General features: G+C 42.5%; 3 long non-coding RNA genes across 3 annotated transcripts; 1 reads left to right on the top strand and 2 right to left on the bottom strand.

Moving 5' to 3' along the window:
* Window positions 1-35126: 35126 nt before the first annotated feature.
* On the bottom strand, window positions 35127-42686 carry LOC117098099. The gene is made up of 3 exons (XR_004443176.1): window positions 42580-42686; window positions 35456-35728; window positions 35127-35306 (listed from the first exon to the last, which is right to left on the bottom strand). It is a non-coding gene; the product is annotated as an uncharacterized LOC117098099 (long non-coding RNA).
* A 2942-nt stretch (window positions 42687-45628) lies between these two features.
* On the bottom strand, window positions 45629-130053 carry LOC117098098. The gene is made up of 3 exons (XR_004443175.1): window positions 129961-130053; window positions 123774-123856; window positions 45629-45957 (listed from the first exon to the last, which is right to left on the bottom strand). It is a non-coding gene; the product is annotated as an uncharacterized LOC117098098 (long non-coding RNA).
* Window positions 130054-130233: 180 nt separating this feature from the next.
* On the top strand, window positions 130234-134143 carry LOC117098097. Its single transcript, XR_004443174.1, has 3 exons — window positions 130234-130517; window positions 131777-131899; window positions 133922-134143. It is a non-coding gene; the product is annotated as an uncharacterized LOC117098097 (long non-coding RNA).
* Window positions 134144-144179: the final 10036 nt, after the last annotated feature.

Here is a 144179-nt window from a genome sequence, read left to right as displayed (position 1 = left end):
AAATGACAATCCAGCTTCTCCGGGCCCCCTAGTTGCTCGGTGAGAAATGTTACCGAACAGCTTGTCTCTGATGGTGTTTTATAATTGCAGCAGAAATCCAATGTTAATAGAGCTGTCTGATTGAAGAGGTGCATGGGCTCCTGTGTATCCACATCTCTACCCCAATGGCTCAAAACTATGCCTGATGTTTATTCATTCTGATATTTTGTATATATACATAAAAATAAGGATTGATTTTGATGATGCACAAATATGAGACTATCACAGTCTCTCTGGAAAAGGATCATCCTGTTTATTCTCCACTAGACATTCTATAGCTCTATGCTGTCATAATTTTTAAGTGCTCTTTCCTTTTTTTCTTAAATATCCTTCCCCTTGTCTCCACTTATCCAAATACACCCTTCAGTTGTCTTCTGAGACCACTCCAGCTTACAGTGATTTCACCCTCCAATGGCATTTGACTGTACCTTCCGTTTGGCAATCACTCATGAACTTTCTTGTGACACTGCCTGTGTCCTTCAACAGAGCTGTTTTAATTGTTCACATTTTTTGTCAAGGTCCTGACCCTAGCTTTAACTTTATCCTGATTTAGAAGAAAATGGACTCTTAGAGGGAAAAAACCAAATGATTAAGAGGGCTGAGAATTCTCCCTTCTTCCTCTACACTCCCTTTATCCACCACTCATCTCCAACCACACTGTTGGATGTTATATATCTCTATGGAAGCCCCAAACAATGGCTTACGTTAATGACAGAGTTCTTAAAGGTATTGAAAAATATTCCATGAATTATCAGGGGCTAAGCAAAGCAGGAAAGGGATGGAGGTCAATGACAAAGACAGTGAGTAGAAGACATTCACCTGTTTCAGGATCATAGCTTTACCTGGCTTAGGTAAACCATAAAAACAACTCCCTGTGTGGCTGTCCATGGTTCCTGAAAGCTCTGCTGCCACAGACAACTTATCACCTATGATTGCCTTGGCCTTTAACTCTCTAACTGCAGGTACCATTGATTCTATTCATGTGGTTTGACCCCTAATTTAGCCTGACTTCAACTAAAATGTCTTCTGAACAATCTGTTTCCCAGATCAGCGGTCTTGGGAAGCAACAGTGAATAAAAGTATGGACTCTGGACCAGACTGCCTGGGTTGGAAGCCCAGCTCTACCATATGAAGAAAGCTACTTAATGCCATCTGTCATCTGGGCATAGTAGTACTATGTACTTCATGGGGTTGTTTAAGGAATTAAATGAGAAAGTCTATATAAAGAGTTTAGCACAGTCCCTGACACATAGTTAAGTTCCCAATAAATTTAGCTTTTTATCATAATGATGGTATCTTGGATCCTTAACTACATGTAAGGTATTTAAAGAAAGACACTGAATCTTATTCTTCATTACCCTCTATATGCATATAGAATATAAGGATGGGTGAAAGCTTTGAAGTAATTCAGAATGGATCCAAATTTTGGCTTCACGGCATAGTAGCTGTGTGATATTAAGCAATTTACTTAACTCTCCTGAGCCTCCCTTTCCTAATTTATAAAGTGGACTAAATTATATCCATTTGTCAGAGCTTTAAATATTCTAGAAGATACATGTAGACACCTGGATTAAAATAGGTGTGCAATAAATAGTGATCATTGTGTTTCTGGCTATGAATTTGAAATGAATGCAAAAAAGTTATTATTTCTGATCATCTATCACAATCTGTGAGAGTCAGGAGGGCATATTAAGGATGAGCAGTGCAGATCTGATGCTTCCTTTTGGGAGATCCATTTCTCTGGAAGAGCTTGATGACATTCCTTTGTATGGTGGATCAATTATTTAAGGCTGCTAGGGCCTTATTTATCAAGTCAATTTCTTTACAGAGAAGATAATTTCATATGGAGGAATTCTGATCATACCTCTGCACACATTAATATGGCTGTGTAGCCCAGGTAACAGGTCAAAATGGGACTCAGTAATGACTATACATTATTCTGCATGGGAAAAAATATTTCTAATTGTGAACCTGGTGCTATCATTCAATGTATTCAATGCCAGGAGTGTTGAATGTAAGTGCTTGAGTCAGATTCCTGTTAACTGACATAGTTTTAGAGAAATGTGGAGACTGTCAAAACTGCATTTGTAGGTTGTAACTCTGGAAATCATTCCCATACTAATAACCCCCTTCTGAGGCACCTCCACTAGCAGACAGTTCTTTGGAGGTTAAAGGAAGAATTGTCCATTGCACTTCATAGTTTCAACTGTGTGTTAATTAGGACCAGATGGTAAATGGCAAAATAAATGAGGACAGCAAGACATGTCTTCTAGGTAGACTATATGCCAAGTAAAAATCCTCTTTAAAATGCCTCCTTTAGCATGAAGTGTTATTTTCCCATCTAGGGCATACCCCTCCATTTATCAAGCATGATCTAAAGAATAAACTTCAGATGTGTTTTCAAAGGAGGAAAGCCTCAGAGTTCCTCCTAGTCACTCTGCTCCCATGAAAATAATTCATCTATGGGAAATATGGCACCACTCTATGCTCTGCTCCTAGGTTCCTTACCCAAGCATGAGTAGGACTTGCAAACCTAAGGTTCCAAATGCCTAAGATACAGAAAGTTAAAAGTGACCGTATAGAAAGGTTGTTCTCCCCAACCCAATACCTTCTGCTGCTTCCACCACCCTGAGAGTATCTGTAAAGGTTTCAAACATGTTCTCAGAAGAAAATGCTGGCCAGGCACAATGGCTCATGCCTGTAATCCCAGCACTTTGGGAGGCCAAGGCAGGCAGATCACTTGAGCCAGTAGTCCAAGACCAGCCTGAGTGACATGATGAAATTTCATCTCTATAAAAAATGTAAAAATTAGCCAGGTCTAGTAGTGTACACCAGTTGCAGCTACTTGGGAGGCTGAAGTGAGGGAAGTGTTTGAACTTGGGAGGCGGAGGTTGCAGTAAGCTATGATCACACCGCTTCACTCTATCCTGGCTACACCGTGAGACTCTGTCAGAAGAAAGAAGAAGGAGGAGAAGGAGAAGGAGAGAGAAGGGGGAGAAGGAGGAGAAGAAGGAGGAGGAGGAGGAAAGAAGGGAAGAAGGAGAAGAAGAAGGAGAAGAAGGAGAGGAAGGAGAAGGAGAAGAAGAAAGAGAAGGAGGAAAGGAAGAGGAAGAAGAAGGAGGAGGAGGAAGAGAGGAAGAGGAAGGAGGAGGAGGAGGAGGAAATATTGGGCATGCAATCTACCAATATGTCACCAAATACCAAAATGTATTTCTAAGTTCCACAGTGGTTTGAGGAGATGCAGGAACTAAAGAAAATGGAAAGGAGCACAGGAATATGGTTAAGAGCATTAACCTGGAGTTAGACAAATCTAGGTTTACATCCTATCACCACCACAACTTGTCCATGTTGAGTTACTTATTTCTCTATAGCTCAGGCTCTCGCTCTGTAAAGTGGGGATGATACTAATAGCACCTACATTATAGAGTTGTAATGGACATTCAACTACATAATCCATATCAGGCGCCTGGCTCAAAGCCAGCAGATAGTAAGTAGTCAATCAGTTGTTTATACAAGCATTTTTTCAGTACATAATATTCATGATCTCATTTAATATCACAACACTATGAAGTAGGTATTATCTCTGTCATCTATTTTGATGGCAAGAAAACTGAGGTAAAAAGGAAAAGGATTTTTTCGGTGTAACAGCTGGGATGTGGCCACGATTCAAGCCTAGGTTAGTCTGACTCAGATGTCCCAAAAGCTTTTCTCAATATACCACACTGGACTTTCCCGGAGCCCGCATGCCTTAAGAAAAATTAAATTAACGAATCAATGGCCATCATGGAGACTTGGGTGGGCATTAAGTCCCAGAAATAGAAATTCTTTTTTGGAAACACTGTTTTTCCTCCATGTCTCCTGCTCTCATTAACAATTCTGGGTAAAGGAGAAGCTTCTTTCCTCTTTTATTAAGCGATCTACTCTTCTCTGTAACTCCTATGTCCTCACCCTTCCTGAGCCTTGATAGAGTGCAAAATTCTCTTCCCCTGTGATCTTTATGTCCTAAGGTTGAATTATTGAAAAGAGGTGTGCTGTGTGAAAAGCTATACCCGAGGCTTTGCCAATGCAAATGGCCAACAGGGCCCACCTGGTAGGACGATACCTTTTGCTAGAGCTATGGAATTGTGGCAAAATTGCCATCCAACAAATTACACCATACCATAGAAAGATGTATCAGCACTTTTTGAATAAAACTGCTTTCTTATAGCTTAGTAACTTAGCTCTAAAATTTTGTTCTGGAATACAACCTGACTTGCAGAGTATTATTTTTAAATTATACATACTTTAAGAGCACTAATCTGTCTTTCCTACCATTTGCCAAACTAAAACACTTTCCATTTTTAATTAAAGCAACTTTACTTTTTATATAATGCTGAGCTGACCTCTCCTATATTGGAAATTTGCAAGAACACTTTTAGGAAAAAAAAAATATTAAACTGTCAGTCATACAGAGTTCCATTTCCACCTAGGAAGCAGAAAGCTGGAAAAAGCTTTTCTTTACTCCCGACCTAACAACAACAACAAAAGGCAGATAAACTTCAAAATCATAAGTTTCAAAAGTCAAGGTCACAGAGAAATCTCAACTCCTGAACTCCAAAGAAACTTCAAAGAAAGTCAGGCTCCTCCAAGGAACAATAGATTTAAGCACTGGATCACATGTGCAAAGCATAGGAGGAAGAGACATTGGGCACCATATAAGCGGACAAGAAGAATGCAGTTAAAACTTTTAACAAATTGCTAACAGCCAAGTATGGGCCAGCATGAGCAAGGTCAAGTATGGGCCAGCATGAGCAAGTATGCGCTAGCATGAAATTATAGACATGTTATGATTAACAGATACAAGGAGAGCTTGCAGATATACACAGTCTCTTCTCCACAGACCTCCCACGGTTGGTGTTTGGGAGAAAGATCGGAAGCAGGGAAGGTACTGGAGAGAGGATCCCTGGGTGGTGCAGTCCTAGAGCATTACTAGAGTCAATGCAAGAACTCCCATCCAGAACCTTCTCCCCAACAAAACAAAAACCTTAAGACGATTAGAGTAGGGCAGCAAATTCAGGCCATGGGTGAAGATCCATTGCAGCTGGGAAAAGGAAAAAAAAAAAAAATACCCTCTACTCCTGGGGGAGGGGCATGAAACAGTTACGTAACAATAAAGGGGGCCGGGCGTGGTGGCTCACACCTGTAATCGCAGCACTTTGAGAGGTGGGCAGATCATGAGATCAAGAGTTCGAGACCAGCCTGACCAACATGGTGAAACCTCGTCTCTACTAAAACTACAAAAATCAGCCGGGCGTGGTGGCACGTGCCTGTATTTCCAGCTACTCAGGAGGCTGAGGCAGGAGAATCACTTGAACCCAGGAGGCAGAGGTTGCAGTGAACCGAGATCGCCCACTGCACTCCAGCCTGGGTGACACAGCAAGACTCTGTCTCAAATAAATAAATAAATAAATAAAGGGATCAATTTACCAAAAAGACACAACAATCCTAAATGTGTATGTACATAATAAAAGAATTTTAAGATACATAAAGAAAAAACTGAGAGAACTGAAAGGAGAAATAAGCAAATCCACAAATACAAGTGGAGACAAAATCACTCCTCTAATTGATAGGACAAGTAGGAGGAAAATAAGTATGGATATAGAAGACTTAAATACCACCAACCAACTTGACCTAGTTGACATTTACAAGACACTCCACTCAACAACAGAATGCATACACGTCTTATTTTCAAGTGTACACAGAACATTTCCCAAGACAGACCATATTCTGCATACGAATATACAAAGACTTTTCCAGAAAATAGGAAAGCAATAAAGACTTTTCAGCTCACTCTTTTTTTTTTTTTTCTGAGACACAGTCTCACTCTGTCACCCAGACTGGAGTGCAGTCGCATGATCTCGGCTCACTGCAACCTCCACCTCTCAGGTTCAAGCAATTCTCATGCTTCAACCTCCCAGTAGCTGGGATTACAGGTGCACACCATTACACCCAACTACTTTTTGTATTTTTAGTAGAGATGGGGTTTCGCCATGTTGTCCAGGATGGTTTCAAACTCCTGGCCTCAAGAGATCTGCCTGCTTCAACCTCCCAAAGTGCTGCAATTACAGGCATGAGCCACTGCGCCCGGCCTTCAGCTCATTCTTTAGGACAGCATTATCTTAATACCAAACCAGACAAAGAAAGGAAAGAAACGGACAAGGAAGCAAGCAAGCCAGCCAGCCAGAAGGAAGGAAGGAAGGGAGGGAGGGAGGGAAGGAGGGAGGGAGGGAGGGAGGAGGGAGGGAGGGAGGGAGGGACGGAGGAAGGAAGGAAGGAAGGCAGAAGGAAGGAAGGAAGGAAGGAAGGAAGGAAGGAAGGGAGGGAGGAAAAAATACAGCTGTCCAATAGAGCTTTCTGCTATGATGAAAATTTCTACATTATCCAATATGATAGCCATTAGCTGCATTTTAAGTAGTCCTTAAAATGTGGCTGATGTGACTGATGAAACAAATTCTTAATTTTATGGCGTAATTTAGTCCATTTATATTAAAGTTAACATAGTACATGTGGATAGTGCAGGTACTAACCAATGGGCCTAATCAGCATAGATGCAAATACACGAAAAAATATGAGCAAATGCTATCCAGCAATATATAAGAAGAATAAAACATCATGACTAAATCAGGTTTATCCAAAGAATGCAAGGTTGGTTCAGCATTTAAAATTCAATCAATGTATTTTCCCATATCAGCAGACTAGAGGGAAAACCGTATGATCCTATCAATAGATTCAGAAAAAAAAAACTGTCCAAAAAATTAACCATCTATTCACAATAAGATCTCATAGCAAGCGAGGAATTAAATGTAATTTCTTCAACCTGTTAAAGGACATCTGCAAAACTACAGGTAATATGCTTAATGGTGAAAGTCTGAACACTCTCCCCCTAAGATCAGGAACAAGGCAAGGATATCCACTCTCATCAGTCTTAGTTAACATTGTGCTAGAGGTGCTAGCTAAAGCAAACAACAAGAAAAAGAAATAAAATGTATACAGATCCTCCCACAGGATAAATAACGTTCAAATGACTCTCTTTCTTCAGAACCTCTTCCTTAAAATGCCATAAACCTTTGAATCAAAACTTCAGACCATGGCCACTGAGTGAAATAATGTAAAAACAAAATTTAATTCAAACTTTTAGAAACTTCAAACTAAATCTTCTGGCTCAAGTTCTACAAGTCGAATAGAATCTTACTCTCTACTTTCCCCACAAATGATTGTTTTTAACATCTCCTTTGTCTTCTGCTTAGAGACCTGAGCAGAATATCACGTGAAATGAAGAAATATATCTTCATTTCTTATGCAAAAAAAAGTACTTCCGGGTGATTTTCTATTATTAATACTTTTTACTCATACATACTAGATGTAGGTATTTTGAGGGCACATGTGATAATTTAATACACTCATATTGTTTGTAAAAATTGAATCAGTATAATTAGGATACCCATCACCCTAAATATTTGTCTTTTATGCTAGAAATGATCAAATTATTGTCTTTCAGCAGTTTTTAAAGTACACAATAGATTATTATAAACTATAGTCACACTACTGATCTATCAAATACGAAGTCTTATTTCTTCTATCAAACTGTATATTTATACCCAACGTGGTTTTCTTGTTGATTTGTTTACTTTCAGAGGCCCCCGGTTCAGACTAGAATATAACATGGAAAGGGTTATCATTCTTAGGTTTTATGTGCAAACACAAATGATTCATTCAAGGAATGATTCCAAGAGAAACCATTAAAAAAAAGGGAAGCAAGACAAAGAAGGAGAGAAAGCCAAACAGGGATGCAGTTCCAGGCAGAATCCCATAAAGGAGAATTTGAGCCCCTGGAGCTTAAGGCAATTCTGAAGTTAAGTTGTACCTCTGAGTTGTCCCAAGCCAGGGCAAGGGAGGCGGGTCTTCAAACATGCAGCCTGTGGTTTATGGCTACTCTCACAAAGCCTGTACACTCCCAGGCACTTTCTTTGTCAGACTTCAATAACCCAAGACAGTCTTCCAAAAAAAGAGTTCCAGATGTGAGCTCTTGGTAGTAAAAACAAACCAAAAGCCAGTGGTCACACAAAAAATGGAATCCACATACATCTGGGCAGAGCATCAACTTCATTCATCTCATACCCATTCATTGAGCATCTCCTTGGAACCAAGTCTCCTGCTAGGCTCTTTACAAACATCATCTCATTTAATCTTCATAACAACACTAACAGATCTATATTGGTTTTTTGTATTCTTATTTAATCCTGACGGCAATACTCTATGAGGTAGTTCCTAGTAGTTTCATTTTAAAGATTGTAACATTGAGGTTCTGAGAGGTTAAGCAACTTTTTCAAGATCACATAGCTAAGAAGTGGCAGGGGTGGGCTTCAAACCAGGGTCCATCTGGCCTCTGCCAAGTTCGTTCCTGCTTTTTCCTTTTATGTGTCATGTCGCTCTTCCTCTTCTCTCACACATTACTCCCGTTAAGTACTGAAGTCCCTCCTGCTTCCCAAGCCTATGCCTGTAATTCAATAAGCAGTTTCTCCTATTTAGACTGTTTTCACTGTTCACACTGTGGGCCCCTATCTAAACTTACCGTCTCGTGTACCAGGAATCTGTCATTTCCCTACTCTCTGCTGGATGTCTGGTTGGAAAGGACTTCAGTGATAAAATTCCAGCCAGGAATTAATGATTGGAGATGGAAGGATAGAACTTTGTCTTAACTCAGATGACTGGATTTGTATTTATTCTCAAGAATCCAAATGGGAAACTCAGTGGGAACTGGAATCTGATTTGACCATATGCAATAAACAAGGGAATAGAAGACAGCGGTCTTTGAAAAGAGTTTTTATAGAACATCCAAGAATTTTCTCCATAACTGTGGCATTCCCTTACCCATTTCCTCAAAGAGTCTTCTCTCACTCTCTCACGTCTCCCTAGACACAGAGAGAAGAAAGGTCTCCAACTTCTTCAGTGGGGCGGCCCAGCACTTTCTGCTCACCTCCTCTCTGGATGACAAATCCTAAACAATGAACAAAGCATATTAAATTAGTAAGCAGTGGCCAGGCACAGTGGCTCATGCCTGTAATCCCAGCACTTTGGGAGGCTGAGGTGGGTGGATCACGAGGTCAGGAGATCGAGACCTTCCTGGCTAACACGGTGAAACCCCGTCTCTACTAAAATACAAAAAAAAAAAAAATTAGCTAGGCGTGGTGGCAAGCGCCTGTAGTCCCAGTTACTCGGGAGACTGAGGCAGGAGAATGGCGTGAACCCGGGAAGCAGAGCTTGCAGCAAGCAAGCCACTGCACAGCCTGGGCAACAGAGTGAGACTCCATCTCAAAAGAAAAGAAAAAAGGAAAGAAATTATAGTCATGAGTTGAAACTGACCCTGTCAGGCCCCAAAGCCACACTCTTTATTATAATGAATAATAGCACAATGGTAATGTACCCAGCCTCTGAGGTCAAACTGTCTTCACACCTCAGCTATGCCACTTATTGGCTGTGCAACTCTATTAGTTTACTAGGGTTTCTGCAACCAAGTACTACAAACTGGATGACTTAAACAACAGAAATTTCTTACCACACACTTCTGGAAGCCAGAAGTCCAAAATCAAGGTGTGATGGCAGCGTTGGTTCCTTCTGAGAGCTACGAGACAGAATCTGTTCCATGCATCTTGTCTGATTTCTGGTGGTTTGCGGGCCGCCTTTGGTACTCCTTGGCTTATTGAAGCATCTCTGCCTTTACCTTCACATAGAGTTCTCCCTGTATGCATCTGCGACCAAGTTTCCATTTCCATTTTATTTTATTTATTTTTATTTTTTGATACAGAGTCTCTGTCTGTTGCCCAGGCTGAAGGTTGCAGTGGCACCTTCTCGACTCACTGCAACCTCCACCTCCTGAGTTCAAGCGATTCTCCTGCCTCAGCTCCCCCAAGTAGCTGGGACTACAGGCGCGTGCCACTGTGCCCAGCTAATGTTTGTATTTTCAGTAGATACGGGTTTCACCAACTTGGCCAGGCTAGTCTCGAACTCCTGACCTCAGGAGATCCGCCTGCCTTAGCCTCCCACTGCGCCTGGCAAAATTTCCATTTTTAAAAATAAAGACACAAGTCATACTGAATTAGGGCCAACCCTAATGACCTCATTATAACTAGTTATAGCTGCAATTGATATAGGAGTTAAGAAGAAATTATGTAGGCAGATAGGGAGGGTACAGGAGTCCTCAGTAAGGTTTTCGTTTTAATGAAAAGCAGCTCCCGAATCATTTTCTTTTCTAACAAAGAGCAGCCTTTAAAATTGAGCCGCAGACACAGGCAAGCGAGCTAGAAGCTTGCACGGGTGGAAGTTGTGCCAGTGAGAAAAGGCTCTCTGGAACTGGGCATATTCAAAATGGCGGCACCATGCTACCTTCTGTTTGTCAGTCACGTGTATAGTAAGGAGCAGACAACACGGCGCTGCCCAAGTGGAAAGTTCATATGCATAGTAAGATTAGGTTAGGGTGGCCAGCCTTCCCCACGCACTATGTAAATGTCACACCTGATCCAACCAATCTGTGGGCCCTACCTAAATCAGGTACCACCTCCTCAAGCCTGTCTATAAAATCCAGGGAAGTCCACCAGAGCAGGCTTTTGCTTTCCAGCACCTCTCTCTCTCGCAAGAGAGAGAGCTCTTCTCCCTTCTCTTTCTTTTGCCTATCAAACCTCCACTCCTAAACTCACTCCTTGTGTGTGTGTCTGATTGTTTAATCTTGGCATGAGACGACGAACCTTGGGTATTACCCCGGACAACGATGCTGCCTCACAATGATCCTGTTTCCAAATCAAGTCTCATTTGAAGGTATTGGAGATTAGGACTTAAGAATTCATGGTAGGGCTTGGGAGGGAAGGGGCACGTAATTCAAGCTATAGTAGTTGGCAATTACTTTTTCTCCCTGTGTCTCGTCGTATTCATCTGTCAAGTGGGACTATAAGAGAATTGTGAGGAATAAAGGAATTAACATGCATAAAGCCCCTAGAACAGAGGCTCAACAAACTTATCACCCAAGGGCCAAATACAACATGCTTCCTCTTTTTGTACAGCAAGCAAGCTAAAAATGATTTCCATATTGTTAAAGGGTTAAGAAAAAAAAAGAATAATATTTCATGACACATGAAAAATGAGATTTAAATTTCAGTGTCCATAAAGTCTTATTAGCAGTTAGCCACGCCCACTCATTTACATACTGCCTGTGGCTACTTTTGCACTACAAAGGCAGAGATGAGGAGCTGCAGCCTCTACAGAGACTGAATGGGCCACAGATTCTTTTTTTTTTTTTTTTTGAGACGGAGTCTCGCTCTGTCGCCCGGACTGGAGTGCAGTGGCCGGATCTCAGCTCACTGCAAGCTCCGTCTCCCAGGTTTACGCCATTCTCCTGCCTCAGCCTCCCAGTAGCTGGGACTACAGGCGCCCGCCACCTCGCCCGGCTAGTTTTTGTATTTTTAGTAGAGACGGGGTTTCACCGTGTTAGCCAGGATGGTCTCGATCTCCTGACCTCGTGATCCGCCCGTCTCGGCCTCCCAAAGTGCTGGGATTACAGGCTTGAGCCACCGCGCCTGGCCGGGCCACAGATTCTAATTATCTACTGTATGACCCTTTATGGAAAATATTTGCTCACCATTGACCTAGGAGGTTACCCAGCCTGTAGTAAACACTGTCTTAACGTTGCTTATGACGCTATTTTTCCCTTTTCTTTCACCATAAGAGGAATTCCCTGCCTCTGCATTTCCTTTTGTAGCAAAGATAATTTTCAACTCCTATAATGGAGGACAGAGGATGTCCCTTGGAGCCGGTCCCCATGTGTCCTGAGGGTGGGCGCGGTCCAGCCCTCCCAAACTCCTCCCCTGAGTTGGCTGGTTTTCCCCACCATGCTCAACAGCTGCTCCCCTGGCTACATCAAGTCCAGGCCAGTGAGCTTGCTTCTCTCCCGCTTGTCTCAGCAATTTTGTTTTCCCCCACTGCACAAGTTCCCAACAACTCCAACGAGTCCAAAGGTGAGCACTTCCAAAGCTTTAATTATTTACATCTGAGAAATTCTAAGGGCTTTTTCTCCCTTTCAGTCACATCAGCAGTTGGCATCCCAAGCACAACACTCCTCCCTCCTGTCGGAAGCTTCTGCCTCCTTCCTACAAATTGTAGCAAATTTGCATTCTTTGTTCCATTTTTCACTGGCCAAAAAAAGACGTGAAGCGCCATGTTAGTTGAATGGTTCATCTGGGCTGCCCAGGAGGAAGGGGGCAGAGGAAGGTGGTGTGGACAAGACAGCAGTGTGTGGGGGTGTTTGCAGAAAAGGAAAAAGAATATTTCCATGCGGAGTCAGCAAAACTGGCAAACATGGAGAAAAAAATTAACAGTTCAGATGGGGAGAAGAAACACTTGTTCTTGCAATGAGTTGAAGCGTGGAGAGTTTAATTACCAGAGAGACCACAATTGTTTGGCTCCACATGTTCATGGCTGTGTATTGGATGGTATGTGGTGTCCTCTGAATGATTTTTTTTCTTTCAGAATTACAGGATCTAGGAATAAAACCAAGTTATAGGCAGATTAAAGTCCTTAACTCTTAATGAAAGGTTTTTATTCAGCCATATGCATTCATCCTCAGAATTTATTATCCATACCTCCCAGTTGCCACTGAGGAGGAATTAGAAATTCTAAAAATAAGTCAGCTACGTGCACAGTACCTCTGAGGTCAGACCATTGTCCCCAAGGAGGACACAGCTGTTGTTATTGCCGTTGTTATGCCAGTGTGGCTCGAGTCACACTAGGATGGGGATGCCTCTGTAATGGGAACATGGGGGAAGAAAACTCTCCCCAAAAAGAGCCCCAGCATGATTCCCAAAGATCCCATGTTCTAAAAAAGTCTCTTCCTACGCAAATCTTGCTTTCCCCTAGTCCTGATCACCCTTGAGTTTTTCTCGTTTCACTCAATGGCAACTCCAGATTCAATTACTGAGACCAAAAATCTTGGCATTGTCTGATACCTCCCTTTCTGCTACACCCCACATCCAATATGCTGACAGATCCTGCTAGTTCTCTCCAGGACTGGTTACATGACTGGTGTGGCCAAGGCTAAAATAAAAATACAGAGCCACTGTACACAGGTCACATGGCCATAATAAAGTCAGCCCTGGTTCTACCTACGAAAACATAGCTGAAATCTGACCACTCGTAACTTTCTCCACTGCCAACGACCTGGTCTGAGCTGCCACCTGGGAGCCTGCAGAGTCTCCTAACCGGCTTCCCTGCCTCTGTGTTGAGCCCTTCTGTCTATTTGCAGCACAGCAGCCAGAGTAATTCACATGACATCTCTCTTCTTCTCAAAACCCTCTGCTGGCTCTTCATGTCACCCAGAGTAAAAGCCAAAGTCCTCACAATGGCCAGGAAGCCTGTTTCCATCCCTAGGACCTCTCTACCCTCACTTCTGACTCTCCCCCTTACACACTCTGTTTCAATCACAACAGGATCCCTGACTGTCCTCAAACCAGCTGGGCATGCTCCTTCTGTCATTTCACCTTGTTCCTTCTGCCTGGAAGCTCACACGAGACCTGTGCACACTATATATGTGTGTTCTCCCTCACATACTTTAAGTCTTATTCATTCAACAAATATTTATTGAGCACCAGTGGTGTGCCAGACGCTATTATCCTTGGCACAGATGGTTGAATCTAGCATCTCTCTGATCACTGATGAGATACAGCATCGTTTCCTAGATTTGCTAGCCATTTTATAGTTGTTTTTTCTGTAAATTGTCGATTTGCCTTATTTAACACTTACATAGTACTTCCTCTGTGCCAAACACCACTCTGACAACTTTATAAAGAGGCACTGTTGTTATCCCAATTTTACAAATGGGGAACCTGGTTAAGCAACTTACCTGAGATTATACACCCATTTTTCTACTTGGTAGTTAATTTTTATCATATTGATTTGTAGGAACTCTTTGTATATAATGTCTATTATCCATTTGAGTGTTATGATAATTTCTACTGGCTGCATAATAGGGGAAAGACCATGTTGCCTCCAACTACCCTTGTACCATGTTTTTCATCCACCAAGCTGAACATACTAACCAGTGAGAACTTTTCATTTTACCTTGTGCATTAGTTATCTATTGCCATGTGACAAATTATCTCCCCCCCAAAAAATAGCAGTTCAAAATCACAAATATTTATTTTGTTACACATATTTCAAGGGACAGGGATGTAAGAATAGCTTAGCTGGATGGTTCTATCAAGTACTATCAAATGGTTCTGCTGGTTTGCAGTCAAGCTCTCAGCCAGAGTTGCAGCCATCTGAAGATTCAACTGGGGTAGAACTTCGTATGTTTTCTGGAAGGCCTCAGTTTTTCTTTGGCCTTTGACCAGAGGCCTCATTTCCTCCACCATGGGCCTCTCCACAGGGCTTCTCACAATATGGCAGACGGCTTCCCCTCAAGGGACAGGAGGAATGAGAGAGTGGGAGCCTCAGTCTTTTATAACCTATCATCAGAAATGGCATCCCATCATTTCTTCCATTTGCTATTGGTCACACAGACCAACCCTGGTACAATGTGGGAGGAGGTCATCTTTGGGTGTGAATACCAGGAGGCCAGAGTCACTGGTTCCATCTTGGAGAATGGCTGCCTCATGCTGGGTCCATTATTATTGTCTAGTGTTCACTTGTTTTGGAAATACACACATGCTGAGTGACACTTTTGAAAAGGAGAAACTCAGAGTTCTGCACCTCAGAGATGGATTCCCAAAACTAAGGGGTTGCTGTGACAAAATACCATAGACTGAGAGGCTTATAAACAACAGAAATTTATTTCTCACAGTTGTGGAGCCTGGAAGTCCAAGATCAGGATGCCACCATGATGCAGTTCCAGTGAAGACCCTCTTCTCCAGGTTCCAAATGGCAGACTTCTCATTATATTCCCACATGGCAGGGAGCAGAGGGAAAAGAAGCAAACTCTCGTGTGTGTTTTTTTTTTTTTAACTTGCTATGTTGCCCTGGCTGGTCTTGAAACCTTGGCCTCAAGCAATCCTCCCACACCTTGGCCTCCCAAAATGCTAGGATGACAGGCATGAGCCACTTTGCCCAGACTCTCTTATGTCTTTTTATAAGGGCACTAATCTCATTCACAAGGGCTCCATCCTCATGACCTAATTACCTTCCAAAGGCCTTGCCTCCTAATGCCATCCCACTGGGAGTTAAATGCATAATCAGTCCATAGCAAGATTTATACCTTCCACTATCCTCTAAGCCCAAGACTCCTATGGCAACCAACGAAAGCCCTCTGCTTATTTTAAGCAGGAAGAAGAGTTATTTAAAGGATGTTGGATACTTTACAGAATCTACAGAAGGGCTGGAAGATGACAGATTTGAAGGCTACACAGCCAGGCACAAGGTGGAAAATTCATCCTTGGAGTAAATCCAGTGAAGACATCGTAGCTTGCACGCCCGACACTACCAACAGTGGACACCCATGTTGCTACTAGAATTTAGAGCTGCAACTAGCATGAGGAAGTAAGTGCTTCTGTTTGTCAGAATTGATTTTGCGTGGTTTTCCTTCTTCACAAGCTTTTGATTCAAAGACTCGAGCAGGGCTGTTTGACTGGCAGCACCCTTTGATGAGTCATTATTGGGCCTGTGCCCTAGCTGCAAAGGATTCTGAGAAAGTAATTGTCCATCCTTTTCAGCTTATTTGCAAGGAGGCAGACCATCGTTATATTCTATGCTTCATCATTTGGAAGATTCCTGCAAACATAAAAACTTCAGATGCTGAGCAGACAACAACAACAAAAAAAATGGGAAATAAATATTTACTACACCTACAAAATTTGGTTAGAGAACAGAGAACACCTATCTAACCTGGAAAAGATCTTAGACACAAAACATCCCTCACTTTACTAATGAGGAAATTGGGGCCCTGAACAGTGAAAGGAATTGCCTAGTGTAACGTAGGAAGTAAATGACAAGAGGCAAGACTTTTCCTCTTCGATCCTGACTCCAAGACTAGGGGGTTCTTAATCTTCTTAATCTCTATCATGGCATAGATCTCTGTTTAACGATTTCATGAAGACTGTGGACTCTTTCTCAGTATAACAATTTTTTTAAAAAAGTTAAAAGAATACATTAGATTGCAAAGGAAATAAATTGCATTGAAATATAATTGTAGAAATATTAAAGCGAAGTTGTGATATAGCAATATTTGTGATACATATTTTTATTAACACATTAAGAACAAAATCTAGTGGTAGATCTAACAACCACTGTAATTTCAAAGAAATGATCATTAAGGATATTTGAAGATTCCATAACAATTGTAATGAGTTATTAAAATAACTATGACTTCCAATGATGACACAATCACAAGAATTGTAGATTCCACTATGGTTTTATTGCCTATATTCCGAATAGAAAAAAATGCTAAAAGTCAGAGGTCAGTGGATAAAGATTTTTCTATCTAAGTTGACGAATTCTTTATATCTTATCTGCAGAACTGCAGGGAATGGGGTGGGCATTCCAGGCTAAGAACTGCCTGGTGTGTTGATTATAGGATGGAAAAGCAGGGCACACAAATAGGCCAATAAAATCAGTTGAAATTGATCATGAATGGGGGTTTGCACAATATTCCCTTCTTATGGGTATTGTGGGAGGCCAGGGTGTGCATGTGGGGTGCATGCATGTCATGCATGCGTGTATGTGTATTTTCCTATTACAAGACAGTCCCATATTTACAGACATGGAAAGATAGCAGGGTACACTGTTAATATTAAATGAAAAACACATTACAGAACTTGTAACAATAATAGCTAATATTTACTGAGCACTGGCTAAAGCAGTTACAGATGTCACCTCATTGAATTATCTAACCAACACTTTGACATAGCTTTTTAAATTTTATTTTATTTATTTATTTATTGAGATGGAGTTTTGCTCTGTCACCCAGGCTGGAGTGCAGTGGCTCAGTCTCAGCTCACTGCAACCTCCTTCCAGGTTCAAGCGATTCTCCTGCGTCAGCCTCCCGAGTAGCTGGGATTACAGGCACTTGCCACCACACTCAGCTAATTTTTGCATTTTTAATAGAGATAGGGTCTCACCATGTTGCTCAGGCTCGTCTTGAGCTCCTGGCCTCAGGTGATCCTCCCACCTTGGCCTCCCAAAGTGCTGGAATTACAGGCATGAGCCACCATGCCCAGCCATCATAGCTATTTTTTATTATCTCATTTTATAGGCGAGTAAAACAAAATGTGGAGAAAGTAAGTTGCCCAAAATTGCAGAGCTGCCAAGTGAGGGAGCAGCCATTCAGGGCCATACTATCTGGCTCTAGGGCTTGAGCTCATGTCTATTCTGCTTATCCACTTGTTATAATTAAGTGCTTAAAATTCTGCATGTATGTGTGTACATGCGGATACGTACATGCACTTTTAAAAGCTGGCACATTACATATGCCAAACCACTAACTGTGTTTACCTCTGGTGAGAGTGATTGGGGACAGGGCAGAGATGGGATAAACCACCTCTTTTTAAAAACCTAAAGAGGCTCAAGTCTTTTTAAATAAGAGAGCAAGAGTTCCATGTATCAACCTGAGTAAATCTCACAAGTAAGGTTGAGCAAAAAATATATGCCCAGTATAACATGGTGTCTTAACATCTAAGACAAAATTATATATGAGGTAGGGTCACAAACATAGATAGTAAAAATATAATGCTATGGATGGACTCAATAAATATCAAACTTGGGGGAGGTAAAATGGGTGAGGAAAAGAAACAGATGAGGCATCAATCATACTGATTATATTTCACTTCTTAAGCAGCCTAGTGGGCAGTAGCCACCTCTTATATTATCATTTACACTATTATTTTGTATCTGTTTCATAATAAATTTAACAAAGAGAGAAATTACTGATGAGAAATACCCACACATGGCCAGTCCTTCATTTTAACTTTGATATTATTTGAATTCTCATTTGGGAAATGTGTAAAAGAAAAAGGGGAATGTAACAAGGCCGGTTAGTGGTTGCCTTTAGGGAAGGAGGGAGGGAGTAGTTACTGGGAGTCCACACGGGGGCTTCTGGAGACCAACAGTGTTTTATTTCATTAGCTGGAGTGATGGTTTCACATGTGTTTGCTTTGTGATATTTGATTGATCTGTATGGATAGGATGACGTTCACTTCAAAATGTTAAAATGTAGAGACTCTTACCTTATGAATACACAAAAGAGAGGAAGACATCTAAGGAACTTGGCCTCCTAGTTTTCAGCTGGTTCTGTGCCATCCAAGACCCAAGGCCACTCAGCAGGTTACACTCCCCTCCATAGGCTGCAGGCACGAGGCGAAGCTGTGGTGCTCATTCAAGACCTTTCTTTTTTTTATTTTTTATTATACTTTAAGTTGTAGGGTACATGTGCATAATGTGCAGGTTTGTTACATATGTATACTTGTGCCATGTTGGTGTGCTACACCCATCAACTCGTCAGCACCCATCAATTCGTCATTTATATCATGTATAACTCCCAATGCAATCCCTCCCCCCTCCCCCGTCCCCATGATAGGCCCCAGTGTGTGATATTCCCCTTCCCGAGTCCAAGTGATCTCATTGTTCAGTTCCCACCTATGAGTGAGAACATGCGGTGTTTGGTTTTCTGTTCTTGTGATAGTTTGCTAAGAATGATGGTTTCCAGCTGCATCCATGTCCCTACAAAGGACGCAAACTCATCCTTTTTGATGGCTGCATAGTATTCCATGGTGTATATGTGCCACATTTTCTTAATCCAGTCTGTCACAGATAGACATTTGGGTTGATTCCAAGTCTTTGCTATTGTGAATAGTGCCGCAATAAACATACGTGTGCATGTGTCTTTATAGCAGCATGATTTATAATCCTTGGGTATATACCCAGTAGTGGGATGGCTGGGTCATATGGTACATCTAGTTCTAGATCCTTGAGGAATCGCCATACTGTTTTCCATAATGGTTGAACTAGTTTCCAATCCCACCAACAGTGTAAAAGTGTTCCTATTTCTCCACATCCTCTCCAACACCTGTTGTTTCCTGACTTTTGAATGATTGCCATTCTAACTGGTGTGAGATGGTATCTCATTGTGGTTTTGATTTGCATTTCTGTGATGGCGAGTGATGATGAGCATTTTTTCATGTGTCTGTTGGCTGTATGAATGTCTTCTTTTGAGAAATATCTGTTCATATCCTTTGCCCACTTTTTGATGGGGTTGTTTTTTTCTTGTATATTTGTTTGAGTTCTTTGTAGATTCTGGATATTAGCCCTTTGTCAGATGAGTAGATTGCAAAAATTTTCTCCCATTCTGTAGGTTGCCTGTTCACTCTGATGGTAGTTTCTTTTGCTGTGCAGAAGCTCTTTAGTTTAATTAGATCCCATTTGTCAATTTTGGCTTTTGCTGCCATTGCTTTTGGTGTTTTAGACATGAAGCTATAGCTCAAGACCTTTCAAAACAGATCTCTGGGCACACACAAGCCTCCAGCATCTTCGGTGGGGTGGCTTTTGTCAAAAGGCTGTCTACATCCCAGAAGCCAAGAAAAATACTGTTACGTGGCCAGGCTTTTAAGTGGTGAAGCCTGGGACACTAAGAAAGAAAACATGAGATTCCAAATGCCACTTGAAATGACATCCCTTATTTCTTGTGTTGGTAAGTTTTTGTTTTGTTTTGTTTTGTTGTTTTGAGACAGAGTTGCCCTCTCTTGCCCAGGCTGGAATGCAGTGGCACGGTCTTGCCTCACTGCAGCCTCCACCTACTGGGACCAAGTGATTCTCCTACCTCAGCCTCCGGAGTAGCTGAGGTTACAGGTGCATGCCACCATGCCTAGCTAATTTTTGTATTTTTAGTAGAGACGGGGTTTCACCATGCTGGCCAGGCTGGTTCAAACTCCCGACCTTGTGATCTGCCCACTTTGGCCTCCCAAAGTGCTGGGATTAGAGGCGTGAGCCACTGTGCCCTGCCCTGTTACTAAGTTTTTTAAGGAGCCACAGCAAGATTGTTTTCTGTCTTCTTTAGTGATAAATCCACCAGCCCCTTCTCAGGAATAGAGAGGACTTCCAAAGATCAAAATACTGCTCTTACAAGTAGAAAAGAGAGAGGTAACTGAAATGCAGAGGGAAGAACCATGATCTGGAAATCAGATCTGTTGCATCAGCTAGCTCATGCTGCATAACAAACCACTCCACAATTCAATAGCTTGAAACAACAAGCATTTATTATTTATTAGTCAGCTAGGTGGTTCTGCTAATCTGGATGAAGCTCAGTTGGTCTTGGTTGGGCTTGCTCAAGTGTCACCTGTAAGTTTGGCTGGAGTTTGGCTTTGACCTAACTCGTGTGTTGTGACTGACTGGCTGTGACCTAATGGCTAGGGGTGACTGGGCAGTGTGTTGCTCATCATTCAGCATGGTAGCCCAGGCTTGTTAGTATAATGCTTAGGTGGGGTTCCAAGACAGAAAGGAAGTGTGCAAGGCATCTTGAGCTGTTGACTTAGAACTATCACATCATCATTTCTGCCAAACTCTATTGGCCAAAGCAAGTCACCAAGCAAGCTCAGATTCAAGAACTGGAAAAATAGACTCTATCTCTTGGTGGAAGCCACTGCAAAGCCACATAAATTGCAAGATAATTGGGTATAGGGAGGGGATAAAGAATTGGTGACAGTTTTACAGTTAGTCCACCCTACTTGGTTCTAGCCCAGACTTTGCTTATAACTCGCAATATGGTCGGGGGAAAGGTACCTCTTTTTTCTGAATCTCAGTTTCCGTATCTGTAAAATTAGAGGCTTGAACTAGATCAAGGGCTGACAAACTATGACCTGCCAGTCATTTTACTCAATAAAGTTTTATTGAAACATAGCCATGTCTGTTTCTTTCTGCCTTGTCTTTGGCTGCTTTTGTGCTAGAACAGCAGAATTGAATAGTTGCAGTAGAGACCCTGTGACCTGCAAAACTAAAAATATTTACTATATCGCCCTTTACAGACAAAGTTTCTGACCTGGGAAATAAATGAGCTTTCAGTTTCATTTAATTCTAATATTGTCTGTTTCCAAGCCTCCTCCACAGAGCTTAGTAATCATAATAGCACTACCAGTTGTTGCACACCTACTGAGTGCATTAGGCACTGTGACAAGAGAGGCACTATGGGTCAGATGTGGTGGTTCACGCCTGTAATCCCAGCACTTTGGGAGGCTGAGGCAGGTGGATCACCTGATGTCTGGAGTTTGAGACCAGCCTGGCCAACATGGCAAAACCCCACCTCCACTAAAAAAAAAAAAAAAAAAAAAAAAAAAAAAAAAGTAGCCAGGCATGGTAGTATGCTCCTGTAGTCCCAGCTACTTGGGAGGCTGAGGCGGGAGAGTTGCTTGAACCCAGAGTTGGAGGTTGCAATGAGCCAAGATTGTGTCACTGCACTCCAGCCTGGACAACAGAGAAGACTCCATCTCAAAAGAAAAAAGAAAGAGAGAGAGAAAGGCACTATTGTTGGGTGGTTCAGAGAGTGGATCCTGGAGCCAGGCTGCCTGGTTTGAATACCAGCTCCATCACTAGTGTGAGTTTTGGCAAGTTGTGTCTCATTCCCTCATTTGTGAAATGGGAATAATATCACAATCTCATAGGCTGTCACAAAAATTCTTGAGTTAAAAGATGTTAAACCTTTGGAGAGTTCTGTCTAAACATTTCATAAATGTTAAATATCATGCTTTACTTGTCTTGCTTCAGAAGAATTCTCAGATCATCCTTTAGGATAAGGAAATAGAGACTCGGAAAAGTGAAAGGGCCTGCTGAAAGTCCCACAGCTAGCAGGTAGCAGAGGTGAGATTTAAAGTCATGTCACAGAGACTTCCTCCCTATCCAGTCTGACCATACTCTGGCGTCCTCCCAACACCCAGCCAGCAGGATGCTGTGTCCAGGGCTGTTCTTACATCTTTACATTACAGTAGCCACCCTCATCCATGGAGGATTCATTGAAAGATCCCCCAGTGGGTGCCTGAAACCATGGATAGCGCTAACTCCTGTATACACTGTGTTTTTTCCTGTACATACAGATCTATGATAAAGTTTAACTTACAAATTGAGCACAGTGGAAGATTAGTAACAATAACTAATAACAAAATAGAGCAATTATAACAGAATACTATTCACAATTTCATAGACAGAAGATTTACTTTTACTGTAGATCTTAGCAACATCAGTGTATTAGTTTTTTCTTGCACTGCTGATAAAGACATACCCGACACTGGGTAATTTATAAAGAAAAAGAGTTTTAATTGACTCACAGTTCCATGTGGCTGGGAAGGCTTCAATCATGGTGGAAGGTAAAAGGCACATCTTACATGGTGGCAGGCAAGAGAGAGCTTGTGCAGGGAAACTACTCTTTATAAAACCATCAGCTCTCATGAGACTTACTATCACAAGAACAGCACAGGAAAGATCTACCCCCATTATTCAGTTACCTCCCACCGGGTCCCTCCCATGACACCTGGTAATTGTGAGAGCTATAATTCAGGATGAGATTTGGGTGCAAACACCACCAAACCGTATCACTCAGCATACATTTTTCTTATTAAGTCAAGAATTTTCACCTTTTCACTTAAAATAAGCACTTTTTAGTTTTTCTTTGGAGTATCCAAATTGCCAGCATCACTACTTTTGCACTTTGGGGCCATTATTAAGTAAAATAAAGATTATTTGAACATCACGTTAAGATTTCATCATGCTACTTAGAATGGTGGGCAATTTAAAACTTATGAATTGCTTATTTCTAGAATTTTCCATTTCATATTTTCAGACTGCTGTTGACCATGGGCAACTGAAACCACAGAAAGTGAAATTGTAGATAAGGGAGGAACTACTGTGTACCTAAAGGTCATATCACCACCTGGAGAAAAATGAGACGCTCTCTAGCCACTCGTCTCTGAAATGCTGTTCGACCAAATGCTACTCTCCCAATTGCTCTGCCCATGGCAGAGTTGTAATTATTCAACTTGATGCTTGACTGGTTTTATCCTGGGGAAAGAGAAACAATGACCTGAGGGATTTTATTTCAGTAAAGGCAAGCAACTTAGAAAACTCTCATGCTTGAAATAGACACACTTCTGAATAACTTAGCAAACAAGTCTTCTGAGGGGGCAGGACATACACACAGACACACAAACACACACACACATACATACACACACACACTAAGGTCATCAAATCTGTGCCCTTGGCTCTGGTAGGAACCCAATCAAGGCATCACAAATAGGCACTGCTCCTATAGGCAGAATCCCACTGTATGAGTTTCCTATTGCCGATATAACAAATTACCACAAACTTACTGGCTTAAATCAACACAAATGTGTTATCTTACAATTCTGGAGGTCAGAAATCTAACATGTGTCTCACTGGGCTAAAACCAAGGTGTCAGCAATGCTGTGTTCCTTTCCATGGGTACTTGAGAGAAGCCATCTTGTCTTTTCTAGTTTTTAGAGGTCACCTGTACCCCTGGCTCTCGGTTTCCTTCTATCTTCAAAGCCAGTAGTGACTGGTCGAATACATCTCACAAGACCATCTCTCTGACCATCATGCTTCTTCCCTTCTTTTCCACAGTTAAGTGCCCTGTGCTCCCTTTGGGTTCAACTGGATAATGCTCTCACTACCCTAAAGTCATCTGATTAGCCACCTTAATTCCATCTGCTACCTTAATTCCTCTTTGCTATGTAACATCATGTAATCACAGGTTCTGGTAATGAGGACATCCATGTTTCTCCCTTGGTCCCAGCAATGCTAATCGTTTTAGGTGGGGCACAAACAAAGCACTAAAACACAGATACACAAAATGGAAAAGTCCTCTCCCTTTCAATTATTTGCAATCTTTCTTAGTATGTAAAACGAAGTCACAAGTTGGTGTTACTCAGTCTTTGACAATCTCACTACCTCACATTATGTATTTGCACATTCTTAGAGTCATCTGATTAGCCACCTTAACTCCATCTACTACCTTAACTCTTCTTTACTATGTAACACCATGTAATCACAGGTTCTGGTGATGAGGACATGGACATTCTGGGGAGTCAGTCTTCTGCCTCTGCAGTACTGGTTTTTGCTGTCTGTCTTCCAACTGGCTTGCCTCACTGCTAGTTCCCTGGCATCTAGAGCAATAATGTTCTCAAAGTCAGTACCCAACAAATATTTGTTTGATACTTTGAACATCTGCATATCCATTCATCTTCCAGTCTAAAAGCAACTAATTGCCAGAATTATTTTCCTATAGCATACAATTGCTTGTATTTCTGTTGGTGTTGTTGAGACAGAGTCTCGCTGTTGTCATCTAAGCTGGAATGCAATGGCATGATCTCAGCTCACTGCAACCTCCGCCTCCCGGATTCCAGCAATTCTCCTGCCTCAGCCTCCTGAGTAGCTGAGATTACAGGCACCTGCCACCACGCCCAGCTCATTTTTGTATTTTTAGTAGAGACTGAGTTTCACCATGTTGGCCAGGCTGGTCTTGAACTCCTGACCTCAGGTGATCCACTCACCTCAGCCTCCCAAAGTGCTGGGGTTACAGGCATGAGCCACCACGCCCAGCCAACTGCTTGTGTTTTAATGCACAGGTACTTAGGATCAGATAGAAGTCAGAGGCACAAGGGTCAGCAGGAGGGTGACCCAGAAATCTCACGTGGAAACATTAGTGCCTTTTAGCAACCAGTTCTCAAGTTCGTTTGGCGTTTATGTCCATCCTTGACCTGGAATGGACACAATGACAAGCAAGATAAGGAGGATTTAAATGACTTGGAAGAAATACGGAGCAAAGACATTAAATAAATACAGACATTTAGAACTTAAAGAGGTGTCCGAGGGTCTCCATCCCCATGTTTCCCCTTTGGTCCCAACGATGCTAATTGTTTTAGGTGGGACACAAACAAAGCACTGAAACACAGATTCATGAAATGGGAAAGTCTTTTCCCTTTCAATTGCCTGCAATCTTTCTTATTGTGTACAACGAAATCTCAGGGTGGTGTCACTCAGTCTTTGACACCTGTCTAACACGGCTTATCTCCTTTTTAACAAAGAGAGAGCAAGTCTCCGGCTGCAGCCTGGGTCAGGCTTCATCTCCCTAGGGTTTGCGTTCCGGCAGTGCAGGTGGCAAAGAACAGATGGTTTGAGGGGCACTAGGGCCAACTCCCTGTCTTCACTATTGAGAAAACGGTGGCCCAGAGAGGAGAGGTAGCTTTCTCAATGTCACAGAGCTGGTCTCCTGCACCCCATCTCCTCCATTCTAATCCAATGTTTGCCTCCTGTGTGTGAAAGTACATAAGAAATAACAGGAAAGGAAACAAGTCGTCCATCCCTAAAGGAATGAAAGAAGAGAATGGGAAGGGTTGGAGGATGAATGCCTCTCTCTGGCCAGGCTGCTGAGTGCCAGGCCTTGGAGAGAAGACAGGAGAATGCCGGGGAGCAGAATGAAAAATGAAGCAGTCAAACTCCCTGCTGTCAGGGAAGCCTGCTCCATTCTGGCTGCAGCCACTGCCAGAAGGAATACTCAGGGTTTGCAGAGGGAGAAGGAAGGGTGATGCCAAGAAGCAGCTGGGAGTTGGGCCAGAAGCTGGGGTTCCGGACTCCCCACAACCTATGAGGGTGGACTTCAGGTGAAGGTTCTGGGGTGATCTTGTGAGCCAGGCAGACCACCCAAAAGCTCTACCCTGCACCACTTAACCCCCCAGACCTCAAGGAAGTCAGTCCCTGCCCCTCCTCCAGCCAAGCCAGACTCTTGGCAGACACACAGATGGCTCTGAATTAACAGCCAAAATTACCTTTCCAGGAAAATGCTTCCACCTTCTGAAAAGGACACTGAGAAAATACTGCATATAGCAAAGGGTTTCAAACTTTTTTAAAGCAGACGATTCTGTCAGTGAACAAACATTCTCATCATTTAATGATTTGGCAATCAGAGTTTCAAAAACAGTCTTTGCCTAGAGCATAGTGAGTGCACAAAGATGCACTTTTAGATTAATATATATGTAGAAAAATAAAAGTACCACTGCTCATGAAAATTGGAGGGAGAATAGGTTTTGGGGCTCCAGCTCCTTGCCCCAACTCCGTCACCTCTTGTGAGCAACTAATTATAGATTGAAAAGCACTGAGCATCCTCCCTGCGCTCTTCCTTGCCATGCTGAAAGAAACATGGGACTGAGTTTTCACTGGGTTTAAAGCCACCCATGTTTGAAAACCAGAGACAACATGAGTCTAAAATTAAAGTGACCCTTATTCAGCAAAAGCTTGACTAGATGTCAGAGCTGCAAAATCAAAACTTCTAAAATTAAGCCTTGGATTCTCCTGGCTGTTTTGGCTGATTGGGCTTTACCTCCTATCCTTGCATAGTTCAAGTATCTGTAATATGTTGCTGTGTAGCAAATCACTCCAAAACTTCAGGTTGGTTCAAAACTATCATCATTTATTTCCCTCACCATTCTGATCCACAGAGGTCAGCAATTTGGATCGGGTTCTCAAGGAGATTCTTCTGGCCTGGGCTGGATTTGCTGGTCTCAAATGAAGTTTATACATGTGCCTGAGATCAATGGTCAGCCATCAGAATGATGGTCACTGGTCAATTGGTGATCAATTCGGGCAGCCTGGGGATGGTTTTACTCCTAGGGTTGGCTGGTGGTTGACTGGCTGCAGTAGGGGCAATGGCGGGGGGTCTCTGACCATATGTCTCCCATCATCCATTATGCCAGCCTGGGCTTGTTCACATAGTGGTGGAGGATTCCAAAAATATCAAGGGAGAACCCTGCAAGGACTGCGCTCAGAACTGGTACTTCTGCTTCTACTACCAATAGCATCTCTTTCTGAATGAGAGGCACGTGATAACCAATTTTGCAATGTACTGCAAAGAGACACAGAGGTACTTGCCCAGAAGTGATGGGAAGGGAATAGTTTATTTTGGAAGCCCCAGTTTCCTGGTGGTTAAATGATTCACTTATAATCCATTGACTTGTACCCATAAGGTCCAAGTGATGGGAAATTGGATTCCCAAATATCTCTTACTTCCCAATACACCCCATAATGAAGCACAGCACAAACCCTAACCCATCTGCTGCCCTCAAGAATCAAAATCAACCCCATTCTTTCATCAAAGGCCAGACTCCTGAGTCTCCGTGTCTTCTCTCTGTCTCCTCCACTCACAACACGTGCTACCCATCCAACCCCACTTTCTGCTTCTCTGGCAGTGCCCTTCATCTCCATGTCAGCCAAACACACAAACTGCTGGATATGCAAGGAAAACTGACCACAATGGGAGATCATTCATAATGCCGATTGTCACAAAGAATAGCAGTAATGCTCCCCATACCTGCATTCAAATCCCCAGCTCCACCACTTCCCACCTGGATGACCTTGGGCAAGTTACTCCACCTCTCTGAACCTCAGTTTCTTTATCTGTCATATGGAGCTGCCTTACTTAATTGTATCCATAATATAAGCATGCTGAGACTATGCACTGTGTGCCAGGAACTCTCCTAAGACCTTTGTCTATATAAATCCATTTAATCATTATAACAACTTTATGGGGTAAGGTGCTATTTTTATTCTTATTTTGTATAGCAGAGAATTGAGGTTCCTAGAGGTCAGTGACTTGGCCATGGCCACATAGCTACTAAGTGTCAAAGATAGAATTCAAACCTAGACGGTCTGGCTCCCAAATGCTTGCTTTCACCACTGTACTTAAGTCTCATGTGGCAGATAGGTTTCATTGCAAATGCCAATTCCATTTTCCCTGTGGTAGAGATCAGAAGGGCTATATTGGGGGAAATCATGAGGCTGAATCCATGCTCAGTGGAGTGTCTATGCTGTAATTGATTGGCAATGTCTGCCATAGACACGGGACTGAGGAGCAGTGCTATGGTCCAGCACGTAGTTTGCAACTCTGACTTATTTTCACCATACTGCTTCCAGACATTGTCTGACTCTAAAGAGTCCCCTCTGGGTTAGATAAAACACAGGCCTTTACAGAATTTCTATCCAGTAACTCACATTATATATTTGTACATTGAAAGCACTCCTCCACTCCAACCAATCCTCTTGACTTCCCTACCTGATACCTCTGGACCCCTTAGTATGGTCTCAAGGTGGATTTACAATTCACAGTAGCGTTTGGGATGGGCACACACACACTCCACTGGTTTTTGGAAGGTGGTATCATGCAGTGCCCATGACATTTGCTGATCACAAAGAACAAATGCTCAGAGGCTATGGGGAAAGGATTGTGAAACAAACAAGGAATTTCTCTGACATCTCCAAGTTTTTCTTAGAAACTCATGTGACTTCTGTGTTTGATTTGATATCACACCTATAGAAGTTAATTTTGTCTTAGCTTTCATCATAAATAATTGATGCTCTAGAAAGATGTGTCTCATTTATCTCATGGCTTGCCATGATGCCCAGGAGTTGGCCCCACCCCTTCCACTGCAGACAAACCTCAACAGGCAAATCAAAATGTAGTGGAAAGATCACAAGATTGATGAGTCATACAGACCTGGGCTTGAATCCTAGCTTTCCTGATTACTAGCTGGATGACACTGGAGAAATCCCCTTACCCTTTTAAGCCTCTAAGTTTCCTCATATACAAAATGGGGGTCTTCAGTAATCCCATTACTGGGTATGTTTCCAAAAGAAAATAAATCATTCTACCAAAAAGACACGTGCACTTTCATGTTCACTGTGGCACTATTTACAAGAGCAAAGACATGGAATCAACCTAGGTGCCAGTCAATAGTGGATTGGATAAAGAAAATATGCTACCTATATACCATAGAATAATATGCATCCATAAAAAAAGAACAATATCATGTCCTTTACAGCAACATGGATGCACCTGGAGGCCATTATCTTAAGTGAATTAACGTGGGAACAGAAAACTAAATACCGCATGTTTTCACTTATTAGTGGGAGCTAAACATTGGGTAATCATGGATGTAAAGATGGCAACAAGAGACACTGGGGACTTCCTGGAGAGTATGGATGGAGGGGTGAAAGGACTGAAAAACTGTTGGGGCGGCTGGGTGTGGTGGCTCACACCTGTAATCCCAGCACTTTGGGAGGCCAAGGCGGGCAGATCATTGAGGTCAGGAGTTCAAGACCAGTCTGGCCAACATGGTGAAACCCCATCTCTACTAAATATTCAAAAACAAGCCAGGTGTGGTAGAGCACGTGCCTGTAATCCCAGCCTCTCAGGAGGCTAAGGCAGGAGAATAACTTGAACCAGGGAGGCAGAGGTTGCAGTGAGCAAAGAATGTGCCTGGGGGACTCCAGCCTGGGGGACAGAGCAAGACTCTGTCAAAAAAGAAAGAAAGAAAGAAAAAGATAGAGAGAAGAAAGGAAGGAAGGAAGGAGGAAGGAAGGAAGGAAGGAGAGAGAGAGAAAGAAAGAGAGAGAAAAAAGGAAGGAAGGAAGGAGAAAGAAAAGAGAAAGAAGGAAAGAATGAAAGAGAGAGGAGGGAGGGAAGGAAGGAAGGAAAGAGAAAAGAGGGAAGAAAGAAGAAAAAGGAAAGAGAGAAGGAAGGAAGGAAAAGAAACAAAGAAAGAAGAAAGAGAGGGAGGGAAGAAGGGAAGAAAGAAAAGGAAGGAGGGAGGGAGGGAAGGAAGGAAGGAAGAAAGAAGAAAGGAAGGAAGAAAGAAGGAAAGAAAGAAAGGGAAAGAAAGAGACCCAAAGACACTATTGGGTACTATGATGCTCACTACCTGGGTGATAGCATCAATTGTTCTCCACACCTCAGCATCACACAATATATCAATGTAACAAAGCTGTGCATGTACCCTCTGCATCTAAAGTAAAAGTTGAAATTATTAAAAAAAAAAAAAAAAGGAGGTCTTGTAAGAATGAAGAAAAGCACCTTTGTAAAAAGTTCCTGAAACAAAAAAGTACTCAAAAATGCTGGTTCCTTTTCCCTGCTTTTCCGCCCTCCAGTTTTCTTCAAGCTTTCTCAGCAAGCCTTGGTGTACATCATCAGAAGGTGCTTGGGTGCTGAATTAACGAGACAAAAGGGTCAGAAGCCTCTCCCCACCTCCTCATGGACTTCCCTCCCATTCATTTCAATTCAGCCCAAAATAACTGAACTTGGATTAAAGTTGGGGTCTCTCTTTATGTCTGGCAGCTTAAAAAGAAGATTAAAACCTTAAACCCTACAGCTGCAGTTTAGTAAAAACCAGATTCTGCCTGGTTAATTGACTTTAACCTTCAACCCCAGGTGCCATGTGTCTGCGTATGGCTGGCTTTTTTTGTATTATCTTGAAAATACATGTTTTAATCCAATGGCTTCTAATTTGAAAAGTTTTTAAGTAATTCATGCAAATAATTTTTTAAATCAAATATGAATGGATTTCAAATAAAGAGTAATTTTCCTTCTGTGTCTAATTCCCCAACCTCCACCCAGCTCTTCTCCATAAAGTCAGCAAAGAGTACTAGATTCTGATAAATCTTGACAGAAATATTCTATTTATCAAAAATAAACACGATAGCTATAAACATGGTTTTAGATGAGTATAGGTATAGGTGTAGGTATATGTATAGACACATATAGATATAGGTACACATGTAAATATATAGCTATAGACTCATTTTTATACTAAATGGAAGCATGCTATACACAGAATTATTCATAATATATCTTAAAGATTGTTTCATTTCAGTATGCATAGATCTGTTTCATCCTTTTAATAGCTGTTTTGTTATTACTCTGTGTTTTCTTATTCCATTATTTGGATGAACCATAATTTTTTCACCAGTTTTCTACTAACGGACAATTAGGTTGTATTTAACATGTTTCCATTACAATTTTATATCAATATGCTTGCACATGGTCTTTGCGTAAAGATGATTTTACAGTTTGTAGTTAGAGTGTAGGAAAATTTAATATTAAACACAAGTAGGTTGTATCTAATATTTTCCCACTACAACCAATGTTATATCAGTATGCTTGCACATGGGTCTTTGTGTAAAGATGTTTTTATGGTTTGTAGTCAGAGTGTAGGATAATTTAATATGAAATACAAGCAGGTGGTATCTAATATTTTCCCATTACAAACAATTTTGTATCAATATGCTTGCACACGGTCTTTGTGTAAAGATGTTTTTAGAGTTTGTAGTCAGAGGATAGGATAGTTCGTCAGTGTCCCATGCATTAATATATTCAGTAAGCATTTAGTAGAGCAAAACAACATACTAGACAGTTACGCATCCCACTTCAAATCTGTCATTCTTACCTAAACAGAAAAACATGATAGTTTATTCCAGAATTTTGGTGAATTCAGATGCAACCTATAGAAACATCTCTAGCAGGCCAGCCATGGAGGCTCGGGCCTGTAATCCCAGCACTTTGGGAAACCAAGGTGGGCAGATCACTTGAGGTCAGGAGTTCGAAACCAGCCTGGCCAACATGGTGAAACCCCGTCTCTACTAAAAATACAAAATTAGCCAAGCACGGTGGTGTGTGTCTGTAATCCCAGCTACTTGGGAGGCTGAGGCAGGAGACTTGCTTGAACCTGGGAGGTGGAGGCTGCAGTGAGCCGATATTGTGCTTCTGTACTCCAACCTGGGCAACAAAGCGAAACCCCGTCTAAAAAACAAACAAGAAAACAAAAACAACAACAAACACTCAAACAACAAACAAAAATTTGTTCCCCGTTCTTCCCATTACCCTGCAAAGGAGCCAGGCTTTATTTTCACAGCCTCAACAGACCTATTGCTATTTGTGACAAGCCAAAAACCTTGCTTGTGCTTTCTGGGAGCTTGAAGGCTCTTCAATTTTTGAGGTTCTATAGCTGTCAGATACCCTAAGAGCTAAAGAATCTCTTTGCTCCTCAATTCTCTCCCCGCCAAAAAAAAAAATGAGCATACAAATGATTTGGGATTTTAAGTTCACACACATTACCCCTCAGACATGAAAAATCATATAGTTTATTTGATTACAGATCTGGACTTTCTCCTGAGCCCCCACCTACTAGGTAGCAAGAAAAAAAGTTAAATTTAGTCCAATTCCATGCAACAATTCAAACTATTCCTTTGGGTAATATTCAGCATCTCTGATTACTCATCTTAACATCAGAGACCCCTGTGAGTCTCTATCTGGGTGGCCAACATCTTACTTCCATTTAGGGATCATCTCAACCCTAGACATGACCAGTAGGGTTAAGTGGACATAGCCCTGGCTATATAGCACTGGTCCTGAGTCATGGGAAACCCATCAGATGGTGTCACTGTGTATTTCAAACAAAAGCCTTCTATTGAAAGGGCTTTAGAGGCAATAAAGTCTAATCTCTTCTTGATGAGCATGGAGGCAACTGCAGAATCGTAGAATGAGCATATACCAGACCTAACTGATGTATCTCCCCAAATCTGCTGGGCCCCTCCTGGCTCTTGGTCCTGGGTTGCTTGCTATATGGTGGATTAATGCATATAGCAAAAAATAGCCCACATTATTGGCTCTTTCCTGTGTCCTAGGCCTGTGCTATATAACTTTGTAACATCCTACTCCTATAGGTGGAGCGTTTGCACCATCCCATGGCTCTGAGCTGAACCAAGTGACTTGCTTTGCTGAAGGGATGTTAGTCAATGTGATAGAAGCAGAAGCTTGATAAACACTAGCTCAACTGAGCTTCCTCTTTCTCATGCCCCTCACCAATTGACATGAGAACATGCCTAGGCTCATCTCATGAGTGATGAGAGACATCTGAAGAACATATGCCTGATGGGCTGCCCATGACTCAGAACCAGTGCTGTATAAGGCACTCCAGTTGCCCAAACCAAGACAAGCTTAGATCTTCCAACCAAGACCAGCCTAGATCTTCCAACCAAGACCAGTCTAGGTCTTCTAAAAGTCAGTTTCCTAACCACCCGCAGTGATGCCGGGGATAGAGGCAACGCATGGACCCAAGAACATGTGATCCTCTCCCCAAGGCTAATTAGATACTACTACTGCTCAGTGGCTTATCTTGTGTCAGTAGAGACTGATCGATTCTCTGAGGCCTCAGGATGGCCCAATTATTTGAGCAGGCCATACGGCCACCTGGTAGAAAGTTTGTTGTATCAAAACTCTTACATGGTGAAGAAGACAGGAATTCATTCTTAACAGAATTCATGCACACCCACGATATGAGTATGCTTTCCTACTCCAGACAAGAATGCAGGCTTTGTAGAGAACCTACACTAAAGACAGTCTCTGATGGCCTCTCTTAACTTCTCATGACCCTACCACTGTTTCGTTCCCTTGATCTGACCTGTAACTCTTCTTCTGTAGAAGGAGAACAATACCACCTCTCTGACAAGGCTATTGAGAGTTTTGAGAACATGTTTTTCAGCTTGCAAATGCCCAATAAGAACAAAAATAAGAGCATAACAGCAGCAAGATTTTATTGTGCTGTTTTACATACACTTTCACACCAGCCCTATGCAGTAGGTAGTAATGTTATCTCCGTTTTACACATGAGGAAACAATCTTATTGAGCAGAGTTTTCCATCAGGGCTGATTCTTCTTTCTGCAGGGGACATTTGACAATGTCTAGAGACATTTTTGTTGTTGCACTAGTGGTATGGGTGGGGGGGAGTGCTACTGGCATCGAGTGGATGGAAACCAAAGATACCACTCAGTATCCTACAACGTGCAGGACAACCCCTACAAAGAGAATGATCCAGCCCCAAATGTCAACAGTGTCAAGTTTGAGAAACTGCTATAGAGGGAGGGCAGTGATTTCTTAAGATGATGAAACCAATAAATGGCAAAGCCAAAATTTAAACCTGAGCAATCTGATACCAGACACCTAACATCATGCATAGGCTTTGTTTAATTATTATTACAAGACCCTGGAGTCAAAGGAACAAATACAGGAATAGAGAGAACTTGGCGGTTCCCAAGTAAGTCAAAGATCTTAGAAAATTTCCACCCTTTCTGAAACTTTGTCTGTCTGACAGCTCCAGTTTCACCACCACGGATCATTAACTAGTCAGTCACAATCAAGGCACAAAATTTATCAAACATAAGTCTCAGTAGTTGAGAATGCTAAGTATTGAAATATGATCTCCCTTAAAAAGAGATAAGCATGTCCCGATGTAATTAACATTCATTACCTAGTCTCTGTGGGAACCCATACTATTGGTAATTAAGCTCTGGTCCCTAGAGGTCTGGTTAATCTGCCAGCCAGGTGGAAGATCAAGGTGTATTTGCATGCATGCATGAAGATAGTTATTGCAACATTATTTGTAACAGCTACAAATGGTAAACAACCCAGATGTCCATCAGTAGGGGCTGGCTAGACTAATTATGATCTATTCAATTAATGGAATTCCCTACATCTCGTCAAAAGAATTGGGATCTCTATGGTGTTGCACGGAGATGAAGTAGTCTTGAAGATGTTTATTGAAGTGCACAAAGCAAGGTGTAGAACAACATGAATGATGACTTACTACTTGTAATTTTAAGGAGGGAGATCTAAATACATGGTTAAAGGAACACTAATTCATCACTTTCTCTGTTTACTTCCATGTTGAGGGAATCATTTCATTTAACACTTCCGCCTCTCTCTCCCTACCCTTGTACCAACTTTGCAGCAGCACCCACAGTAGTAAACCTGATGTTTTGATTCCCTGCAGCCAAATGTCCTATCTCAGATGGTTCAGAGCTTGGAAGAGGAAAAGCAGACTGTCGTATCTTCACTCTCATCAAACTCTATCATCTATACATGCTTGTGAAGACACTGTCATCTCTAGAGAGAGCCTCAAAAACCTGGTCTCTGTGATTGTCTCAGAATAACAAAGGAGTCTAGAAGTCAGAGGTAGAGGGATCCTTACTGCTTGAAATGTCTTAAATGTGCAGGCACTTGCTCGTAAAACAAATATTTTAATGGTCAGTTGAGGATTATTTTGAGTCAATATTATGATAAGTCCACTTTGCAACTTAGCTAGGAAATTCTCAGTTGCAGAAGTCCGCCCCCTTCTAATCTTAATGATAAGTAATAAATAGGTTAGCCTTAAGAAAAAAACATAACAAGTAAAATCTCTAGTCTGCTTACCATGAGAAAGATCAGAATCAGAGAATTTTAATTCTCAATGAAGAAATCCATTGAGGGGGTGCAGTTCTGCTCAAACATTTTTAGGGCTGAGAAACTCACTTCCTGCAGCTGGAGATTCTTCCTTGTGTTGAAACTAAATCTGGGTCTTGTAACTTGGATTGTATCTATTGATTCCATTTCTTCCCTCTAAAACCACACAACAAGAGGTCTCACCACCTCCCCTTTCCAACACCCGAAGAGGCGATTAAGTTCCTGAAAACCTTCCTCCTCCTGGTCAAACATCCCCAATTCCTTTAACCATCCCTTATGACTCATGGCTTTGAGGGTCTCCTCACCATGCTTACCACCTCTCTGAAACACATTCCTGTTTATAAATAGGCTTCCAGAAAACATGTGACTCTCAGAACTAAACACAGTTCTCCAGGTGTGTTATTTTCTGAGACACACTTGGTTGGCGTGAATCCTTTGAGCAGCACAGTTGAGGCGTGGTCATGTGTAAGTTGCCCTGAAACCAGAAGCCCCTATCTCTCCATCTCCGCCACCAAGATATCTCGAAAGACACCGTGCAAGGCTGCCCCTCATGTTTCCTGAATGGCCAGTCTGGTGACCTTATGAAAAAGAAAAATACATATTTTAAAATATTTTTCATTATTAAAAAAATACATATTTTAAAATATGTTTCATTATTTTAAAATATTTTTGTAATAATTTCAATATTATTATATTTTATATTGTTATATTTATATATTTTTAACATTGTTCATTATATTTTAATATTTTTCATTATTCTCATAATTTTTAAACAAGTAACATGCCCCCACTTTTCTTCTAACCTCATCTTCAAATGCCTCCATGTTCACTGTACTCCAATCATATCAGCCAACCCAGGCAGTCTTCTCAGAGACTTGGCACTTGCCGTGCCCTCTGCCTGGCTCTTCCTTCAGATCCTTATCAACTGTCTGTTTTTCAGAATCCTTTCCTGATAACTCTTTTTAAAAATGAGGTAAAATTCACATAGCATAAAGTTAGCCGTCTGAACATATACAGGGTACTGGCATTTAGTACCTGCAGAATGTGCTGCAGCCATCACCTCAGTCTCATTCTAAAACATTTTCCTTACCCCAAAAGGAAATCTCATAACTATTAAGTAGTCACTTCTAATTCCACCCTTCACAACAATTGAAAACATGTGCACCTGTACACAAATGTGTATAGCAGATTTATTTATAATTGCCCAAACTGGAAACAATCCAAATGTCCATCACCTAGTGAATAGATAAGCAAATTGTGGTACATGCATGCAGTGGAATATTATTCAGCAATGTAAAGAACAAACCAGATCCATGTGACATAAATGAATCTCAAACACAGTATGTCAAGTGAAAGAAACCAGAAGGCCGGGCGCAGTGGCTCACGCCTGTAATCGCAGCACTTTGGGAAGCCGAGGTGGGTGGATCACGAGGTCAGGAGATGGAGACCATCCTGGCTAACACGGTGAAACCCCCGTCTCTACTAAAAATACAAAAAATTAGCTGGATGTGGTGGTGGGCCCCTGTAGTCCCAGCTACTCAGGAGGCTGAGGCAGGAGAATGGCGTGAACCTGGGAGGCAGAGCTTGCAGTGAGCCAAGAAGGCGCCACTGCACTTCAGCCTGGGCGACAGAGCGAGACTCCGTCTCAAAAAAAGAAGAAAGAAACCAGAAACCAGACTTAAATGCTTACTTATACTGTATGATTCTATTCCAAATAAGGTAAATGATAAAGTTAAAAATCACATTAGTCATTGTCAGGCTGGGAGTGGAGGGAAAGAGTGACCGAAAGAAGGAAGGAAGAGTGTTGGGGGGATGCTGGAATATATATCTTGTTATTGTAGAGGTCTTTACATGACTATATGTGTTTGTCAAAATTCATCTGACTACCTATAAAAATGTAAATCGGGCCGGGCATGGTGGCTCACACCTATAATCCCAGCACTTTGGGAAGACAAGGCTGGTGGATCACGAGGTCATGCGTTCGAGACCAGCCTGACCAACGTGGTGAAACCCCGTCTCTACTAAAATACAAAAATTAGCTGGGTATGGTGGCACGCACCTGTAATCCCAGCTACGCAGGAGGCTGAGGCAGGGGAATTGCTGGAACCCAGGAGGTGGAGGTTGCAGTAAGCTGAGGTTGCGCCACTGCACTCCAGCCTGGGCAACAGAGGGAGACTCTGTCTCAAGAAAAAAAAAAGAAAAAAAGAAAGGTAAATTGTACTGTATGGAAATTAAACTTCAATAAATCTGACTTTTTAAAAAGTAAAAAAAATAAATAAAAATAAAAATAAAGAAATCACAGCAACCCTATTTCTTTCTCTGCTTTCTTTTTCTCCATTTGACTTATTATCATATCACACACTACATCGTTTTACTTATTTATCTTTTCTGCTCTCTGCTTCCCCTGACCCCCATCCCCTGTAGAAGGCAAACTACCATAAGAGAAGAAAATCAATTTTTAATTGTTTTAGTCATTGCTATATCCCCAGTGCCTAAAACAGTGCCTGGCACATACACATAAAATATGCTCAAAAAATATTTGTTAAATTAATTCATGAATGGCTTTTGCTTAGTGAATTCATGCTGATTCCTTATCACCCCCGTTTTTTTTCCCGTTTACTTGAAAGCCATCTGTTCCACATTCAATCTGAAATGTGACTGGAAACTTACCAGTGAGTTCTGCAGTCACTAGTTCTAAGAATATGCCTTTTTTAACTTAAAAAATCAAGACCAGAGAATTCATCCTAGGCAGCATTGCTGAAGGCCTTTTCTTTACTTAAAAAACTAAGCTTGTTTCAACCCACAGGCAAGTTCATAAGCAGCACAGAGGGCCGTTCTACTGCATCTCATTCCCGAAAGCCTCCTCTGTCTCCGTCAGCATTGCTTTCCTTGCTGCAGTCATATAGCCCTGTTTTGGTTTGCCTTGCTAACCTGTGGAACTACAGTACCGGGAAGACCCCACCACTCACCTGGTTGAGTCCTGTCAACTTGTATATGTGAAAACAAAGCCCCACAGATAAGACGTAGCATAGCCAAAACCATACAATCAGTAACTGCAAAGGCTAAGGCTCAATTCCTCATGAAACAATAAGCTTTCGAAGAACAGACAATCGTTCTTATTCATCTTTGCACTCCCATTTTCTAGGAGATTGCCTAGCACACAGGAGATGTTCAACACCGGTTTGCTAAGTGCATAAACGCCTCTGCAGTCTTATTTCTAGATAAGTAACCACACCACCTATACATCAGGCCCAGAGGCTTGCACTCTCTCTGGGATGAGTCTGCAGAATGACTTCATGGTTGTCTTCTATCAGCTGCTGGAAGCCAGTTGCACCCAAATCCGTCTATGCTCAGATAGGTCTGGGACTGTTTCTGGGGGAGTGACTAGGCTCTGGTTTTCAATAGCTATCCATCAAGGACTTAGGAGGGCTTAGGGCTTTTTCAAAATTGAGCAGCAGCCTGTACAGCATTCACTGATCATGAAGGTTGCCATTCAACTCATCCACAAGTCAGAGTTGCCTCCAAGTCCCTAATTAGGCTTTGGGTATCCTTAAGTCGACCCGACCTAGAGGGTCGTGCTCTTAGGCAACTCTGAATCAATAGCTTGCTATTCTAGAGAGAAGAAAAGTGGGCTTAGAAGCAAGTGGGACTTTGCCTAGAAAATCATTTAACATCTGCACCTGTTACCTCCTCTGCCCTCATCCCCAAAGCTTTCTCTGGCTGGCCACTTGTCAGCACAAATGATATTCTTCATGGATCTATTTCCTGGTTACCCAGTTAATGTTGCCCTCCGCTGTGGGCCTCCTGTCACTATCACATCACTCTGCTGCGTTTTCCTTATCTAAAATTATCTGTTGATTTGATTGCTTGCTGGTTCATTGTTCCTCTCTTACAAACTACGTTATAAGTTCTGCATTACTTCCCCAGTGCCTAGAACACCAGCAGGCATATCACAGATACTCCATGATCATGTAAGGAAATAATAGATAACCAGATGATTTCCACAGTTGACAGAGCTAGCTGGAAAACACCTCTGGCTAGTAAAAGGTATTTATCTCAGCCCGGGATCTTGCAGCATGACCTACCAGTTAGTCTATACTGCCTATGTGCTGAGCACATTTTCACAGCTTTGCGATCACCTCCCATTTCTCAGGTAAGGAAACAGAATCAGAAAATAGCATGCCCCAAAGCGCTCAGCCTGGAAGAGGCAGAGCTGAGATGCAAACAAAGGTCCATCCAAGGCCAAAGCTGATGCTCTTAAGTCCTCTGATGCTCCCACAGCCCAGCTGAGCCAAAGAACAACAACAGCAGCAAGAATAGTAATAGCTGACAATTACATGGTCCTTACCTTGTACCAGGCACTGCTTTAAGTGCTTTAAGAGGGGCAGACCCGGGGGTGGAAAATAAGGTCATTGCCAACAAAAAGAGTCTATCCCAGTCCAAAAATATGGTTACTCCTCCTACCAACAGTGTTGTTCAGTAAAGTAAATCAGAGCACAGGTGGACAGCACCAGCCACATCATGGGGACTTCACCCCTCTCCCCTATTCTTCCTCATCCTCTTCCCTCCTGGTATGAAAGGGAGGTTCTCAGATTGAACATTCAGTAGCTTAAAGGGGACATGGCACAGTATATTTGGTAAATAGCCACCATGGGCCTTTGAGGAGAACAGAGGAGGTGTTCAGGGTGGAGGGAGGAACTCCGTACAGTCATCGTCAAGAATAGCAAGAGCCCAGATGGACGCATATCAAATGTGCTTCATGCACATGATTCGGCCACCCTCTTTTCCACCAAGCCAAATATCCATAACTTAACAGTTGCAGAATGTAAATGTTTCCTGCTGGCTTTGCATTCCCCAACTGGGGAGGAATAGTCATCACTTGCCTGGCAGACTTAGAGGCCATCTGAACACTGGTGGGCTTCTCGGCATCCTCGAAATTGCTTTTTTTAAAAAACTTTTAGATTCGGAGATACATGTGCATGTTTGTTATAAGGGTATCTTGTGTATTGCCGAGGATTGGGCTTCCAGTGTATCCATGACCCAAATAGTGAACATTGTAACCAATAGGTACTTTTTCAACCCTCGCCCCATCCCACCTACTTCCCCCCTTTTGGAGTCCCCAGTGTCTATTATTTCTATCTTTATGTCATGGGTACCCATTGTTGAGCTCCCAGGTATAAGTGAGAACCTGTGACATTTCGTTTTCTCTTTGTGATGTATAACGATTCACTTAGGATAATGGTCTCCAGCTCCATCCATATTGCTGCCAAGGACATGATTTCATTGTTTTTCGATGGTTACATGGTATCAGAATTGCTTTAGATAGCCATGTGCCCTCTGGTTCTAACAATAAGCAATACATGCATGAGGTTCTGTGGGGTGGCGGGTAGCAATAGAAACAGACAGGATATGAAGGGTCAACGGCAGTGTCGGGTGTCAGGCTGTGCAAGCCTAAATATCAAACCAGGGCAGGTCAAACACCCTCAAGGATGCATGCAGGGACATCGTGTGTGTGTGTGTGTGTGTGTGTGTGTGTGTGTGTGTGTGTGGTGTTGGCGAAGGGAGTGCGGAATAGTATTGCTCTTCATGACCATGGAAATACAATATTCCTGATCACTCTCTCTCACCGCAAGTTATCAACTCTTTGTGGCTCAGTCATTCATCACAGCCCTTCTTGACCCATTTTAGGGTAACATCGTCTCAAAATGTGGCCTATGCAAACAGCATTCCAGGAATGCCCCAGCAACCAGAACTAGGGAGAAATGTCGTCCTTTAGTTAAAAAAGTTGTCCCACACACAAGCAACACAGCACTCAATGCTGAAATTCTACTGAGTTTTTAAATGAAATCTTCCTTTGGGATCCAAGGAGCAGTTTGGGATTTTTCAAAACCTGAACCATGAATGGAAATCTGATTTTTTAATGTCAAGGGACTAACTTGGGGCAGATCGTTTTACTCCCTTGGAGAGAAGAGTTGCTGCTTTTGAATGAGTCCCAAAGGAGGCTGGTTTCATCAGTCATTTTCCATGAAAATGGGATAAATTCATATCATAATATTTTTAAAATTCTAGTTATTTATTCTGTTAATTAAAAAGACATTTATACAACAATGACTAAAAGGAAATATGTCAAATTGTTAACTGGGGTTATCTTTTAGTCATAATTTTTACTGTCCTCTGTACATTTTTGCTCTTTAAGTATTTGTGCAATAATCAGTTATTTACTGTTACAAACTTTTTATAAACATCAGGGTTTTTCTGTTTTAAATTCCAGCTCTTTGAACTTACTATATCAGACTTATTTATTCAACATATATTTTTGAAGCACCTACTGTGTGCTGTATCCAAGTTAGCAAACAACAGTCTAAAATCCATGACTACTTTGTATAAATAAAGTTTTACTGGAACACAGCCATGTCACTTTATGTATTATCTATGGCCAGTTTTGCACTACCAAGGGCAGAGTTGAGTAGCTGCAACAGAGACCCAATGGCCCATAAAACCAGAAATATTTACTCTTTGGCCATTTCGGGAAAAACGTTTGGTGGCCCCTGTGCTATATGCAAGACTTTAAGTTAGGTAATAGGAATCAACTGTGAACAAAAACAAAAAAGATATCTCCCTAGGGTCATGGAGCTTATGGTTTTTGCCTAAACATTGGGGTTTCCAGTATCCTTTAAAACAGCTGTTCTGAGGGCCGGGAGCAGTGGCTCACGTCTGTAGTCCCAGCACTTTGAGAGTCCGAGGTGGTCGGATCACAAGGTCAGGAGTTTGAGACTAGCCTGGCCAACATGGAAAAACCACGTCTGTACTGAAAATGCACAATTAGCTGGGCATGGTGGCACGCGCCTGTAATCCCAGCTACTCGGGAGGCTGAGGCAGGAGAGTCTCTTGAACCCAGGAGGTGGAGGTTGCAGTGAGCTGAGATCACGCCATTGCACTCCAGCCTGGGCGACAAGAGCGAAACTCCGTCTCAAAAAGAAAAACAGCTGTTCTGTGGTTGCAGGAAATGTAAGCTGACGTGTGGTGCTCACAGCTTTTTTCTCTGTAGTTAGAGCAGATTCTTGATGCTCCGGAGATGGAGAAACCCCAAGTCTTGTTTTCTCCGTTAGCAATAGAAGCAATATTATCCTGCGCGCCTCCCCCTATCCCTGACACGGTGCCTGGTACATTGTTAAGTACTCAGTAAACCTCAGCTATTATTATCAGCATTGCTGAGGGGTCTCCGAAGGGAGTCGCTATTCCTTGCATGGGACTCGAACTTAACCTGGATTTAAGAGGCCTCTTACGTCAAGCCAGCAGAACTCATAGGTCTAGAGAAATTAACATACTTTGCTTTATTGATCTGAAATAGCTTATGTTAGGCCCATGAAGCTGAGAATTTCAGCTACATGCTCGTGAAAGGCAAATAATTTCTAAACTCACGCTTTACCTGGTTTGGGAACAGGAAATGAGTAATAAACGAGTTTCCAGGCCGGGTGTGGTGGCTTATGCCTCTAATCCCAGCACTTTGGGAGGCCGAGGTGGGTGGATCACTTGAGGCCAGGAGTTCGAGACCAGACTGACCAACATGATGAAACCCTGTCTCTATTAAAAATCCAAAAATATGTTAGCCAGTGTGGTGGTGGGTGCCTGTAGTCCCAGCTACTTGGGAGGCTGAGGAAGGAGAATCACTTGAACCTGGGAGGCAGAGGTTGCAGTGAGCCAAGATCATGCCATTGCACTCCAGCCTGGGTGATAGAGTGAGACTGCATCTAAAAAGAAAGAAAGAAGGAAAGAAAGAAAAGAAAGAAAGGAAGGAAGGAAGGAAAGAAAGAGAGGGAGAGAGAGAGAGAAGGGAGGGAGGGAGGAAGGAAGGAGAAGAAAAGAAAGAAAGAAGGAAAGAAAGAAAGGAAGGAAGGAAGGAAGGAAGGAAGGAAGGAAGGAAAGGGAAGGGAAGGGAAGGGAGGGAGGAAGGAAGGAAGGAAAGGAGAGAGAGAAAGAATTGAATTTCCAGACCCAGTTCCGTAAACAAGATTCCCTGTTCCCAGATGACACACAACAAACACCCTTTGACTTCCACTGAACTCCATCTCCTTGGAAGCATCATAATAGGATTAAGAAAAGCCTGGAAGATTCTTAGAAGAGCTGCTGTTCTCTCCACAACAGGATTGTGCTTAAGTATCCTATTAAAGAAGAGCACATTGGGTTGGCCGCAATGTTAACCTGCTAAACATGTAGAAACACATCAGAAACAGGTGGGAGAGAAGCCAGGCTCAGAGCCTCCCCGGCAAAGGGAACTCTGTGGGTAAATGCTCTAATTAGGAGCTTGGATTCTGTTCAGTATTCAACAGGATCCATCCAAGTCTGTCTCCTTTATTCAATTAAGAAATGATAGGAACCTTCAATTTTCCCTATAATTTAAAATAATGATAAATGATCAGGTAGAGTTTGGACATGTTTTTAAGCTCATTTTTAAGAGAAACTTCTGCTGAATTTAATTATGCCAGCTTCTGGGAAACAGTCATCAAACAGACTATTGGCAATTCAAATTGGCTCCCCCACGCAAACACACCCTTTGTCAGTAGCAATATCTGCGGCAGAATGAGTCACTCAAAACTGGGAGGGACACTCTGCATTTCAAAGATAAACAAAACAACAACAATAATAAACCTAACTTAGTCCAGGAAAAGAGAATAGAAAGGATTCAGGTAAGTGTTCAGATTGGAAGAGTAACAAAAGAAGAAAAAATGAAAAAGAAAAACATACGCCCAGCAACACTATGGGAGATGTATTTAGTAAGAGCTGCTCCACCTACCTGTACAGAATTCACTGTACTTGGAGACCTTGTTTTTTTCATCTTTTGAATCATTTTGTCTACTATGCCTGAATTTCTTTTTCCCATGGGATATACTCTGTATTGTTTAGGATTCAACTTCCCAAGATTTTTGCTTTTCCTTTTTAATTTTCGAGTTATTTATGAAATGTGGAATAAGGAAAAAGAGGTGAAATCCTACTAGCTTTGGGGACTAGCATGAAATAAGGTTCACCTAAGACTAAAGAGCATAGTTCTTGGGTTCATATAGTCTGAGTTTAAATCTGGCTCATCAGATAAAGGACCATAAGTGAGTTAACTACCTTCCGGAGGTTCAGCTTCCTCATTTGCTATACAGTTAATAGTAATAGTATACCCTCATTGGGTTATTGTAAGGATTACATGAGATAGTGCATGTAACCCTTATCATGGTGCCTGGAAAACAGTAAGTACACAAAACTGTTAGCTCTTGTTATTATTGTTGTTGCTATTAACAACCAGCCCAATCCAAAAATAAATGCTTAAATCCTCTTAATGACGTACTATCTAAGTGGTTGACTAGCCTTTATTTGAAAACCTCCAAAGGTTGGAAACTCCCTGCCTATATCTGTGTATATCTATGGTTCTTAGGAAGTTCATTTATTCGGCTGAACCTTCTCCCACTGTGGCTTCTGCCCCTTGGTCTTAGTTCTATCCCTTGAGAAGCTTAAAGAGCAGGGATAATCCCTCTTGTACATTGTACTAGTGAAGGCTTGGTTTTTATTGGAAGTAATGAAAACTAACTCTAGCAAGCTTTAGCATTAAAGGAAATTAACTAGAAAAATCCTGGGGCATTTGATTAATCAAGAAAAATAAGAAGGAGGAGGAGGAAGAGGAAGAAGAGGAGCAGGAGGAAGAAGAGGGGGGAGAGGAAGAAGAAGAGCAGGAGGAGAAGGAAGGGGCAAAGGACTCATCATCAGCCTCCAGGAATGCGGGAACTTCATCAGGCTTGGACCTACTTCATCAGAAGGAGTCATCAAACCTTCTGTTTCTAGCATTACCATTAACAAATCTTGTCTACAGCTCCAAGAATCTTATTGGCTTAGCCTAAGTCAGATGTCTATCCCTGGGCCAATCAACTCTGGCCAGGGACAGAGACACCTACTGAAGATCACGGTGATGGAGGCTTACCTGTGTATGAGGAGTAGGACACCATCCCAAAGAAGGGTAAACTGTTGTGAATGGAGCAGCCTCCCAGCCAGGCTATGGGAAATCCCAAGCCACGTGAGTAAACCATGGCACAATCCTCTAGATATTTGAAGAAGCTGTTCTCTAGAGTAAATATCCTCAGTCCTTTCCACCACTAAGATTGAATTAATGAAACATACTTATGTGATTATTTAGTGTTTTCACTAGAAAGTTGAACTTTATGAAGACAGAAGACCGTGTCTATCTCATTCACCAACATATCCCAGCACTTAGCCAGAGGTTTGACCGCTGCAGGTACTCAAATAACAGCTGAATTCATTAATTGACTGATTAACTCATTATGTATTATTTTTGAGAACTTTCTGGTTACTCACTTCCAAATATGGCTCTATCTGTCTCAGTCAGTTTCTATTCATGGTGAGAAGCTCCACTGTCAGTGTCCTATTTTATCTGCATAACATAGGAAGGAAGGTAAAATAACTCACAAGTCTTATTTTCAGTCACATAAAGATTTTATTTGCCCATCTGTTTTAGTTATCTATTCCTATATAACACACTCCAAAACATAGTGGCTTAAACCTACAATAGTCATTGACTTGACTCATGAATCTACAAGTTGGGCAGGGCATGATGGGATGGCTCATCTCTGTGCCACATGGCATCAGCTGGAGTAGTCTGGCTGGGAATGGGGTAATCCATTTCCAAGATGGCTGGTAAGTTGATGCTGGTTGTCAGCCGGAAGCTCAGCTGAGGATGTAGACCACGAACTCAGGTCGTCTCCACAGTTACCTCTTCATAGGCTGGTTGGACCTAGTCACAACATGGTGCCTGGGTTCCAAGAAAGAGTGTCCCAAGAAAGCAAGAGAGAGAAGTACATGACATTTTTATAATGCAACCTCAGAACTCACATAGCAACACTTCTACCATATGCTAGTGGTCAAGGAAGGGAAAGGGACATTAACCTCACCATGCTATTGAAGAAGTGGCAAGGTCACACTGAAGAAAGAGCATGTGGAATAGGAGATATAATTGAGTCAATCTTTGTAACACACAATCTGCCACACCACCTCTCCTCTTGTATACCGGGCCATTAAGTTGAGTTTCAGCATTGCCAATTAAACTCTGTTGACTGGTCCTCCACTCAATCATCACTTTTTGAATCATCTATACCAGGCTTAGGATTAAAACCTGGAAGTACACAGATAAATGAGAAAATTCTCTTCCACTGGGAGTTCACAGATGGGTAGAGAAGATGGATAATGAAACTCCAATGGGATGAATGATTCAGCCAAGGTCTGCACCAGGCAGTATTGGCAGAGAAAGAAATGATGAATTCTGTCTAGAATGGAGGCTAAATTCTAGTTTATCTAAACACTTTTCTTTAGTGGACCTGGGTTCTATCCTTCCACTAGGTTACCATTTTCAGAGTTAATATGTATTACTTTAGATGAGCATGTGGACAGCCAGATTGTCCCTGTTGTACTTTGTGGGAGCCAAAGCAACCACAACCAAAAAGGATGGGACTGCTTGGCTAACAAAGGGAGTAGCAACTGGGAACGATGTCTTGGATTTAATAGGTCCTCCTGGAGTCTTGAGTTTTCCATAGAAGAGAGAACCTTTCAAAGCAAGTGATAATAATAGTAAATTTTTCTAATACACTTTCATTTTCAGCACACTTTTAGCTTTACAGAAAATTTGAGAAGACAGAAGAAAGAATTCCCATATTCCTTCTTATTCCCACTTTCTCCTATTCGTAACATCTTACGTTGGTTTGGTATATTTATTATAATGAAGGATATTGATATATTATTATTCACTGAAGTCCATTGTTTATTCAGAATTCTTTCATTTTTACCTACTTCCTTTTTCTGTTGCAGGATTCCATCCAGAGCACCACATACCACTTAGTTGATGAGCCCCTTTTGGTTATAAGCAGTTTCTCAGGCTTTCCCTGTTTTTGATAACCTTGACAATTTTAAGGACTACTGGTCATGTATATTGCAGGATTCCTCTCTATTGGGATTGGCCTGATGTTTTTCTTATGATTAGACTGGGGCTATGGGTCTCTGGGAGGAAGAGCACAGGGAGAAACTGCCTTTCTCATCACATCATATCAAGGGCACTTAGGATCCGCATGATTTATCACTGTTGATTTTAACCTTGATCACCTGGCTGCGGTGGTGTTTGTCAGATTTTTTCCACTATACAGTTACTCTTATTTTCTCTCCCTCTTCACACTGTACTCTTTGGAAGAAAGTCAATATATGCAGCTCACACTGCAAGCGTAGGCAGCTTTGCTTCTCCTCCTCGAGGGCAGAGTGTCTATATAAATTATTTGGAATTCTTCTGCATAAGAGATTTGTCTCTTCTCCATTTATTTATGTGTTCAATTATTTATTTATACCAGTAGGACTCATGGCTATTTATTTTGTACTTTAGGCTGTAATCCAGTCCCACTCTATTTTGTTGCTCAAAGTATTCCAGATTCAGCCATGGAGAGCTCTTTCCATTGGCCTCCCTGTCGCTTTGACATACTTCCATCGTTGAGGGTAAAGATGACTTTTTGCATATGTTTGGCTAGCACTCGAATGGAAAGGCTGTATTCTTACATGTTGATATGGTTTGGATCTGTGTCCCCACCCAAATCTCATGTTGGATTATAATTGCCAATGTTGGAGGTGGAGTCTGATGGGAAGTGATTGGGTCATGGGGGCGGATTTCTCATGAATAGTTGAGTACTATCCTCTTTCTGCTGCCCTCACAATAGTGAGTGACTTCTTGCAAGAGCTGGTCATTTAAGTGTGGCACTGCTTCCACTCTCTGTCTCTTGCTCCTGCTCTCTACTCCCCTGTCACCTTCCACCATGATTGTAAGCTTCCTGAGGCCCCCCCAGAAGCTGAGCAGATGTTGTTGCCATGCTTCCTGTACAGCCTGCAGAACCATGAGCCAATGAAATCTCTTTTCTTATAAATTACCCACTCTCGGGTATTTCTTTATAGCAATGCGAGAACGACCAAATACACATGTATTTCTAATTTAATTATTCAAATAAGCCTGTGATATAAGTGCCCTCATTGGCAAATAAGGAAAGTAAGATACAGAGGAGTTCAGTAAGTTGTTGATAGGTAAAAGGGACGCCAGAGTCACCTGGAAGGGGGTTCCAATGGCCAAAGGCAGTGGCAGCTATATCATCTAGCTTCTGTTCTCCACCCCACCACCCAGTATGTACAGTCAAGAGGAAAAGCTGCCCAGAGAAAACCACCCACATGGAGGTGTTACAGACTCTTGTGTGCTGCCTCCTCACAGGAAGTTGTGGAAAGATGTGATGGACACGTAGGGATGGATGCTAAAGCTGACATTTCTGAAATCCAAAGGGGGAATATTTTGGAGCTTGAGTGGGTCTTCTTGGAGTCCCTCAAATTAGATTGTGTGAGCTCACTCCACCCACTGAGGAGCAAACCCTCCACACAACACACTCCCTTCCGAACCTTGGAACTCAACCCCCTCCATGTTCCCCTGCTACCCTGCAAGATGCCAAAACAGCTTCAAGGAAGTCTGCTGAGAATTGCTCATCATTTTTACACTTGGTTGAATAAAGCCCAGAGCAGAAAACAAAACAGAGACCCAGATCCCCTTTTGAAAGCCCCACAGTAACCAGAGATCAGGTCCAAAGACAGAATCCAGCGTTTCTGTGCTGCTGTGTGCCCAGAAAGCTTGGGTGAGCTGTTTTCGGCTATCCCATCAAGCACAGACTGGAATTATAATGTAGAGTGTTGGCTCCTTTTCCCTCAGGTTGAGCAGCAAAGGTCCTTCCTCCTGCAAATTATGCCCCATTCTTCCAATGCTACCTGCCTGCTTCCTATTGGTTAGGAGGCAACAGCATCTTGCACAATAAAATTCAATTTTAGTAATTTCTCCACTGCCTCCGAGAAAGGGAGGAAAATTCTCAGTATGAGGGCAGCTTTTCTTTGTCGGCTTCTGCTTTGGAAGATGACAACATCATCCTTTAGATTTCTTAAGGAAATAGAGCAGAGCCAAAGTAGACTGTGGCATCCAGCTGGGGTTTAAGACCTTGTTCATAATGCCTAAAGAACTTCAAAAAGTTACAGGGACAATACCTACTGTAATATGCTCATTGACATCCAAAGGAGTCCAAGAAAAGTAGGTCGTGGGTATAATGAGAGGCAAAAACACTGATAAACGGAGGGGGAGACACATCAGTGTGTCCCTGGGAGCTTTTCCTTTCTACTTTAAGGATAAAATTGGATGGGAGCAGTGGCTTTCAGAAGACGTCAAAGCTGCCTCAAAACTCTGGCAGGAGCTAACTTTGTTTTCTAAATTTAAAGATATTGCAGCTTCTATAATTTGTCTCCAATAAAGCTATGCCATTTTTTTTAAGTCCTGGCTTTCTTGCTAACTCACTGTGTGGACACAGTTATTCTCTTTGAGAATATTCAGTTTACTCATCTGTAAAACAGAGACACTGCACATCCTTACCTGAAAGTTTCCCTCATCAGGCACTTCAACAAGGTACATACATATGTAAGATGCCCAGGGCCCTCCAAGACAAAGAAAAGGTCCACGCCTGTAATCCCAGCACTTTGAAAGGCCAAGGTGGGTGGATGACCTGAGGTCAGGAGTTTGAGACCAGCCTGGCCAATATGGTGAAACACCATTTCTACTAAAAATACAAAAATTAGCCAGGCGTGGTGACAGGTGCCTGTAATCCCAGCTACTTGGGAGGCTGAGGCAGGAGAGTCGCTGGAACTTGGGAGGTGGAAGTTGCAGTGAGTCGAGATGGTGACATTGCACTCCAGCCTGGGCAACAAGAGTGAAACTCCAGCTCAAAAAAACAAAACAAACAAAAAAAGACAAAGCAGTTTCTCATCTTCCAGAAACTTAAGACGTAACAGAAAAAGAGAGAAAGTGACTTTCATATGAACACACAATAAAAAACAGTCTGGAATACACACATGAACATGAAAGCATAAGCACCAGAGCTGTTGGCAACTTACCAACTTTGCATTTCTTCCTGACCAACATACTCTCCAGAAAACAGCAGTTAAATCACTTTAAAGAAAAGGGGGTTATTTTCAGGCAAGGACACTTCCCTCTGGATTATGTCAAGGCCATCAGTCAAAGCTAAAAAGTATCTTGACCTTTTGCTGTGCTCTTCTCTGTAAACTTTTACCTTTAGACTATGGCCCATTTGCATGACTTTGACCCAAGGAAGGAAAGGGGAAATAAAGTGTTTTTTTTCTAGTGGAAGCAGCTATATTTAAAGGTCTCATTGAGTGCTCATTCATTCAACAAACATTTACTGAACTGTACTAGATGGTCAAGTACTATACTAGGTACTGAGAATACAACAGTGAGCCAAATACAGTCTGGAGGAAGAGATGAAATATTTTTAAATGAAATTATAACACAGTACTACAAGCTCTGGGATAGGGTAAACACAAGACAGTGTGGGAGCCCAGATAATGCACCTCCTCTCCCATGAAGCAGTCAGGAAAGACTTCCTGGAGGAGGTGACATGAAAGCTGAAACCATCAGGAGTGGTAGGAGTCGGTTGGGTGAGGGAATGCGATGAGTGGGTTCAGGAAAGGGGAATATCAAGTGCAAAGGCATAAAGGTGGGAGTGGACATATTATATTACATTCACCACGCCCAGCTAATTTTTGTTATTTTTAGTAGAGAGGGGGTTTCACCATATTGGCCAGGCTGGTCTCAAACTCCTGACCTCAGGTCCTCCACCTGCCTCAACCTTCCAAAGTGCTGGGATTACAGGCGTGGACCTCTACATTACGTTACATAACTGGGGAGGAGGTAGCGCTGAAACATGAAATTGCAAAGATCAGTTTGGGTATATTATGGAAGTCAATGAATGACCAGACGTAGATGTTAAGGAGAGAAGTGCCAGGATCAAATTTGCATTTTACAAAGAGTTCTGTGGCTGGCAACATCACAGAATATTAGGTAGGGAAATAAAATTTAAGGATGCCCTAGAGATCTCAATCAGCAGTGAAGATGACCGCCATTTGTAGCAAGTGTTCTACTACATATACTCCCACATACACCTTTCATACTTAGAACAACCGAGTGCAACTATCCCTATTTTACAGATAAAGGAATAGAACCTCCAAAACAGAGTTTCTCAACCTCAGCCTCATTGACATTTTGGTCCAGGTAACTCTTCGCTGTGTGACAGCTGTTCTGTGCATTGTAGGAAATTTAGCAGTGTACTTGAGCTCTACCCACGAAATGTCAGCAGAACCTTCCCACCAAATGTGACAACCAAAAACACCCCCAGATGTTGCCAAAAGTCCTCTGAGAGGACACAATGACTCGCTGGCTGATAACCACCATTCTAAAAGATCAAACCCCACAGTTCACCCAAGCGAGGATGCTAACTGGGTTCTCTGTCTCCATCAAACACACTCCCTGTCCATGCCAGCTTCATCCCTCATGGCCTGGAAAAGACGTCACATGCATCCATTTGCCTCTAAACGACTGAAGTGTTCACTGGGAAAAGTTTTAAGAACAGATGTCACTTTCCCTAGTCATTTTGATTTTTTCATACATTAAAGTGAGGATGACTTTTTTTTTTCCTATCAGCTAAAAATTGTTACCACACTGGATGCAAAAGAGTTTTCTCTCATTACATGTGCAACTCTATACATTTTTCTTCAAACCAGCTGAGCACTGGCACCAAATATGAGGATGATTCATGTGGCATCATAGTCCATTCCTGCCCAATTCCAAGGGTATTTGCCGGTCTTGGGCACTGCTATCCATTTGATGATTTGAAGTTTCCTCCCATAAATGTGCAATTTTTAAAAAGCCAAATCATTCCCCTTATGGATCTGCATCAGAAAGTTTGCTTTGTGATGAAATCTGCAGATGCAAAAAAAAGGTGGGGGGGGAGAATTTCACAGAGCAGGTACAGCAGCAAGAACATGGCTGAGCCAATTTCCTCTGTTCCCTCTTTATGTAAAAGTGCGGCGGATGTGGAGACTGTCTTCTCAAATTACCCCGCCAGACAAAGAGAGGTTTTTAGAAGAGTCCCGAGCATGTAATTTTATTACTTTAGCATCAATTGTAATGTAATTCATGTAATTTCTTTCGCGGAGAAAAGTCATTTTCCTAAATACTTGGCAAAATGAGAGCTGATGGATTTTTGACTTCCACCAACTCTCTCTGTAGAATTTTCCACTATAAAGGAAACATACAGAGCTGCTCAGTGCAAATGGCCTCACCTGGAAGCAGAGAGGGTTTGTAGGCCCTTTCAAACTTGGTGATTTTTTTCCTTTTTTGTTTTTTTTTTGTTTGTTTGTTTGTTTTTGTTTTTTTTGAGATGGAGTCTCCCTCTGTCGCCCAGGCTGGAGTGCAGTGGCACGATCTCGGCTCACTGCAACCTCCGCCTCCCAGGTTCAAGAGATTCTCCTGCCTCAGCCTCCTGAGTAGCTGGGATTACAGACACCCACCACCATGCTTGGCTAATTTTTGTATTTTTAGTAGAGAAGGGGTTTCATCATGTTGGCCAGGCTGGTCTCAAATTCCTGACCTCGAGTGATTCACCCACCTCAGCCTCCCAAAGCACTGGGATTATAGGCATGAGCCACCGTGCTTGACCACTTTTCCTTTTTTTTTTAGACAAAGTTTCACTCTGTCACCCAGGCTAGAGTGCAGTGGCGTAATCTTGGCGCACTGCAACCTCTGCCTCCCAGGCTCAAGCGATTCTCATGCCTCAGACTCCCAAGTAGCTGGGATTACAGACATGTGCCACCATGCCTGGCTAATTTTGGTATTTTTAGTAGAGATGGGGTCTTACCATGTTGCCCAGCCTGGTCTCAAACTCCTGTCCTCAAGTGATCCACCTTCCTTGGCCTCCCAAAGTGCTGGGATTATAGGCATGAGTGCCCTGCCAGCTTGGTGATTTCTAATGACTGTGTATCCCAGTAGAGACTATCTCAAAACTGCCTTCTTATAAAGATCAAACCAAGGTCAAATTTGGTGAGGTTTTTAACCTCCACATTACTGGCATTTGGGGTTGGATAATTCTTGTTGTGGGGGCTGCCCTGTATTTTGTCAGATGTTTAGCAGCATCCTTTTCTGCTCATTTGATGACAGTTACACATCACTCCAGTTGTGACAACTGAAAACGTCTCCATTTGTTGTCAAATACGATAAACAGTGAATTTTGCCTCTTTGTTCCAGGAGCTCCCAGTCCTATTCCTGGGACCTCTGTAAGTATTGGAGGGGAGGAAGCTGCATTCAACACTCAAAATGAATTCATGGACAACCAAGAGTTAGTTGCTAATGGAGAATTAAAAAGATAAACATACCAGGTGTCTCACACGACCACATCCTGCAGTTCCTCTCCAGAACCTAAAGGTCCATCTGCATAGCAAGAAGCCAGACTCCAACATTATTCTCTTTTCTATTACTTTTTCAACAAATGTGGGTTTTTTCATTTTTTAATTTTTGTGGGTACATAGTAGGTGTATATGTCTGTGGGGTACATGGCATGTTTTGGTACAGGCATTTTTTGATACAGGCATGTTTTGGTACAGGCATGTTTGGATACAGGCATGCAAAGCGTGACAATCACATCATGGAGAATGGGGTGTCCACCATCCCCTCAAGCATTGATCCTTTGTGTTACAAACAATCCAGTTATACTCTTTGAGTTATTTTTAAATGTATAATTAAGTTATTATTGGTTATAGTCAATGTGTTGTGTGATCAAATAGTAAGTCTTATGCATTCTTTCTAACTACTTTTTTTGTACCCATTAACCATCCTCATCTCCCACTCCCCAAGCCCCCACTACCCTTCCCATCCTTCTACTCTCTATGTCCATGAGTTCAATTGTTTTGATTGTTAGATACCACAAATAAGAGAGAATATGCAATGTTTGTCTTTCTGTGCCTGGCTTATTTCAATAAATGTTAATATCGTCTACTATATACCAGGTACTGTTCTAAGTGCTTTAAAGCAGCAACTCACTGGATCTTCATAATAATCCTATAGGATAGTTACTATTGTCACCCCATTTCACAGACTGGAAAACCGTACCTCAGAGATATTAAGTAAGAGCTAATGATGAGCAAACTGGAATTCAGACTAAGGCATTGGATTCCATAGTCTGCACCCTTTTTTTTTCTTTTTTTTTTTTTGAGACAGAGTCTGGTTCTGTCAGCCAGGCTGGACTGCAGTGGTGCAATCTCAACTCGCTGCAACCTCCTTCTCCTGGGTTCAAGCAATTCTCCTGCCTCAGCCTCCCAAGTAGCTGGGGATACAGGCATGTACCACCACGTCTGGCTAATTTTTTGTATTTTTAGTAGAGACGGGGTTTCACCGTGTTAGCCAGGATGGTCTTGTTCTCCTGACCTCATGATCTGCCCGTCTTGGCCTCCCAAAGTGCTGGGATTACAGGCATGAGCCACTGCACCCGACCCTATAGTCTGCACTCTTACTCAGTAGGCTGTGGTGAGTCAGTTAGGTACTGGGGAAAGGGAAATAAATTTGGAGTCAGATTCACCTGGTCTCACCTCCTGGCTCTGTCACTTAGCAGCTGGTGAACTTGGGCAAGTTGCCCGATGTCTCTGAGCTTCAGCCTATTATGCACAAAATGAGGATGACGACTCCTGCATCAAAGGATTGCAGCAAGGACTAAACTACCACTGAGTTTGGTGCCTCAGAAGTATTCGGTGGGTGTCAGTTCCCTCTCTCATCTACTGTTTCAGAAGTGAGTCCCCACGAAACGTAACAGCAGTGGTCAAGGGACAAGTATCAACCATGAGGACTTGATCCTGCATCCAAGCCACCACCACATCTCACCAGCGTAACCATAGTAGCATCCTGAATGGTCTCCCTGCTCGTGTTCCTCACCCTGCAGTAGATTCTCTGTGAGGCGGTCTGTAATTATTCCCATCCCTGCATGTGCACACCTCGCCATGTGACTTTGCAGTTTCTCCCATCAGGGGTTGGAGTCTGTTTACCCACCCCTTGAATCTGGTCCGGCCTTCAGAGTTGCATTGGCCAAAGGAGGATGGTGGAAGTGATACTGACCATGCTAGCTCTGAGCCCAGTCCTCAAGAGATTTTCTGCATCTCCACTCTCTCTTGGGATCCTGCCCAGACACTGTGTGACTTGCCCAGACCAGCCTGCTGGATGATGAGACCACATGGACCAGATCTCAGTTGTCCCAGCCAAGGTCCCAGATAAGTGAGAGAACCCAGCCAAGAGGAGCAAAAATGACAGTGAGCCCAACCAGGAGCAGAAGAAATAACTGCCCAGCTGGGCTCGACCTAAATCACTGAGCATGAAGCATGAGCAAAATGATTCTTTTACCCCAACTCCACCAAAACTGCCGAGTTCCAACATAGTTTGTTATTCAGCAGTGACTGACACAACCCTTTCAAACTCCTTATCCCAACGGTAATCAGCAGCATCACTTTTGATGCGGTTCGGCTGTGTCCCCACCCAAATCTCATCTTGCATTGTAGTACCCATAATCCCCTTGTGTCATGAGAGGGACCCGGTGGGAGGTAATTGAATCATGGGGCAGTTAATCACATGCCTCTGTTCTCATGGTAGTGAGCGAGTTCTCCCGAGATCTGGTGGTTTTAAAAGAGGCTTTCCCCCTTTTGATCAGCACTTCTCCTTGCTGCCACCACGTGAAGAAGGATATGTTTGCCTCCCCTTCCACCATGATTATAAGTTTCCTGAGGCCTCCCCAGCGATGCTGAACTGTGAATCAATTAAACCTCTTTCCTTTACAAATTACCCAGTCTCGGGCATGTGTTTATTAGCAGCATGAGAATGTACTAATAGAATTTTAAATCCTAAATTGGAATATTTCAGTTCACCAATTATAGCTCTGTAAAGGGGACCCATCACATTTAGAACAGAATTCAGATCCCAAGCCACAATCTACTGCTTTCCGCATGATCTAGCCCCTGCCTATCCTCCAACCCTATTATCCACCACTGTCCCCATAATTTGCCCAAAGTTACAAAGCAACTAGGTAGATACATCTGGAAACTGGAACCCAGGTTTGATTCCAAAGCCCATGTTTTTCCATGTGGATATTACTCTCTGAGTACCTATGATGGGCAAGTCTCTGTGCAAATTGTTTTACCACTTTTCACTTAGAGTATTCTGACTACATTGGTGTTTATTCTGGCTCCAGCACACACCAATGGTGTTCCTGCCTGAAGTACTTTGCACTTACGGTCCTCTCTGCCTGGAAGACTCTTTTGCCCTCGTGATTGAATAACTGACTCCCTCTTGCCATTGAGGTCTCAACTCTGATATCAACTCTTCAGACGGGATCTCCAGGTCACCAAAAAGTCACCCTCATTCACCATCACCTTCTGTGCTCCATCTGTTTTGTTTTCTTAAAAACACTTACCAGTATCTAAAATGATGCCTGCTCCTCCAAATAGTGCAACAGCTCTCTGAAGGCAGGAATCATGCCTATGGAATCCACCGGCACATTCCCATACCCTTGCACCTTCCGCCAAGCCCAGCACATTGTAGGAGTGTATTAAATAACAGTTGTGTGAGTAAGGATGCCAAGAAGACCCTTTGGTTCAAGCACTCTATTCCTTCTCTCCACCATCTCTCTTTAGCCCTCCCCCAAGGCTAAGTGGTACATGAAAAATATGGAGAGAATAATGTCCTGCATTCACCAGATGTGCAGCTTAAGAACGAAGTAGAATTAGATTTGCAACTTCCATCACAGGCAAACCCATGCTGTGAGGCCTTATTAAAAACCAAAGAAAGCTGGCTGCTGTTGTCTTCCCTTCCCATCACTAGGTCATGAAAGAAAAGAGAAAAATCAAACCCCTACCTTTCTTATGGATCATAACAGCAGTGGGGAAGGAGTGTTGACTCTCCTCATTACTCCATAAATTGCTTAAATCTTTGTGTCCTATATATCACTTTTCTAATTCAGAAGAAATGCACAAGAGGAAAAACTCAAATCATGTCTGTCCTGAGAGGTTCAGACACCTGCTTTGATGAACCTCTGTACGATCAGGTTTCCCCAGTAGCTTCTCTGCTGAACCTCACACTCAATAGAGAAAGAAATGAATTTTCCTCACCTTCACCCAACTACAGTGCTCACCCTAGCAGCCCTGCAAATGAGAACACAGGGTTCTCCTATGCACATTATGTTTGTCAGAGATCACCAGCCACTGGCTCCCAGGCCCACACAAAGCCCATGGCTGTGTCTTTTTGGACCTGCAGTATTATTTTCATTTCAATTAGTTGCCAACATTTAAAAGTAATATGCTTTTATATAATCTATAGTTCTAACTTTTCTTGGAAAATCAGATCATCTGATTTCGGACCCACAGTCATATTCCCAAAACTGGCTGCCCTCTCTTGATGGGGAAAGAACTTCCCACTTTATCACAGTAGCCACCCGACCCACTTCACTCACTGATATTTCCTGTCCAGATCTCGAAAGTATTAAGTTTGCAGCCCCTGTTACACACACACACGCGCACGTGTGCACACACATTTCGTAGTGAATTTAATTAATGGACTCAGAACTGTTTGACTGATCAATAACATTGCATGCCTTGAATAGAGATATTTTGCAAGACAATTCTCTTGAATCAAATGGAAAGGGCCAAAATTATAAACTTCCCCTGTATTACATCTCTGCAGTCTCTTCCCAGGGAGTCAAAAAGAAGAGGCATGAAACCAGCTGGGCATGGTGGTTCAAGCCTGTAATCCCAGCACTTTGGGAGGCTGAGGCCGGTATTGCTTGAGCCCAGGAGTTTGATACATCCTGGGCAATATGATGAAAGCCCATCTCTCCCAAAGCTACAAAAATTAGCCAGGTGTGGTGGCTCACGCTTGTGGTCCCAACTACTTGGGAGGCTGAGGTGGGAGGATCACTTGAGCCGGGAAGTTGAGGCTGCAGTGAGCAATGATTGTGCCACTGCACTCCAGCCTGAACAACAGAGCAAGACCCTGTCTCAAAAAAAAAAAGAAAAGAAAAAAAAAGAGGCATGAATCCTAATCTGTCTCCTCCCTGCAGAAATAACATTTCTTGTGATCAATAGGAAAAGATCATTCTTATAAGAATAGGGACACAGGGAAATGAAATGGCAAGGAAATGATTTTAAAAATATTTAATGTAGCAGAGATTGCTAACTGTTCACCAAAATCCATTTTGTCTTCCTGGGCACACAGCTGGCCGACTTCTCCTATCCCCTCTTGGCTCTCATTAACAGATACAACCAAATACTAATGATGACAGGCTCTAGAGGGTAACGCATGTTAAAAGATGAAAGGATCTTGGATCCCTGAATCACCACGTGGAAGTTTCATCGAATGACCAGAAATACCCATCTTAGGCTGGTACGACAAGAACTAAACTTGTGTTGGAACCACTAGGCATTTTGAAGTCTATTTGTTGCATCTGCTTCATCTACCCCAAGACATTCTATAAGCTTCCAAGAAAAATGTAACTAAAAATAAAAACACATACAGGACTGCTTTTACTAGTTGCCAGTATTAAGTTCCAATTGTGTGCTAAGTGTTTTATGTATTATGCTCATTGCAGCAATGAGGAAACAGATATACAAGAGCTAAGTAATTTGCCCGAAGTTACATAGCAACGAGGTGGATATATCTGGAATTGGAACCCTGGCCTGATTTCCAAAGCCCTTGTTTTTCCATATGGATATTACTCCATACAGAGTAATGACTCTCTGAGTAACATCCTGTGATGGGCCACTTTCTGTGTAAGTTGTTTTTACCACGTTTTATTTAATCCGCCCCATGCACCAATAAGGGAGGCAGTATTATTGTCTCCATTTTACAGATGAAGAAATTGAGACACAGAGAGGACAAGTGTCTTTCCTGAGGTCCCATTTGCAAGTGTGAAAATCGGACCTGTAATTTCCTGACTCTTTCCACTGTCTCCTTTGAGATGGCGGGAAGATTTGGCAAGACTGAGGAATGTGGACATATTTTGTTATTTTGAAAATGAATTACAGTGTTACCAGCTCATAAATTAGAAATTATAAGCTTTTGCTTTGTAAAAACTTTTTACTTTTTAACTTTTATTTTAAATTCAAGGGGTACCTGTGCAGGTTCGTTCTATGGGTAAATTGTATGTCCTGGGGATTTGGTGTACAGATTATTCTGTCACCCAGGTCATCGACATAGTAACCAATGGGTAGTTTTTCAATCCTCACTCTCCTCCCACCCTCCACCCTCAAGTAGACCCCGGTGTCTATTGTTCCCTCCTTTGTGTTCATGTGAACTCAGTGTGTAGCTTCCACTTACAAGTGAAAACATGCAGTATTTGGTTGTCTATTCCAGAGTAAATTCACTTAAGATAATGGCCTCCAGCTCCATCCATGTTGCTGCAAAAGACATGTTCACTTTTTATGGCTGCATACTATTCCATGGTATATATGTTCCATATTATCCAGTTCACCACTGACGGACATTTAGGTTGATTCCGTATCTTTGCTACTGTGAACAGTGCTGTGGTAAACATGCAAGTGCATGTGTCTTTACAATAGAATGACTTATATTCCTTTGTGTATATACTCAGTAGCAGAATTGCTGGGTCGAATGGTATAAAAAAAATGTGTGATTCTGGGGCTAGGTGCAGTGGCTCATGCCTGTAATCCCAGTACTCTGGGAGGCTGAAGCAGGTGGATCACGAGGTCAGGAGATCGAGACCATCCTGGCCAACATGGTGAAACCCCGTCTCTACTAAAAATACAAAAACTTAGCCGGGCGTGATGGTGCACAGCTGTAGTCCCAGCTACTTGGGAGGCTGAGGCAGGGGAATCGCTTGAACCGGAAGGTGGAGATTGCAGTGAGCCAAGATTGCATCACTGCACTCCAGACTGATGACAGAGTGAGGCTCCATCTCAAAAAAAAAAAAAATTGTATGATTCTATAAACATTTTGAATTGTCACACATTACTTGTAACGCAATACGATACTGTATTGTATATTGAGTAAACTTGCTCTTTCAAGTGTATAAATATGTAAATTACAATGATCATTCTGTAATCATTTTTTTTTTTTTTTTTTTTTTGAGACGGAGTCTTGCTCTGTCGCCCGGGCTGGAGTGCAGTGGCCGGATCTCAGCTCACTGCAAGCTCCACCTCCCGGGTTTACGCCGTTCTCCTGCCTCAGCCTCCCGAGTAGCTGGGACTACAGGTGCCCGCTACCTCGCCCGGCTAGTTTTTTCTATTTTTTTTTTTTTAGTAGAGACGGGGTTTCACCGTGTTAGCCAGGATGGTCTCGATCTCCTGACCTCGTGATCTGCCCGTCTTGGCCTCCCAAAGTGCTAGGATTACAGGCTTGAGCCACTGCGCCCGGCCTCTGTAATCATTTTGTATTGACAAAATGTATATTATGCAATACAAAATATTACAGAATGATTAGTGCAGTTTATATATTTATATACTTGAAAGACCAAGTTTACCCAATATAGAATACAGTACCATATTGCATTATATTCTAGTGTCATACTAGACACACTACATTTTCTACATTTTAACATCCTATGATAGAACCTCAATAAATGCTGAATGAGTTAATGCAAACGATGAAATCCTTAGACCTCCCTACACATGTGCTATTTCATATTTCCACGACTTTGCTCTTTGCATTTTTGTTGGCAGGGATACCCCTCACCCGCAACCATTGTTACCTGACTAGTTTCTGCCCATCTCTGAAGACTCAGCTAAAGCATCTCTTCCTCCAGGAAGGCTTCCATGAACACCCTGGCAAGGCTAAGTGCCCCTCCACTGCATCCCACAGAGCACTCTGCCTACTTTTGTCCTTGTGTCTGCCACGTTACATTGAAATCCTCTGTTTTGTGTCTCCCCTCACTAATCTGTAAACTCTTCAAGGGAAAAGAACTGAATATTTTTCACATTTTTAGATGGAAAATAGGAGCTCATGGTAGGGGTTTGATAATACAGTTTCCTAATCTAAACAGAGGTAACGCAAGCGGTAAGCATAAAGATTATCCAGTGAAGTTTAAGCAAAACTTAGGGCGACCCATCCCTGGAGAAACCAAGACCATATGATAGTAACTCCTTGCACTGAAAATGAACCATCCTTCCTTCCCTTCCACTGGTACCCTTGCAGCATGCAGAGTGGTAAACCGCATGGAGTAAAATGCACCAGACACACGGCAGGTGCACAGTAAATATGTGTTGAATGAATTAAGGAATGGGTTAGTGCCAGCCATTTAGAGGAGCATTACCATGCATAGGATGATGAAATACCCCCAGTAACAACCAAAGACAGAAAACAACCTCTTTTCTATCTATGAACCATGGTACTGAATGTCGGAGCCCTCTTGAATACACCTTCAGCTGCCAGTGGGGGCTGCTGCAGTGCCCTCGGCCACCCCTACTTATGGATGCTTGGTTGGAGAAGCTCACTTTCTGCATGAGGGCTTTTCAGGGCTCCTGATACCCTGGGAGCTGTTTAGTGTTTCTTCATTTAGGGCAGATTGCTCTTTCGAAAATTGCTTTGTGGTGGTGGCTGCCTCTCCTTCATCTGATTAGTCTTGCTTCTTGGAGACGTTCAAGCCATTTTTTTTCCCCTGTTGTACCATATGTTTTTCCTTTGAGTCTGTAGTATTTTGTGCTCAGATTCTGGAACTGTGATGCGGCATTTCTCTCCTGACGATTCCTAGCAGGTGGTTTATCTCAGCAGCTGGTAATGGCAGGGGATGGTGTGATGGGGAGAAATCGGGCAGTGCCACTGCCTGTGTGTCTACAGATCCCTCTTTGACTTCCCCTCCCAGACTATTTCCTTCTTGTGTCTATTGTCCTTGCAGTTAATCTCTTTGATGTGTCGGTGTTGGTTGTTTCTTTGGCGTCTATTCAAAAAATTCTATAAATTTCTGCCCATGACACACACAAAGGGGCTCTCTGTGGAGTAGAGTCTCCATTTAAAAATGATGATAGACCGGGCACGGTGGCTCATATCTGTGCCTGTAATCCTAGCACTTTGGGAGGCCAAGGCGGGTAGATCACCTGAGGTCAGGAGTTCGAGACCAGCCTGACCAATATGGTGAAACCCCGTCTCTACTAAAAATACAAAAATTAGCCAGATGTGGTGGCATGCACCTTTAGTCCCAGCTACTCAGGAGGCTGAAGCAGGAGAATTGTTTGAACCCAGGAGGCGGAGATTGCAGTGAGCTGAGATCATGCCACTGTGCACCAGCCTGGGTGACAGAGCAAGACACCATGTCAAAAAATAAAATAAAATAAAGATGATGATAGAAACATTTATTGGGTCTTACCGTGTGCCAGCAATTGTGCTAAGCATGTTCCATATATTAGCTTATTTATCCCCCTCCAAGAATCATTTCAGGTTTTCCCCCTCTTCCTATCCAAATGCCTTTGGGTGGGCATGATCCTCCCTAGAGGAAGCAGTGGCAGGAAAAGCAGTCAAGTCACCAAGTCACTGTAAGAGATAACCTATATTAACCATGTCTTACTTTATTTTTTTATTTTTTTCTGTATTTTGATGCTTGGACATCTGGGTCTTGCTGGCCTGGAGGGACTTCCCCTCCCAGAGCTAGTCAGTTCCTGGAGTTAGCCAACAGCTCTTCAGTGAGTGCACCTTTCATATGCAAACCACTCAATCCAGAGCCCACACCCCCAACCTCCTTCTTTATCTCGCAGTCCCAACTACTCCAGAGCCAGAAACCAGACAGTTAGAGACATCCCCTCCACCCCAGAGCCCACTGAAGTTTCCAACTAGCCAATTTTAAACCTGCTCACCCTGCCTTGCCCATTCTTTCCCGTGGAAACTACAATCAAAGCTTCCATACACATTTTCCCCGGTTCCCTCTGCCTCTTGACCAACCCTGGTGCTTCTCCATGTGCCTCCAGTGGCGTGGCATGAACCCTTCTACTGGCATCTGTGAGTGTTGTACTATCTTTTCAAGGGCAGTCATCTGATCTGTTGACCTTACCATACCTAAATAACAATAACATCTGTGTTTTATTTATTTATTTATTTTCAAGATGGAGTCTCTCTCTATTGTCCAGGCTGGAGTGCAGCGGCAGGATCTCGGCTCACTGCACCCTCTGCCTCCAGGGTTTAAGCGATTCTCCTGCGTCAGCCTCCCAAATAGCTGGGATTACAGGTGTGCACCACCACGCCTGGCTAATTTTTGTATTTTTAGTAGAGAGGGTGTTTTGCCATGTTGGCCAGGCTGGTCTCGAACTCCTGGCCTCAAGTGATCCTCCTGCCTTGGCCAAAGTGCTGGGAGTATAGGCATGAGCCACCATGCCCGGCCAAAATCTGTATTTTAAAATAGAGTTTAAGCCCTCTCCCAAAAGCCACCAATGAAAGAGATCTTTAGTCGCCCAGTCACAGAGTTTCCTTCTGTGCAAGAGTAGCTACCAAGTAAAACCAGCTGAGATGAGGTAGGTTCGAAAAACATTTAGCTCACTGACACTGACAATGACCTTGGGGAATTCCTTTCTCCTTACAACCCAGGTGTGTCTTCTGGAGATCTTCGTCTCCTCTGGGCAAGAGTCCTTTGAGGAGGTGATATCTGAGCAAAGATGTAAAAGGAAATGAGGGAGTCAGCTATGTGTACATCTGAGGAAAAAAGCATTCCAGGCTAAGAGGATAGCAGCTGCAAATGCCCTGCAATTAGAACATGCAGCCAGGCGCAGTGGCTCACGCCTGTAATCCCAGCCCTTTGGCAGGCCGAGGCAGGTGGATCACGAGGTCAGGAGATGGAGACCATCCTGCCTAACACAGTGAAACCCCGTCTCTACTAAAAAATACAAAAAATTAGGTGGGCGTGGTGGTGCGTGCCTGTAGTCCCAGCTGCTCGGAGGCTGAGGCAGGAGAACGGCATAAACCCGGGAGGCGGAGCTTGCAGTGAGCTGAGATAGAGCCACTGCACTCCAGCCTGGGCAACAGAGCGAGACTCCGTCTCAAAAAAAAAAAAGGAACATGCATAAATTGGTCTCCTTATAAAAGAAGCCACCTACTTTAATGCTTTCAAGTTTTGCTAGGCCAAGTGAAAGAAGTCAGATGCAAAAAGTCACATCATATGATTCTGTTTACATGAAGCATCCAGGACAGAAAAATCCATAGAGACAAAAAGTAGATTGGTGGCTCCCAGGGAATGGAGAGAGGGGAGTGGGTGTTCCCACTTAATGGGCTTGGGGCTTCGTTCTGGGGTGACGAAAACGTCTTGGAACTAGATAGAGGTGGTGACTGCACAATCTTGTGAGTATACTAAATGCCACGGATTTGTTTACTTTAAAGTGGTTAAGGGTTAATTTTATGTAATACAAATTTGACTCAACTTTTTTTAAAAAGGCACCACGTCTGTAGTTTCTCATATCGGGTTTTTTTGTTTGTTTGTTTGTTTGTTTTTTGAGACTGAGTCTCACTCTTTCACCCAGGCTGGAGTGCAGTGGCACAATCTCAGCTTACTGCAACCCCCACCACCCGGGTTCAAGCGATTCTCCTGCCGCAGCCTCCTGAGTAGCTGGGATTACAGGCATGCACCACCACACCCAGCTAATTTTTTATAGTTATGGTAGAAACAGGGTTTCACTATGTTGGCCAGGCTGGTCTTGATCGCCTGACCTCAAGTGATCCGTCCATCTCAGTCTCCCACAGTGTTGGAATTACAGGCGTGAGCCACTGCACCCAGCCTATCCTTCTCTTTTCATTAGATTCACCATCCCTTTGGGGATTCTGCCTTCTCCTCCCTTCCCTTGTTACTATTTTTTTTTTATTTGCTTTCTCATTCCATTACCTCTCTTGGATACACATTCAAGTGTGAATAACTTTCTTAAGTGTCAATTCACCCAAAAGAGAAAGCCAAAAGACTTAGTTGCCAGGCCTTCCTCAAAGAAGAACCAGTATTCAAAGAGAAGCACAGATTCCAACAGAGAGAAGGTGGGGGCCAGGGAACAGATATCTTGAAAAATCCAGCAGCCCTAACTAAAAATACAACACATGCATTATTTCATCCATCTCCTGCCTCCTTTTCTCCCTTCTGCCCCCTGAGGAAAAAGATCATTATTAAGAGACTTAGACCACCTCATGCCCAGTTTTCTGTTTCTTCCAAGACTTGTCTAATCCCAGCTTCTTATGTGGATCTGAAACTGCCTCTGCAAAATTATGACAGAGACAGTGAAAGAAATCTAACCTAACTGACTCCATCTTCCTTCTAACCGCCAAGCTGTCCTTGTTCATTCCTGGGTGTAGGCTGAACTAACTTTGGGAAGAACTTAGTTTATAGTTAATAAATAGTTTAAAACAAAGACAATAACAGCCTTTTCCCAAAACAAACCTCCTTCTTGACTGAGGACTGGACTGCGTTTGTAGGACTTAGAAATTAGCCACAAGATTAGAAATTATGGCTTAGGAATCATGCAGCTGGAGGCTACAAGATTCTGACCCTCCCTAAACTGCTCCTAAGATCAGTGCTTGAGATATTTTGCAGACCCTGCAGTTGAAGGATCAGCTGTCATCACTCAGATCGATAAACTGGCTCATCTGATCTTGTGCCCCCACCCAGGAACTGACTCAGTGCAAGAGGACAGCTTCAACATCCCATGATTTCATCTGCTACCTAACCAATCAGCACTCTTGGCTCACTGGCTTCCCCCAACCCACCAAGTTGTCTTTAAAAAACCTGATCCCGGAATGCTCAGGTAGACTGATTTGAGTAATCATAAAACTCCAGTCTCCTGCACAACCAGCTCTGTGTGAATTACTCTTTCTCTATTGTAATTCCCCTGTCTTGAGAAATTGGCTCTGTCTAGGCAGTGGAAAAGGTGAACCCACTGGGCAGTTACAGACCTTTGATTGGAACTCTCGCCTTCCAGCTTCCTACTCTTCTCCACTTAGCTCCTTCATGCTCAGGTCATGCTTGGATTAGAAGAAGTTCTAAGAGAACATTTACCATGTTAAATCCCTGCTTTCAAACATCAGATGACTTCCCACCACTAATAAAATTAAGTTCAAATTCAAACAGGAGATGCCATTGCAAGATGACACCAACCCATCCTTCTGGCTCTAGCCCCATTCCTAATGGACTAAGCACTGTCTTCCACATTCTTTCAAGTTTTTATTTTGTGGCTTGTCTCACCATTGCCAGTAATACCTGTCTCCTCTTCCCTTTCCTGACTTTCAAAATCCATCTCATCCTTCCTGGCCCACTCTTGTCACCAATTTGGGGACATCTTTGCTGAATCTCATGTCCAGAGTTAACCTCCCTCTTCTATTTTCAGTAGCATTAGTGGGACTGAGGAGTTCTCGGTAAGACTGGGAACTCAGGTAGACTGGAAATGAGTTGAAGTTGGTGACCTTACCCTGGTGAGCTCTGTGTTGCCAGCTAACACAATGATCGGTCCCTGTGCACCAAGACACTGATTTGTTCAAACAAATTGGATTGAAAGTTCTCAAGGACACCAAGAGGATTTTTAGCAATGTATCCTGGACTTCCTCAGCCTCATCACTTCCATAAAAATGAGATCTGCAGCAGAGACCTTGGGAACTAATTAAGTATTAGGACATTCCTATGCTCAAACACAGGCATCCGTGCCCTTCGTTAAGAATCCCACAGAATGGCAGCATCCGCCCATGTTCTCCTCTCTTAACTCATTAATATTTGACTTCTCTTGCTTTCAGATGTCTTGAATATTTTAATTACAGAATCTTATTACATGCTCAGGGATTTTAAAAGAAACAGACACAATTTTCATAAAAGTTGTATGAATCTGACTCAATGTGTGAATATATTTCAATCCAATAAGTATTAGTAGTAATTAAAATTTATGGCACACTTACTTGGTGCCAAGCATTATCTCATTTAATCCTGACTACTGTCTTAATGAGCTTCAGAGAAGGTAAGTATTTGCGCAAGGTCACATGAAGTCTGACTCAACCAACACGCTTTGCCAGTTTCCAAGTTGATAGTCATCTTAATTTTTTACTCATACTTAATACTTACGGAATGTTTACTACATACAAGGCAATATGCTTGTTTTCAGAAATGCCAGAAAATCAATGCTACACTCTTTCTCCACAGTAGCCTGCAATCAATGACTGATGGATATATTGGATATATACCCGGCTCCCACATCCCTGGGGTGGAATAACTCAAAGGCTGTGTTATACACTGATTTCCAGAGTTGCCAAATGGAATTCAGCTCCAGTGAGGCACCTGGACTACATACCCTTTGAGCTAACTTTCCTTCCCCAAATTATACCCTCACTCTCCACTGCTATTCAATGAGCTCACCTCCCAAATAAAGCGCTTGTTTTGAATACAATTCTTGTCTCAAAATTTGTCCCTGGGGAAACTGAAACCAAAACAATACTTTCCATCAGCGTCAGCAAACTTTTTCTATAGAGGACCAGATAGTAAATATTTTTGGCTCTGTGGTCCAGACCACCTCTCTTGCAACCATTCCACTCCTCCATTGCAGCACAAAAGCAACTATAGACAATATGTAAAGGAACAAGTGTGGCTGTATTCCTATGAAAGTTTATTTCTGGATGCTGAAATTTGAATTTCATTTAATTTTCACATATTGTGAAATATCATTTTTCTTTTGATTTTTCTCAACCATTTAAAAATATAAAAGCCATTTTTAGCATTGGGCAATAATTTGCTGACAGCTGCTTTACAATATTTTCTTGTAATCTTCCCATTAACCAGGAACCAACATGGTTTGCATTTTCCAGGTGAGAGAAACTGAAGTTGAGAAAGATAAAGTGGCTTTAAGATAGCACACACCGGAGTCTCAACCAATACCAGTGGTCAACAAGGGGCCCTGGGAGTGGTCTCCAGAATGCCCGTGCAAACATTCTCAATATCTCATCACTTTGGAGAAGCAAAGGATGACTTTAGTTCCCAAGTTGGTACCTTCCTCTCTGCACATCTCAGCTCAGCCTGCTGACAGAGCAGCATGGTGACTCAACGCTCATTAGTGGCAGCAGCTACACACAGATGCCAGCCAAAAACGGCTCGCTGGTGCACACCTTGGTAACAGCTGCTCCTCCATTCTTTGCTGAGAAACCACGCAGCATCACAGCAGGATAGAAGAGCTTGAGGAGAGCCCAAGGATGGCTGAGCAGCACCCTGTAGCCGGGATAGCTGGAGCAAGCCTGGATTTACCTGCCGTTCTGTTGGCAGGAGACCAGCCGCATTTTTCTATGGTGTTTTTGTATATATTTAGATACACCTGTAAGTGTGATTAAGAAGACAGTACATTGCACACCCAGGATTAAAAACAATGTGGTTTGGGCAAACTCAAAGCTCGAAACACATGAGCCAAGTCCCATACTTAGTCAATAAAGAACAACTGAAGTTCTGCCTCCTGCCATCAGGTCTGCATAACAACCCGGTGGAGTGATGCCAGCTAGAACTTACAGACTTTTGACCATGTGCCAGGTACTGGTCTAAGACTTACAACAGCTTATTTAATTCTCACAGCAATGCTACATGGTAGGTCCTGTTGGAAACTCTATTTGATAGATAGGGAATTAGAGTGGCCTGCTAATTTGCCCAAGGTCACACACCCAGTGAGTGGTAGAGCTGGAATCTGACCCAAGTAGACTGACTCTGGAGTCTATGGCTGTAAACATTCTCAGGCAGACTGGGAATGACTTGAAGTTGGTGACCTTGCCTTGGTTAGCTCTGTGTTCCCAGCTAACACAATGATCAACCCCTGTGCACCAAGACATTGGTAAACGTTTTCGGTAAAGGGCAGAGAGTAAATATTTTAGGCTTTGCAGGCTACAAATGGGTCTAAAACATTTAGTTTAAAACACAAAAACAGGTCAGGTGCGGTGGCTCACACTTGTAATCCCAGCACTTTGGGAGGCTGAGGTAGGTGGATCACGAGGTCAGGAGATCGAGACCATCCTGGCTCACATGGTGAAACCCCATCTCTACTAAAAATACAAAAAATCAGTTGGGTGTGGTGGCGCTCACCTGTAGTCTCAGTTACTTGGGAGGCTGAGGCAGGAGAATCACTTGACCCAGCAGGCAGAGGTTTCAGTGAGCCGAGATGGCGCCACTGCATGCCAGCCTGGGTGACAGAGTGAGACTCTGTCTCAAAAAACAAACAAACAAACAAACAAAAACAGTGCATAGTTGCACAAAAATATTCTCTTTATATCCTTATTCTGTAAGCTTTTTTTTTTTAAGTTCTTTTTTCTTTTACTTTTTAAATTTTTTGTTAAAAACTAAGACACAAACACAAACCTGGGCCTAGGCCTACACACGGTCAGGATCGTCAATATCACTGTTTTCCACATTCACATCTTGTCTCACTGGAAGGTCTTCAGTGGCAATAATACACACAAAGCTGTCATCTCCAATGATAACAGTGCCTTCTGGATACCTCCTGCAGGAGCTGCCTGAAGCCATTTTACAGTTAACTTTTTCATATATAAATAAAAGAAGTACCCCCTAAAATAATAATAAAAAGTACAGTATAGTAAATACCAGGTGGTAGGAATTTTCCAGCTCCAGAATCATAATCTTACGGGACCCCCATCACATATGCAGTCCATTGTTGACCGAAATATCGTTATACGATGCATGATCGTATTTGTGAAATGCTTTGAACAATACCTATCATACAGTAAGGAGCTTCCTCTCTGTAGGGGAACAAATATGCACTGGGAAATATGTATAAGAACTCACCAAAGGCTATAAGTAAATATAAAGCATGTGAATACAATTAAAGAAGAAAAAGACCAAAACAGTGACTAGCATCAGAAAATAATGGTGGAATCATGCACAGCCAGGCCGGAGGACAGGAAGTTAGAGCACTAATCAAGAGTAGAAATGATCAGCTGCCTTAAAAGTTAATATTCTGCCTGGTGCCATAATTCTTATGCATCATATATTTACTTTGAGAAAGAAACTGCAGTAACCAAGGCTAACAACAGAAAAAGGCTGCTGGCTTGTCGATGGCTGGATATTTTCTGGAGTTTCTGGAAGATTTCCAGAGGTATATAAATGTCCACCTAAGCGCAGAATTTCCCACGGATATGACAGACTGTTCTTTGGCTATCCACTACCCAACTCCTCTGTGAAAACAGAACCTGAATGCAGGTCAGTCTGTGTCCAGCATCAGGCAATGGGTCATGATTGGTATAAGCCAAACACAACAATCCCATTCCTAAATTTCCCAGCGTCCTCAGCGGCTAAGAAGCACAGGAGGCACAATTATTGTGACATAGCCAGTAAGGCATAAGGGAATACTGCTGCAAGGATTTCTGGGATCCGGGTAAACTTTAACTTTCTTGACAAAAGTTTGCAGATACAACTGGCAGGAGCCTTTCTTCCATCATGCAGCTCTGAATTGCAGAAAGGATGGCTGGAGAAGCAGCAGCTACTTCGTGACTGACCATGAGGAAAGATCATGAAAAGGATTACAGAGATATCAACCATAACAATGTTGAACCATTGAACCAATGCCAGCAATTGCCTCCATTTGGAATTCTCATTGCATGAGAAAAATGCGCTCTGGGCCGGGTGCGGTGACTCAAGCCTGTAATCCCAGCACTTTGGGAGGCTGAGATGGGCGGATCACGAGGTCTGGAGATCGAGACCATCCTGGCTAACACAGTGAAACCCTGTCTCTACTAAAAAATACAAAAAACTAGCCAGGCGTGGTGGCGGGCGCCTATAGTCCCAGCTACTCGGGAGGCTGAGGCAGGAGAATGGCGTAAACCCGGGAGGCAGAGCTTGCAGTGAGCTGAGATCCGGCCACTGCACTCCAGCCTGGGCAACAGAGCGAGACTCCATCTCAAAAAAAAAGAAAAAAAGAAAAGAAAAATGCGCTCTGAATGAGTATCCTGAACTTTCATGAGAATGCAAGTCCAAATGGATTAAAGACACTTCTCCATAAAAGGGTAGTACAAATAAGGTTGGGAAATGTTGCATCCGCAATCTCTGTCTTAGAACATATTAAGTATATACTAAGTGCTCGAGCTCTTGAATTTTGCATACTGTAGGGAGAGAATGGCCCTCCTTATCCAAGAGTCCAAGCACTGATTCTAGGAGAAGGAAATCATCAGTTCGTTAGAATGGTGGATTGTGATTGTTGCAGTTTGATTCAGGCAATCACTCTCTGAGCCCATGAGAAAAGGGCGACTTTGTTACACAGCTGCTCCTGCTACCAGCATTTGTCTAATAAAGAGGGGCAATTCCTAGCAAAGAATGCTGGGTATCCTCACTGTAGTGGACAACCCAAAGTGAGTCTCCTATAGTGAGGAAATCCCTGTGGTAATGTTTATAAGATATTAAAGGCTCTGAGAAGTTCTGCAATCAAGACACCCACACCACTTGGCTTAACTCATTGTTTCTCAAACTCATAGGACTGTCACCCTTTTTTCCTTTTCCTTTAATTTCCCCTTTTCTTAAAAAATAGCTTAACATCCTATCATATCAAATCATGGAATTCATGTTTATCAGAATCCACTTTGGGGAACTTCCCTTTGGGAAACTGTAACCTAGAACAAATCCAGCTTCTTTACTGTCCAAGTAGAGAGGCATTTTCCTGCTGGAATTGTTACTGATTCAAACACAGACTTCTCCAGAGCACAGGATAGAGATGAAAATAGTCAAAGATGGCCTGAGATGAAAGACGTCTCAGAAGTGAGCCAGTGCAAAGTATTCTTTGTGCTCATGAGGAAAGAGAAGGATCCAGAGAGTGGCTTAAGGGGCCAACAGCTCCAGTATGGGTGGGACACAGACAGGCTGTGTGGACACAAAGCAATCTCTCCACATGGCATGGGCTCCAGTCCTTGGAGGGCCTCCCTATCGAAGAAGACAATCCTCCAGTTTTCACACATGGAGACTGCCCTGCCCCAGCTGATCACCTGGCATCATAAGAATATGAAATGTGGCTCAGGATCATCCAGGCTTATATATTTCCTAAGTAGTAGTTGGTCTATGAATGTTTCTGTGGCAGACTGCCTGGCAACAAACTCAAGTTCCACTGCTTATGAGTTGTGTGAACTTGAAAAGCCATTCTGACTCTCTGTGCCTCAGTTTTCTCATCTCATATGTAAGTATGCTGGGTCTCCACTTGGTAGGCTATTTTAAGGATTAAAGGAGATAATACTCTTCAAATGGTTAGCACTGTGCATAGTAGAAAAAGTACATGCTCAAAAAAATTTGTTTTTATTGTATGATTCCATTTATATGAAATGTCCAGAATAGGCAAATCTTTACAGACAGAATGCAGATCAGTGGTTGACAGACGTTGGAGTAAGGGGAGAATGAGGAGTGACTGCTAATGGATATGGGGTTTGCTGTTGGAATGGTGAAAACATTCTAAAATTGATTGTGGTGATGGCTGCACAATTCTGCAAATAGGATTAAAACCATCAACTTGTGTGTATAGTTGGGTCCAGTGGCTCATGCTTGAGGTCACAGAACTGCAGGAAGCTGAGGCAGGAGGATCCCTTGAGGCCAGGAGTTTTGAGATCAGCCTGGGCAACATAGTGAGACCCCACCACTACCAAAAACATTTTTTTTAAATTAGCTGAGCATGGTAGAACCCACCTGAAGTCCCAACTACTCAGGCGGCTGAGACAGAAGGATCGCTTGAGCTCAGGAGTTTAAGTCCTCAGTGAGCTCTAATTGCATCACTGCACCCCAGCCTGGGTGACAAAGTGAGACCCTGTCCCCTCCACCCCCCCAAAAAAAAAAAAAAAACAGAATTGTGTAAATGGTGACTGTATGGTTTGTGAATTATTTACCAATAAAGATGTTATAAAAGATGAAAAATGAAGGTGTGCTTTGACTGAGTTTAGTGGAGGGACACATCAGAGTCTAGACCAGAGTTTTGCACTGAGCAGGTATTCAGTATTGCTGAACTGAATATATGGTGTTTTCTTTTTTGTAGGACGCATTTTTTTCTTCACATTTTACCTCTTCTGAAATTGGGATGTCCCATATCATTGACATGTATATTTAACGTCATTTTTTCCCAAAAAGAGCTGCTATCAAATCAATGCTTTTCTTGTAATCAGCAGTGTTCTGAAATCAAGAAACCTAATAACAGATGCAATTATCCAACCATTTATTGATCATTATCATATGCCAGATTTCAGATAATATTATTGATCATACTTTCCTCAACTGAGAAGTCTGGTTTACAGTGTTCATCTACAGGCTTTTTATAAAACATAATGGCAGCTGACTCAGCTTAATGGCCATTCTTCTTTGAGAACCATAAATAAGTCAAATTTCACTAGCTAGGATGCTATAGCCAGCACTGTCTAGATCCAGTCCCACATACCCTTGGCTTACCTATGAGTGTACTCATAGCTAAAGCAGACGTTCATGTCCCTGGATGGCTTCCCACCTTGGGCACCCACACGTCTCTGCTTTTCTGCCTAAAGGCTTTTTCCAAGTCTTGGGGCTTACTCAGCACTCTCAGATCAGCCAGAAGTGCTGGGAATTTCACACTCTGGGGAGAATCCTCAACAATGAAGCTCAATCTATACTCCAGCCTTGTTGCTTGGAAACTCAGGGGGTACATGGTTTCTCAGAGGATCCCCAGTGGGACTGAGCCTCAGTTTCCCACAGCAGAAACCTGCTGAATGCACCTCTTGGGGCTTGTCTCCCTTCCTTCCCCTCTCAGTGCCACTTCTTTCCTGTGGTTCGTGGAACCATCTCTTCCAGGTAAACAGTCCGCTTACATCCTCTTACGGAGTTGCTTTTGAGGAAACGCACGCTAAGACTGACGCTTTGAAGACAGTTGGAATTCTAACTGTACCTTTTCACATTAGTGTTTCATCTCACCTAATAGAGGAATTGTGGTGACTGAGAACTAAATTACATTGAATAAAGTAATGATAGAATAAATAATAAGGAATTGAGACCAGACAAGGAGTAAGTGGCAATTTAATACATTGTGTTATTTTTTGGTTTTTTGGTTTTCTTTTTTGGTTTTTGTTTTTGGGGGTTTTTTTTGTTTGTTTATTATTTTGTTTTTTGTTTTTTTGTTTTTTGTTTTTGTTGACGGAGTCTTGCTCTGTCACCCAGCCTGAAGTGCAGTGGTGTGATTTTGGCTCACCATAACCTCTGCCTCCCAAGTTGAAGTGACACTCCTGACTCAGCCTCCTAAGTAAGTGGGACTACAGGTGCCTGCCACCACACCTGGTCAATTTTTTTTTTTTTTTTTTTGCTTAATAATTATTATTTTTTTAATTTTAATTTTTATATTATACTTTAAGTTCTAGGGTACATGTGCATAACGTGCAGGTTTGTTACATATGTATACTTGTGCCATGTTGGTGTGCTGCACCCATCAACTCGTCAGCACCCATCAACTCGTCATTTACATCAAGTATAACTCCCAAAGCAATCCCCCCTCCCCCCTCCCCCCTCCCCATGATAGGCCTCGGTGTGTGATGTTCCCCTTCCCGAGTCCAAGTGATCTCACTGTTCAGTTCCCACCTATGAGTGAGAACATGCAGTGTTTGGTTTTCTGTTCTTGTGATAGTTTGCTGAGAATGATGGTTTCCAGCTGCATCCATGTCCCTACAAAGGATGCAAACTCATCCTTTTTTATGGCTGCATAGTATTCCATGGTGTATATGTGCCACATTTTCTTAATCCAGTCTGTCACAGATGGACATTTGGGTTGATTCCAAGTCTTTGCTATTGTGAATAGTGCCGCAATAAACATCCGTGTGCATGTGTCTTTATAGCAGCATGATTTATAATCCTTTGGGTATATACCCAGTAGTGGGATGGCTGGGTCATATGGTACTTCTAGTTCTAGATCCTTGAGGAATTGCCATACTGTTTTCCATAATGGTTGAACTAGTTTCCAATCCCACCAACAGTGTAAAAGTGTTCCTATTTCTCCACATCCTCTCCAACACCTGTTGTTTCCTGACTTTTGAATGATTGCCATTCTAACTGGTGTGAGATGGTATCTCATTGTGGTTTTGATTTGCATTTCTGTGATGGCGAGTGATGATGAGCATTTTTTCATGTGTCTGTTGGCTGTATGCATGTCTTCTTTTGAGAAATATCTGTTCATATCCTTTGCCCACATTTTGATGGGGTTGTTTGTTTTTTTCTTGTATATTTGTTTGAGTTCTTTGTAGATTCTGGATATTAGCCCTTTGTCAGATGAGTAGATTGCAAAAATTTTCTCCCATTCTGTAGGTTGCCTGTTCACTCTGATGGTAGTTTCTTTTGCTGTGCAGAAGCTCTTTAGTTTAATTAGATCCCATTTGTCAATTTTGACTTTTGCTGCCGTTGCTTTTGGTGTTTTAGACATGAAGTCCTTGCCCATGCCTATGTCCTGAATGGTACTACCTAGATTTTCTTCTAGAGTTTTTATGGTATTAGGTCTAACATTTAAGTCTCTAATCCATCTTGAATTAATCTTCGTATAAGGAGTAAGGAAAGGATCCAGTTTCAGCTTTCTACTTATGGCTAGCCAATTTTCCCAGCACCATTTATTAAATAGGGAATCCTTTCCCCATTTCTTGTTTCTCTCAGGTTTATCAAAGATCAGATGGCTGTAGATGTGTGGTATTATTTCTGAGGACTCTGTTCTGTTCCATTGGTCTATAGCTCTGTTTTGGTACCAGTACCATGCTGTTTTGGTTACTGTAGCCTTGTAGTATAGTTTGAAGTCAGGTAGCGTGACGCCTCCAGCTTTGTCCTTTTGACTTAGGATTGTCTTGGCAGTGTGGGCTCTTTTTTGGTTCCATATGAACTTTAAAGCAGTTTTTTCCAATTCTGTGAAGAAACTCATTAGTAGCTTGATGGGGATGGCATTGAATCTATAAATAACCTTGGGCAGTAGGGCCATTTTCACGATATTGATTCTTCCTATCCATGAGCATGTCTTCCATTTGTTTGTGTCCTCTTTTATTTCACTGAGCAGTGGTTTGTAGTTCTCCTTGAAGAGGTCCTTGACATCCCTTGTAAGTTGGATTCCTAGGTATTTTATTCTCTCTGAAGCAATTGTGAATGGAAGTTCATTCATGATTTGGCTCTCTGTTTGTCTGTTACTGGTGTATAAGAATGCTTGTGATTTTTGCACATTAATTTTGTATCCTGAGACTTTGCTGAAGTTGCTTATCAGCTTAAGGAGATTTTGGGCTAAGACGATGGGGTTTTCTAAATATACAATCATGTCATCTGCAAACAGGGACAATTTGACTTCTTCTTTTCCTAACTGGATACCCTTGATTTCTTTCTCTTGCCTGATTGCCCTAGCCAGAACTTCCAACACTATGTTGAATAGGAGTGGTGAGAGAGGGCATCCCTGTCTTGTGCCAGTTTTCAAAGGGAATTTTTCCAGTTTTTGCCCATTCAGTATGATATTAGCTGTGGGTTTGTCATAAATAGCTCTTATTATTTTGAGGTACGTTCCATCAATACCGAATTTATTGAGCGTTTTTAGCATGAAGGGCTGTTGAATTTTGTCAAAAGCCTTTTCTGCATCTATTGAGATAATCATGTGGTTCTTGTCTTTAGTTCTGTTTATATGCTGGATTACGTTTATTGATTTGCGAATGTTGAACCAGCCTTGCATCCCAGGGATGAAGCCCACTTGATCATAGTGGATAAGTTTTTGATGTGCTGCTGAATCCGGTTTGCCAGTATTTTATTGAGGATTTTTGCATCGATGTTCATCAGGGATATTGGTCTAAAATTCTCTTTTTTGTTGTTGTTGTGTCTCTGCCAGGCTTTGGTAGTAGGATGACGTTGGCCTCATAAAATGAGTTAGGGAGGATTCCCTCTTTTTCTATTGATTGGAATAGTTTCAGAAGGAATGGTACCAGCTCCTCCTTGTACCTCTGGTAGAATTCAGCTGTGAATCCATCTGGTCCTGGACTTTTTTGGTTGGTAGGCTATTAATTATTGCCTCAATTTCAGAGCCTGCTATTGGTCCATTCAGGGATTCAACTTCTTCCTGGTTTAGTCTTGGAAGAGTGTAAGTGTCCAGGAAATATCCATTTCTTCTAGATTTTCTAGTTTATTTGCATAGAGGTGTTTATAGTATTCTCTGATGGTAGTTTGTATTTCTGTGGGGTCGGTGGTGATATCCCCTTTATCATTTTTTATTGCGTCTATTTGATTCCTCTCTCTTTTCTTCTTTATTAGTCTTGCTAGCGGTCTGTCAATTTTGTTGATCTTTTCAAAAAACCAACTCCTGGATTCATTGATTTTTTGGAGGGTTTTTTGTGTCTCTATCTCCTTCAGTTCTGCTCTGATCTTAGTTATTTCTTGCCTTCTGCTAGCTTTTGAATGTGTTTGCTCTTGCCACTCTAGTTCTTTTAATTGTGATGTTAGAGTGTCAATTTTAGATCTTTCCTGCTTTCTCTTGTGGGCATTTAGTGCTATAAATTTCCCTCTACACACTGCTTTAAATGTGTCCCAGAGATTCTGGTATGTTGTATCTTTGTTCTCATTGGTTTCAAAGAACATCTTTACTTCTGCCTTCATTTCATTATGTACCCAGTAGTCATTCAGGAGCAGGTTGTTCAGTTTCCATGTAGTTGAGCGGTTTTGATTGAGTTTCTTAGTCCTGAGTACTAGTTTGATTGCACTGTGGTCTGAGAGACAGTTTGTTATAATTTCTGTTCTTGTACATTTGCTGAGGAGTTCTTTACTTCCAATTATGTGGTCAATTTTGGAATAAGTGCGATGTGGTGCTGAGAAGAATGTATATTCTGTTGATTTGGGGTGGAGAGTTCTATAGATGTCTATTAGGTCTGCTTGGTGCAGAGATGAGTTCAATTCCTGGATATCCTTGTTAACTTTCTGTCTCGTTGATCTGTCTAATGTTGACAGTGGAGTGTTGAAGTCTCCCATTATTATTGTATGGGAGTCTAAGTCTCTTTGTAAGTCTCTAAGGACTTGCTTTATGAATCTGGGTGCTCCTGTATTGGGTGCATATATATTTAGGATAGTTAGCTCTTCCTGTTGAATTGATCCCTTTACCATTATGTAATGGCCTTCTTTGTCTCTTTTGATCTTTGATGGTTTAAAGTCTGTTTTATCAGAGACTAGGATTGCAACCCCTGCTTTTTTTTGTTCTCCATTTGCTTGGTAGATCTTCCTCCATCCCTTTATTTTGAGCCTATGTATGTCACTGCATGTGAGATGGGTCTCCTGAATACAGCAGACTGATGGGTCTTGACTCTTTATCCAGTTTGTCAGTCTGTGTCTTTTAATTGGAGCATTTAGTCCATTTACATTTAAGGTTAATATTGTTATGTGTGAACTTGATCCTGCCATTATGATATTAACTGGTTATTTTGCTCGTTAGTTGATGCAGTTTCTTCCTAGCCTCGATGGTCTTTACATTTTGGCATGTTTTTGCAATGGCTGGTACCGGTTGTTCCTTTCCATGTTTAGGCTTCCTTCAGGGTCTCTTGTAAGGCAAGCCTGGTGGTGACAAAATCTCTAAGCATTTGCTTATCTGTAAAGGATTTTATTTCTCCTTCACTGATGAAACTTAGTTTGGCTGGATATGAAATTCTGGGTTTAAAATTCTTTTCTTTAAGAATGTTGAATATTGGCCCCCACTCTCTTCTGGCTTGTAGAGTTTCTGCCGAGAGATCTGCTGTTAGTCTGATGGGCTTCCCTTTGTGGGTAACCTGACCTTTCTCTCTGGCTGCCCTTAAGATTTTTTCCTTCATTTCAACTTTGGTGAATCTGGCAATTATGTGTCTTGGAGTTGCTCTTCTGGAGGAGTATCTTTGTGGCGTTCTCTGTATTTCCTGAATTTGAATGTTGGCCTGCCCTACTAGGTTGGGGAAGTTCTCCTGGATGATATCCTGAAGAGTGTTTTCCAACTTGGTTCCATTTTCCCCCTCACTTTCAGGCACCCCAATCAGACGTAGATTTGGTCTTTTTACATAATCCCATACTTCTTGCAGGCTTTGTTCATTTCTTTTTCTTCTTTTTTCTTTTGGTTTCTCTTCTCGCTTCAATTCACTCATTTGATCCTCAATCGCTGATTCTCTTTCTTCCAGTTGATCGAGTCGGTTACTGAAGCTTGTGCATTTGTCACGTATTTCTCGTGTCATGGTTTTCATCTCTGTCATTTCGTTTATGACCTTCTCTGCATTAATTAGTCTAGCTGTCAATTCTTCCACTCTTTTTTCAAGATTTTTAGTTTGTTTGCGCTGGGTACGTAATTCCTCCTTTAGCTCTGAGAAGTTTGATGGACTGAAGCCTTCTTCTCTCATCTCGTCAAAGTCATTCTCTGACCAGCTTTGATCCATTGCTTGTGATGGGCTGCGCTCCTTTGCATGGGGAGATGCGCTCTTATTTTTTGAATTTCCAGCTTTTCTGCCCTGCTTTTTCCCCATCTTTGTGGTTTTATCTGTCTCTGGTCTTTGATGATGGTGACGTACTGATGGGGTTTTGGTATAGGTGTCCTTCCTGTTTGATAGTTTTCCTTCTGACAGTCAGGACCCTCAGCTGTAGGTCTGTTGGAGATTGCTTGAGGTCCACTCCAGACCCTGTTTGCCTGGGTATCAGCAGCAGAGGTTGCAGAAGATAGAATATTGCTGAACAGCGAGTGTGCCTGTCTGATTCTTACTTTGGAAGCTTCCTCTCAGGGGTGTACTCCACCCTGTGAGGTGTGGGGTGTCAGACTACCCCTAGTGGGGGATGTCTCCCAGTTAGGCTACTCAGGGGTCAGGGACCCACTTGAGCAGGCAGTCTGTCCCTTCTCAGATCTCAGCCTCCATGTTGGGAGATCCACTGCTCTCTTCAAAGCTGTCAGACAGAGTCGTTTGCGTCTGCAGAGGTTCTGCTGCTTTTTTGTTGTTGTTGTTTAGCTGTGCCCTGTCCCCAGAGGTGGAGTCTACAGAGACAGGCAGGTTTCCTTGAGCTGCTGTGAGCTCCACCCAGTTCGAGCTTCCCAGCGGCTTTGTTTACCTACTTAAGCCTCAGCAATGGCGGGCGCCCCTCCCCCAGCCTCGCTGCTGCCTTGCGGTTAGATGGCAGACTGCTGTGCTAGCAATGAGGGAGGCTCCGTGGGCATGGGACCCTCCCACCCAGGTGTGGGATATATTCTCCTAGTGTGCCCGTTTGCTTAAAGCGCAGTATTGGGGTGGGAGTTACCCGATTTTCCAAGTGTTGTGTGTCTCTGTTCCCCTGGCTAGGAAAAGGGATTCCCTTCCCCCTTGCGCTTCCCAGGTGAGGCAATGCCTCGCCCTGCTTCAGCTCTCGCTGGTCGGGCTGCAGCAGCTGACCAGCACCGATTGTCCGGCACTCCCTAGTGAGATGACCCCAGTACCTCAGTTGAAAATGCAGAAATCACCGGTCTTCTGTGTTGCTCGCGCTGGGAGTTGGAGACTGGAGCTGTTCCTATTTGGCCATCTTTCTCCACCCCCAATTTTTTTATTTTTAGTAGAGACGGGGTTTCTTCATGTTGGCCAGGCTGGTCTAGAACTCCAGTCCTCAAGTGACCTGCCCACCTCGGCCTCAATACATTGTGGGTTTTTTTTTTTTCTTTTCCTTTTTTTTTTTTGAGAAAGAGTCTTGCTCTGTCACCAGGCTGGAGTGCAGTGGCGCGATCCCGGCTCACTGCAACCTCCGCCTCCCCAGTTCAAGTGATTCTCCTGCCTCAGTTTCCCGAGTAGCTGAGGTTACAGGCGCGTGCCACCACACCCAACTAATTTTTGCATTTTTAGTAGAGATGGGGTTTCACCATGTTGGCCAGGATGGTCTCAATCTGTTGACCTCGTGATCTGCCTGCCTTGGCCTCCCAAAGTGCTGGGATTACAGTCATGAGCCAATACATTGTGTTTTAACTATATATGTATATATTGGTTTTCCTCCACAGAAATATCTATGTATTTCCAGTGGTTCTTCAAGGGTGTGGCATAAAATGGTTGCTCAATAATGTTCATCAAACTGAGCTGAGTGAAGAGGACTCAAGGTGTGGGATACAAAGAGCATATGTGGCTTTCTGAATACAAGGGAGCTTCCTGGCAGTCAAAGAGAAAAAGGGAGGCACAGGTGGTGGCAAAATTACCATTACCAAAAAATAAGGTCCATTTTGTTACGGAAAACAACACTTTCAATGTAAATATTCAGACAGAGCCTCTCTCCTACCCACAAAAAACAAGGCTCCAACCCTCTGCTGTTCCCCCTTCGCATATACAGAATATCTGTTTTCTTCTCTTAAAAATAGTCTTCCAGTCCCTGTTCCATCCTCCTTCAACTTCCGAGAAGATTCTTAATTCAGTTTTTAAAAGGAGCTGTGTTCTCTTAACAACATATATTAATTAGGACCATGCAGGAAATCTCAGCTAGTGAGGAAAATCCCAACTTAAAGGCGCAAGTGAAAGGGGGAAATTAGTTCATGAAAATGTAAAGCTCAGTGGCACTTCCAGCTTCAGGTGTGACTAGATCCAGGAGCTGAAATGATATAATTGGAGCCATGTATCTCTCCATCTCTCATCTCTGTATTCCCCTGTGCTGGTTCCATTCACATATAGGTAAAATCCTCCAGTGGTAAAATGGTTTCTAAAAAATCAGATTTAAATTCTCAGAGCTACAAATTCACCAGGAAAGAGAGAGCGGTGCCTCCTTTCTGATCATTCAAGCCATAGTCCCAGAATTGGATTGCAGTAACCTGATTGGCTTGGTTTGGGTCGTGTGATAAAACTCCCTTGAAGGATGTGAGAGTCTGATTGGCCAGGTCTGGGTCACATGACCACCTCAGGAAGACAGGAGCAGGGGACACTGATGGAATCCACACCACCGGAAGCAAGTGCACAGAAAGAGAGGGAGAGATAGTAACTGACAGAAAATTAGAATACACTTACCAGAGAAAGCATGTGCGGATTCTGGGCAAAGAATAAATAACAGTGCTTTCTAATCCCCACTTAGAATCAACCATTCCGTCACATTTCTTTAGAGATGAGGGAAGCCAATAAATTCAACCCCTCAAATAAGTTTGTGTTTTTCATTTTCATTTATCTTTTCACAGAGACAAGGTCTTGCTCTGTCACCCAGGTTTCAATGCAGTGGCACTGTCATAGCTCACTGCAGCTTCAAACTCCTGAGTTCAAGTGATCCTCCCACCTCAGCCTCCCCAGTAGCTGGGACTACAGGCATGCACTACAAATGCTTGACTAATTATTTTATTTTCTGTAGAGATGAAGGTTCTTACCATGTTGCCCAGGCTTGTCTGAAACTCCTGGCCTCAAGTGATCCTCCTGCCCCTCAGCCTCCCAAAGTCCTGGGATTATAGGCATGAGCCACTGTGCCCGGCCTCATTTTATATTTTTGAAAGATAAAAGTAATTTTCAGGACCATCGAAAATTACAGTTAGGAATCAAGTATCAGGGAATGGGTTTTTTATGGAGACATAGATAACATTCCTATGGCAAGAATAAATGTAGCTAAAAAGATGAACTATCAGAAGAGATTTAGCAATGACATGTCTTGATCAAGCAGCAAACCTTTAATGCCAGTGAGTTCCATTCCTCAAATCAGCCTCCAAAGGCACACAAAAAGGGCTATGATGTTTTTCAAACTGGAATCAGCTTGTTAAGAGACAGGTAGTGTGCTGACTGTCTTGGAGATATTCATCACCGCTGAATCAGACCTTCTCCCACCACCAAAAGAATAAAGGGGGAAAAGCTGAAATTAAGGCAAACCTGCCTCAGCTTCTGGAGGTTTCATTTCTGAGATTTCTTTCTTGGTTGAAAACTCTCAAAAGCATCTTTCTTGGGGAAACTAGCTGAGTTGATGCACCCTTGTCAATGCAGCCATAGTGTGTTAAGCCATTCTTGCATTGCTATAAAGAAATACTTGAGGCTGAGTTTACAAAGAAAAGAGGTTTAATTGGCTCATGGTTCTCCAGGCTGTTGAGGAAATGTGACACTGGCATCTGCTCAGCTTCTGGGGAGGCCTCAGGAAGCTTACAGTCATGGCAGAAGGCAAAGGGGGAGCCAACGTATCTCATAGCAAGAATGGGAGCAAGACAGAGTTAAGGCGGAAGGAGCCACATACTTTTAAACAACCAGATCTCACAAGAACTCACTTACTATCACAAAGACACTACCAAGCCATGAGGGATCCTCCCCCATGATCCAATCACCTCCCACTAGGCCCCATCTCCAACATTAGGGCCGTACAATTCCGCATGAGATTTAGAGTAGACAACATCCAAACTATATCACATAGCCTCCTCCCAATGCTCACAACTATTTATATTCCCTGAGATAGGAAGGCATGTGAAGAACCATTACTAATTCATAGTTATAATATCGAGATATAGCAGTTATTTACTGCTAAAATAATGCGGCATAACAAACTGCCCTGAAGCTCAGTGTCTTCAAATAATAGGTTGTTACTTTAGCTCATGGGTCTACTTGGCTGGGTGGTTCTTCTGGTCTCTGCTAGATGTAAACTGGCCTTAGCGGGGATGACTAAGGGACTTAGTTCACTCCAAGTGTCCCTCATCCTCCCCCAGGACCAGTGAACTAGCAGGACTAGCCTGGGAATGTCCTTCCTCTGGCAATGGCAGAAAACAAGAGCAAATACACTCAAGCATGAAGCACATTCGTGCTTCCTTGCATCACGTTGGATAACATCTCATTGGGCAAATCAAGTCACAGGGCCATTCAGAGTCAGAGTTGGAGGATACTGCAAAGTCATATGACAAAGAGCATGTGTGATTCTCAGAAGAAGTAAGGAATTAGTGTCACGTTTGCCAGTCACCACAAAAGACAGACATGAATAAGTATGGTAATAAAGGCAATCTTGAGTCTAATTAGGTAACATTTGGACAATACAAAGAAATAAGAATTATTTCTCCACTGTAGCTGCATGTTTTTACTTTTCCTGACACAGTTTCTGTTTAGAAGGGGGATGGAAACAGAAGTTTCTTGGGGACTTGGATGTCAAGTAAGAAAAATCCAGATACCCGAGGAAACCAAGGAAGAAGAGAAGAATTGAACCTCAAGTAAAGAAAATGGGCTGGGAGCGGTGGCTCACGTCTGTAATCCCAGCACTTTGGGAGGCTGAGGCAGGCAGATCACGAGGTCAGGAGATCGAGACCATCCTGGCTAACATGGTGAAACCCCGTCTCTACTAAAAATACAAAAAAATTAGCCAGGCGCAGTGGCGGGCGCCTGTAGTCCCCACTATTCCGGAGGCTGAGGCAGGAGAACGGTGTGAACCCGGGAGGCGGAGCTTACAGTGAGCCGAGATCACGCCACTGCACTCCAGCCTGGGCGACAGAGGCAGACTCCGTCTCAAAAAAAAAAAAAGAAAGAAAAGAAAAGACATTGACAGCATCCAATGCCACTTCATGTGAGAGGGAGCTTCAGGAAGGAGTCTCCCGCCTAAGTAACTGATAAGAAGGGTCTGCACAGTGACAGATTTTTGCTGAGAAATCTTCAAGGTGACTCTAGGAAGGAACTTCAGTTCTTAGGGAGGGAGAGCGAGCATTCCGCTAAGGTGTACGTGAGAAAGGAGACGGAATCATTCACTTTTTGCGAGTGGTGAAAAAACCCAGAGCCAACCCTAAAATTAGGAAATTAAAACTAAAGAAGGGAATTCAAGCAGAACCATTTCCATCACAAGCGTCAAGCATATGGGCCATGCTGTCAAGTGAAGACCATCACACTGAAAAGTGTAAATGAATCTGGGAGATCAGACGGATAACTGGGGAACGGAGGGAAGTGTCTTTTGAAAGCCCAGATCACCGATCTGATTTGTCACCGGCAGAAAGGCTGCCCTTCACTTCCGTCCAGACCTTTGAGACAAACACCTGCCTCAGAACATTTGGTGTTGCCCCAGGAAACTTTCTACAGAGAAAAAAAAAAATACATCCCGTAGGATATTACTCCATAGAAAGCTCTTTTTGAAAGTGTCTGTAACAGTCTGTTGTGTGTTTTAATGAGTTGAAATGTGTGTCTGCCTTGGCTGGGATTTTAAAGAGATCCTTTCTGCCTGCTCCTCCTACTAGCTTCTACTAGCTCCTGTTTGATTCTGCATATTCATAAAATGTTCGGCAGGACACATCACAGTTCAAACAGGCTTTCAGCTTTGACGGCTTCAATAAGCCTGTTCTTCTCGACTCGGCAGTTAATTCACTGAGCTCATAAGACACTCCTACTGGGCATTTTGAGCTGCGAGTTGGCAGAGCAAGGTGCTGATTTTAAAGGGTGGTAAGGAATGTCCTTTGTTGGGGGACCAGAGGAGAGGGGTTTGGCAGATGGGTTCTGCCCACTTCTGATGAGCATGGAGACTGTAAGCCTTTCCCCATCCCTGTCTGCAAATTAGTTTATGATTTACTTTTCTTCTTCTTCTCCTTTTAGAAGTTCTATTAAGCAAGATGGCAGCTCTCAATGCAAAAAAAAAAAAAAAGGAATGAATTACTTGCCAGTAGTCTACAAAGACAAACCTTCCCTCCTAGCTCTCAACATCACTTGCTTCTCTGCATCCCACTGTCACTGTCTTACAAGGTCACTTTGACCTTTCTGTTGGTTTTTGGAGTTGGCCTCCTCTCTGGTCTCCTGGCCTCCACTGTGGTCCAGCTCCCTCCCTGCCATATGGCCAGAACAACATTTCTAGAGCATAGAACTGTGATCTATGTTCTCTCATTTAATCAATAAATAACATGCTGGGCATCCACTGTGTGCCAGGCAAGGTGCTGGGCTCCAGGAAGATAAAGATAAGCAAGGCAGACAAAGCCCTTGGCCTCCAGGAGCTCCTAGTCTAATGGAGGAGATCAGTTTGATCATACAACCACACAAATAAATGTTCTACAAGTTCGGGGAGATATTGTTGTTGCCCCCATTTCACAAGAGAGGAAATTGAGGCTTGGTGTGGATAAGTGACAAGACAAAAATCACACAGCAGGCAGTGGAACTGATTTAAACCTCAGTGGCCCGACACGAGAACCTTAACCAATGTGTTATGCTGCTTCCCTCGATGTAGTGCAAGTCGGGAAGGGGAGATGGGTGAGGCCTTAGGAAGGGCATCATGTCAGGTTCATTTATTGGTGGTGGCTCACATTCAGGCTTGCAGAAAAGCCCACTTTGATGGATTAGTTGTGTCTTCCATGAGGGCAGGACAGAAAAGGGACAGTACACATGCTAGTTATGCTTTATCCCTGGACCAGCTGAGTATATACTACTCTGCATTCCTCCTTCAGCCTGGCTTTGGGAAGTAGAAGTGTGGGCTTCTCCACAGACTTTCCTGGGCCTTCTCTGGCTGCTGCAGGACTTCTGTGTTTACAGCTCATGTTCCAGAGTTCCCACTCCATTGTAGATGTGATTAGAGAGACCAAAATAGATGCCCAATTATCAACTGACGCCCTAAGGTTAAGGATACCAAGTTACCCACTATCACAGGTTCAGGGCCTGGCTGGCATGGCAAATGTCTAAGTTCCTATGGCTGAACGCACTAACAATATGAGCTGTCAACCCATTAACAACCCAGACCACTACAACTCTGTTTGGACAGAGGATGAGCCTTACAAGCATTCTTTTCTGATAAGATATTGCAGATGTCAGGCCAGTTTCAGCAGATTATAGAGGCTAAACATAAGTTGTCTCTGTGTCCTATAGCTCACCTTTTGACATAAAGAGTCAAATTCCACCTCATTTTAATTCTAATTAATGAGGTGGATTTAATTCTAGTTTTAATCCACCTCATTTAATTCTTCCCATTTTAGAATTAAATGCTCAACCCCAAAGTGAGCACAGGATATATCTTGCATAGATGTTTATGCATTACACCTGCACACGGCTCTCTCACAAATATGCAGAGCTTTCCCCCCACCTGCTGAATATGTATGATACAGGCCCAGTGAGGCATAAAACCCAAACTCTCCTTCCCCTCTTCAAAGAGAGGGCACCTTCAGTCCATGCTGGAAATCCTCTCTTCCCAGCTTGCAAACTGATATCACCAATAAAGCTCTCCTTTCTGTGATGTAGCCATCCTGGTGGTCTTTTGGACAACCTAGATAAAGTCAGAGATGCAGCTGAAACCCAGGTCAGCCAACTTCCCACACATTCTTTCCACCAGGCTTTTCCATTAGCCTTGGCTTCACCCTCATTTCCACCAACAAAACTCCAACACAGGATCAGGAACTCAATGATCTCAGACCCTATGACCAGCTTCCAACACGTGGAGGCCGCCCGTTTTCAGAGACCTTTGCTACTTTGCCCATGCCCCTACAGAAACTTCATCTGCACTTGGAAAACCCAGGGTTGTTTCCCCTCTCTCTCATATCTCATATCTTTCATAGCATCTACGGGGCTAGCAGGATCCAGAGCATCTCCAAATCTGCTGGTAGAGTTTCAGCCATTTTTTTTTTTTTTTTTTGAAACAGGGTCTCGCTCTGTCTCCCAGGCAGGAGTACAGTGGTGCAATCTTGGCTCACTGAAGCCTCTGCCTCCTGGGTTTAAGCCATTCTCATCCCTCAGTCTCCCAAGTAGCTGGGATTGCAGGCACATGCCACCATGCCCGGCTAATTTTTGTATTTTTAGTAGAGACGGGATTTCACCCATTGGCCAGGCTGGTCTCGAACTCCTGACTTCAGGTAATCCGCCAGCCTCAGCCTCCCTAAGTTCTGGGATGACAGGTGTTAGCCACTGTGCCCAGTTGAGTTTCAGCAATTTTGACACCCAAGAGAGCAGAAAGAAGTGGTTGATCCTTTCCACCATGCAGAAGTTCCTGAGCTTGGAGCTTTCTTTATGAAGCGTAATATGCATGCTCCTTTCTCTCCTGCTCTCTCCTCTGCTCCGATGCTCAGATTGCGAAGAACACTTTCGATGACTGGAAATGCATTCAGCTTTGTCTGCCTTTTTTTAAAGGCAGACTTTAAACTCATCTCTCTGGGTCTAATTATCTTTAGGGACACTAATACTTCACCTCATTTCTCTATGTTTTTCGAGTTGAGCAGCCATCGTCCCTCTCTGCAATAATCGAGCCACAATCCAGAACACATGAGAATGAGGGGCCTTCAGGGAACCTAGGAGCACTTTATATAATGAGTGCAGAGACGGCTGGGTTCTTACCAAGCTTTTCCAGACCCTTTAACGACCTTCGGAGTCAGATCGGTCTGGCTGATTTTCTTTCTCTTTTCTCAACTTCTCCTTTCTGAGGACGATGCTACGTTACATAGAAAGCAAAGGTTGCTTTTTCTGCTTTGTTTTCCAAGGCAGTTGGAGTGGCGCTTTACAGCACAGACCCCAGAGCCAGACTTCTTAGGGTGTGAATCCTGGCTGCATCCCTTATTAACTACATGACCTTGGGCAAGCTATGACACCTCTCTGGCTTCGGTTTCCTGGTCTGTAATAAGTGATCAATAATAGCACCCCCAATTAAACTATTATGAGGATGAAGGGAGCTGATATTTGTGTTTAGAGCAGGGCTGGCACATAGTAACTAGTACATAAGTGTTTGTTAAGTAAAATACATATTTTGGTTGAAAATCTTTTCTCTGACATTCCCCCCAGCCTCCCATCCATCCCGACTAACAGTGACTGTGTCTCAGCATGGTACAAGAGGAAGCGAGGACAGACAGACACTAGAGAGGTAGCTCCCATGGATCCAAAGGAGCTGGAAGTTCTTGCCACATCACAAGGCCTAATGAAACCTTCATGTTATTTCTTTTTCTTTCCACTACCCTTTTCCCATATAATGCCTTAAAAAGTTTTCATTAATTGTCAACATCTGAAAGGGGGCTGTTTTTATTTTTGTTTTCTTGAGATGGAGTCTTACTCTGTCACCCAGGCTGGAGTGCAGTGGTGCAATCTCAGCTCACTGAAACCTCCACCTCCCTTCCTGGGTTCAAGTGATTCTCCTTTCTCACCCTCCCGAGTAGCTGGGATTACAGGTGTGAGCCACCACACCTGGCTGGGGGACTGTTTTAAATACAGTATGGTTTTATGGCTTCACTTGAAAACCATCATGAGATCTGCCTCCCTGAGCTCATCTCCCTCCTTGCAGCCATCGATGAACGATGGGTGCAAGTTCTCTCCTTCACCAGGCCCCGTCCCTGCCGGCATCACTCATTTACTTCACCTGTCTGGCCATGATAGATACTTGAGGTCATCACCCTCATCCTATGTCCTGGGTCCAACTCTGTAAGAAGGAGGAACCTAAACTTAAGACCCACATGGATGGGGATCTAGCCAAGTGACCTCCCGCTTTTAGCCTGGGCATCTTTATTGGTTCAATGAGGAGTAGGCTAGCCATGCCATCTTGAATCTCTCTTTCTAAGGAGAACTGGGTTTCTTCAGAGTGGCCTTGGAGACCACAGCAGGAAATGCTAGCGAGGCCAAGAGAGCAAGACTGAGGTTACCTCCAGCCCACTCACTCCAAGGACATCCATTCTTACCTGTTTTACAGATTGGGGTTCCACATAAGATTTCATTTGGAAAACAAGTTCTAGTGCTATTCTTTTAATTCACTTTCACCTATAACATGCTGTGCTTCGGATCATTATCATCTTGAGAAAAAAACTCTACTTGGAGGCTGTATTTTATTCCCAGGGCTACAATAGCAGCCCTAACCCTAACCCTAATCCCAACCCGAATCCTATTTCCAAATAGTCACATTTTGAGGTTCTAAGAGGGCATATATTTGGGGGGGTCACTAGTCAACCCACAACAGAGGCTAACATTAGCTAACCCAAATGAAGTATTAATTTTCTTTCATTGCCAGCATCTAAGGGTCCTACAATCTTCCACAAATCATTTGCTGATCACTGATGACATCAGTCCCAAACCTTTTTTGGCACCAGGAACTGGTTTCATGGAAGACAGTTTCTCCACGGATGGTGTGTGGGGATGGTTTTGGGATGATTCAAGCACATTACATTTATTATGCACTTTATTTCTATTATTATTACATTGTAATATATAGTGAAATAATTATATAACTCACCATAATGTAGAAGCCCTGAGGAGCCCTGAGCTTGTTTTCCTGCAACTAGATGGTCCCATCTGGGGTGATGGGAGACAGTGACAGATCATCAGGCATTAGATTCTCATAAGGAAGGCGCAGCCCAGATTCTTTGCATGTGTCATTCACAATAGTGTTCACACTCCAATGAGAATCTAATGGTGTCACTGATCTGACAGGAGGCAGAGCTCAGGCAGTAATGCGAGTGATGGGGAGTGGCTGCTATTTGTCCATGGCCCAGAAGTTGGAGATCCTTGACTTACTATAAATCAGGTCGTAAGTTTGGGATATAATAAGGCACAGACTTCAAAGACTTTACAACCTTGCAGGTAAGTTACATTTCTCAGGACTGATTTCAAACTAAACCCACCATATTTCTGTGTTATGTGGTTGCATTTTGGGAAAATACAATAAGAATTTGTCAGCTCCCCCTGCTTGTAAAAACATCCTTTATAGAGAAAATAAATGAATCTTAAGATATATGGACTTTTTTTTAAGGTAAAGGAGTAATTGATCTATTGGCAAGACAAGTTAAGAATTGGCAAGGACCATTGGGTATGACCTTCCCATCCTCTTATTTCCTGAACAAAGTCCAGGGAGGAACAGGGTATTCAGTTGCATCTCCATGCACTGCTGGTTTCCCATCTCACCTGGGGCTGCAGCAGCTATCATTCTGCACATTCAAGGACTCAGAATGAATTCACATAGTAAAATAAGTAACTCAGAATAAAAAAAAAAAGCATCTTGAGAACCTGTAAGATAAGAAGAATAGAGTTTCTGCTGTCATAACAGGAAAATTCTCCAAACTGGCTGAGTAGAGAAAACATGCTCTAATTACCTGGTAGAAATTCAATATATTAATACACGGTTCATTCTGGGAACTTAGGCCTAGACGTGTTGCATACAAACCATGAAAATATTTTTGTTCCCTCTGAGATGGCTCCCGGAGTGGGTCTGCAGGTGCCAAAAAAGATCCTGTCATGTAATAGATTTTTTCTTAGAGGAAAGCATTGTCAGGAAAGGATGGGAGAAGGCCTGGGGGAGAAGCCAACAGGTCTCCCACTCAGAGAAGTCACCGACATGCCTTCTGGCCTCCATGAAAATCTATTCTAGCCTGGACAGGTGACGAACCAGCCTAGTCAACAAAGATTTCTGGGGAAGCATGTGTTGGACAGTGCATTCAATCACTTAATTTTAATATTTTTCAACTCCAGGTCAGAAAGCATTTTTTGCAACCAAACTTTGGTTTCCATTCTTCAAGGCCTCCTGATCAACCTTGCATAATATTAAAGAGTCTCTGCACATAAACTCCCTAATATGGTCTTAGCTCCCAGGACTTTGCAAACAGTAATGATAATAACAGCAGTTCAGTGCTAGGAGCTCTGTGCTCATTACGATAACCCTATGAGGTAGGTTCTCTTATTATCCCCGTTTATAGATGCAGACACTGCAGCACAGGATGTATTGTAAGGATTTTTTCAATGACAGGTGAGAGAGAACTGACTCAATTAAAGAAATGTGTTGGTTCACGAAAGCAGGAAACTAAATACTACAGTCATCCACAAGATGCATGTACAATGAGAGAAAGGCACTGAGTCCAGCCCTAATCCTGAATCTCTAATTTCCATAGCCCTTCCTTCCATCTTGTGGAAGCCAGGTGTTGAAAGAATCCTTACAGCAAACTGATAGCATATATGTGACCTCATGTACAACATTACATGTGTGTGACTTTGTTATGGGAGATTGTAATGCTCATCTTGCAAGGATATTTGTTCTCCTTTGCGGGTTTGATGATGTGAGAGATCACGTTGGGGAAAGTCCACATGGAAAAAAAAAGCTGCCTCCATTCTAAATGGTAGAAGAAGGGTGGCCTCTGGGAACTGTAGGAAGGTTCTAGGGGCTGACAGAATCCTCTGGTCTACAGCCAGAACAAAACTGCTTCCTGAAGTGCTATGACTGTAAGGAAATGAATTTTGTTAACAACCTAAGTGAGTTTGGAAGCAGATTCTTACCCAATTGAACATCAGATGAGACCACAGCCATGACCATTGCCTTAATTGTGGCAGAGGACCCAGTTAAGCCATATCCAGACTCCTGACTTACAGAAACTGAGTTAATAAGTGTGTTTGTTGTAAGCCCCATGAAGTTATGGTAACTTGTTGTGCAGCAACAGATAACAGAGCCAGTGAGCAGAAGTCCTTTAACAAGTGTCTCCATATCTGCAGCTGGTCAGATTTTGCTAGTCAGGAGAAGCAACCTGGCTTTTCTGTACTCAGCAACTGTTTAAATTTCACCAGAAAATACAATGTGAACATGGGCTTTATTTTGGCAAATCCTCTTTTGCCTCTAGGACTGCTAAACAACTTGGGCTATTACCACCCTTCAGCAATGTGCAAATGTGACTAAATGACAAAAAAAAAAAAATCCTGAGATTTATTTGACCTTCCTTTCCTGTCAGTTGCTCAATGAGAGCACTTGAAAAAGTATATTAATGTGTTAGAAGACAGTTCACACATACATATACAGTCCATATCCTAGTCCATTAGAATAATTCAATTCCATAAAATGTGCTAAAATAAAACTCACTGGCTTCATCCAAAAGCTCTCTCAAATAGAAGTAGGGGATGATTATAAAAGTAATGATATACCTAAAAGTTGGCACAAACATCAACTAAAGTAACCTTTTTTCCCTTCAAAATATGAATACAAATAGCAAACATTAAAATTTTCAATTGAAATAAATTCAGATGAAGTGACTTTTATGCCTATTGAAATAAAATAAGTTTAAGAATCAAGTATTGATGAGTGTGTGAAGAAATAGGCACACTCATTTATTATGACTTGGTACTCTACATTTGAAGGAAAATAATTTGGAAAATATACATATTTCATTATCCATAAAAAATTCATTTACATTGACCTTCCTGGGACTTTGACCCAAGAAGAAATAAAATATCAATAGTTGTAAATGGGCAAAGATGTTTACTGCAATATCCTATAACGTGGGAAAAGCACTTGAGAAAATTGCAAGAAGGAGGATGGGGAAGAAGAGAACTCTACTAGAGAAAAAACTGAGAGGTTAAGAAAACATGGGGAAAATCAGGAATTAGGTACCTCAGATCTAAAGCAGAATGAGAAGATATTCTAGAATCAAGAGAACCCCAGTCAAATGCATGTAGAAAGGCTGACTACATTTTTTAAAAGTCTAACATTTATAGACACATAGCGATACTCTGCTCTGCATGTCTAGTTCTACCCTATAAAGCTGGCAATATTTAGGCCTAGAACTACAATTTCCACCATCTTTAGCAAGCAGATATTATATTTGAGTGTTTTGATGATATCTTCTTTGTGCATTGTTCTGAATTTTCTATTTGTTTTCATTCTCACCCACCCCCACAACAAGCTCTTTTTCACCCAACTATCACCTTAGTAGATACAAGGAAGTGTTGCCAAGACAAAGAATTTCCTAGTAAGAGTAATGGGGATGCCCTGCTGAAGAGTTAAGTTACATTTATTTCTCTCTCTCTCTCTCCCCCTACCCCTCCCCACCAACCCCCTCTCTCTGCTCTTGAGTTTTAAAAAAGCTACCTCAGCTACCCTTGGGAAGATAAATCACAACTGAAGCACAAATGTCATATTAAAAACCTTTAGAAAAGGGTGCCCCAACTTCAGCACTACTGACATTTGGAACAGACAACTCTTTCTTGTAAAGTTGTCCTGTGCGTTGCTGAACATTTTGCAGTATATCTGACTTCTACTGACTGTATGTCAGTGGCAAACACTGTACCCTCTCTGCGGAGTTATGACAGCCAAAATGTCTCCAGACATGGCCAAGAGTTCCCAGGAGGGCAAAATTGACCAACCGAGAACTACTGCTGTAGAAGTGATCCAGGTCTAATGTTGGAGAAGAAAAAGTATTGATTGAAGGTAATGTTGGAGAAAGAATGTCTAACACCGCAGAAAGAAGGGTATTGAGAAAGAAGAGTATCAATATCCTTTGATTTTGAGAGTTTTAAGAGGAAAAACTGCCTCACCCCGGGTGTCTAGATCCCCAGGGAAAACATGGGAGACAATGGTCCCAAGTCTGAAAAGGACAAAAGTCTGAAAAGGACAAATGCTCAAATCACCTGTGTCATTCATTCCCGCCACAGCTGTGTTCGGGACCAAATGTACTGAACTGTACTGAACATTAGGTTGCAATGTCCTCAGCCAAGTGTGGCACCAGTGGATCATGGAAGGAAGATGCTCCATGTGCACCAGGCTTGGCCGTTGGACTGCAGCCCAGTGTTCCACAGTAACACTGTTGTAGCAGTGAGAGGCAATGGCAACAACCAACTGTCATCACTTCAGGTTCTCCCTGCCTGAATGGATAAGCTTATGCATAAGCCCCCAATTTTCTTGGCCAATTCTTGGGGTGTGGGGTGGAGCCCCTAAAGTAGATACTGAGTTTCATGCCAATATGTCATGTGGGAACTCCCACATATTCTTATTTTAAGTAAAAAAAAATATATAGCCACAGTTGTATCCTACAGTTGTGACAAATTTCATCCCGATTTCTATACGTTTTGGAGTGAATTGGAAGGTGCTACATAGTACAGGTATAAGAGAAAAAGCCCTGTCTTCTTGAAGTCCACAGCCTCAGCTCTGCCACTTAACTAGCTATGGGGTCTTGGAGGAATTATTTTACCTGTCAGGGTCTCAATGTCCTCTAGAGGGAGCTCATGACCTGTGAGGTTCTTCCTAAAGGCCCTGTATTCACACCTTTTGCTCTTAAATGGAGCTTTAGTTCTATTCTAGGCATCATTTCAAGCTTTGTGGTTTGGTCTTTCATATCTCACTTCAACTTCGTCATCGCTTCACTTTTGTTCTTCACAAGTCGCCCGTGGCTACAAGCTCACGAAGACTCAGAAGAAACGTCCCTGTGATGGCCATCTTCACAATGACTGCTTCTGAACAACTCAGTCAGGAACAAGAATGGGCCCAGTGTCTCTGATCCCAAGCAGCCAAATGTCAAAAGATATCTGTGTGGCACAAGAAGATGGACAACAAACCTCGAATGTCAAAGATAATCTACAATTCACTGCTCCAAATTGTGATGGCTGAATTAAGATTGCAGCTTGTTTTAGGTTTGAGTTAGTAGACAATACACTGCAGATAGCTTAACCTGAGCACGTGAGTGGTTTGTTATTTTGGAAGAAGATATAAATAAACCTTCACATGCGAGAAGAACAGTGTAAAACTTATATTAAAAGGATGCAAGGCTGGGCACAGTGGCTCACACCTGTAATCCCAGCACTTTGGGAGGCAGAGGCAGGTGGATCACGAGGTCAGGAGATTGAGAACATCCTGGCCGACATGGTAAAACCCTGTCTCTACTAAAAATACAAAAATTAGCTGGGTGTGGTGGTGGACATCTGTAGTCCCAGCTGCTCGGGAGGCTGAGACAGAAGAATCACTTGAACCCAGGAGGCGCAGATTGTAGTGAGCCGAGATCTCACCACTGCACCCCTGCACTCCGGCCTGGACAACAGAGTGAGACTCCATTTCAGAAAAAAAAAAAAAAAAAAAAAAAAGGATGGAAAATGGCTTGACCATGTCCTTCCCTATGCTGCAACCACGACAGACATCACTAACTGATCATGACTCAGCCTCAGAGTTCTCAACACAGAACTCCAGGTAGCCAGTAGCAGTGGACTTGAGTTGAAACCTACCTGATGGTCCTCATCTAGGATCATCCTCCTATGTTACAGATCAGGACGTTTAGTCATTTAAGATTAAATACATGGCCCAGGGTCATAGAACATACCCAAAGAAAAGCCAGAATCCTGAACCTTTGATTTCCTGTCTATTACTCTTTTCTATACCATGCCACCCTAAACCTGAATAAAACATGAATTAAAAGTTGCCTTATTAGAATTTAAAATAAAGGCTGGGCACAGTGCTTTCCCAGGCAATGTGCATTATCTGTGGCAAGTTGGTTGTAGGAAAACACACCCAGTGCCATGCCTGCAATCCCAACACTTTGGGAGGCCAAGGCGGGCACATCATCTGAGGTCAGGAATTTGAGACCAGCCTGACCAACATGGTGAAATCCCAGCTACTCAGGAGGCTGAGGCAGGAAAATCGCTTGAACCTGGGAGGCGGAGGTTGCAGTCAGCCAAGATTGCACCACTGCACTCCAGCCTGGGCGACAAAGTGAAACTGTCTCAAAAAAAAAAAAAAAAAAAAGAATTAAAAATAAAGTTTATCTTTTTGTTCTAAAACAAAGTTTTTAAAAACTACTACAAATGAAACATAGGACTGGCTGACCACATTTCCTCTGCACTTCATCAGAAATGTTTTTTTTAACTGCCTTTCCTATTTCGTCACAGTAGCCATAGAGATGGAACCTGAGTTTTGCCAGACAAAAAGTGACAAAACTGAGGTCATTTCAGGAACTCTACTTGGACGTTTTCAAGAACTAGAGAATCCCTGATGTGCTGTAATCAATTCAGAAGGTAGCATTAAGTCCCACAAAAAGTCATCATCAAGTACTACAAGCCCCTTTGATCAACAGCTGTATAACCTATGTCCCTGCAGAACTTCTCCAAGAGCCTTACACGGAGAACATGCTCAAAAATAAACCTCAGATGGAAATTAGTGTCTGGGCCCATATTAATATGATTTAATAGTAAGCTATAAAAAATAATTAAAATTTGCCAGCATGTTCCTGTCCCTTATTGCTTATCTAATTGCCTCTGGTATCTACAAGTGGAGTCTGGTCTTAAAATGCTCTTATCTTAGGAAAGTGTTTGTAAGAGGAAAGTGATGGGAACCAGGAGACAGGAGAGACTAAGATTTAGTCAAAGCCAAAGGTATTCTTTATGATACTAGAGCTAAGAGAACCTCTAAGAGAGATAATTTAAAAATTCTGAAGGCCAATTAAAAATGCAGAAAATTTGAAAACGAGAGACTGGGAGAGCAGTTGAGGGCTATGACAGCTGTCTCTATGAGAGATGACACGGCCTGAACTAACAAGTCAGTGACAATGGGAAGAACTGTCCGGTGTGGGGAAGCTAATATGAAATCTATTGCTGAGGTAGAATCCACAGAATATGGCAACAGTAATGGAGGGAGATTGAGGAGCTGAATAAGACAATAAAGGAAAGTGGGCCGGGTGTGGTGGCTCACGCCTGTGATCCCAGCACTTTTGGCAGCCTACACAGGCAGATTATCTGAGGTCAGGAGTTCAAGACCAGCTTGGCCAACATGGTGAAACCCCATCTCTACTAAAAATGCAAAAATTAGCTAGGCGTGTTGGCACATGCCTGTAGTCCCAGCTACTCGGCAGGCTGAGGCAGGAGAATCACTTGAACCCAGGAGGCGGAGGAGTTCCAGTGAGCCTGAGATCATGCCACTGCACTCCAGCCTGGGGACAGAGCAAGATTCCATCTCAAAAAAAAAAAAAAGACAATAGAGAAAGGTGACTTCCTTAACACAGTTGTGTGTCATTAGACTGGTAGCCAGCTGTGGGCTCCCGTATGGCTGCCCCCATCACGTCAGCACAGCCTACAGACTTCAGCTGGTTGAGCCATAACCCTGGCTTCTTAGAACTATGTCTTTACTACTGATCATTTCTAGATCATGGGCAGGGCTGGGGAGGGTTGAGTGGTCTGCCTGCAGTCCCACTGGAAAGTTTCAATAGGTCTGTTTTCCCACAACCAACTTGCCACAGGTAAAGCACATTGCTGGGAAAGCAGGCCACAGTCCTCAGAAGTGGATGCTGACATCACAAAGCTCCGTTCACCTCCAGGTTCCTCATCCACTTGAAAATGTCAGACAGGGAGGACTTGGAAAAATGGGATGACAAGGGCCCAATCAGATGCCTTCAGATAAAGTTAATTAAATCAGCAGCCTCATTGTTCACTGAAAATACTTTATTCCTTCATATCCTTAATCAAAACTATTCAGAGCATGGTTCTGCGTGGAAAGGGCTTGGAAGTCACCACTCCAGGCTGGGCATGGAGTGTAATCCTAGCACTTTGGGAGGCCAAGGCAGGTGGATCACTTGAGGTCAGGAGTTCAAGACCAGCCTGGCCAACAAGGTGAAACCCCATCTCTACTAAAATTACAAAAATTAGCTGGGCGTGGCATGTACCTGTAATCCCAGCTGCTTGGGAGGCTGAGGCAGGAGAATCACTTGAACCCGGGAGGCAGAGGTTGCAGTGAGCTGAGATCACGCCACCACACTCCAGCCTGGGCAATAGAGAGAGACTCCGTCTCCAAAAAAAAAAAAAGTCACCATTCCCTCCTGACAATGAGTAAAAGACTGAGCAGACAAAAAAAATCAACAATTCTTCCTGGATCCATAAAAAAGTAAAGGGCAGACCATGCCCCCAAGACTGGAGAGACAGACAGGCAAAATACAGCTTACTGGAGCTGAGAATCACAAGTGAAAACCACCACACAAGAATCAGTGCCAGGGTAGGAAAACCTGAACCACAATTGACAAACTGCTGGAGGCTGAATGTGGACAAGTCCAAGAGTTAAAATCTCCGAGGGCACCCAGTTACAAGGGGGTACGCTGCGCTTTCGTGAATTTTACCTCCAAGAGTTCAACCAGATGCTCACAGTAATCTCCTCATGCTTACAGCAGCTGGAGGGGAAAAGGAACCATTTGGAAACACACAGAGTATTCTGTTCTTCCTAATAAGGTCTGCCCTCAGGAGAAACTATTTTACCAGAGCCTAACCTTCTGGGGTTTTGTCTTAGCCTAACTGACCTGGGGAAAGGAAAATTACCAACTCCAGCCAGTTCAGGCCATCCTGTCTCACCTAAGAGGGAAAGAGAGAACTGAGAAGCGCTTATGAAGTTCAAAGCCTAGAGACACAGGCTCACTAAAAGACTGAGACTTAATCATAGGACTCTAGAACAGTTCTCCTCCCCTGACACTTTCCCACCGCATCACCTGAGGTCTGTTTACAGGAGTTCCCTCTACCTGGTACATCAAGTCCAGCTATCAAGAAAAAATTTCAGCCATGCATGGTGGTTCACACACGTAATCCCAGCAGTTTGGGAGGCCAAGGCAGGTGCATTGTTTTGAGCTCAGGAATTTGAGTCCAGTCTGGGCAACGTGGTGAAACCCTATTTCTACCAAAAATACAAAGATTAGCTGGGTGTAGTGGCTCACCCCTGTCATCCCAGCTACCCAGGAGGCTGAGGCTAGAGGATTGCTTGAGCCTGTAAGTGGAAGCTGCAGTGAGCTGAGATCATGCCATTGCACTGAGTGATGAAGTGAGACTCTGAAGAAGAAAGGAAGGAAGGAAGGAAGGAAGGAAGGAAGGAAGGAAGGAAGGAAGGAAGGAAGGAAAAAAGGAAGGAAGGAGGGAGGGAGGGAGGAAGGAAGGAAGGACTGATTACAAGGCATACTAAAGGCGAAAGCTAGTCATCGCTTGAAGTAGTGCTGTCTCTTTCCTGAGGGAGCATTGGAGGACCAGGCTGAAAAATGTTGCCACAGAGGGAAGATTGTCTAGCTGGGAAATTGCTGTGAAGACATCAGGAAAGTTTAGAAAACCTCTCCGAACCTCAGATCTCACATCTGAAAATGAGTCTAATAATTAACAATCTCACCAGGTCACTGAAAGGATGACGTGGAGTAACGTGCCTATAAAACACTCTGAAAAGAGTTGACATTGTAATACAGTCCCCTAGGTGTTCCTCCTGGGTGCTTGCAGGCCCCTTCAGTATCCTGGATTACTTCTGTCTATAGTATTCACAGAGCACAACTCAAGCCCTCATTCTGCCTTTTGTGTTTAAATTAATGGCCATCTCCTAGTAGTGCTGGGTCTCAGGAGTAAGGACTACATTTACCTGGTCACTTCTTGTGTGTTTTTTCTGCTTCTGGAGTGTTATCATCTCCTGTCTGAAAATCTCTTTGGGGGATGTCTGCGGTCTTTTTTTTTTTTTTTTTTTTTTGAGATGGAGTCTCGCTCTGTCACCCAGGCTGGAGTGCAGTGGTGCAGTCTTGACTCACTGCAAGCTCCGCCTCCCAGGTTCACACCATTCTCCTGCCTCAGCCTTCCGAGTAGCTGGGACTACAGACGCCCACCATCACGCCCGGCTAGTTTTGTGTATTTTAGTAGAGATGGAGTTTCACCATGTTGGCCAGGATGGTCTCAATCTCCTGACCTCATGATCCAACCCCCATCAGCTTCCCAAAGTGCTAGGATTACAGGCGTGAGCCACCACGCCTAGCCTGTCTACAGTCTTTCTACATATCTTCATATCACACTGAACTCATCCTCGATTCTTTCATTATTCCCCCAATGCACTCAAAATGAACTTTCACTGACGGTTTAGGATGGTGTAAAGGAATTACAGCACAGCATAAAATGGGCCAAGTGAGAACTGAACATCAGATGTCGCTGTCCTGGTAATTATGGACCATTCTCCATCCCAGGAAATGCCTTTCTGGCCACATCCTCCGGAGACCCTAGCTCACCACCATCCATCTTCTGAGGCCTCTCTTTCCTTAGACCTTCTTCATCTTTTCCTTTTTCTGACTATTCCTGGAGCCCCTCACCCTGCTTTTTTCTAGGGACTGCTAGAAATGCAAGATTCCATTGCACCTTAACATACAGCACAAAGAAATCCAGCCCTCTCTTGTTTCACCACTGCTCAACCAGGCTTTGCGGGGGGTGGAGGGTGTGCCCCATATTGGAATCAAAATGTCTCTCAAGGCATTTTTCTGAACAATAGAACCTTTGACTACATGAGATTAGTTCTGCCATTCCTCTAGAAAGCAGAATAGTCTGCAGCCAGTTTTTGTTTCAAAGAGCGATAATGTTCCTTCCTGCTCAACAGTACCGATGGTAAAGCATTCAGTAGAATCTTCTCTTTTCTTTTCTTTGTGTTCTCTCTTGCCAAAGGTACCCACCATACTTGCCTGGAACCACACTGCAGCAAAACAGGAGACCACAAAGAGAGAGAGGATCGCTATGGTGTATCCTTTTGGTTCGTGAGGAAGCTAAGGCTCAGAGAGAGAAAAGGTCTTGCCCCAGGTGGCTCAGCAATTTAATGACAGAGCCAGTACCAGCAACTGGACCTGTGATGACCAATTTCATGTCCTCTCCAGCTCTCTAGCAGTTTCCATGCTTGAGGATAAGTCAGAATCACCTGAGGCAGGTTTAGCACTGGAGATTTTGAGTCAGTGGGTGTGCGTTGGTTAGGATGCTTGGGTTGCAAGACATGGAAACTCCAACTCAAACAGTGAAAGAGTTTATTATCCCACATAATAGGAAATACATGGAGAGGGTAGATCTTAGGGCAGGTTGATCCAGGCACTCAGTGGTGTGAAGAAAAACCCAGCTTCTTTCAGTCTCCCCTCTGTTTTCTTTAGTGTTGGCTCCATCCTCCAATGGGTCTCAAATGTCAGATGGCTGAAGCAGCAATTCCAGGTAAATATACTGAGTCCACAGCCCCCCAAGGAAGGAAAGAGTTATCTTGTCCCCTTCTTTTTTTTTTGGAAAGATAAAACTTTGTCTGGATCTTTCAACAGGTTTCCCTTTTCCTCTCACTGGACCAAGTTGTATCAAATGCCCGTTCTTGAAGCAAGCACTGGCAGGAAAAATAGCAATTTCCTTGAAAGCAGTCAGACTACACCTAAGATTAGTTTTCCTGGAGTTGTATGATGTCATGGTGGAGGGATGTACAACTGAACGACAGAAGCGTGATTCTGTGAAGAAAGCGAAGAGAGTGGGTGGGTTCCCAGCAATTTCTCCTGCTGCAGCTGAGTCCCCATCTATGCCTGGTGCCTCTGGGTCAGCCTTTGAGAAGAGTAATGCAGTAGGTCACAGAGAGCCCAGGATCTTGGGCTTTTAGCGTGTGACCTTCCTGATCCTTATAAGCAGAAAGTCTGGGCAGCACTGACTTCAGCCTGCTTTCTTGGTTTCATTTCTATACTGAAAACGTTCCTAGGGTATTCAGACATCTCAGGAAATGCCACATTATTTTCTCATCTCAACTCCTCGAAAAGACTATTACGTAAATACTTTTTTAAAAAGAGATTTTAAAAAAAAGACAGTTAAAGCAAGCAGTAAATTATACATGTGGATTAAGATGTAACCACAAGGATTTTCATAGCAACAGTCTCCACAGTAATCACGATAATCACCCTAAATATCCACCAATAGGGTACTGGTTAGCTATTACACGTTCTAACCACACAGTGGAATTTTAAGCAGCCATTAAAATTGATGAGATATTTCTAAATGTGTTGACCCAGAAAGAGGATCATTGCATAATGTCAGGTATAAAAGCAGGTTACAGAATAGGTTCGATGTGATCTCATTTACACAGAAGTTTATGTGGGTGTGAGTGTGTGTATGAAAAAGCTTTGAGTGTGTGTGTGTGTGAGAGAGAGAGAGCATGTGTATGTGTATTGCAAGTGTGTGTGAGAGTGAACATGTGTATGCGAGAGAGAGAGAGAGAGAGTTCCTGTGTGTGAAGGTGTGTTCAGAAAAATCTAGAAGAATATAAAAATGTAACAGAGATCATCTCTGGGTAGTAGAAGTTTGTAAGGCTTTTCTCTTTCCCTTTTGTACACACACACCACACACACACACATATATATATATATATATATATATGGAAGCTGAGGCTCAGAGAGAGAAAATGACTTGCCCCAGATGGCTCAGCAATTTAATGGCAGAGCCAGTACCAGCAACTGGACCTGTGATGACCAATTAAATCTCCTCTCCAGCTCTCTAGCAGTTTCCATGCTTGAGGATAAGTCAGAATCACCTGAGGCAGGTTTATTACCAGAGATTTTGAGTGAGTGGATGTGTATTGGTTAGGATGCTTGGGCTGCAAGACGCGGAAACTCTAACTCAAACAGTAAAAGAGTTTATTATCCCACATAATAGGAAATACACAGAGAGGGCGGATCTTACAGCAGGTTGATCCAGGCACTCAGTGGTGATATATGTTCTGTGTGAATTTTGTTTTTATAATGAGCACATATAGTTTTTACAATGCTGGAAGCTCTTTCCTGGTTTTTGTGAGTTTCAAGGAAAGCTTTGAACAGGGGCAGGTGCCACAGTGAAACTTCCCCTGACCCCTTAGCCTTTGTGATGGGAAAAGAAATGGGTCATGAGCCGCCTGACTATAAATGAGCATGGCTTCTTTTTTTAAACATTTTTGCCTGTAGCCTATAGCCACTCACTCTGCTCAAAAGAACCTGAAACTATGGATCCCCTCCTGGGCCCTAGGGGGGGACATTTGCCCCAGTTTTCCACTTTCTAGATGTCTCTTTATCCACACACAGCAGGGATTTTCAAAAGCATCTAGAAACTTCCAGAAGGATCTGTGGTCAATTGAGCAATCTCCCCACAAATTATTCATAAGAGAGAACAGTTCTTTCCCCTGAGATCAACACTGCAGCAGCCGCACACCTTTCCAGACTTTCCTTTGAAAGAGCTCCAGAGATCACCTGTTATCATGCCGTCCAGAAAGAAATTATGATTCAAAACCATCTTTTCCCCTCTTAGCCTCTCCCACTTTGGAGCCTTCCCAGAAGGACACAGCTCAAAACCCACCCACCCCCATCCCAAATCCTTTAGCCACAACAGGAAGGCAATGAACTACAAGGGAAAGGCACGAACATTGTCATTTCAAGGTATTTGAGGGCTGGAACCATTGGCACTGAAAATGTTAGTTTGTACTTCATATAGTTCTGCTGAAAGTTCCAGCAGGTTTGCCCTTAAAATGTGCTAATTAATTGAGCATGGCCAGGGAAATGTGCAAGCACTTTAAGGAATGATCAATAAATAGGATCTGAAGAGGTTAGCCATTTTCTGGAGGACAATATCAAAGGCACTGGGTGAAATCACTTAGAAGGTGCAAGGCAAACCATCCAACCCTGACTTTGGCAACACCTTTGCTCTTTCTAGTGTAAAGGGTATGTATGTGAGACAATTGTATGGGCAAAGGTGCTAGCAATCTTTAATCGACTGCTTTCCCTCGCTCCTTCATCCAGAGCATCAGCAAAACCTTGTAGCCCTGCCTTTGAATATTCCAAGCCCATTGTAGTAATATCAGTCAAGGTTCAACAGAAAAGCAGAGTCAAAGGACATATATATATATATATATTGAGACTTACTGCAAGGAAGTGGCTTAAGAGATTATAAGCACTAGCTAGACAAGTCCCAAATCCACAGGACAGTGCACCAGAAAGAATACACTGGAACTCTTGGACACAGGCTGAAGCTGTGGTCTTCAGGCAGAATTTCTTCTTAAGCAAGGGAGCCTCAGCTCTTCTCTTAAAACTTTTCAACTGATGGAATCATGCTCACCCAGATGATCCAGGATATTCTTCCTTATGCAAAGTCAACCAATTATGGACTTTAATCACAGTTACAAAATACCTTCACAGCATAACCTAGATTAGTGTTTGATTGAATCACACGTAGCTATAGCACAGCCAAGCTGACACATCAAAGGATCATCACACATCTCAAAGAGATGACTGCACTCCCATGCCCACTGAAGCTTTATTTACAATAGTCAAGATACGGAAGCAACCCAAATGTCCATTGACACAGGAATGGATAAAGAAAGTGTGATACATATATATATATGCAATGAAATATTATTCAGCCTTAAAATAAAATAAAATTCTGCTATTTTCAACAACATGGATGAACCTAGAGGATATTATGCTAAGTGAAACAAGCCAGTCACAGAAGAACAAATATCGCATGATTCCACTTATCTGAAGTATCTAAAATAGCCAAACTCACAGAATCAGAGAGTAGAATAGTTGGTTGCTTAGCGCTGGGGGAGAAGGAAAAGGGAAATTGTGTTTCAGTGGGTACAAAGTTTCTGTTATGTAAGACGAGTAAGTTCTAGAAATCTGCTATTCGAAATAGCTGCTATAGTTTACAATATGCTATTGTGCTCTTTTAAATATGTTAAGAAGACAGATCTCATACAAAGTGTCCTTGCTGAAGATCACACACAAACATAACACAAAAGAACACACAGACATTGTTTTGGAGGTGATGGATATGTTTACTACCTTAGTTGTGGTGATGACATGGTGGTGTATGCATATATCCAAACTCATCAAGATGTATAGGTTAAATGTGTGCAACTTTTTGTTTATCAATCTCAATAAAGCTAAAAAATTTTTTAAAAACTTTTTTTAAATCACACCCATCCACCTCTCTTACTTTTCTGCCACTGAAGTGTCCTTCACTCACACCTGGACCACTATGATGGACTTCTCGTTGACTCAGCAGCCAGAGTGACCTTGTTGAGATAGGATTTGCCATCCTCTGCTTAAAGCCTTCCAAAGACACATTGCTCAGGGAATAAAACTCAAAATCCTTACCAAGGCCACTGAGACCCTCCCGGATCTCACCCCTGCCTACCTTTTTGAGTCACCTTATACCACTCAGAGTTATTCCTTCTAATTGTGGGCCTTCCAGCCTACCCTTGGCTTTTTTCCTGCCTTGGAGACTTTGTAAGTACTTTTAACTCCATCTGGAAAATGCCTGCAGGTTTTTCCTCACTGACTTCTTCTTGTCTCTCAGGACTCAGCTCAAAGTTTAGGAAGACTTTCTTTGTTCACCCTGTATATTATGCCTCCCATCCCGAAAGCATCCTCTATCATTTCAAATTATTTTTCTTTCTTTATAGCATAGATCACTATCTGAATCTTTTATTTATTTGCTTCCTTGTTGATAGTCTGTAGCATGTAGGCTCTGAATGCAATACCTGGACTTGTTTTATTCATCCATGGGTCCCCAGCCCCTGACCCCATGCATGGCACCTAGTAGGCGTGCAATGAAGTATTGTTATATGGATGATTGGATGGAAATTACAGAATCCTTTAAGCACCGTATTCTGCTCAAATCCCAGTGGATGGATGAGTATATGGTGTGGGATTTTGTCTAAAAATATGAAAAGGGGAAAAGTGGTAGGTAGAGTCAAAACAAGATCAGCCACAAGTTAATAATTGTGGAAACTGGGTGGTAGGTACCTGGGGGTTCACTATACTATGTGTCTACTTTTGTATGCGTTTGGAATTTTCCAGAAGGAAAATGTTTTGAAAAATGAACACCAGGCCAGGCACGGTGACTCACACCTGTAATCCCAGCACTTTGGGAGGCCGAGGCAGGCAGATCACCTGAGGTCAGGAGTTTAAGATCAGCCTGGCCAACATGGTGAAACCCCATCTCTACTAGAAATACAAACATTAGCCAGGCATAGTTACAGGTGCCTGTAATCCCAGCTACTCGGGAGGCTAAGGCAGAAGAATCGCTGGAACCTGGGAGGTGGAGGTTGCAGTGAGTGAGTAGACATGGTGCCACTGCACTCCAGCCTGGGCAACAAGAGTGAAACTCTGTCTCAAAACAAACAAATAAATAAATAAAAATAAAAATAAAATAAACACCAGGTTTAACCATCTAACCAGGAACAATATCCCACAATTGCCTGATTTTGTCTCCATTTTTTAGCTGATTGAAGTCAATTACTCTCAACCATGGGTTGTGGGTTGTTTTGGCTCCCGAGGGACATTTGGCAATGTCTTGAGACGTTTTTGATCGTCACATTGTAGTGGGGAGACCTCAATGCACAGGACGGCATTGATTAACCACAAACAATTATCTGATCCCCAAATGTCAACAGTGCCAAGGTTGGCAAAACCTCGTGTATGTTATTTAGAACTATGTCTAGAAGCTGACCCTAAAGCAGGGTAAATATCAGCAATCTGGTCAGAGGCCCAGCCACATAACAGACAACTTCAATATCACTGGCAATCAAGCAAATTAAAACGAAAGCCTGCTTTCAACCTGTTGCATTAACGAAGGTATTTGAGATATCCTGGCTAGGGTACAGGAAGACCAGCATGAGCCATGATGCTAGCCCATTGCTAGAGAATGTATAATTGCTCTGACTTTTCCCAAAAATAACTGAGCAATAGATAGCAAGCTCTTTACAATGTTCCTACCCTCTGACCAAGTAAGACCACTGCTAGCAATACATCCTGAAGAAAAAATCAAGGAAGCAAAAACTCAAAGCAACCTAAATGGCCAACAATGAGGAAACAATAACAAACTAATATAAGGAGCAAGGCATTCTAAATAAAATTTACAAGTTTTTAATGACATAAGGAGATACTTACAACATCATGTTCGGACAAAAGAGCAGAAATAAATTAAGTATTCAAATATTCATCCATAAAAAATTAAATTGTGTCTTTGGCAACTACATGGATGGAACTGGAGGCTATTAAGCGAAATGGCTCAGACACAGACAAATACTGCATGTTCTCATTTATAAGTGGGAGCTAAATAATGTGTACATATGGATGCAGAGTGTGGAATGATAGACAAAGAAGACTCAGAAGGGTGGGGAGAATTATGAGAAATTATTTAACGGGTACAATGTATGTTATTCAGGGGATGGACACCCTAAAAGTTCTGACTTCACCATTACGCAACCTATGCATGCAACAAAATTACACTTGTACTTAATAAATTTATACAAATTCAAATAATAACTATGATAAATAAGCATTTTAAAAATAATTAAGTGTTCTTCATGACCTCAACTATATAAAAACTAATAAAATGTCTTCTGTGGAATCATATAAAAATTATTTGGCCACTCTTAAACTTTGCCAAACTTTTCAATATTTTTATTTGACCAAAATAGTCCACATGAGTTAATACATTTTCAGTCACAAATTGTAAAACACCCATCTCAAACTTCCATTGCAGTGATGGGAGTTTGTTGACTTATGTAACAGAAAGGTCAAAAAGTAGGTTGAGTTTCATACAAAGCATAATCCAGATACAACAATACAGTCACCAAGGACCTGGCTTCTGTCTGCCTCAGGGCTCTGCCTTCCAAAAATTGGCTTCATCCTCTGACTCCAAGCAGTGATCCTTCATCATCCCCCCCACACCACTCCACATACACACACACACACACACACATACACATGCTCTCTCTCTCATGATAGCTAAACGACAGAAGCTATTCCATATACCATATTCTCACACACATCCTACGAAATAAAGAAAGTGTCTTCTGACAACTTGAGCATAAGTCTGAAGATTCACTTTTCCCATTGGCCTGAATTATATAATGTACCCATCCCTGACCCAGTCACTGTGGCCAATGGTGCACAACTTGCTAATTGCCTTGCACCAACCAGAACCCACCCACTGTAGCAAGAAAGTCAACCCCATCCAAATCACGTGGCTGAAAATGGCTGTATTAGTCCATTCTCACACTGCTATAAAGAACACCACCAAGACTGGGTAATTTATGAAGGAGAGAGATTTAATTGACTCACAATTCTGCATGGTGGGGAGGCCTCAAGAAACTTACAATCAGGGTAAAAGACAAAGCAGGCACATCTTACATGGCGGCAGGTGAGAAAGAGAATGTGAAGGAAGTGAAGAGGGAAGAGCGCCTTATAAAACCATCAGATCTCATGAGAAGTCACTCACTATCACAAGAACAGTATGGGGGAATCCACCCCTATAATCCAGTCACCTCCCACTGGGTCCCTTCCTTGACATGTGGGGATTATGGGGATTACAATTCTAGAGAAGATTTATGGGAACACAGCCAAACCACATCAATGGCAGAGGGTGAATTCCACCAAGCAAAGTCAAGGTCCTTTCCGTTGTGGCACAAAGTGGATGCTGGATAGTCCTCCAGTAAATGTCCCTGGGACGTGTGTTGCTAGGGAGGGGCTGTCTAACCATGGACTACATTTCCCAGCCTACCTTGTGTTTGGGTTGTACATAGGACTAGTTCTCACTAGTAGAATGAAAATGAAAGTGGAAATAGAGTACTCTGAGGCCCTAGAGGAGAGGGGAACACAAGGTAGAAGGAGGCTTCCTCCCCAATTCACTGCATAGAAAGGTACCTGCCCATTGGAAACACTCACATTAAACCTATTTGAATAAGCCATTGATATTTATGGGTTTTGTTGTTGTTGTTGTTGTTGTTGTTATAGCAGCTAGCATCAACCTAATACATAGCTTACAAGTGTATATTACTTTTACATAAATATAATAATAATTGTGGTGGTTAAATGTATGTGTCATCTTCAGTGAGCCATGGGATGGCCAGATTAAACATTGTTTCTGGGGGTGTCTGTGGTTGCTTCTGGATGGAACTGGGATTTGAATCAATGAGCTCAGTAAGGTAGATTGCCCTCCCCAATGTGGTTGAGCATCATTCAATCCACTGATGACCTGAGTAGAACAAAAGGCAGAGGAAGCAGGAATTTGCCCTTTTTTCCCCTTGCCTCACTGTTTGAGCTACGACATCTCATTTCATCTTTTCCTCCTGTTAGATTGGGATTTATGTCATCAGCTCCTCCAGTTCTCAGGCCTTCAAACTCAGACTGAATTGCACCACTGGTTTCCCTGTGTCTCCAGTTTGCAGAAAACAGGTTGTGGGACCTCCCTACCTCCATAATAGCATAAACCAATTCCTCCTTATTTATACTAACCAATGCTAGATACTATTGATTCTATCGCTTCTACTTCTCTGGAGAACCCTAAGTAATACAATAATAATTTTTTTAAATGGGTCATGTTTCAGGGGAAAAAGTCATGAGTTTGTTGTCCCTAATTTGTGTATGCATGATAGGAAGACATAAAAGAAGTCATAATTAATAGGCAAGCTAAAATAAAGCCAGGAAGCTCTGAATAGAGCCTGGTATTAAATATACCACTTATACAAGCTTACAGGAGAGGAGATTTCAAATGCTTCTGTCAGAAGATTCTCAGATCAAAGAAATTGATTGACATCTAGAAGATTAAAGGCCATCTGATCCACAGATAAAACATTCAGTCTCCTAGGCTAGAGATTTATATAAAAACACCTCCATTTTTTAATGGCTGTATTCCTGGAAGAGCCACTTATTCCTTTTCTTTTATCATGTATTCAATAACTATTGAGTGTTATTGAATGTGCCATGTTGGGTTGAGTGCAAAAGATCCAATGAGAATGAGTTCGAGTTCTTTCAAAGAATTTATAGGCTTGGGACTTGGGTGGACTAATACACAGGTAATTACCAAAAGAGAGAGAGAAAGAAGTGCTATGATTCGCTGATTTAAAAACCCATAGAAAGGACATTCAACCTACTCTTGATGGTATAGCAGATACAGTCTTGATGGTGTAGCAGATTAACAAGATTAATCTTGTTCATCCTCACCAAATATTCTATATTGCCCCCTATATTTTCCACCTTTCTCTGCAGTTACAATGGAGTCATGTGACTAATTCTGACCAATAGACCATGAGCAAAAGTAACACACGTCACTTCCTGGTCAAAGTCATTAGGAGCTATTCTGCTTCCTCTTCCTCTCTCCCCTCTTCTCTCTTCAGAGAGCTTGAAGGCCACGTGTTTCAGAGGCCCCAACAGCAGCATAGCAGTACAGGGCTGCTCAACCTACATGGTAGTTTATGTGAGTGAGAAATAAGCTTTACTGTGTTTAACTTTTGAGATTTCACACTTGGCCCGCCATTGAACTGGCATAATTATCCTGATACAAGAGGTCAGAGAAAGCTTCCTGAAAAGGAGAAATGAAAGGGTAGAAGATTAAATGAAATTAGGCAGGCACAGATGTGGCTGCAAAGAGTAGTCCGTGCAGAGGAAACAGTGTCTGCCAAGTTTTGGAGATGGTTGCTTGTAAATAGAGTTTGGGTTTAAGGGGTCCTTTTATTATTGTTATTATTATGAATTTCCCTTGGATATTTATAACTTTCCTCATATCCATTTCTTTATATTCAATGGCAGAAATTTCTAGCTTTTAATTGAAGCTTCTCACCTTATTGTTCCCCATTTTCTCCTTTCAGCAGCTAATGACCAGCAAATAAATCCACAAGGACCCAGCCTAGCTGCTGTTTAAACAAACGTTTTATTTTAAACACTCTGCAAGGAAGTGCTGCCCCAGAGCGCTCCTGAAAGTTTGCAGTTTTGTATGTTTGCATTACTAAACTCTGCTTCCTACTTTTGCAGCATAAGCTTTTTTTTCACTTTCAATTGTGCTGAAAATGGCTGGCTTTAAACTGCTTAGTGACACGGGCTGTGCAACGTATCCACTCCAATCCTCCAGAGCTTCCTTCAGGTAACTCATCAGAGCAAACCCCTCTCTAACAACACACCAGGTTCACCCAAAGCTCTTCCCAGGAGAAATCCATGAATTCCTGGTCCACAAATCACCAGTTTAAGTAGCCAGAAGGTGGAGCTTTAACCCAGAGCCAGTGCTAATTAAATTTCCAGCCCTTCTTTTTTTGTTGTTTTTTGGTTTGTTTTGTTTTTGCTCAGAGATCTTTTCCAAAAGAAGCAATGCCAAGAGTGACAAATGGAAGTAGAGGGAAGTCAGTTTGCAGCAGGTATAGAGGCAGAAATTCAAGTCCCAGGTCTCAAGAAAAATAATTTCAACCCCATTTGCCAGAGCAAGGGGATCCATCTCATTGTCTACTATAGCAATAAAAAGAAAAAGTGAAGCGGAGATTCTGAGATGCCATTTACAGCCCAAAGAATACAAAAGATTAGGCAGTAGAAAAGCTAGGATATCCAGCAGATCGGAAAGAAGCAGTAACTAGAAAGAAGTATTTAGCAGGGTTTTTTTTTGTTTATTTGCTTGTTTTGGGGGGCACAGGGTCTCACTCTGTCACCCGGGCTGGAGTGCAGCAGTGCAATCTCAGCTCACTGCAACGTCCGCTTCCAGGATTCAAATGATTCTTAGACCTCAGCCTCCCAAGTAGCTGGGATTACAGGCACCTGCCACCACGCCTGGCTAATTTTTGAATTCTTAGTAGAGACCGGGTTTCACCAGCCAGGCTGGTCTCGAACACCTGACCTCAAGTGATCCGCCCACCTCGGCCTCTCAAAGTGCTGGGAATACAAGAGTGAGCCACCACATTCGGCCCAATGTAGCAGTCTGATAGAATGGAAAGAGCTGGATCTGAGTTCATATTCTGGATCCACATCTTACCTCAGTTTCTTCTTCTGTAAAATGGTTTAATATCATCTGTATTGCATCGTTGTTGTAAGGGTTAAGAAATAAATTGTCTTGGGATGATGATGTTTCTGCCAGGTACAGTTCTAGACAATGTGCATATACTCATTTAATCCTCACAACAACACTATGAGGTAGGTACAATTATTACCCCCATTTTGCAGATGAGAAAATGTAACATTAAAGTCCAGGGGCTTCTCCAAGAACTTGTGCAGATGGGATTCAAACACACGATCAGGCTCCTGACTCCCTGCACTTGGGTGCCCAGTTTATATGAAGTGTTCAAATTAAAGAAGGTGCTTTCGGTATGGGGTCACAGGAAAGTTAATAATTAATTATATGCAAAGCACTATAGAAAACAACTCATCCGGTCCTCACAATAATCTGGTCATGGCATGATCATTACTCTATTTTACAGATGAAGACATGGATGGGGGAGGGGGGGCAGTGGCAGTCAAAGACTGCACACTAACTGCTATGCTATACTGCCTTTCTAGGATAAGAGTGAAAGGAACAACAACCTCACTGATGGCTCATGCCTGTAATCCCAGCACTTTGGGAGGCCAAGACGGGCAGATCACGAGGTCAGGAGATCAAGACCATCCTGGCTAACACGGTGAAACCCCGTCTCTACTAAAAATACAAAAAATTAGCCGGGTGAGGTGGCGGGCGCCTGTAGTCCCAGCTACATGGGAGGCTCAGGCAGGAGAATGGCGTGAACCCGGAAGGCGGAGCTTGCAGTGAGCCGAGATTGCACCACTGCACTCCAGCCTGGGCGACAGAGCAAGACTCCGCATCAAAAAAAAAAAAAAAAAAAAACCTCACTGAGCATTGATGTTACCACTTTCATCTGGCCTTTAGCAGAGAATCGGGTTCTCTGTTCTCTTTAGTTTAAGTGCTCAGGGTCACAGAAACCTGTGGGCGAATCCCAGCTGTCCACTTAATAGCTGTGTGTTGGAGACTGAGGGAAGAACTTAACCTCCCTGAGCCAGTGTGTACGGTGGGGATTCTAAAACCCACCTTTCCAGATTTTATAAGGAGTGTGCCTAGCTCTATGCCTGCCACAAAAGAAATGTTTGATAACTGACAGCCAATAGGCGCAGCTCATTTCTGTAACCCCAGGGCTTTGGGAGCCTATGGAGGAAGGATTGCTTGGAGACCACCCAGGAACTGAAGACCAGCCTGGGCAACATAGCAAGACCCCATCACTACAATAATATTAATTAATTCTTTAATAATAGGTAGCTAATGTGATTAATTCTAGGCCAGATTATGCAGCAAGCAAAATAAACCCCATTTCTTGATAGTCTTGTCTGGATTTTGACCAAAAATTATCCCAGCCTGCTGAATCTTACCTTACATTCTAAACCTGACTCCAGTGTCTTTTCATGTGGCCTCTTTGCAAACATGAACTTTTTCCCCCAAAGAGTAATGATTTTCTAGCCAAGGACTTGCAAATAAATGTGTTGCAGGTGCCTGTGGCAATTCTAAAAGCATCTTTCAAGTGATGCCTATAATTGAGAAACACATATACAGAGTCTCCACGTGAAGTCTTGAAGAAAGCAACATTTATGGGATACTTCAGTTGAGTACATTTGGTATTTTTTGTAAATTTTTTTTTGAGACAGAGGCTCACTGTCTCACACCCAGGCTGGAGTGCAATGGCGTGATCTCAGCTCACTGCAGTCACCGCCTCCCAGGTTCAAGTGATTCTCACGCCTCAGCCTCCTGAGTAGCTGGGATCACAGGCATGCATCAAAATGCAGGGATAATGTTTTGTATTTTTAGTAGAGATAGAATTTGCCATGTTGGCCAGGCTGGTCTCGAACTCCTGACCTCAAGTGATGCACCCACCTTGGCCTCCCAAAGTGCCAGGATTACAGGCATGAACCACCATGCCTGGCCCTTGTAATTTTTAATAATACCAAAAAAGTTCCATTAAGTCGTGGTCATATGTATCAGTAAGTATGGGCTAGGTGCAGTAACAAACAATCCCCCAAATCTCATTAACAGACGTTTATTTCTTGCCCATGTTACTTGCCCAGTGCAGGTCAGTGGGAGGAAGATGTCTGCTCATCACCAAAAGACTCAGGCCAACTCAGACCCACAGCAGAACTGTCATGATCACCAGAGCCATGGATATGGTTATGGCAGTTCTAGCACTGGCTTGTAAAGCCACTGGCCAACACACTTCCCTTTTACCTGCGTGTAATTGGCCACAGCAAGTCACACTTAACTTCAAAAGGGCGGGAAGGAGGATGCTATCATGGAAATACCTGGACAACACTAATGACTACTCCACTCCAATTCCACTTACTCATCCTTTTATTTGACAAGTATGTGCAGAACATCGTAGAAGAGGCAAAATTGTATGTCTACCCTCTCAGGGTTTTTGGCTGGGCCTGAGAATTACATTGACCTAATACGTATCAACAAGAGGAAAGCATATAAATTTATATCGGTTTTATGTAACACAGGAGCCCTTATAAGAAGTGAGGACCTGGGGTCAGGCACGGTGGCTCCCACCTGTAATCTCAACACTTTGGGAGGCGGAGGCGGGTGGATCACGAGGTCAGGAGATCAAGACTATCCTGGCTAACACGGTGCAACCCCATCTCTACTAAAAATACAAAAAATTCGCCGGGCATGATGTCACGTTCCTGTAGTCCAGCTACTCAGGAGGCTGAGGCAGGAGAATCACTTGAACCCGGGAGGCGGAGGTTGCAGTGAGGCGAGATTGCGCCACTGCACTCCAGCCTGGGCGACAGAGCGAGACTGCATCTCAAAAAAATAGGCCGGGCGCGGTGGCTCAAGCCTGTAATCCCAGCACTTTGGGAGGCCGAGACGGGCAGATCACGAGGTCAGGAGATCGAGACCATCCTGGCTAACACGGTGAAACCCTGTGTCTACTAAAAACTACAAAAAACTAGCTGGGCGACGTGGCGGCGCCTGTAGTCCCAGCTACTCGGGAGGCTGAGGCAGGAGAATGGCGTAAACCCGGGAGGCGGAGCTTGCAGTGAGCTGAGATCCGGCCACAGCACTCCAGCCTGGGTGACAGAGCGAGACTCCGTCTCAAAATAATAATAATAATAATAAAATTTTAAAAATAAGAAGTGAGCACCCAAAGAAGTGGCAAGACCTAAATACTTTTATATTCCATTAAACAAAGTGAGACAATTGTGGGAAAGTAACTGAATTATGTGGGGAGGCTAAAGGAAGATAAGAATGATTTTCACAAGGTCTGTTTGCACAGAATTCTCTCAGCTACAACTCTCCATGAAGCGTGTTTCCTTTTTCCTGATATAGGGAGGACATCTTTCACATGGGAGTTTTTATCTCCTGTTTTCAGGAAGAAAAGATAAGATTAAAATGCCCTCCTTGCATCTGCTGTCTTTCCATTGCCTTTAAGCTCAAAATAATTCTTATCTTGGGGTGGTATATTCTGCCCCCTTCAGAACCTCCCTTGTACCAGACTACACATGTAACAGAGAACAAGACAGACAAGATTCCCAGCATTCTGAAACTTGCATTGTAGTAAAGGACTATTGGGTTTGCCAGAGAAAAGGCAGAACCATTCTGCTAATGCAGCGTGAATGAGAAACTCTCGCGGTGTCAAGTCACCTCTTTTTTATGTTGGAATAACAATAACAGCTAACACTTGCTGAGCGCTTCCCAGGAACTCGGCACTGTGCTAGGCACTCAAAGACGCAATTTCGTTGCATTCTCAAAATATTCCTATGAGGGCAGTACTAACTATCCCCATCTTACGCATGAAGCAATGGCGGGTCAGAGAGGCAAAGTGACTCAACATGTTTGCACAGCCTGCAAGTGGGGAGCTGTGGTGCGCAGTGGGAAACTGACTCTTGGGTCAAAACCTTCACTCACTCTGGTGTCTTCCCCTGCCTCCTACAGACCCTGCACATGCTGCCTAGAATTACTTAAATATAAATAAGGGAGGAAGTATGAGACGGTTCAGATAACCCATATTTCGTTCTATATGGCCGCTCACCACTTGTATGACCTTGGGAAGGTCATTTATCTTTTCTGGGCTCTGTGGATGCATAGATGGACCAGATGTTATCTTTGACCTCAAGAAGTTAGTAAACACTCTATTTTATTACAATTAACTATCCTAGTGCATAATAGTTATGCTATGCTTTTTTAAAAACTTCATTTTTCTGAATGCAAAAGCATTACGTGTGTGATTGATTGGGAAATGAAGGATAGGGATGAAGAGCATGGGTTTAGGGATCACAGAGCCATAGAGTAGCTCTATGATTTAGGGTGAATCACTGGGTCAGTGCAGATTCTGGCAGGAAACAGCACACTTGAAAGGAATGATTAAAGAGAATTTAACAAAGGAACAATTGACAAGATGTGAGCAGGATTAAGGGATACTGAAATGCTCAGGGACTGATAGCAACTGGAAGCCATTACCACCTCTGAGCCTAACTGAGCAGTGAGAGGAAATTCCTACAGAACCTAAGAGGCCTGGGACCTTCAGTAGGGGAACACAGCACTGATGATCCATGGCCCAGCAGGGAGGAAGCCAGCGGAGTAAATACTCCAACCTCACTGCAATTACTGGTCAGCGACTTCCACTGCACAAAGCAACAGAAGTCAGAAGACAAGGGAATATGATCCATGCTGTCTGTAGAGGTCACCATCAATTGCACAGAGTAGCATAGAAAAAGGACATGATCCAGCAGCTTTACCTCTCCAAGACTGCACTTCTTCATCTGTAGAGCAGGATACTAAAAGTAATTACCAATCAGGTTGTATATACTAAATAGTAGTATACGAGGGGCTTAGCACAGTGCCTGGCACATAGTAAGTGCTCAGTAAATGTTTGTGGAGACACTACTGTTGTTACAGAGGAGGAAATTAAGGAATTGCCCCAGATGGCATAGCTAATAAATAGTGGAGCCAAGATTTAAATACAAATCTGACTCTAATGTTCATTGTGGCAATATCACTGAAATACCAGGGGTTCGGTTTTGGTCCTGCTGCTTACTGTACAGAAAGCCAATCACTGAGACAACGATTATTGCCAGGAAAAAAGGCTTTAATCAGGTGTCGCAGCCAAGGAGACAGGAGCTCAGTCTCAAATCCAACTCTCAGACCAACTACAATTCAGGGGTCATATAGCAGGGATGGATCATAACTAAGTGTGGGGAAACAGGAATTAGGGAGGGGTAAGGAAGAGGAGTTAGTCAACAGGCAGCAGGTGGTCAGTTTAGGTAGTCATGATGAGTGAGGAGTCTGGCAGCTCATCTGGTGAGTTTCATTTCATTGATACTCTCTTGGAGGCCTGATGGTCAGTTTCCTGAGGAAGGAACTCAGATAAGACAAATGTAAGTTTCAAGTTTGAAGACCAGGAGGGTCAATTTCTATGTTTATCCATAAACATTGGTTCTATGGGACAACTGGACAGGTTTCAGCAGGTGCTATCCAGCCCCACTCCTATCCCTTTCACTGCCATCACCTGCAACTGTTCCCTTGAAACTCACTCTGGCTGCCAGAGTCTACTCTGACCATGCACATGGTAAGCCAGAAGTCCTACGGGATTGATGTCCCATGGGAGCAGCTCTCAAACAGTGACTGGTAGGCATTGGTGGATAAATCCCTCAGCTACGTCACCCCCTAGGCAGTATAACTCTACGGTGCATACTTTACACTGGCTCCCAGAGATCCCTAGCAGGATCGAACTGCCATTGGCCACACTGGTAACTATCTTAATGATAGAACTGTGATTGGCTCCTCTCTCTGCCCTGCCTCATTTCCCTTTCCCTCCACAGTGTTTTCCAGCATCATCTCCCAAATAAACCACTGCACAAATCCTTTATCTCAAGGTCTGCTTCTGGGAGAACCCAAACCAACATCCCCATTCTCTTTCCCCTGGACTTTGCTGTCTCCCATGTTGCTCAAACAGATGAATAGATTAAAACAACGTGCTCTACCCATACAATGGGATTATTATTCAACCATAAAAAGAACTGATACACGCAACAGAGTGAATGGACTTTGAAAACATGCCCAGTGAAAGAAGCCAGAGACAAAAAGTCATGTACTGTAGGATTTCAATTACATGAAATATCCAGAATAGGCACATACACAGAGAAAGAAGGCAGAATGGTGGTTGCTCAGGGTTGAGGGAAGAGGGCAATGGGAAGAAACTGTTGTAATGAGTATGGGGTTTTATTTTGGAGTGATGGAAATGTTTTGGAACTGGAAAGAGGAGATGGGTTGCACAACACGGTGAAATGCACTAAATGCCACTGCATTGTTCGCTTTATAATAGTTAATGTTATGTGACTTTCACTGCAACAATTTTTTAAATTATTGTTTATGTATATACTTTACCTAATCATTGCACTTCTGAATACATTTCTTTAAAACAAGACAGGCTGGGCGCAGTGGCTTCATGCCTGTAATCCCAGCACTTCAGGAGGCCGAGGTGGGTGGATCACGAGGTTAGGAGATTGAGACCATCCTGGCTAACACAGGGAAACCCCATCTCTACTAAAAATACAAAAAACTAGCCAGGCATGGCTGCGTGAGCCTGTAGTCCCAGCTGCTTGGGAAGCTGAGGCAGGAGAATGGCGTGAACCGGGAGGTGGAGCTTGCAGGGAGCTGAGATTGTGCCACTGCACTCCAGCCCAGGCGAGAGAGTGAGACTCAGTCTCAAAAAAAAAAAAAAAGGGTACTAGAGGAGAGTGCTCATCGAAACATGTTTTCTAACAGCAAAACACAGGGGAAAAGTATGAATGCTCATCATGGGGGTAAGTGGCTAAATAAAATGTGGTTCAGTCATACAATAGTGAGAATTACACACAGTGGTTACAAATAATGAACCAGGTCTCTCTTATCACATGGAGCAATCTCAAAAACATTGAGTGAGAAAAACAAGTTGTAGAACCACACACACCCATACACATACAAAATGATACCATTCACAAAATTATTAAAATCCATTAAACTATATATTGTTGATGTATTAGCCACAAGTTTAAAAACATAGATTAGGAGCATTTACACCCTTTTTGTGAAAGTGATTGCTTCTTATGAATGAAGAAAGGAACACAGTGGAAGGGGCTGTCCTACTTTGGGCTCTTTTGAAAACAGAGCCTGAAACAAGAAGTCCGATGCAGGTAGTTTATTGGGGTGGCAATTGCAGGAAGATAGTAAGGACGCAGGGAAAGAGAGACAAGAAGGGAAGTAAGTCAATAAAGTGTATATGAATCGAGGGCAATTGGGACTCAATCTCAGTAGGAACCTCCGGAACAGCCATGCCTCAGAATCAATCCACTAAGGGACAAGGTAGCTGGGATAATTATTTTCCAACTCCCTTCTGTCATTGATCGAGGGTTGATCTTGGAGCATTGTGCCTCCAGTCCTTTGGCATGCCCTGTGGACAGGCCAAGCAAGTTCTCTTGCCACTAGAGGGAGCCCTGGGGCAGAGAAATGTGTGCCCCAGGGTGTAAGCAGTCAGCACGCCTGGAAATCATCCACCACAGCTGCAAGAGGCCTAAAGAGATTGGCCAAGGGATGTGGCATGGGGTACTAATCATATCTGCTACATGAGAATAACTTTCTCAGCAATGTAAGAAAAATCTGAAGTAAATAAAATACTAATATTTGTCAATTCTACCCAGTGATTGCATGGGTGGCTGCTATATTATTCTCTGTTCCTTTTTGTATTTTTTCTTTAAATTTTACTAATTACATTCACAATGTTGTAAAACGATCAGCACTATCTATTTCCAAAATTTCACCACCCTAAAGAGAGAGCAATAAGCAATAACTCCTTATGCTCCTCTCCCTTGGCCTTTGGTAACTTCTAATTTAACTTCTGTCTCTATAAATTTGCCTATTCTAGATATTTCATACAAGTAGAATTATGCAATATTTGTCCTTTTTGTTGGCCTATATCACTTAGCATAATGTTTTCAAAGTTTTCAAAGTTTTCAAAGTCAATCCATGTTGTAACATGTATCAGAACTTTCTTTTTATGACTGAATAATATCCCAGTGTGTATTTGTGTGTGTGTGTGTGTGTGTGTGTGTGTGTGCGCGCGCGCGCGCGCCACATTTTGTTTATTTATTCATCTGTTGATGAATTCTTGGGTTGTTTTCGCCTTTGGGGTGTTGTGAATAATGCTGCAATAAACATTGGCACGGGAGTAACTATTTGAGTCCGTGTTTCCAGTTCTTTGGTGTATACCTAGGAACAGAATTGCTAGGTCATATGGTAAATCTATGTTTCATTTTTTGAGGAACCGCCATATTGGTTTCCATAGCATCTAAACCATCCTACATTCCAACCATCGCTTCACAAGGGTTCCAGTTTCTCCCCATCCTCACTAACACTACCTTCTCTTTGTTACTGTTGTTATAGCCATCCTAGTAGGTATGAAGGGACATTTCACTGTGGTTTTGGGTTGCATATCCTTAATGATGATATTGAATATCTTTTCATCTACTTATCGGCCATTTATTATATCTTTCTTGAGAAGTGTCTATTCAAGCTTTCTGTATTCTTAAAACTTTTCAAAATAAAAATGTAAGGTCCTACAGCATGCAGTGGAGCCTACTATTTGAAAACAACTTCTGCTTTTTCTAGTGAAGTTACTTTCTTGATTTTTCTAACAATCAAACCTTTTCTCTACTTTGTCTCTCAGCAAATTTCAGTCTCAACTGCATCATCCATTCCATCAATCAGCAAGTTCGCTGAGAGAGCTTTTGTGAAGCTTGTTTGCAACATCTAAGTGACAAGCAAATCCAACTTTAGGCAAAAGTCCAATAAATCACACTCCAGGAGATAAGAACAAAAGTAAAATCAAGTAGTCATGACTTGTCAACCTATCCTTTATTCTGGACTAAAGGGATGTGGGCTTTTTCTTTTGGTTTTGAGTAGGAAAATGATCTCTTCCCATCTCCTAATCATAGAACAAGAAATGAAGGGAAGGAAGATTGAAAAGGGTAGGGTAGTCCCTCCAAAACTTTACAAAAGCATCAATTGTAGTTTATATTAAAATTCAAGTCCTATGAAGTTTATCAAAGTTTGTAATATAACTGTATCTGTCTACTAGAGTTTGAACCAAACATTTTTTCTCTTTGCTGGCGTGTCTGTTGTTCCATGTTCTATGGGAATAATGAGGTGTATTTAATATTTTCCACATCTTCCCTAGTTATCAATTATTTTTCTCCCCCTTCCTCAAGTCCCTGACAAACTCCCAAACACTTTCTATATTGTATTCACTAGGAGGCAACACTGTGGGACTGGGTTTGAGCATGGAGTGTAGGCTGCAGACTATCAAGGGTTGGAGTCTTGGCTTTGTCATTTAATATCGTTGTTGTTGCTGCTGCTATTGGCGCTAACTTCTCTAAACTTCAGTTTCCTTTTAAAGTCTATTTTAAAAAGGAAAACTATTACTACAAATCACCAAAATATCAACTCTATCTAGCTTAAACAATAAAGACAATTTAATATATCTCATTTAACAGGAAGTCTAGGGATTTATGAGATTGGGCGGGATTCAGAGCTGGTTTTTTTCAGCCACTCAATGATATTGTTAAGGACCTAGGTTCTTTCCATCTTGCTACTCTGCCAGCCAAAGCATTAGTATTATCTTAAAACCAGTTTCCTTCAAGTTGTAAGAAAGCTGTTAGCTATAAACTTCTCTGTATATATCTCCCAGAAGGCAGCAACATTCTCCAATTTGGTGTTAGGTAGGGAGGTTTTTCCTTTAGATCGATTGGAAAGAACCAACAAAAACAAACACTACTGGAACTAATAAGCAATTATAGCAAAGTTGCAGAGCACAAGGTTAATATAGAAAAGTCCATTGATTTCCTATATACCAGCAATCAACAAATGGAATTTGAAACTAAAAACACAATACTATTTCCATTAGCACTCCCTCCAAAAATTAAATACTTAGATATAAATATAATAAAACATGTATAAGATCTGTATAAAGAAAACTACAAAACTAATGAAAGCAATACAAGAACTAAATAAAGGGAGAGATATTCCATGTTCATGGATAGAAAGACTCAATCTTGTCAAATGTTAGTTCTTCCCGACTTGACCTATAGACTCAATACAATCTCAGTCAAAATCCCAGAAAGTAATTTTGTGAATATTGAGGTGAATTTTGTGAATTTTGTGAAACTGACTCTAAAGTTTATATAGACAGGCCAAAAAAAGAAAAAAGAAAAAAAAAAAAAACAATAAAAAACAGAATAGCTAACACAATATTGAAGGAGAAGAACAAAGTTGGAGAACACTGCCTGACTTCAAGACTTACTGTAAAGCTATAGTAATCAAAATAGTGTAGTACTGGTAAAAGAACAGACAAATAGATCAATGGAACGCTACAGAGAGTCCAGAAATAGGCTCACATATATAAACTGATATTTGACAAAGGAGTAAAGTCAACATAATGAAGAAAAGATATGGTTTTTGACAAATGATGATGAAACAACCTGACATCCACATACAAATAAAATTTAGATCCAGATCTTATACCCCTAAAAAAACTCAAAATGGATTGTAGATTGAAATGCAAAATTCAAAACTGTAAGAGTACTAGAAAATAACATAAGAGAAATTCTAGATGACATTGGGTTTGACAATGACTTTTAGACACAACACCAAAGGCACAATTCGTGAAAGAACCAATTCGTAAGTTGGACTTCACTACAATTAAAAATTCCTTCTCTGTAAAAGACACTATCAATAGAATGAAAACCAAGCCACCGACTGAGAAAAAAATACTTGCAAAAGGCGTGTCTGACACAGAATTATTGTTCAAAACATACAAAGATATCTTAAAACTCAACAATAAGAAATAAAACAACCTAATACAAAAAAAAAAAAAAAAATGGGTCAAAGACCTTAAGAGACACCTCATCAAAAAGACATCCATATGGGCTGGGCATGGTGGCTCACGCCTGTAATCCCAGCACTTCGGGAGGCCAAAGTGGGCAGATCATAAGGTCTGGAGATTGAGACCAGCTTGGCTAACATGGTGAAACCCCATCTCTACTAAAAATACAAAAATTAACTGGGTGTAGTGGCGTGTACCTATAATCCCAGCTACTCAAGAGGCTGAGGCAGGAGAATTGCTTGAACCCAGGAGGCAGAGGTTGCAGTGAGCCGAGATCGCGCCACTGCACCCCAGCCCGAGTGACAGAGTGAGACTCTGTCTCAAAAAAAAAAGGACATCCATATGGAAAATAAGCATGTGAAAGATGCTGGCCGAGCGCAGTGGCTCACGCCTATAATCGCAGCACTTTGGGAGGCTAAGGCAGGTGGATCATGAGGTCAAGAGATTGAGAGCATCCTGGCTAACTCAGTGAAACCCCGCCTCTACTAAATAAATAAATACAAAAGAATTAGCTGGGCGTGGCAGCACATGCCTGTAGTCCCAGCTACTCAGGAGGCTGAGGCAGAAGAATTGCTTGAACGGGGAGGCAGAGGGTGCAGTGAGCTGAGATTGCACCACTGCACTCCAGCCTGGGCAACAGAGCAAGATTCCGTCTCCAAAAAAAAAAAAAAAAGTGCTGTAGACCATGTCATTAGGAAAATTAAAGCGACAATAAAGTACTACTACTACTACATACCTATTAGAATGGTCCCAAATCAGGAACACTGACAATCCCAAATGCTGGCAAGAATGCTGAGCAACCGGAAGTCTCATTCATTCCTGGTGGGAATGCAAAATGATACAGACACTTTGGAAGAGAGTTTGGCAATTTCTCCCAAAACTAAACATACTCTTACCATATGACCCAGTAATCCCACTCCTTGGTATTTACCCAAATGAGTTAAAAATTTGCATCCTCACAAAAAATCTGCACACAGATGCTTATAGCAGCTTTATTCATAATTGCTAAAATGTGGCAATCATGTTCTTTAATAGGTGAATGAATAAATAAACTGTGATACACCCAGTTGATGAAGTATTACTCAGTGGCAAAAAGAAATGAGCTATCAAACCATAAAAAGACATGGAGGAAACTTACACGCTAAAACTTTATTCATAATTGCTAAAACTCAGCAATCATGTTCTTTAATAGGTGAATGAATAAATAAACTGTGGTACATCCGATTGATGGAATATTACTCAGCAGTAAAAAGAAATGAGCTATCAAACCATAAAAAGACATGGAGGAAACTTACATGCTAAAACTTTATTCATAATTGCTAAAACTCAGCAATCATGTTCTTTAATAGGTGAATGAAGAAATAAACTGTGGTACATCCGATTGATGGAATATTACTCAGCAGTAAAAAGAAATGAGCTATCAAACCATAAAAAGACATGGAGGAAACTTACGTGCTAAAACTTTATTCATAATTGCTAAAACTTGGTAATCATGTTCTTTAATAGGTGAATGAATAAATAAACTGTGGTACGTCTGGTTGATGGAATATTACTCAGTGCTAAAAAGAAATGAGTTATCAAACCATAAAAAGACATGGAGGAAATGCACATGCATATTTAACTTAAAGAAGTGAAAGAAACCAAAATGAAAAGGTTATGTACTTTGTGATTCTAACTATATGACATTCTGGGAAAGGCAAACTATGGAGACAATAAAATGATCAGTGGTGGTCAGGGGCCGGGGGGGCGGTGGGGATGAAGCACAGAGAACATTTAGGGCAGTGAATCTACTCTGTATGATACTCCAATGGTGGACACATATTTTTATGCATTTGTCCAAGCCCATAGAATGTACAACATCAAGAGTGAACCTTAATATAAACTACCAACTTTGGGTGATAATGATGAGTCAATGTAGGTTCATCAGCTATAACAAATGAACCACTCTGGTGGTTCCACTCTGGGGGATATTGATAGTGGGGAAAACTACGTATGGTTGTGGGGAGTATTTAGACATCTCTGTGTGTTCTGCTCAGTTTTGCTGGGAGTCCATAACTGCTCCAAAAAATAAAGTCTAATAAAATAAATAAAGGTTTTTTAAAGAGTAAAAAGATGAAAGTCAAGACGTGAAAACAGAGAAATGAGTAGAAGAATTATACCAGAGAGTCTAGGTTAGGGTATTTATCTAAGCTGAACAAAACTTGCTCTGAGCATCCTGACGGTGAAGGTAAATAGAAAAATAAATAGATTTCTGTTATGAAAGGTATCTAAAGTGGCTCAGTGGGAAAGAATATTTTTTAAACTAATTTAAATTTGTAGAATTAAAAGGCCAAAAATAAAAAGGGTGAATTTGGTATGGTCCTTGCCCTTACAAAGCTGTTTCCAAATGTGGTTTAAAAGGTGGGATGTGCAAATGTTGCACAAGGCTACAAAGAAGGTGACAGGTCAGACAAGATGCCACAGATAAGGTGGCATTTGAGCTGAGGGCTGTCCACCAGAGTGGGGCAGTTAGAATGGGCATCTGTCAATTTGCTTGTCCAGAATTTGGGCAACAGCATCTCAATTTTCCTTTGTAAATCCACCCTCCCCTTTCCCCAACTCTCAGTCTGCATGATTTAAGCTGTTTCCATTTCCTGGCACTGCAATGATACCATAACCAAGATCTGGCCAACCAGCACAACTCTTCCCTGGTACAGGGATTGGTTCATACATGGACCAAAGGTAGTCCAATGACCCTCCAACTCCAAACTCTTGATAGAAGTTTCATTCCCCTGGGCTTGCTAAGCAAGTAGAAGGGAAGACTGGAGCTTTTCTAAACCATTACATGGAGATAACTTGCCTAGAATAAAGATCACATGAGATGAGTGGCAGAGAGAAAGAAATGCAGGTCTGATGACACCATTTGTGCTCCTGGATCCAGCTGTTCCTGAAAGCAAATTATGAATCCCTTGAATTTATCTGTTATGTAACCAATAAATCATGTATATGCACTGTTTTTGTAATTAAACCAACTTGAGGTGAGTTTCTGTCACTTGCAAACCAAAGAATCCTAACTGATAAGGAGGTCATGGGGTGAATACAAGCTCAATTCATGCCTCCACAACCTGCAGGAATGGCAGACTGAAGACCAAGAATCTGCAAAACACTTGAGTTTAGGATGAAAGTAAATAAACCTAGAGAAGGAGCAAGAAAAGCAGGTCATGAAGTGCCCTGAGACAGTTCACTTAGTTGAAATAGATGTGTACACATTTTAAATTCTGTGCTTCAAAATTCTCTGTGATCCAGCAAAATTAGTTCAGATAAGATGTATATAACAGAAAACTATAACTTGTATCCTAGAATTTTCTATTCAGTAAGTTAAATAAATACAATTTCTCACCCCTGGTGGTGGTGGTCGTGGTGGTGGTGGTGGTTTGCTTCTGATTTTTGCTCTCTGCTGTTGTTTTTAGGAAAATTCTCGTCCAAAAGCCTCTAGGCTCCTAAAAAAGCACTGAGTGTGGCAAACTCAACGAAATCCTTTGTCTCTGAAGCTACGACAGATAAAAAGGAGACTGGGTCATGGGGAAGACCAGTGCTTCTGGCACCTCCTCTTCTCTACAATGCAGATAAGACTCAAGAATCCCAGGCTAGTCATGGGGTAATGTTGACTTGGGTGGAGACAGGATGTGGCTCTCATTTATTGAAATTATGCAAACCTGAGGTGTGACCTTCAAGAGAAACTGGACCCTCAGTTAAAGAAGGTATCAGACATTAATCAATTAGAAGGAAAGAGAAGAAATCAAGGAGGGCTGAGCAGATGAGAGAAATCACACCACAGCCCGGGCAGGTGCCTCTCTGCTTCTGTAATCCCTTATCCTGGTCTTAGCGCAAACAGCAAAGTAGCCTGAGGCTAGAGAACAGAGTCTGTATGAGCCTCAGTCCCACAGAAATCCGCATTGCGGTGCGCTAATACCAAAATGCATAAATAAATGGAATGACTAGCTGAAGCCAGCCAGGGTGGGCAAGCTTTTCTGTTCCCCCCTGAGCCTTCTCCCTCCTCTACCCTCTTAGTCCTGAGTGTCAGTCCTCTATCCCGGATTCAGGCAACATCCTTGGCAAACTCAATAATATTTACGTGTTGGGAATAAAATTACCACATGTTGTTAGCATAGATTGTAAAGCAAATATGGATGAGAGCAGTGGCTTTCTATTTGCACGGTGGTCCAAGGAGCCCTCTCTCCAGCCGACCCAGTTTCCAATGCAGGCATAGGAGTGCCACCTTGTGGTAAGGAATAAAAAAATGGCCATTTCTTTCCAAGCTAGGATTTCAAAGTTCCTGCCCGTGCAGCTGCTATTTGGGAGGAGGAGAAGAGAAGCAAGTACTTGGGCTCACGGTCCCTCTCTAAAGTGGAAGCACGTCTCAAAACATCCCACTGCACTTGCCTAACCTAGAGTCCCAGCAGCTGATCTTTCTTGAGCTCAGCTGCAGCAAAGGTGGGAGATCTTAGAAAATTCTTTCTATGCACTCAGCAGAGCTGTCTTTGGTGACAATAATCACTGATCTAACCCAGAAGGCCACAATTCTTGGGGGACTGAAGGAAGAATCCAGGCACGAGAGACATTTTTGGTGGTGAAAATTGGGGGAGGGTTGCCCCTGGCATTTTGTAGGTAGAGGCCTGAGATGTGGCAAACATCTTTCCACTCAGAGGCCAGCACCCCCAGGACAAGGAATTATCGAGCCCCAGATGTCAAGTGTTGAGACTGAGAAGCCCAGCCCTTATCACTTTACATGTTCTTATCACCTTTAATGTTCTCAACACTCCTACAAAATAGGAATTATAACTTCCATTCTACAGATGAGGAAACTGAGGCATCCAGCAGTTCCATAACTCACTCAAGATCACACAGCTGGCACATGCAGATGTGATTAAGACCCAGTTTGGCTCCAAAGCCTGGGTTTTTTAAACCTCCCCACTGGGATACTTCCAGCATCCTGGTGTTGGAGATGAGGACTAAGCTCTGATTTTTTTGTTTTTGTTTTGTTTTGTTTTGAGATGGAGTCTCGCTCTGTCGCCCAGGCTGGAGTGCAGTGGCGCAATCTCAGCTCACTGCAAACTCCGCCTCCCGGGTTCACGCCATTCTCCTGCCTCAGCCTCCCAAGTAGCTGGGACTACAGGCGACCACCACCACGCCCGGCTAATTTTTTGTATTTTTAGTGGAGACGGGGTTTCACCGTGTTAGCCAGGATGGTCTCAATCTCCTGACCTCGTGATTCTCCCGCCTCGGCCTCCCAAAGTGCTGGGATTACAAGCGTGAGCCACTGCGCCCGGCCTGATTTTTTTATCTTGTCCAAATTCCTATCTAAGGGGTCTGGGGAGTCACGCCATACAAACCATAAATTCTCATCAGATGGGTTTTATTTAATCCTCTATATCGTGACTTACTTTCCAACCTGACTCTGGCATAACATTACGAGACAAGGAAGAAAATCAAAATATTTTACCCCCAAACATGCTTCTTTGCCGTATCTTAAAATGGCCCTGCAAAGCTGTCCTTTGTAGGGGAAAATTTGCATCTGTAAAGAATCTCTATTAATATAGCTAGATCTTTTTCTTCCAGGCCCTCCCAATTCTGAAGAGATTAACTGAGAGTTTAGCACCTCTTAAAGATCTGAACAGGAAGCATTTGTCATCTGTTGTCTCTAAGGGCAGCCACAATGAGACTTCAAAAGAACCTTGTCTCCACAATCTTTTGTCTTCACCTGAACATTCCCTTTCCAGCAATTCCAGGTAAATGTTTAAATTTACCTATAGCCTGGAGGCCCCCAGGGCCTGAGTTGTGTCGCCTTTCTGAACCAAACCATTGTATTTCTTAAACGTATTTGATTGATGTCTCATGCCTCCCTAAAATGTATAAAACCAGGCTGTACCCCAACCATCTTGAGCACATGTTCTCAGGACTCCTGAGGGTTGTATCACAGGCCATGGTCACTCACATTTGGCTCAGAATAAATCTCTTCAAATATTTTACTGAGTTTGACTCTTTTTGTTGACAGAGACATAACCCTGAACCCCACCTTAACAACATCAGTTAGCAAATACCAAATTACGTGTATCCAACATAGAAAATACAGGAGAGAGAGAATTCGTACTCTAATTCTACCCCAATCAGTAGAGGAGACCTTAAAGTCTTCTGAAACAATGCCCCTCTGTAGCTCTTACCATAGCAATGGGATCTGAAGACTCTAGGACAGGGGTTGGTAAACCTAACAGGGGTTAGCCTTCAGGCCAGATATGGCCCCCTGCTTGTTTTTATAAATAAAGTTTTATTGGAACACAGTCATGGCTATTCATTTACATATTATCTATGGCTCCTTTCGTGCTCCGGTGGCAGTATTGAGTAATGGCAACAGAGCCTGTGTGCCCTGTAAAGTGTTTACCATTTGATCCCTTACAGGAAGTGTTTACCAATTTCTGCTGTAAGCTAAATAGGTTTGAGACACCTATTGCCAGCATTTGCTCTTGTTTATGTCCCTGGATGAGAGGGTTTTCCCCATGTCTAACTGAGCATCCCTCTACCCCTTGGAACATCCTCAGCACAAATAAATCTAGGCTAGAGATCAGGAAATCTGGTTCAGCCTGAATTATCTGTGTTCTGACCTTTCTGTCCGCAAACAACACTGTCTGTCCAACCGTAAATCATGGGCTGTGGACCATGGGAATGCCATGAACCATTCTAACACACAATTTCCAGACTTCCTTGTACGTGCCTGGTGTGTCCCAAACAGATGACATCATAGACACCAATGCCATTAATAGTATTTCCTTTTTTAAAAAAAAGTGAATGGCTTGTCAAGTATTTTGCTAATGAAGTATAATCTCATTTCATCCTCACAACAAACAGAGTGAGTATTATCATCCCCACTTTACAAATGGAGACCATACCTTGAAGATTACCCAGGCCAAAATTGGGAAAGCAGCCTGCCTCTGTCAAACAAAACTTTTGTCTTCACCAGTCTGGTTGGCCCATAAAGTATAATCGTGCTCAACAAATATGTTAAGCAAGCCAGGCCCAAGTGTTAACATAGATACATAAAGCACAAGCTCTGTCCTCACAGAGCTCAACTACATAAGAGAGACTGATTGTGAGCAGATAATGATAGAGCAATACCATTAAGTGCTCACATACAGGCAAGCCTCATAGTCTAAGAGCAGAGAGAAAGGGCATCTAACCCAGCATGGGGCTTCCATGAGTAAAGGGCATCTCAAATCATTCTTGAAATATACACAGGCAGAGGCCGTGATATTAGTATTAGGTATCAACTGGATTGGACTGAAGGATACCTAGAGAGCTGGCATTGTTTCTGGGTATGCCCGTGAGGGTGTTGCCAGAGGAGATTGACATTTGAGTCGTTAGACTGGGAGAGGAAGACCCACCCTCAATGTAGGTGGGCTCCATCCGATTGGCTGCCATCATGGCTAGAAAAAAGCAGTGGAGTAAGGTGAGATAAGCTGACTTACTGAGTTTTCCGGCTTCCATCTTTCTCCCATGCTGGATGCTTCCTCCTGTTCCTCTTGCCCTTGCACATCAGACTCCAGGTTCTTTGGCCTGTGGACTCTTGGACTTACACCAGTGGTTTGCCAGAGGCTTTCAGGCATTCAGCCACAGACTGAAAGCTGCACTGTCAGCTTCCCTGCTTTTGAGGCTTTTGGACTTGGACTGAGCCACTACTGGCTTCTTTCTTCCCCAGCTTGCAGACAGCCCATCGTAGGACTTCACCTTGTGATTGTGTGAGCCAATTCTCCCTAATAAACTCCCTGTCATATATACATAGATACTATTAGGTCTGTCCCTCTGGAGAACCCTAATACAGAGGGCACAGCCTGAGAAAGGACAGAGTGGCAACGAAGAGTACATATGAGCAAGTGTAGACCCCTCAGATCAAATCAACAAATAAACCACCACCCACCATCCCCATCAGGCATCTCAAACTCATGGCCCCTAGGGTGACTCCAACCTACAGACATACTTTGTCTGATCTACCCAGTAGTGACCATAGTATGTTTTTTTTACTTGAAATTGTTGCCAAGAGTTCTGCATTTGCAATTTTCTCATAGAAATCTAGATTTTCAGCCTCTCTTTAAAAATCCTAAGACCTGCAATTATTGAGCCCAGGTTTCCCTGGACTGAGCACTGGCTCAGATGAATAATGACTGTGCACTTTAGTTTCCTCATGCCAAAGCATGTCTTGTCCTTTATCACTACACTTGTGCCACACAAGTTTTCTCTTATGTTCAGGCATCCTCATTCACTGAGGTATGTACGTCACCTCCGAAGGCATTTGAGTATTCAGCCCCGGTCTACTCCATAAAATCTAAGCTTGTGGGCATGGAGTTTCATTCACTGATCTCTGTTTATCTTTTCCAGGTTTTTCCCCTACGGCTGCTCTCTCTCTCTCTCTCTCACACACACACACACACACACACATACACACACACGCAACTACCACAAACTTTCTCAACTCCCCTGAGCTCACCATTTTCTTCCTCACCTCCTTGACTTCACAAATGTTGTTCCATCTGCCTGGAATCTTCCTTCTTGTCCTAGTTCACCTGGAAAACTCCTATTCATCTTTAAAGATCTAGTTAAAATGTGGACTCCTCTCCAACATCTTCCCTGAACCCCATCCATCCTCAACAGACATCTCTCCTCTGGGGTGTCATAGCTGGTAACACCTTATATCTTCCTCCATGACTGCAGGAAGCAAAGAGTAGCAGCCAGGAGCCCCGTGGAGACTGTCAGGGCAGCCAGCTGAGAGGGGACGAGGTCTTCGGCCAGGTTGGAGAGCAGGGAGAAGTGCTCAGATTCTAAGACATTTCGAAGGTAGAGCAAACAGGATTTGCTCATTGATCTTTGTCTTTCTTTGCTGTTTTAAAGAAGAGAATGGACGTTAAAATAATAAACAAGCTCCAACGTGCTGAATTCTTTCTGTCCTTGCTCTTTGGAAGCATATTGAAATATTCCCACCCTACCCTCTACTTCCAACCAATGCATTCTCTCCAGGGTTCAGTTTCATGGCTGTTGCCCCTGTGTCCCTGTAATTCTTCCAATAAACCACAAATAAAAAGTCTGTTTTTACATAGAGTGTGTGTATTATACGTGTGTATATATACACATATATAATTACATCGTGTGTGTGTATGTGTGTATATACACACATACACACATTTAAGAATGATTATAAACCTACCTGGAAAGATCTCCAATACATATTATTAACTGAGAAAAGGGAAATATATAATAGTATGTGGTCATTTTTATGGGGGAGAAAAAGCTACTAGACATTTATATTATGTTTGTACATGCAGAGATTATCCCTGGAAGAATAAAAACAGAATCTCCAGGGAAAGAAACTACACAGATGAGAGTCAGAGGCAAGGCAGAGGCTTACTTTCCAGAGCATGTTCTGAGAATCTTGTACCATGCATGTATCTATCACCTATATAGAATAATAAATTTTGCCCAAGCACGGTGGCACACGCCTATAATCCCAGCACTGTGGGAGGTCAAGGCAGGTGGATCATCTGAGGTCAGGAATTCAAGACCAGCCTGGCCAACACAGTGAAACCCTGTCTCTACTAAAAATACAAAATTAGCTGGGTGTGGTGGTGCATGCCTGTATTCCCAGCTATTCAAGAGGCTGAGGCAGGAGAATCACTTGAACCTGGGAGGTGGAGTTTGCAGTGAGTCCAGGTTGCACCACTGCACTCCAGCCTGGGCAATAGGAGTGAAACTCTGTCTTAAAAATAATAATAATAATAATAAATGTTTATAAAAGAATATCCCCACAGATATTCCAGCTGTGATTTAATGTGTTTGAGATAGTGTTTGTACATGAACAGTACTCTATGGTAGTAGTTGTAGGAACCACAGAGATCTTTTTTACGTTGTTTTAAAAATATTGTATTAGGAGTGATTTTGAACATAAACAGAAGTAGGTAGGATAGTATAAGTCAAGGATTGGCAAATTCTTTCTGTAAGGGGCCAGATACTAAATATTTTAGGCTTTGTGGGCCAGATAGTTTCTGTTGCAACATTTCCACTCTATTGTTGTGTGGAAAAACCAGCCGGAGAAAATACACAAACAAATAGGCATGGCTGTATTCGGATGCAACTTTATTTACGAAAACAGGCAGTGGGCTAGATCTGGCCATTCAGCCACGGTTTGCTGACCTCTGATATAAATGAGTCTCTACGTACCCGGACCCCAGCCCCAACTACCATCAACCCAAGGCCAATGCTTCCCATCAACCACCCCCCAAATAACCTGGAAGAAAATTTCAGACATCATATCATTTATTTATTTATTTATTTATTTTTAAGACGGAGTCTTGCTCTGTCGTCCAGGCTGGAGTGCAGTGGCATGATCTTGGCTCACTGCAACCTCTGCCTCCTCAGTTCAAGCTATTCTTCTGCCTCAACCTCCCAAGTAACTGGGATTACAGGCGTGCACTACCACACCTGGCTAATTTCTTGTATTTCTAGTGGAGACGGGGTTTCAACATGTTGGCCAGGCTGGTCTCGAACTCCTGACCTCAAATGATCCACCCATCTCAGCCTCCCAAAGTGCTGGGATTACAGGCGTCAGCCACTGCGCCCAGCCTCATTTTTTCTTCAGTGTTTTCAAATAAGGATTCATCTTTCAACATCACATATAAAAAGTCATTGAGAATGCCTTAATATTATCAAAATTCAGCCCCTTTTAAAATTTCTAATTGTCCTATAAATGTAATACATTATCGTTATTAGCAATTGTTTGTTGAGTCAGATAGAAGTACGGTCCGCACAATGCTCTTAAGTCTCTTCTATATATTTTTACGTTGATTCTACTTGTATGTCTTTTAGCTGTAAACTGGGCATTCCTAAAGAGTTTAAGTCCAACACGTAATGCAAGATGCTCTATGTTACTTCCGAAGTATTCTGATTTCAATCTGAGGAATTGCCACCAACTGAATAATAATTCTAAAATTATGGAATCATGACCTCAACAGCAAGTCATCCGTTAACAACTGGTTGAACAAATCAAATATCCTCATGCAAAGGTATCAATAACTTCTCTTCCATATATTCGAGCCTTCAGCCATTATGAAAGAAAAATTCATTTGCTTTGTGTCAGTCACCTCACTCCCAGGAATTTGTCCAATAAAATATTCAGAGATAAGACTAAGATCGCTGTGAAGAAGGATTTTATGGCCGCATTATTTATAAGGGTACAATATTAAAAGCAACCAGAACGTCCAACAATAAGGAAATGATAGTGTTAATTACAACGCCAGTTCATTTACCTAGTAAAATACTAGATAATGATTAAAAATCATGTATTTATGAGAACACATGGACACAGGGAGGGGAACAACATACACTAGGGCCTGTCAAGGGAGGGCGGAGGCAGGCAAGAGCATTAAGAAAAAGAGCTTATGCATGCTGGGCTTAATACCTAGAAGATGGGTTGACAGGTGCAGCAAACCACCACTGCACACGTTTACCGAGGTAACAAACCTGCACATCCTGCACATGTACCCTGGAACTTACAAAATAAAATAAAATACATAAAAATAAAAATTATGCTTTTTAATATTCCTATTTTTAAGTCAATGTTCTTGACAAATTTTTTAATGAATAAAACAAAATCTAACACTGCATACAAATATGACCACATAACTACCTGAATGGAAAAGCAGGCCAGGCGCGGTGGCTCATGCCTGTAAAACCTGAGCTTTGAGGGGCCGAGGCGGGTGGATCACTTGTGGTCAGGAGTTCAAGACCAGCCTGGCCAACAGGCTGTAGCCCAGTGCATAGAGCGGCACCTGACACGTTGTAGTCACTCCATAGATATCTTTTTTTTTTTTTAAGAGACAAGGTCCTGCTCTGTTGTCTCAGCTGGAGTAGCGCAGTGCAATCATAGCTCACTGCAGACTTGAATTCCTGGGCTCAAGTGATCCTCCTACCTCAGCCACCCAAGTAGCTGGGGCTCCAGACTCACACCACCACTCCCAGGTAATTTTTTTTAATTTTTTTATAGAGATGGGGGGTCTCACCTTGTTGCCAAGGCTGGTCTTAAACTCCTGGCCTCAAGCAATCCTTCTGCCTTGGCCTCCCAAAGCACTGGGGTTACAGGCACGAACCACCATGTCCTGTCTTCAATAGATATCTTTAATAAATTTGAGAATAATATATTAAGTGGGAAAAAAGTTAAAATACAATACAAATAATACAGTCGTGCGTGTATGTGTGTGTGTGTGCGTGTGTACATGGAAAAGCATGTGTGTGTGTGTACATAACAAAAGTTGGCACTGGCTGCCTCCACATGGCAGAATAATGTGTGAATGAGTGGGTTTATTTTCTCATTGTTTATCTATATTTCTTAAATCAACTGTAACAAACAGGCACTACTTTCATACCAGAGTCCCTGGTAAGTTGTTCCTTAGGATGTTTCTGTAAGAGAATCTGAGTTTGTTGCTCTGGCCGGGCAGACACAAAAAGATTTATAGAGAAAAACCACTTAGTCTCTTCCCTGAAGTCCTAGGTGGGTAGGTTTCAGGCTCACAGGCGCCCAGTATCCTCTGGGGGAAATAATGGGACCCTTGTGGCCTGGCAGGTAGGCTCTGCCCCTTCTGATATCCTTGATCTGGCAAAGATATTAGAAGGACGTGGGGAGGATGTGGGCAAATTTGTCAAGAGGACCAGAAGCATTTTGGGAAGAGAGAAATGAAGAGCAATCCCTCCTCTGGTGACGATGATGATAATGGTGGTGGTGATGCTAGTACCTCCCGGATGCACTGGGATTGTGAGTTTTGGGAAACAGACACCAAGGCTAGGAAGGAATCATGTCACCATGAGGACGGCTGAACCAGGGGCAGAGCCTCAACACCAGGCCCCAGGGTTAAGTGAAGAAAGGCTGGTTAGACCAGCACTGGAAACCATCGCTGAACAGAAGGCAGAGGCTACAGTGGCGGTGGGGGCCCACACTACAGGCAGGCAGGATGCTCAGCAGTGAACAAAAGCTGTTCCAAGCCACCGGGTGAGCTAGTTTCTAAATCATTAATTCTCTCTTTGGCTGTATTTGAAAGTCAATACAGAGCTTAAAGTCTTACCCTGGGGTTCACCTTCACATATAATCTTCAGAGAGGTTGGAGCTCTGAAGAGGGAGGATATTGGACTCGTTGTTAAAATAAGTACAAGGGGTGGTCAGTTAGAAAAATTAAAATATTAGGGATGTCCCTGCGCTGGAGAAGTAATTCATTCTCTATTTTATTCTCTTTTACCCCCAGCTGGAGAAGTAATTCATTCTCTATTTTATTCCAATCTGTAAAAGTAACTTGTTCTATTCATGCATTTTAAGTAAATAAACAGGCCAGGCGCAGTAACTCACGCCTATAATTCCAGCACGTTGGGAGGACGAGGCAGGAGGATCACTTGAGGCCACATGTTCAAGATGATCCTAGGCAACATAGCAAGACCCCGTCTCTATTTAAAAAACACAAAAAATTAGCCAGACATGGAGATGCACACCTGTAGTCCCAGCTACCCAGGAGGTTGAGGAGGGAGGATCACTCCAGCCCAGGAGGTCAAGGCTGTGTGATTGTGCCACTGCACTCCAGCCTGGGTGACAAAGCAAGACCCTGTCTCCAAAGTAAATCAATATAAATAAATAAATAAATAAATATTAGATACAAGAGATAAATATATCAATAGATGAGTACATACATTTAAAAACAAACAAGCAAGTAAAGTTGTCCCATAGAGAAAGAAAAAAAAAAAAAAAAAACCTGCCCTCCGTGTCTCCGAAGCGTTGCACGCAGCCTTTGATTGATGTAAGTTTTTGCTTTTCAGAATGTTATACGCTTGAGCTCACGTCATGAAAAAAAGGTTTGCCTTCATCCCGCAGTGAGAGACGGATCTCTATTCTCCTGCTGATCCATCCATCAGCATCCTTAATCATCCTCCTTCCGCGGAGGTTTATCATCCTTCTAGTTATTCTATTACTCACTCTGCTATTAGGAGGGCAAGAACCATTTCATTTTTATGTTGCCTGATCATATCATTCAGCTGGAAAACATCGTTAAGGAACCGCAGCGTAAAAGCCACCACCCAACCGTTATCTCTAGTGCCATGCTAATGGAAGGCCACCATTTCTGAATGGGGCCATGTTCAATGCCTGAAGATAACTTCAGATACCATTTTTCCTACAAGGATTTTAATTGCAATCGCGAAGATGTTAATTGAAAGCCCCAAGCACATGTTTATGGCCTATTTAACAAAGCTAGCACAGGGCTATGTATAAATACTTACGTAGAAATACAGCTGAACTGGGGCACTTCGGGAGAAAACGATGGAAAGGGGACGGTTTTGGAGTTCCACAAGAAAAGAGGTAACACCCATTATTTGGACTCATGGGGAAAATAGCATTCAGTTTGGACTCCAACTGGGAAATTACTCTTGCAGACAATAGAAAAAATGTTAATTAGCTTAAAATGTAAGGCACATAAAAAGAGGGTCAATATTACTAGTCATCAAAGGAATGCCGATTAAAACCACAATAAGATATCACCACACACTGACTAGAATGGCTCAAATAAAAAGGACTGACCATTTTGGGCCACTTTTGAGTTGGGCTAGAAGACTGCAGCTATCCACTTCCGTGAGTATCAGCAATGTCGAGCCTCTGTCTTTTGTTTTGCCATTTCTCATCACTTTTTCAGGCTTGAGTCTTTGGCTCAGCCTAAAACCGGCTTTTCTTCTCTGCCTGTGAATCAGCTTCAAGCAATGCTGCATCTGTTAGCTCTGTGCCTAGGGCAGTCGGCACACATGTCTGCTATTGTGCTTGTTTCAGTGCATTTATTGTCAATGCTACCCAAGTATCAGCTGGGGTCTCCTGGCCTCCTTAAGACCCACAGTGCATCCAGTCCAGCTCAATCCACATCCCCTTGGAGTCCAAACCCCTCCTCAAAATGCCTGCACATTTTCAGATAGCTCACGTTCTCCACCTCTGGTTTGCAATCAGAATTTGGTACATTTTGTTTGATTTTTACCATGTTAACCTGATGTGAAATTAAGCTCTGTTCTCATTGTATAGCAAGCAATTTAATTTTATTTTATTTAATTTAGATTTAGAGGGTATAAGCACGTTTCTTACGTAGGTATATTGTATAGTGGTGGCGACTGGGCTTCTAGTGTATCCATCACCTAAATATTGAACATTGTACCCGGTAAGTTTTCAACCTTCACCCCTGCTTCTCACTGTTGTCCCTTTTGGAGTTCCCAGTATCTCCTATTTCCATATTTATGTCCATGTGTGCCCATTGTTTGCCTCCCGCTTATAAGTAACAGTGTGTTGCATGCCATTTTAGATGCATTTTTTCTTTTTGTTCTGTCTACTAAGCTTACGTTTTTATAAATAGCAGTGACTTGCAAACTTTTTCTGTAAAGGGTCAGATGGCAAATATTTTTGGCTTTTGGGGGCCCCTACGGTCTCTTTTGCAAGTACTCAACTCTGCTGTTGTAGGGCAAAAACAGCCATGGGACAAGCAAATGAGTGTGGTTGTGTTTCAACAATGGTTTATTTACAAAAACTGGTGGCAGGCTAGACTCAGCTGGCCCATGGGCTATAGTTTGCTGATCTCCAGTAGATAAGAAAGCTATGGGTTTTGGTACATTAAAGTTATACCTTTAGTCAGTTATCTTACTTAGCCAGTTATCTTACATCTTCTTATTTGTTATTTTTTTTTTTTCAGTTGGTTCTGAGAGCCTGGGGTTTTTAGTTCTACACGTCATATCACCCAACAAGAACTCCCTCCTTGGCAAAACTTTAGTAGGACCTTCCCCAGCCCTCTTCTTGACTGGTCATTATCCTTGGCCTTTTGTCCTTGGCCTGCCAAGTCCGGTTCAGTAAGAATTCTGCCAAGCCAGCTCAGCAAGAATTCCCCTAGCCTTGGTATCTAAGTAAGTCTCTTTGAATAATTTTCACCCAATGACTCCCTCACCGTGTCCATTAGCTACCAATTCTTAGATGCTCCTGCTGTAGTCAGGGTTGAGTGCAATCTCTCTCCTCTATTAAAATAGTCTTTTTTTTTTTCTTTCCGACTGGTATTTTAGGTTCAGGGGGTATATGTGCAGGTTGGTTCCATGGGTAAATTGTGTGTTGTGGGGGTCTGGCATACAGGTTACTTAATCACTTATCAAGGGTAGTACCTAATAGGAAGTTTTCGATCCTCTTTTTTATGGCTGCATAGTATTCCATGGTGTATATGTGCCACGTTTTCTTAATCCAGTCTATCATTGATGGGCATTTGGGTTGGTTCCCAGTCTTTGCTGTTGTAAATAGTGCTGCAGTAAACGTATGTGTGCATGTGTCTTTATAGTGGAATGATTTATAATCCTTTGGGTATATACTCAGTAATGGGATTGCTGAGTTAAATGGTATTTTTGGTTCTAGATCCTTGAGGAATCATCACGCTGTCTTCCATAATGAACAACCTTTATTCTTAATTTCTTTCTCCTAAGTTCATCATCCTGCCTGCTCACCTATGTTAAGGAATAGTGGTAACAATAGATATATTGGTCAGGCTCAGGACAGGAAACAGAGGGAAGTCTCAACAGGGATGACTGAAGAGAGTTTCAAGAAGGGACTATTTCCAAGGTGTGGCAGGACTGAGTAAAGCCAACAAGAGAGGATGAAGGTAGCAGGGCTAGCAGCCATGGGGCAGCTCCAACAAACACCCTAGACATGATAAAGCAAATGAAGAAAACAGGAGAATCAGAGAACATGCATCACAATAGACATTGTTGACTTGCTCTGGATGTCAGTGAAAGAGTTTCCAGTGTTTCACAGTGTATTAGTCCATTTGCATTACTCTAAAGATATATTTGAGGCTGGGTAATTTATAAAGAAAAGAGATCTCAGCCAGATACGGTAGCTCATGCCTGTAATCCCAGCACTTTGGGAGGCAGAGGCGTTCGGATCACGAGGTCAGGAGATCGAGACCATCCTGGCTAACACGGTGAAACCCCATCTCTACTAAAAATACAAAAAATTAGCCGGTCTTGGTGGTGGACACCTGTGGTCCCAGCTGCTCAAGAGGCTGAGGCAGGAGAATGGAGTGAACCTGGGAGGTGGAGCTTGCAGTGAGCCAAGATCGCAGTACTGCACTCCAGCCTAGGCGACAGAGTGAGACTGTGTCTCGGGAAAGGAAAAAAAAAAGAAAGAAAGAAAAGAGACCTCTTTTGGCTGATGGTTCTGCAGGCTGTACAGGAAGCATGGTGCTGGCATCCAGTTCTAGTGAGGCCACAGGAAGCTTACAGAAGGCAAAGTGGGAGCCAGGATGTATATGGTAAGAGGGAACAAGGAGTCGGGGGAAGGTGCCAGGCTCTTTCTAAACAACCAAATCTCATATGAACTCAGAGTGAGAACACACTCATTACCATGAGGAGGGCACCAAGCCATTCATGAGGGATCCACCTCCATGATCCAACACCTTCTACTAGGCTCCACCTCCAGTATTGGGGATCACATTTCACCATGAAATTTGGAGGGGACAAATATCCAAATCATGTCACTCAGTTAAGTAATATGCCAGTTTGAGGGGTGAAATGGTGTTATTTTATCATGTTAAGGAAGTATTTACTTTTTAAACATGTTTTCCTTTTAAAAACAAGAATGAATGTTGAATCTGAAATTCTGATATTTCTATCTTTTTCTTTTTTTCTCTATTCATATGGTGAATTATACTAAGAGGGTGTGCACTTTGAGTAACTCCTGTATTACTGGGAGAAATTCCACTTGGTCATGGTACATAAATGCTGTTGGATTCTGTTTGCTGATATTTTATTTAGGATTTTTGCATGGATATTCACACGTCAAAGAGAGAATGGTGTGCATTTTCTTCCGTGTTGCGTTATCTTTTTGAGCTTCATGAAAATACATACAAACTTTCCTCCTCCTTCTTGTTTTTGAAGAATCCATTGTCAACCATTTTTCCACCCTTGCTGCTGAACTTAGAAATGCATTTCCCCTATAAACTAGTTTGAAAAGACATCCTACTTCAACAGTGTTGGCTCTTTTTACCTTGCGTGGGTCCGGATACAGTCTGGGTTTAATTTCCAGTTCATACAGTTTGATAGAAGAGTGGCTTGAAATAGCCTTGAGAGGTAGGCAGGGACCTTCAGGCAATGATTTGCAAAGATTTGGTTCCATTTTAAAAACAAAGGCCAGTGAAGGGCTTTCAACAGGGCAGTGGTACAATCAGATTTTAAATTTTAAAGACTTCTCATAGACTTTCTCATCAAGGGAAAATTAAGGTCCTGTTCTCTAATGTTCTGTTTCCACATCTATAAAAGACAGAAAATAAAATTTCTGTTACAGGGTTTGAGAAAATTATTTGGGGAAATACCTATAAAATACTTAATCTAGTGTCAGGCACATCATAAGCCTTATATGCAAAGGTAATTTTTTTTTGGTGCATATTTATATGAAGATACTACAAAACTACTGTTTAACACACAAAAAAAATGACATATAAAAACCAGACTGTAAAAATCATTTCTGGACACACACATCTACACACTCATACATATATACACTTTTGTGAGTGGAATCTTTTTACACTGTTGGTTTATGGAGTAGCTATTGATTTCTGTATATTTATCTTATATTTAGCCATCTGACAGAACTCGTATTCTAGTATTTCTTAAGCTAATTCTCTTGGTTTTCCTGGTTATTCAATCATATTGTCCGCACACAGTTTATTTCCTTTTCAAACCATTGTTTGTGAATTACCTTTAACTTGAATTTGTTGGGAGAATAATATTTATCCTTGGAATCTAAGCCAGAATTACATATTATAAATAGACTGTTTGATGGGGAAGCAACCCACAGTTTAAATTACCTCTGCAGTTGAATAGGATGATAATTGAGATGATTGTGTAGGCCACCATTTGGAAATTAAAAGTTGAATTTTTAACCTGGTAGGTAGAATAGAAAACTGGTTCTTACGTGTGTGATTGAACTGAACGGACTGTTTGTATGATCTCCACATTCCACATGTGAAACCATGCATTAATTTCATCTGGAACTAAGGAAAGGTCAGAGAGGTTTAAATACACACCTCTTCTCCTCTTGCCTTACTGTGGATTTGGAATGTAAAGTGGGTCTTGATTTCTAGAAATGCGGATTATGCTTGGCACTCACTAAGCATTACGTGTTTTTAAACGGAAGAGAAGCATGCAGAGGGCATCTGGTACAGTTCCTGGCACTTCCACATCGGTAAGTCACAGGAAGCAAAATTATACAGCACACATAGCTTTCCCTCTTCTGGCTTTTACTTTTTATTTTTATTTTTAGAGATGGGGTCTCCCTCTGTAGCCCAAGCTGGAGTGCAGTGATGTGATCGTGGCTCACTGCAGCCTCAACCTCCTGGGCTCAGGGGATCCTCTCGTCTCAGCCTCCTGAGTAGTTGGGACTAGATGGGGTCTCCCTCTGTAGCCCAAGTTGGAGTCCAGTAGTGTGATCATGGCTCACTGCAGCCTCAACCTCCTGGGCTCAGAGGATCCTCCCATCTCAGCCTCCTGAGCAGTTGAGACTACAGGTATGCACCACCATACTTGGCTAATTTTTTATTTTTTTAGGGGTCTTGCTATGTTGCCCAGGCTGGCCTTGGGCAACATACCCTACTACCATCTTGGCCTCCCAAAGTGCTAAGACTTCAGGTGTAAGCCTTGGTGCCTGACATATGTCCTATCTTTTAAAGGCATATATCCAAGTGGCCAGTATTTTCAATCACTAAATTTAAGTTCTTACCATGGCTTTCCAGGGCTATAATGGTCTGCCTCCTGTCTCCACCTTCCTGTTATTTTCCTCCATCTCTCTTCACTCCAATCCTAAGACCTTGGTTTTCCTTAAGCCCTTTCACTGGCTGCTCCTTCTGCCTGGAATGCTCTTTTCTCTATAGTCATGTGGCTCTCTCCTTGGCTTCTTCCAATTCTTTTTTTTTTTTTTTTTTTTTTTTTTTGAGATGGAGTCTCGCTCTGTCGCCCAGGCTGGAGTGCAGTGGCCGGATCTCAGCTCACTGCAAGCTCCGCCTCCCGGGTTCCCACCATTCTCCTGCCTCAGCCTCCCAAGTAGCTGGGACTACAGGCGCCCACCAACGCGCCCGGCTAGTTTTTTGTATTTTTTTAGTAGAGACGGGGTTTCACCGTATTAGCCAGGATGGTCTCGATCTCCTGACCTCGTGATCCGCCCGTCTCGGCCTCCCAAAGTGCTGGGATTACAGGCTTGAGCCACCGCACCCGGCCGGCTTCTTCCAATTCTTTGCCCAAATGGCTGCACATCGGAATTAAGGACTTTCATGAACACCTTAAGTTACCATTCTCTGGCTTATCAACCACTCTCTATTCTCTTCTGCTGTTCATTTTTTCTGTATAGTCTTTATCACTAACTGACACATTTTATATCGATTTGTTCATATGTTTATTGTTTCTTTCCTACTTCCTGTCCACACACACTGGAATGTTAGCTCTATGAAGGCAGGGGCTGCTCATGCCTTACTCTCTGTCCCCTGTGCCTAGAATATTGCCTGGTACATAGTGGGTGGTTAATATATGTTTTCTAAGTTTGTTAATGCACAGATGCTCCAAGCTGTAAGCACATTATTTGCGATGATGAGCAATGAAATGATCAGGCTTGATTTAGAAGAATCAGACACCAGATGCTGATATTTCCTGGGGCATACAGAGATGTTGTTTTTTAATTGTTTGTGTAGCTTTCGGGTCTACCAAGAGAAGGTCTGGAACATAAGAGTAACTGTAATTTTAACTGATAAAAAAATAGGTTTGAGTTCTGCTCCTTGTGTCTCATGTCCTTGAAACAGTGACTACCTGGGTCCTGGTTTTCTCACGGTGAGTGGCAGAACCACAAGACCGTGAGCAAAAATACCTATTGCCTGTGGAAGTCTCTGCTGGGAACTGGCACGTTGTCATTTACACTCACATTCCATTGGCCAAAGCAGGTCATATGGCCAAGCCAGTATCAGTAGGATTCCCCAATATACTCTACCCACTGTCATGTGAGACATTGTCCTGTCGATGTGCGTGAATGTCAGTGTGAATG

This window comes from Trachypithecus francoisi, unplaced genomic scaffold (assembly GCF_009764315.1).
Source record: "Trachypithecus francoisi isolate TF-2019V2 unplaced genomic scaffold, Tfra_2.0 Lachesis_group15, whole genome shotgun sequence".
Taxonomy (NCBI): Eukaryota; Metazoa; Chordata; class Mammalia; order Primates; family Cercopithecidae; genus Trachypithecus; species Trachypithecus francoisi.
The sequence above is the reverse complement of the archived record's forward strand: the minus strand, read 5'-3'. Positions and strand labels throughout refer to the sequence as shown.